The sequence below is a fragment of the Stegostoma tigrinum genome, chromosome 4 (genome assembly GCF_030684315.1).
Source record: "Stegostoma tigrinum isolate sSteTig4 chromosome 4, sSteTig4.hap1, whole genome shotgun sequence".
NCBI lineage: Eukaryota > Metazoa > Chordata > Chondrichthyes > Orectolobiformes > Stegostomatidae > Stegostoma > Stegostoma tigrinum.
This window is the reverse complement of record NC_081357.1, coordinates 76,691,332-76,835,510: the sequence shown is the minus strand read 5'-3', so window position 1 is coordinate 76,835,510 and position 144,179 is coordinate 76,691,332. Positions and strand designations below refer to the sequence as shown.

The 144,179-nt window shown below is 40.2% G+C and overlaps 1 protein-coding gene across 5 annotated transcripts; it reads right to left on the bottom strand.

Moving 5' to 3' along the window:
• Positions 1-41,588: 41,588 nt before the first annotated feature.
• On the bottom strand, positions 41,589-143,764 carry LOC125452703 (low density lipoprotein receptor adapter protein 1-B-like). 5 transcript variants are annotated; one of them, XM_048531412.2, is made up of 11 exons: positions 143,215-143,759; positions 141,390-141,535; positions 104,690-104,832; positions 89,386-89,498; positions 85,217-85,331; positions 81,259-81,331; positions 67,898-67,978; positions 67,640-67,770; positions 61,892-61,926; positions 58,976-59,004; positions 41,589-45,239 (listed from the first exon to the last, which is right to left on the bottom strand). In XM_048531412.2, exons 3-11 carry the CDS (start codon positions 104,783-104,785, stop codon positions 45,193-45,195), a joined length of 720 nt encoding a protein of 239 aa, XP_048387369.1. In that variant the 5' UTR covers positions 104,786-104,832; positions 141,390-141,535; positions 143,215-143,759; the 3' UTR covers positions 41,589-45,192. The 5 variants fall into 5 exon arrangements, with proteins under 5 accessions (XP_048387369.1, XP_048387366.1, XP_048387370.1 ...); XM_048531409.2 differs by lacking the exon at positions 141,390-141,535; XM_048531413.2 differs by lacking the exons at positions 141,390-141,535; positions 143,215-143,759 and adding an exon at positions 141,151-141,259.
• Between the last annotated feature and the right edge of the window lie 415 nt (positions 143,765-144,179).

Sequence of the window (144,179 nt, the reverse complement as noted above, 5' to 3'; positions counted from 1 at the left end):
CAACATAAATGTGATTTTGAAATGTTAAGCGTCTTGTTCTTTATGTCTTTGTGTGTCTTGTTTATCTTGTTTGGCTTTAGTATTGTTTTCCCGTGAGGAAGTATAATAGCACAGCTATAAAATAAAAACTGCATTATTTCAAGCTTGAAACTGAAGAATCAATTCAAACTAACAAACTCAACATCTCTTCTCAGAAACCTGAACCTCCTGAAAGGCAAAAGTCAATTTGTTTCAAAAGTACTGAGCAAGGCATTCACAAGAAGAATCTTACAGTAGTGAAATCACCTTAAAGACTAATGGAATTGCTCATAGTGATAATATATTTCTATGTAGTATCAGAGAACTCTGTCAAACTAAATCCACTATGTCATCTTAGGAGCTGGCAGTAAAACAGCAAGAACTAAATGCATCTAAGTTTTTTTTAAAAACTAATTGGAACAATACTCAATGTTATTCTGACAAAGTTTATTCAGTCTTTAGCAGCAGTAAGCAATTGCTTTGGGCAAGTATTCTTGCATTATTATGATGGAGTGTTAGATCATTATGAACTGATAATTAAATACATTGCTGGTTAATTTAGACATATATCTCAAGAAGGTTGCATTTAACAAGCATTACTTTTTTTAAAAGTATCAGATATTGGGAGTATTTCATGTGACACTGACAGAAGCAACCGTTCTTATGACCATCAGTCAACTGCTATTGTAAAATACGTATATTTAATTATGCCAGCTGACATATATGATGTATTTATGACTTAGCTGACTCATATCAGCAACAGTAAAAATTCACACTCTTTTATAATTGAAGCAATTTTTTTTTGAGGTATAACTGAGAATAAAGATAGTTAGAGCATTATTTTTGTCTGGCACAGGTATGATGGGTTGAAGCATCTTTTCCATGCTGTAGATCTCTTATGACTGTATGACTCTAAAGGGAGCTTATAGATTTCATGTTTGTTGGGTAGACTCCTACTTGGTGTACACACACAGTACTCAGCACTCTTTTCTCACAGTAATCTGTGAAGATTACTATAACTCAGCAATAAGAGATGGCAAAAATCATTGTATTTGATTGAACCATTCATTTTACTTAGGCCTGGATTGTATTTTCATAATCCATGATGATGTGATCATGTCAATAAAAGTAATTTACAGTCCATTTATTGGCAATGAAGTGGAACGTACTGCCATTAAACAAATATGTGTATTTAAACTGAATCCTCCCGCCATGCCTCTGAAACACAGTAAATAAAATACAAGTGAATACTAAATTCTGTCTGAATGAAAAGAACACTCATGCCTCTAGTTGCCTAAACCTAAACTGTATTATTTTCTCCATAAAATTCTGCAGTCCTGTGGACCAATTTTTCTTTCCTCCAGATCTCAGCTGGAACATTCTTTCTCTTAAATTTATCCAAATTGAATCTGGTCTTACAATTTTGTACTAACATTTTCATTTTCTGGTTAGATCTTAATCCTCATTGGGATTATCGCTTCCAAAGTGCGTATTTAGTGCCTTCCACAGTCACCATGTTTAGATTTTTACCAGATCTATTTTGTTACTTATAACCAAATCTAGCAACATCCTTACTGACCTACTAATGGTTTTCTCTTATTATGCATTCATGGGATGTGGGCATCACTGACTGGGCCAACATTTGTTGCCTATCCTTAACTGCCCTGGAGAAGGTAGTGGTGAACTGCCTTCTTGAACCACTTCAGGTCTTGGGAAGCAGGGATACCCACAGTGCTATTAGGAATGGAATTCCAGGACCCTTTCACAATGTTGAAGATGCAGTGACATCGTTCCAGGTCAGGGTGGTTTTTGGCTTGGAGGGAATCTTGCAGATAGTGGTGTTACCAAGTTCTAGTGATGTTTCACGGGTACTAAAAGAAGCCCTCATGGTAGCCTCACTGTACTATAGCATATAACCTAATGGCATAAAAGATGTTAATCTCCATTTTACTGAGTCCCAATGCAGCATGGTGCTCTGAGGGACATGTGATACAATTTACCTCCAATATGTTCAGTTTTGACCCAGACATGAGTGCCCCAGGTTGAAATGTATATGGATAACAGGAGCTGTCATAGCTGTTCATTGAATCTTTCAGTACTATGTTACTCACCGTTCATCATTGTTATAGGAACTTACTGTGGCTTTTAGAAACTCTCAGCAATTTTGAATGTGTCTGTTATCCTCTTTTAGTAGCTATGCTTCTGGCCTCCTAACATCATGTTCCAAACTCACATCACAACAGTATTACTTGTACTGTCTCTATTAAATTGGCTGCAAGGTGACTCCCTGAAATGATTGCCTCTCTGCAGAGGTCACATAACTACAGCAAGTCAGGAAGGGTAGTTGCACACGAAAGCATTTCATTTCAAATAGCACAGTAAATCCTCCGTATCTGCGAGCTCACGACTCACGAATTCGCCTATCCATGCCAAAACGTAAGTAGCAACACAATTCAACATCTGCAGGCAAACTCACAAATAACCTGCATTATTAACAGGCTCTGCATTTGCAAATTCCATCATTTGTGGGAGATCTCAGAAATGGAACCCTGGTGCATTTGAAGAAATAACTGTACTAGACAAGGAGCCCCACTCCTCAATTTTTGTTTCTATTTGTATCTGTATCTATTTCACTTTCTAAAGTTACTTATGAATCTAGTTCACTATTATTTCAGGCAGTTTATATTCCAGATCATTAAAATCACTGCCACACAAGAATTCACCTCATTTTACCCCGAGCTCTTTTGCTGAATATGATAAATTTGCATTCTTTGTATGCTGTCACACCCACATGATAATTTTCATCAATTCCCTCAAATGCCTGCCAAAATTTGTGATTTCTAAAAATCACAAACTTAACATTACCAGATTTTCTGTAGAAATAAGATCCCTTCATTTGGAAGGTATTTTCTGCACATTTTCTCAGGCCTTGACGTTTCCCAAAGCATGGTATGCAGAACTGAATGCAACAACCAGTGTATTATAAATGTATAACACAAATTTCCTATCTTTTTACTCTATGCCTCGATTTGTAAAGTCAAGAATGCCATCAATTGAACTTTACAAGTTTGGTAGCAAGGTGAATGGGTGGGTGGTTCAGTGAGATGATGGCATGCCTTTGACTGCTGCCAGCCAATTTGATTGGCCAACAGCGCAGGCAAGTTCTCAAAAAAGAGCAATGAATTTCAGGGGACCTGGACTAACCTAGGCCATGGACTTTCAGGGCAGGAAGCATTCAGGAATCCTAAAATGCGAGAACAGGGGTTAGCAAAGTAGTGATGGAAAATTCTGGAGATCAGGAAGGGAAGGAAACAGTCGGGTGTCAACAAGACTTAAAGAGGTAAAATTAAAGATTGATGAGGAAGATAGGTGCCAATTTTGGCATCTGACTACTGTGATAACTTCACAGAGGCAGGTATACTACCACCATCAAGTTACTCTTTATTTACATGTGGAAATTCCTTTAAACCAATCCAGCTTCCTCAGTGTGAACAGAAGCTCTGACACTCCTACTTATATCTGTCAGTGAGGACTCCCTGATTGGACCAGATTAACAGCCCTAATCAGGAAACTCGTATTTTATGTGCCCATCTGGCTGACTTAGTTACAATTATTACAACCACATGCTGTTTATGGGATTGGAAGTGGGCAGGAAGGCATCAAGTTTGCACCTCTTAGACATATTGTATTTGTCCCACCCCCACTCAATATACACCAACCACGTTTACTTCCACTTGTCCAGTTCGAAAGCTAGGTTTTCTTTAATGATCTAATGTCAAAGTCTTCCTGTAAAATAATTGCTTGTTTTACTCCTAGTACATTTCCCCACTCCATTGCAATATTTTTTCAGTTATTTTTCTTCTCACTGAAAGAAAGCTATTTCTTTTCCCATGATAGTTTTGTCTAAAATAGCCCAAAATCTTTAGTTCATTTTCTTCCCTGTTTCTACTTTGTCAATTTATGTTGGCCCTCTGTGTCTGTATCACTCTTACTAATGTTTTTTTTTTACTGCATGATTATTATCCTCATCTATTTCTCCCCTCAGTATTCACTGGTTCTAGTTTTTCATTGTCAATTTTACTCCTTTCATTAATAATTTTGCCAATGCATCAACAGCCAGGCTGTTAAGGTGCAGCTTAAACTAAGAACAACTCCTGTCTGCTCAACAAGTGGAAGCTTTCATCCAACCATGTTTTGATATTTGTCCATTCTTTTCTAGTACATTGATGGGAAAGAAATCTTGAGATTAACACATGTTACGTTCTTCTCCTAAACCTATTTCCCTATCTTGTAAAGTGTACAAGATGATGAGAGGCATAGATACAGTGGATAGCCAAAGACTTTTTACCAGGGCGGAAATGAATATTACGAGGGGGCATAATTTTAAGGTGATTGGAGGAAGGTATTGGGGAGATGTCAGAGGTCGTTTCTTTACATGGAGAGTGGTGGGTGCATGGAATGCACTGCTGGCAATGGTAGTGGAGTCAGATACATTAGGGACATTCAAACAACTCTTGGATAGACGCATGGATGATAGTAAAATGAAGGGTATGCAGGGTAGTCTGATCTTAGAATGGGATAATAGATCAGCACATCATGGGCTGTAGGGCCTGTACTGTTCTGTACTATTCTATGTTTCATGTTCTACGTAAATCCTCCTTGCTGAACTACATGGCTTTCTTCATCTATAATACTGGGAGATACATGGACTTCCTTGTTGCCATTCATTTTACTTAGTCTTTCTAGGCTATTCAAAATACCCTTTACTCTCCTTCATGGATGGTAATAGAACATTGCTGTTCTAGACTAAGATCACGTGATGCTTAAAAACCTTTTGCATATTAAGGTCAAACAATTATGGTGGACATAATTTAATTAAATATTGAAGTAGGAATCATGAAAGCTGCAGCTCTTAAATGGTTATTACTCCATTTTAAATTTTGTACTTCTGTTACTGAAGAACAGCTATGAATGCACACGTTGAATATGACAAATTGGAAGTTATATTGGAAGAAGTGTAACCTGGATGACAAAATCTTTATGACTCAGTCCATGACAATCCTCAGGAATGGAGGCACAGCGCAATGCCACCAGAAACATCATTAAGCAGGCAGTTGATATGGTCAAGTAACGCTGGACTATTTGGGAGGATCTTTGCATTATGCCACTGAGTAGGTATCCAAATTCAGTGGTGTTTGTTGCACACTTCAAAATGTCGTTATCATGAGGGACCACACCTCACCATGACTTCAGCAGAAAAAAGTACAGCAAAAGCAGAGTGAATGCACAGAGAAAAAGCACAGGGCTTATAAAGACATGGGGCGGGGGGGGGGGATGCCAGCTGTCAAATCTTTCAGTGATTAGCCCTTCAATGAATGCTTCATATAGCCACTCATACCAGCACACAAAAAGATCCATTAAGCATTACGTTACCAAGAGGAGGAGGATTCACCTCTAAATATATTCCCACTATCCAGCCAGCAGCCCCTTTAACAAAGTGAGTTAGTGTTGTGACCTGTATGCCACATCAGTATTATTTTCAATTGTGCAGCATGATCAGATAAAAAGACAGTTAGAATCATTCACTTCCTTCAGTTACAACACCTCAATCTTAGTCTGGTCAAGTATCATTTTGCATCATATACATATTAATGAAACTCATGGGATATAAATTTGGAAGATTTAAAGTATAAAGGTAACCATAGAACTTGAACCTTTAAGATTTAAGTACTTACTATTCATCACAATTCATTTCTTATTTGCATTCTAAATTACATGTTAGAGCAATAAACATTGTCAGAACAATACCACTCAAGTTCATCTAGAAGGAAAAACAATTTTGAGATTACAGAGAGAAATAATATTAATGTTAATATTCTCCTTTGATTAACTTGTGAAAATCTGAGAGATTTCAAGTTGAAATTCCTTGCAGTTTGGATTACATGCCAACTGAGTTCTCAGCAATGTTTTTCCAGTCCTAACGATATTCCATCATCAGCTGGCTGCACAGCATTGACTAATCTAAGTGTTTCAATGAAAGGTCACTAAGATTGGCATTTCTGCTGAGGTTTCAGTGCTACCATCTTTAAGAGTGCATGACATTTCAAATATGCTTTTTGGCTCCTATTTAATTCTAACTGGATCAAACGGGGCATGTTTCCAAGTAATTTCTGATATTGCCAGTTGCTTGATTTCTCCAATATGAAGTCAACTTTTAGTCTCTCAATCACCTCAATATAGCTTTTCTTATTGTTTTTCTCAAAAGGCTCACTGTGATCTCACAGTCTGTCAAACACAAAAAGAATAATTTATTCTGTCCCTTTGGTTATTAAATAAAAAATTCTAAACACTGGCGTTGTAATCCCATCAACATATGTACACAAATATGCACACCTTTTAAGTGTATTATAGAACATAATCAAAGAATATTTACTGTTCATGCATGATGTCCAACTGGGGAAGAAAACAATCATGAAACATTCTGATACAGGAGGCTCAGCAAAAATAATGACACAATCAGGTTAATGGGCTGCCAGAAAATAACTGACATTTTATATTGACAGACTGGGTAAACACAATGGAGTGACAAAGGGGGACCTCAAACTAATTGTAGTGCCAAATGTGTGCACAAAGAATGTACAGACCAAGTTTGGTTCATTATATTATGAGATCCATCTGTTGGTGTTTGTGAGGACTGTGCAAGGGGCAGAGAAACGCGACTCTGGTGCCCGCTCACTAATTCAGCAGTCTCCTGAAATAGTGGAGTTGAATAGTGCCTGAAATGTGAAAAATATTTGAGGTTGACGCTGATTGTGTTGGATTGTGGTTTCAAATTATTTTATGTTCCATCCAACTGATGGGAGCATAAATTTCTCCTAATGGGAATTGTATAGAGACTCTGGAGTCCTGGGGAAAAAAAAACAATTTAAATTGAATCGTATATCTTATGAAATGGGCTTACATTGGACTTGCCTATTAAGGGTAGGAATGCCATAATGTATTAATGTGCCTACTGGCTTGCTATGGACATGTGACTTCTAACATAAAGAACTCAGTGTAGGCATCCATCTTATAAACAGTTCAAGAAAGACATGATACAATCCAGAATATTGTTCTTTTAGCTTGTAACATGGTGACAGATTGGAGCTAAGGTTGAGTGTGGAGGAGCTGTGTATAAGCACATCTATTAAAAGAACAAGACGGGAATATTCACAGAATCATTATGGTGGCCATCATGGTTCTATTACCAAATGCCAATCTCCTGCCTCTTTCACTATATCCCAGCACACCATTTCTATCCAAAATGTTGGATCAAACCGGAACAATTCTGTTTGTGATTACAGGGCACAAGTCACAGGCACTGATAATTAGCACTTGCCAATTCCTCAGCAACCATTATGGCACCTCTCCATTCCACTCCAGTTCCAGGCTACTTCAGAAACACAACTAAATTGCACAGCACACTGGCAGCTAGCACTGAGAGACTGCAGCTGGGACACTTGGCTTACAGGTACAGACACAGAACTCAGAAGGGATGAGGCAGCACCTCAGAACTTGCTTGCTCCCTGAATGCATTGATCAACTGCCTGCATGCTCACAGCACCTATGTTTTTTCTTTCCTTGCCATGTCTGCTAGTCTGTTGGAGCCAAAGCCCACCAGTAATAAAGAAACATAAACATCCCTACTCATTGGTAGGGATCCGTTTGAAAGTTGAGAGGGAATATTGTGATGTGTAGCGCACCTACAGTATGTACCAGCTACCTGTACAGCCAAGACATTGCACGTTTATTCAACTAAATGACCACGTTGGGGACTGGGTGAGGGCTAGTTCTCTGTCCAGTCAGTTAGGGATGATGTTAGACAGGTCTCTGGTACAATCAGTCACAGGCACAGTCAGGGAGCTTGGTCATGGTCAATTATCACTTTGGGCATTTGCCATAACATGATCCAGTTGATTGTTGGAGAGGGGTGTTAGTCAAGCCAGCACCAGCAGTCGGGGGCATTGTATATTGTCTGTTGGGCAGCTGGAAAGAAAGTAATTGGATTCTGGTCAGTCATGTCTGTGGGGGTTCTCCTCAATGTTAGTCAAAGGTCCAGGGTAATCACAAACCTGGTTGCCTATCTGTAAAGTGTTGAGTATTGTGGAAAGGGGGCTTATATGGCCAGGGCGATCTCTGCCAAAAAGGCACAGGAATGAAAGCTGCAGTGGAGGAATCAAGAGGTAAGCAGAGGAAATTTGAGATTTGGGAACAAAGAGAGTGACAAGATAATATCAACATTTATGGGAGGAATATTTGGAACAATTTTGAAGGGCATAAAAGTCTCCAGGAAGAAGATTATTGGTATTTTCCATCACTGTGGCTTCTGCAGTAGGAGAAGAAAATTGCAGAAGAAAGTTGCAGATTGGGCATCATTAAGGTGTAACGTTGGAGTCCAGCCTCATTACTTGTCTCAGACCCAATCTAGCAGGTCTTCATTGATTCAGACAACTTGGTCAGTGGTAGTACTACCAAAAAAGCCAGTCTTGATGATGGACATTGAAGTCTCCCTTCCAGAGTCTATTTATGCCCTTTCTCTGTGTGATGTTCAAATGTGGAGAAATACTGATTTGTCAGCTAAGGGAAGGGGAGGCAATAGGGAATAATCGTCCGGAAGCTTTCTTGCCCATTTTGTTGTGAGACTTCATGAGGTCTCCCAGGTAGATTCCCTATATAACCATATACCACCAGTGGGCAAGGCCAAAACCCAAGGATGGCGATAGTTATGTCTGGGTCATATTCTCAAAACTGCACCTTACTGACAATGCCAGGCTGTTAGTTGACTGGTCTATGATACAGTTCTCTATATTTTGGCACAGCCCTCAGATATTAGTAAGGATTATTTGGCAGGATCAGTAGGGCTGGGTCTGCTGTTGTCATTTCCTCTATCGATGCTATGTGGTCTTTTGAGTTTCATTCTTTTCTTTAGAATGCTTAGCATCTTGAGTGTGGCTTATTCCCCCATTTCAATTTAAGTGTCAATCACATTGCTATAGGTCTTGAGTCACATGTAGGCCAGGCCAGGTAAGGATGGTAGTTGGATATTTGCAACCAACATTACACGGTCACATTGTAAGCCAGGCTCCAAACTTATGAAGCACAATATTGCTTTGGAGCCAGCATCACACCAGCTCTTAATTCCTGATTTTATCAAATGACATTTCACCAGCTGCACAGTTGGGAGTCAAAGCCATATTCCAGAACATTAGCCTGACCTTGTGAATTACTCATCCAGTGACAGTACCTCAACTGCACCACTTCTCATTTTTTATATCCATTGACTTCAAGACTGCAATTTTTTTTATATATGGCTATGCCTCATTCTATTTGAAGCAAATGGCATGGATTCTGTGTATTACACCCTGCAATGCAGTCTACGTAATCCCTCTTGTGAGCAAAAGGAGTAAGCAAAGTATAGCAACTACCTTTTCCAATGCTTCATTTACTATTTAAGACAGCATAAAATCAAACAGAGCATTTGTTAAGTTACAGATTCTAGAGGATATTATTGTTTATTATTCACAAAAGTACACTTTTTCATCTTCATTTCTCTTCTGGTTTTCGTCTCCACCCTAATGATTTTTTTTTGGTCTTTATTCATTTACAGGATGCGGGCATTGCTGGCTAGGACAGCATTTAGTGTTCAGCAAGTAGTTAAGAGTCAATCATGTTGTTGAGAGTCTGGAGTCACACGTAGGCCAAACAAAATAAGGATAGCAACTTCCTTCTCTAAAGGATATTTAGTGAACCAAATTGTATTTTCCCAACAATCATTAGACTCTTAAATCTACTTGACCATCTCCTCTCTGATTGTTGAATGTCATCTTGTGCATAAGTGATTAAACTTTTAGTGTTTGCCTCAACAGTGAGTGGACTGAGGAACTGAATAACTGATAAGGAATTAAGCCAAGATTAGCTCTATCCTTATTTCACAGGCTATCCAATGAATCCCATTAGATCAGTTGTGGGGATCAGAAGTCTGATACTCCGTCCTATTCCAGAGGTGCTGAGGCCAGTTTAACAGTTCCAATCAGGAACTCTGGCTTTAAAAAGAGTGTTCTGGTATTATATAAGTCATAAATGCACCAACAGGAAATCTTCAGGCAGCTTGCTTTATATTTGGGCAGGTTCCTAAAATGAAACATTGAAATCAGAGAAGTCACAGCACTGATACCCTTTCTGCTTGGCAGTGACTGTATTCTCCCCCTTCTGAATTCTCTTCCAGAGATGTACTACAAAGTGAAAGTGGGAGATGATGTAGCCTCCCCACCAACTTTGACCCACCTTAATTCTTCTCTTCTGCTTTTAGATCCTTAACAAATGTCGCCCTGACAGGAGGAGAAGCAGCAGTAATGTGGATACATTATCACTTGCATTGCTCTCCCATCCACCAGTTCATATACTGTGCTGACATTTAGGGGCTGGTATTGAGTCAGTAATCATTATGTGATGGATCACCAGGTATTAGATGTTTATGTTGACAACTATCACACTGCTTCTAGCCATTGTCTTGGAGCATAGGGATGCTGGCTCCAAAGAAATATAGTGCTTCATAAGTTTGGAGACTGACTTACACGGTATAGAAGTGATATCTAGCCAATGGCAAACACTACTGTGATGTAGCTTCTAAGGTCTCAGTTTCCATTGCAGCACAAATGCAACAGCCTCACATCTCACTGCTGCAGTGTAATCTCAGACAGAAGCCATGCAATCTATGCTTGCTGCTATGCAGTTTCAGACTACCATAATCATGGCTTTGTATTTTAGTGCTACAAAGCATGGGGCTATGTAAGCTTTCTCAGAAGTTCAGTCATCATCTTTTCACAGATTACTAGATCTCAGAGATTTAACCACAGGGGAATAATTGGAATTTGTTCTGTACGGCTCAAACTTATTATTCTTCCTCAAAATGATCCATTTCTCCCACACACCATGGCCACTCTACCAATGTTGTTCCTGTTGTCTCTCAGCCAGTCAGACCATGCTGCTGGTGCCCAAGCATTGTTGGTGCCATTCAAAATCTAATCATGAAGATTCAGACTCCTTGGCGTCTTTTCTGCAAGACCATTCATCATCCATTATACAGCCATATGCCTAACAGCTCAATCAGATGCAAAGGTACCAGAAGACAAGAAGTGAAGAAATTTCACCATACTGAGTGGTTCATTGTTTTTTGTATAGTTTAATGCAATACTGCGTAAATATTATTGGTAAAGTTTTTGTCAATAGTATTTACCTTGAGTGAGTGGCCAAGAAGATATGGTGAGTGAATGTCATAAACGGATGTGATGGCAGTGAATCTTAGATCCACATTGGAATAGGGGAATTGTTTTAGTGGAAGAGGAGCATAACAGTTTCTCCCTGATAGTCTGCTCACTTGGTTCCATTGTGCATTCTCCTGTCCTTCTCTTCCTCCATAGTGAGTCTTCCGTCTCTGCTTCCTTCATTCTATTTTCAAGCTAATGTGTAGACAGGAGACAGTAAAACAACGCTACCTGGTTCAGGAAATCCTCTCCCCTCAATTGCATTCAGAAATTGCAAATAAAAGTACATCACTGAACTGGCACAATAACTACCTCCCAGAAAGCACTTATGGCTGTAGCTTGTAGAGAGTGTCCCTTTAGTCTCAGAACTCAGTTTGTATCAGAATGCTCCATTATTGTTGAGAGATTAGTGAATTTATTACCCACAACAGCAATGCGCAAGTTCGCATAACTTTCCTTGGCATTTTATCAGCTGATTAGGCATTAAGGCTCAGTAACATTAGATTATCTTGTAAAGCTTTGGGGATTGAATGAAGGAGTAGGAGTGACTGGATTATACCATGTCAAATTAGTATCGGCTTAATGTGTTGGATGGCCTCTGGTACTGCAAATGACACTACAATTACCAAATCAGAGTTCTCCAGTACTCTTAGGCAAAGTCCTTTTGCCTCCCAGAATATTTTGTTTGTTGCCAGGAAACAGCCAACCCACAAAGCACTTCCAGAAAGCATCAAATCAGCATCTGCAGTATTATTTCATGCTCCACATTTCAAACTCATGCTTCAGATTTTAGCATCCTGACCTGTAAATTAATTATAATTGTAAGCTGTGTACATGTTCTGGAGGATGCCAGTTTTATAACTGATATAATCTCATGCTGCTAATGAAAATGGAAAACCAAGAACTGAATATTGTCTGCATAATGAACTACAGTTTCATTACTTACTCTCAATTCCATATCTTACTGGGATTTTTATGAACATTATGAAAACTAAAGTTTTTCACACATCTATATTTCATTTACTAGGTGGGCCTAATTATAACCACTCTTAAGTTTAATTTTATTTTCTGAATCTCATTTCCAAGAATTGTGTATTCAAAATAATTCTGGTCAATGTTCGTTGATTCCAATGAAAAAAGCTATCAGTGGAAATATTTAATTTTTTCCCCCCCCCTACTTTATCTTTTAAAACCTATTTATTATATCATATTGTGGCACATTTGCACTCATTTGTCCTGGATTCAGACCCTAGTGTCAGGGTCAGAGGCCTTTCAGTCTTAAAGGACAGCACGCTGTAATAACATAAGTGGTGGAGACCCTGCTTCATGATGGTGATGTCCTCTAGCAAACTTTCCAAAACATCGCATTTAAAGAACATATTTTGCAGCCAAGCCATTGCACCAGGCCTCCCTCAATTACTTGCTTTTTTACCTGTTGTCAGGAGGTCACTTTCAGGCTCCAAACTGGTCATCCACCACCTGCAGGAAACCAGAGGATGATAGATTTGGCTAAGTTAAGTTTAATTAGCCTCTTTAGATCTTAAATGAACCAATTCTACTACCTACTACATGTTGGCAGGTAGCCCCAGTATTCATCTTCCGCCACTACCCACCTCAACAAAAATGGCTTATAAGCAGGATTTTCTAGCTCCAAATGGTCTTTTATCTTGCCCCACATGCTCAGAGCCTTGCTCTGGTTTTCATTCCTGTAGGAATGGTGTTTCTTGAGGGTTTAGCTCTGATTTTATGCCGTGTGTAGTCAAACACTTTGATAATCGTACTTTTTGTGACTCAAGTATTCATATAGGGTGTGATGTTAAAGAATTGCCACTGCACAAATATACAAAAATTGATCTTAAAAAGACATTCCAGTCCATTTGACATGTAAATAGTTACAATACTTTCCATAATGGATATACTCTCTCCACCCAGAATGGAAAATCAGGTGGTGATAAAGGCAGAAAAAGATAAAAACACAATCTAATTTTGAGGGCATGGTGAGTATCTGGAAAATTGTTCCCAAAGTCAAAGCTAATCAAAACCAATTCAGGATATTGCTTTGATCGTGGCTGCCATGTAACACTTACCTTGTCTGAACAATGACCTCCAGCCCAGCCAGAACAAAGTGCGGCCCTCAACTGAAAGTTTTCAGCATTCATCACACCAGACAGCAGATAGTCCCAGACTATTATTTGAAGAAAGAACTGTTTCCTAAATCCTAAACTAATCCAGATCTTAATTGAGTTTAAAATTGTAATTCTAGTCCTCCCTAACATATTTGACCTAAACAGATTGTCTACACAACTGGTTTATTTGCTCAATCATTGTTTTCAAAAGGCAAGAGAATGTTCTCTCTCTACTGCTCCTATTTTATTGCCAACAACTCTTATTTTTAAACAGATGCTATGGCGTGTGTGTGTATGAAAGGGATTTAAAAACTAAAACAGAAAACTGAACACAACACAGAAGAAAACCGGAGGAGATTCCACAATAAGAAACAAAGAAGCTTATTCAGAAGCAGAAGAAATAAAGATAATGTAAAACCCTAGCTGTCAGAGTCATAAATAGTACCTGCTTACTAACCAAGCAGCACATATTAAAACAAGAAATGACATATGCTCAGCCACAGGCCTTAGGTTCCACTCTAATTTTAGCATTCAGTGTTCGGAAACCGCTTCAGCTGCACACTGTTCATTGTCACAATGACAGACTAGAACCCAAGTACAGTCAATGTTGTTAACTTTTAGCTTCATAGTTGCGTTTTTGAAAATAAATGCTGTGGCCTAAATTTGCTGCAGATGCAGATTCAGTTGCAGTCTGGCAAAGCCTTGTGTGAGACCAATAGAATGTTGCATCTTTAAAGCGTTAGGGAAACTTCAGAGAGAACAACATCACAGGCAGCGATCAGGATAGGTGAAACTATCTTCCACTGTCCTCTAACCCCAGCAGAATGTAACTTATTTCAGTTTGGCCTTCCAGGAAAATGCAATAAAGAGTTGAATACCAACTTTTAAATACACTACTTTGTGCATTACTGACCTGACTTTCTACTGCGTATATTATTGTGCTGCGAAGGTTACAGCCCCTAAAACACCCTTGCATTTTAGGTAAAGAAAATAGAAATGGCTGAGATTGTAAAAGGTGTGTTGGCCTTTACTTTCCTCATTTAACACAATGACAAACTTATCCGGATCAGCTTTGGCATTTATCTTTAAAACCTTGAGAAATCCAATGATTTGACCTTTCACCTTCAAATGTAGAACATGTTCAATCCCCTTTTTTTTAAAATCATTGTCACTCGTCACTGTAGTAGTAATATAATACATATGCTTATGTGATCACAACCACTTACAGCACTCCAAAGTAACCTGAGCAAGATCTTTAATGGTAGATATACGACTTGTTCCGATTCACATTTTTATTCCTCTGCTCACCTCATAAGCACCTTGTTTGCCCACCAGCCACCTAATCTGACAACAACTCATACCACTCAAACATTTGGATGATGTCAAACCCCTGATTATCAAACAATACCTTGACTTGACCGCACAATTTTTATCCTAATGTGAACAATCATTTAAGCCCTGACCTGCAGCAATCTCCCAGGGACAGGTTCCAGGCCAAACCGTCATCAATTGCTTTATCAATGACCTTACCTCCATCATAAGATCATAAATCAGAGTGTTCACTGTCGATTGCATGACATTCAATTCCATTTACAATTCCTCAGGCCATGAAGCAGCTGGTACGTAGCACATAACATTAGTGTCTATCAATTTTAAGGCAACATCTTCAACAAATAAGGCTAACAACTCCTCCTCAATGGTCAGTTGCAACACCATCATTAAATTCTCACCTATTAATACCCTCGGGGGTTAATGTAGAAACACAATTGAACCAGTCATATAAATACTGCAGCTACAACAGCAAGTCTGATTCTGGGAATTTTGTGGCAAGGAACTCAACTTCTGAATCCCCAAAGCTAGGAGGCCAATTTTCAAAAGTCAAAACTGGGATACTTTGATACTTCTGGAAAGGTGGGACACTAAGACGTTGGGTGATCTATGACATGATGGAAAATTAAGGATCAGGGTTCTTGTGATGACATCTTCCAGATCTCATTCAGCCACCTAATAAGATTTTAAGTAATTGAAGATAGCAGCTATGAGTCATAAATTTTTGTTTCAATGGTATTTAGCTTTATTTTCTTAACAAAAATAAACTCTTTGTTTTGAGAAGATTTGTAGCTCAGGTTGAGTTTCTGGATGTGAGTTTGCTCGCTGAGCTGGAAGGTTAGTTTTCAGACGTTTCGTCACCATTCTAGGTAACATTATCAGTGAGCCTCCGATGAAGCGCTGGTTCACCAACGCAGGAAATGACATCACCAACCCGAGGAAACCTAAACAGATAAATAGAAAGCGGGACATAACACCAGCGCTTCATTGGAGGCTCACTGATGTTTCCTAGAATGGTGACGAAACGTCTGAAAACTAACCTTCCAGCTCAGCGAGCAAACTCACATCCAGAAACTTTCTTTGTCACACGATCCTAGCCAGAATCCTTTATTTCTCTATAACATAACTGTATAAATGCACAATGGTAAAAACAATATCCATTTAAATGTCTCACATGTTTTGCACAATGGGTCTAGCAACAAAATAGACATTATGAGTCTTTTGAGGAAGCGTGTGATAACGATCTGAGACAGCAGATGCTTAGAAGAGGAGTGAGTGTTGAGTGCTGTATGCATACATGTATAAACTCACTAGGCTGAATCTTGCATAAAATTAAAACAAAGAACTATGGATGCTGGAGATCTGAAATGAAAGCAAAAATTGCCGGTAAAACTCAGCAGGTCTGGAAGCAGCATGGAAAGAAAGCAGAATGGATATTTTGAGTATGGTGGTTCATCATCAGAACTGATAGCAGCTTGGAAAAAGTGACACTTATAATGAAATCAAAGTTGAGGCTGGTGAAGGTAAGAAGGGGATAAGGGAGCAAATAAGTGGAGATGATGTCAGAAGGAGGGGTGGAGAGAGTGGCAAAGAGATACGAAATGTGGAAACAAACAAGGAGATAATGAATAGCAGGCCAGAACTGAAAAGAAGTCAAACAAGTACTGAGAGCAGGAAAAAAAAATGGGTGAGCTGTACTGAATGAGATAATGGGCCTAGGGATACATATGAATAGGTGACTGTTAAAAAAAGAACACATATCATAACAGGACCAAGTGTTGGATAGGTTAAAAAAGAAGTGCAATTATGGAATGAGGCTCCAAAGTTAATGAACTCAATGCTGAGTCTTAGAGGCTGAATCTTTTCTTGACTAACTTCAAGTTGCATCAAGTTTTTTGAAGGCTGTTTTGTAATGAGGCCTAGTGAGTTCCCTCAGCTCAATGTCCTCACCTTTCTCTTCAGATTACTGCTCTCATTCCCCCTCCTCAGTATTGATCACATTGCTCAATCATCTGTTCCAGTTAAATTATGCTAAGATGGTGCGACACAAACTGTCTGGACTATACTGGAGGGCGGTCTCTGCCCTCAGTCCAATACAGGCTACAGACCCGCACCTTCAGCAGCCCTATCATCTGCTCCATCATTGCCCCCAGCATTACATGTGGTGTAATTTGGTGAAAATGCCGTGCCAGTTAAGTGACCAACACATCGCATCAAAAAGGGAATTCCTGCTGCGTTCCCACCCCCACTTCCTATCCTGGACCCACATCAGCCATGAAACTTTGCACTGAATTCAGTAAAGTCCATCTTCATACTTAAATATGCTATAATGAAGTGATGTTACCCTTGTCCCTCAGTACCCTAGAAGTTGCACAAGTTATAAGGCAGATTTGTCCTGCATTTGTTTCCTATTAAGTCATTGCTGCTAACTTCTACACCACTGAAGCGTAGGCTTGGTTGGCTTCAGAACAATAAACTTGATATTTTACACAGTTAAAAAGCTAAGAATACCTGTTATGAATAGTCCTTGTAAACAGCACTTACACAGTTGAACAATTCTGTTCTCTCAAACATGGAGGGGAGGAAGGTTATTTTATCCTTCCTGACCTAGATATATGACTTACCACGATCTTCTCAATGGAAATTAGGAATAGGAAATAAACTCTGATCTTGGCAGAGATGCGTAAGTACCAAAAATGAATTTAAAAAAATAATTTTTCATTGAGTACAGTGGAACTTGTGTAGTGATGTAAGTCCAATATTTAAAAATAATTTCCAGTTGTTGTAAATTACACATAATGAACTGTTTGATTTATACTTCTTGTGATGACTGTCTAGATGAGTATATTGATTAAAATAACTACAGAAATAAAAGGAAAAGTGCAGTCAAAACAACTGCTGTGAAAAGCTTGGATTAGCAGAAAGTAGGCTATTGATGGGCTTTGTAATCAATGGTACAGTAATGTTTGAAAAAGAGAGACTAACTCAGATGAAGGAATTTGCAGTTTTGGCTGAACAAGAATTGAGTATTCAAATTAGTTTTATCTTTGAGGATAAAAGATTGGAATTATTTGATTCAAAATCTTAATTTAAGAGTTGTGGCTGACAATAGGAATTGACATTGCTTACTGTAGTAAATATTAAGACATTTTGTTTATTTGTTTTTATGCTCAGGATTGTGATGCAGTTCAAACTCCTTTAATATTTATTTTTTAAAATAATGGTTTGTTACAGTTTTGTTAATATTGTTACAAATGTTCACACATCTATATAAATTCATAACCAGAGTGAGACTGCAAACTGCACTTTACACATTAAATATTAAATCACACAAGCTCTAAACAAAATAAGTTTATAAACAACAATCTGTTCTCCAGCCAGCCTTGAAGGATGTCATGTATAGACCATGGCAGTGAACCTAGAACTGATAAAAACATTTAGTGAGGGAACAACAAGGCAGAATTCAAGAGGACTGGCCTAGATATAATTGTTATTTTATGATATATTTCTAGTTTGTTTTCTGACTTATTTCTAGTTAAACTTATTGAGATCTCAATGAGTGTCAACAATCTTTTAAGAGACTGTTAATTTTTAAAGATGTATTTGACCATGCAACAATGAACAGGAACAATCACACCACAAGATTTCTTGCTTTCAAATAGAAACAAACTTTTTACTTTGTCCTACTTAAAAAAAACTGCCTTGTTGTTCCCTCACTAAATGTTTTTATCAGTTCTAGGTTCACTGCCATGGTCTATACATGACATCCTTCAAGGCTGGCTGGAGAACAGATTGTTGTTTATAAACTTATTTTGTTTAGAGCTTGTGTGATTTAATATTTAATGTGTAAAGTGCAGTTTGCAGTCTCACTCTGGTTATGAATTTATATAGATGTGTGAAAAAAATCTATTAGAGTAGTTTGTGAACCTTGGAGTATAAATTCAATACCCTTTGTACTTCCTAATTCTACCCAAAATGTCCCTCATAAAATATGAACTCTGAAGGGTTCATTTAGTTCTCATTCTGTATTTGAAATTAAGTATGGCACAGCTCTCTAGATATCACATTAATTTCTCCTCAGAGTTCCAAGCATTCTCCATGTTACAAAAGTTCATGTGGATCTTCCATTAGCTTTAGCTAGCTGACACAACATTCCTTTAAGATTTCACAAAAGTGGACTTTTCCGCTCAAGTTCAGATGTCACTGCTGCTTTGCTTTAAAAAAAATAAGAAAATTCCCTGGGTTTCTAATAAACCATCACTCTGTCGTGGTTTTGGATAGACACAGACCGCTTTGAGCTAGTCCACTCCTAGGGTAACTTTCATTCTCAGGGTTACTGTCAATGACTTCCTATAACTCCAAATAAGGCACATCTTTCAGCTTCTTTCCTTCACAAATTCAGTCTGCAAACTAAGTGTGAGCTCCCACTCATTTCAGCAGGACGAATGAAAAAGTTAGAATTTTGTCTGCTTAAAACCTAGCTAACATTTATCTCTGTGTTCCCCTGACTTTTAGTGATCTGCAAATAATACAAGGCCAATCTGCAGCTATCTCCATCTGTAATATTCCTGACTTCATAGGACAGCCTGTAACATGATCCCAAAAATAGCTTCTCATCACTTTTTTCATGGCAGTCTCCAAGTAAGCTACTTTGTTCTTGCCCATTTTGTTAATTCAGCGCCTGCCTCCAAGTAAAAATGATACTTGACTATCTCTAGCAAAAGAACCTTCCATCCCAGGAGTAAAAAGGAACAGCTTTCAGCATAGCTATTTAAAATCTTGATTCTGATAATCTCTTATCAATTTCTGGAGACAATTCAAGTCTTCTGATTGCAGACATAGCATAGATGTTATAGTCTTCAAAAAGTACGTATCTTTCATTTGTCTTTCAGTAAAACATTAGATTTTGTCTTTGACTCCTGTTAATAATTTCTCTGTTTTGTAGTCAGGTAGACTGTAGACACAGGGTCAAAATCCTGGAACTCCCTTCCTTACAGCACTGTGGGTGTTTTACTCTGCACTGAGTGCATCAAGAAGACAGTTAACCTGCACCTTCGCCAGGAAAATTAGTGATGAGCAATAAATTCTGGCTTAAACTCCAATGAATTTTAATGAGTCAATAACAAAAAGAAGATGTTAGCACACACGCTTCCTCTCTTTACCCTAAATTTAAAGATATATTCTCAATATAATCGTCTTCCAAATCAAAAGCTACATTCTTGCTAGATCTCATATTTTTCCAAAGAGAATCGGAGTCCAGCAGTAAATTCGGGTATAACCTTAGTTTGGTACAACTTTGTTACAGTTTCAGATTTTCTTTTCTGTAAGGAACACAAAAACTTCAGATTGTATGCAGTTAAAAACTTAGAGGGCTCATGTCCCTCCCTTTGATACTATTGGTCAGCAGCAGCGAGATGTTCCTCTGTATTTGGCTCTCTCGTAAAACATCTCACACAGTTCCAATTAAGGTCATTGACCAACAAAGAGATGGACAAGTTGGCGGTTCCTCCATAGTCATGATGTTTCCACAGACTTTTATGTAATGATAAAGGGAGGTACTTCTGTTGCCTGAAACTAGCTTGAATTTTTCCTTTTGGTGACTTTTTTGTGCACATGTGGATCCGTAACTACTTCAAAATTGATATCCATGATTATCTGAAGGGCCTGAACTAAAACCTACTCTTAATATTAAATAATTCAAGACAAACAACTTATTAGTGTAAAATGTTCTTATCAATGTAAACAATTGCACCTGTACCTAGCCAGTAACCCTTATTAAACAGTCCTGCTATTGTTCGACTTGCTGATGCTACATTAAGCAACTATTTTCCCACACGCTCTAACTACTGTCAGCCATATTCTGCTGCATTCCATCAGCCATTTTCTGTTCAGTTACGGGCAGCTGTCAGCCATTTTGTGCTAATTAATTATGGGCATCCTGAACAATCTTTCCTTATTCCTAAAACAATTTATCAGATAGACTTTGCCATTGTAACAGAGTAAATTGGCAGGACTTAAAGTGCTTTGTACCATCCTGAGTTAACGTAAGATATATAAATGCAAGCCATAAATTCTTAGGGACGGATTTTTATATTGGAGGTAGAAATAATGGGCGGGATGGGAAAAATTCCACAGTCACAATCCATCCTTCCTTACCAGGTTGCTGGCAAATGGGATTTTCCTGGAGAAGGCCACAGATTGCTCTGCCTATATTTTCTACTCTTCAGTCAACTCTGTCAAACTCTTTTCAATTTTGGCACAGGCGCTGAATTAACAAAATGGGCAAACACAAAGTAGAAAACCACAGGTCCACAACATGGACGTTTGTAAAGTTCTTGCCGTTACTCCTCCAACTGACCTGATTGTCAGTTTACTCTCCCTAAGCTAAACTTATCACACAACTTCTAACACAATTTGTTTTATGTAAACAAAGAATAACTTTTAATTGCTAATGAAAAGTGCTTTACAAAATTCTAGGAATGACAACGATACAAATTCTAAAATGGACTAACTAACTGCACAGACAATTGGCCAAAATCCCCCTTTCCCACCTAGATATTACGTTAAAAATAGAAAGAGAAATGTGGTACGTCTTGTGATTGGACTGAACATATTTGAATCTCAGGCTAGCAGCACTGACCTCCAAATATATTAAATCCCTCTGAGCAGCTCTAAGACAATGAAAGAGTTTAAGCCTTTGAAGGAGTTATTGAGTTCAATTGATTCCTTTTACTGGGCACTCTCCTCATGGTATCAGTGATAATGGGAACTGCAGATGCTGGAGAATCCAAGATAACAAAGTGTGGAGCTGGATGAACACAGCAGGCCAAGTAGCATCTCAGGAGCACAAAAGCTGACATTTTGGGCCTAGACCCTTCATCAGAGAGGGGGATGGGGAGAGGGTTCTGGAATAAATAGGGAGAGAGGGAAAGGCGGGCCGAAGTTGGAGAGAAAGGAAGATAGGTGGAGAGAGTATAGGTGGGGATAGGTCAGTCTAGGGAAGACGGACAGGTCAAGGAGGCGGGATGAGGTAGTAGGTAGAAAATGGAGGTGCGGCTTGAGGTGGGAGGAAGGGATGGGCGAGAAGAAGAACATGTTAGGGAAGCAGAGACAGGCTGGGCTGGTTTTGCCAGCTGAAATGGAGACCAGACTCCCACCCACACTGCTTGACTGCTATGTTCTGATGCCTTATGTCCATTTTGACTGATTTTGGGCCTTGAGGGCTTGCATGAGATAACAAATGATGGATAAATTTTAATGTGACTTGAAAGAATATCAGCAAGAACATATTTAAAAACAAAACAACTTGCCTCCAACTGGTTCTATAATTATTTAAAGAGATTAAAAAAGAAAATTAAAAGTTAACTCAATGTAATAGATGTAAGAACCAATGCTAAGAAAATCATGCTGTGATTATTGACAAGGGTTAAAATAATGCAAAGCAGTAAGATAACATTCAATGTGGATTAAAAGTGGCGTAAGATAGAGATTCAAAACACCTTGAATTATTTCATTTCACATTTCTCTGTAAATAAACCAAGCTTGGACCAATTGGAGCAAGACCTAAAATGATTAAAATTGTACATCATCGTACCCGAAGGATTACCATTTCGGTAGTGACTACGCAAAACACTTATTTTGGTTGTTCATTCTAAACTGCATCAAGGGAAAAGTAGTTAGGGTAATTTCAATCCCTTGCTTCCTAATGCATGCTCAAAACTATTCAGTAAGTGAAATGAGAGCACGATATTCTGGAAAATGGCATAATGTCTTAAGAGACTGAAGATGGCTTTGGGGGTTCTAGTGTTTTTGTCCACTATTAAGATTTAAGATTCTTTAGTTTGTGAGGATGTGTAGCACACTGGTCATGCATTTGGGGTGCCGCATTGAAAGGATGATGATATATGGCATTCTAATTTTGTAATCTTTCCACAATTGCCAATTTTAAGAAGGTGCGAAAGACTTTAAAAGCTACAGGTGGTATATATTATTACACATTACTATAAACCTTTTATAGAGTGATAAGTTTTGAAAATATATTTAAATTTCAGTGACTGCATGAAAGAATCACATGACAAGATTGCACGTTTTGAGGTTTTTGATGAAACAAACAGAAAGTAGCAATATTAGCTAAATACTTTTTAGAACACAATTGAAAATCCAGGTTAACCTTCTGGATTTAATATTGAGTTCAACACCTTCAATTTATAAACCAACTTCCATTCTTTCTTTTTTTTAAGTTTACTTGTTACAGTCTCTGTCACCATGTCCTGTCTCCCTTCCTCCCAACCGTAGCGGGACTGTCTGTTCTTTCCCGTCTGGCAGGAGGACACACCATTATTCTGACATTCTCACATCCCAATCGCTTAATCTGAACTATCAAAGTCCCTTTCTCCCCCCATCACTACACCCCACACTCCCCCCATCACCGTCCAAACTAAAGCATACACACTGTCTCCTCTACACCTCACTTCAGGTCTGATGAAGGGTCATCCAGACTCAAAAAACATTAGCTTGCTGATCTTGTCCATGAGTCCTGTCTGACCCGTTGAGAGCATTTGTGATTTCAGTGCAGATTCCAGCGCAGATTCCAGCATCTGCAGTAATTTACTCCTCCTTACAGAAAAGTTTCCCTGAATTAACTTTTAAATGACCAGAAATTCCCCTCCACAGATATAAATGTCCCTTAAATCGACGAGTTATTCTCCCAGAACCAGTCCAAAGCTACAGAGCCTACAGTCTTTAACCTTGCCAATTAGGTAGTCTGTAAACCCAGGAGTGACTTTCTTAATGATGAAGATTCGTCTTTCTTGTCAAAATTAAGCTAATATTCCAGAGATAATGGGAACTGGAGATACTGGAGAATCCGAGATAACAAAGTGTGGAGCTGGATGAACACAGCAGGCCAAGCAACATTTAAAAGGAGCACAAAAGCTGATGTTTCAGGCCTAGACCCCTGAGAAATTCAACAAAAAAAAAACTAGAATTAAGAATCTACTGATCACCATGAAATCATTGCCAATTGTTGTAAAAGCCCATTTGGTTCATTAATGTCCTTCAGTGAAGGAACTCTGCCACCCTCACCTGGTCTGGCCTACGTATGACTCCAGACACATAGCAATATGGTTAACTCTCAAATGCCCTCTGAAATGGTCCAGCAAACCACTCAGTTGTACAAATCGCTACAAAGCCTCAAAGAAATGAAACCATACGGTTCACCTGGCATCGACCTAGGCATCGGAAAAGGCAGTGGCAGAAGCAGCTCTGTCGACCCTGCAAAGTCCTCCTTGCTAACATCTGGGTGTTAGTGCCAAAATTGGGAGAGCTGTCTCACCGACTAGTCCAAGCAACAGCCCAACATAGTCATACTCACAGAACTAGACCTAACAAACAATGTCCCAGGCACCATCACGATCCCTGGATATGTCCTATCCCACTGGCAGGACAGACCCTGCAGAGGTGGCGTTACAGTGGTATACAGTGGGAGGGTGTTACTCTAGGAGCCCTCAGCATTGACTCCAGAACCAATGAAGTCTCATGGCTTCAGGTTAAACATGGGCAAGGAAATCTCCTGTATATTACCACATACTATCGTCATTCAGCTGATGAATCAGTACTTCTCAAATGTTGAACAACAATTAGAGGAAGCACTGAGGATGGCAAGAGCACAAAATGTGCTCTGGGTGGGGAATTTCAACGCTTACCATCACGAGTGGCTCGCTAGCAGTACTACAGCTTGAGCTGGTCGGGTCGTAAAGGACGTAGCTGCTAGACTAGGTTTGCAGCAGGTGGTTATGGAAACGACAAGAGGGAAAAACACGCTTGACCTCATCCTTACTAATCTGCCAGCTGCAGTTGCATCTGTCCATGACAGTATCAGTAAGAGTGACCATTGCATGGTCCTTAAGGAGATGAAATCCAGCCTTTACATTTGGAATAACTTTCATTATGTTGTGTGGCACTATCACCGTGCTGAATGGGACAGACTTCACACAGATCTAGCAACTCAAGCCATCAACAGCACCAGAACTGTACTCCAGCACAATCTGTAAACTCAGGGCCCAGCATATCCCCCCCTCAACCATTACCATCAAGCCAGGAGATCCACCCTGATTCAATAGAGTGTGCATGAGGGCATGCCAGGAGCATCACCAGGCATACCCTGATGAAGCCACCAAACAGGACTACCTGAACACCAAACAGCAAAAGCAGCAAGAGATAGACAGAGCTAAGCATTCCCCCAAACAACAGATCAGATCTAAACTCTGCAGTTCTGCCACATCCAGTCGGAAATGGTGGTGGACAATTAAACAACTCAGTGGAGGAGGAGGCTCAACAAATGTCCCCATCCTTAATGATTGAAAAGATGAGCACATCAGTGCAAAAGACAAGGCTGAAGCATTTGCAGCAATCTTCAGCCAGAAGTAACAAGTGGATGATCCATCTCGGCCTCCACCAGTGGTCCCTAGCCTTACTGATATCAGTCTTTAGCCAATTTGATTCACTCCACATGATATCAAGAAACAGTTAGAGACACTGGATACTGAAAGGTCATAGGCCTTGACAACATCTTGGCTATAGTATTGAAGAATTGTGCTCCAGAATTTGCCACTCCCCAAGCCAAGCTGTTCTAGTATGGTTACATTGATATCTACCCAGCAATGTGGAAAATTGCCCAAGTATATCCTGTGCACAAAAAGTAGGACAAATCCAACTCAGCCAATTACCGCCCCATCAGTCTACTCTCAATCATCAGCAAAGTGATGGAAGGTGTCATCAACAGTGCTATCAATTAACACCTGCTCAGCAATAACCTGCTCAGTGATTCCCAGTTTGGGTTCCATTAGGGCCACTCAGCTCCTGACCTCAATAGAGCCTTGGTTCAAACATGGACATAAGAGCTGAATCCTAGAGGCAAGGGGAGAGCAATGACCCTCGATGTCAAGGCTGCATTCAACTGAGGGAGGTATCAAGGAGCCCTAGCAAAACTGTAATCAATGGGTATTGGGAGCAAACTCACAGCTGGTTGGAGTCATATCTGACACATACGAAGATGGCCATGGTTGGTAGAAGTCAATCATCTCTGCTCCAGGATATCTCTGCAGGAGTTCCTCTGGGCAGTGTCCTAGGCTCAACCATCTTCAGCTGTTTCATCAAAGACCTTCCCTCCATCATAAGGTCAGAAGTGGGGATGCTTGCTGATGGTTGCACAATGTTCAGCACTATCCATGTCTCCTCAGATACTGAAGCAGTCCATATTCACATGCAACAAGATCTGAACAATATGCAGGCTTGGGCCGACAAGTGGCAAGTGACATTCATGCCACACAAATGCCAGGCTATTGCCATCACCAATAAAAGACTATCTAACCACCACCTCTTGACATTCAATGGGCTTGAAGTCATGGAATCCCCACCATCAACAGCCTAGGTATTATCATTGACCAGAAACTTCACTGGGCTCACCACATAAACATATTGGCTACAAGAGCAAGCCAGAAGCTAAATATACTGTGGTGATTAACTCACCTCCTGACTCCTCAAAACCTCCCATCAACAAGACACAAGTTAGGAGAGTGATGGAATACTCCCCACCTGCCTGGATGAGTCCAGCCCCAACAACACTCAAGAAGCATGACACCACTTAGGATAAAACAGCCCACTTAATTGGCACTACATTCACAATTATCCACTCCCTCCACGACTGATGCTCAGTAGCAGCAGTATCTACTATCTATAAGGTGCACTACAGAAATTTGCCAAAAATCTTCAGACATCACCTTCCAAACTCACAACCACCTCCATCAAGAAGGGGAAGGGCAGCAGACATAGTTCCAAGACAAAGTTCCCCTCCAAGCCACGCACCATCCTGACTTGAAAATATATCACTGTTCCTTCACTGTCACTGGACGAAAATCCTGGAATTCCCTCCCTAATAGTAGGTCAACCCACAGTAAGAGGACTGCAGCAGCTCACCATCATCTTCTCAAGGGCAACTAGGGATGGGCAAGAAATGCTGGCCAGCCAGCGATGCCCACATTACACAAATGAATAGGAGAAAAAAAGCCTGGCCTTGGACTGTCATCTTCCTCCCACATAGTACTAATGATAGCATTTTCTACATTTCAGTTGCCTCAATCACTCTGTTCTTTCTATCTCTGTATTCAAAACGTTACACATTCCCTTTCTCTGAATTTAAGGATATCTGAACAAACCCTATAACTTGGTACTACAAAGATTGTCATGGACTCTTCTACTCTCAAAGACTAAGCTGCAGCAAACAGAATCACATGGAACTTGTATCTAGGTAGTAAATTTATTAGCTCAATTAAATGGATAATTTAAAGTGCAATCATCCGTAAAAGCTGACATTCCAAAACCACCCTGTGAAACTTCAGACCAATGGTCTACCCACAATCAGAAAAAAAGCTGTTGTCATAGGCTGGAGGTGTGAACATCGTACACCAAGCTTATCAGGCAGAATTCAGAACATATTATATGGCCTCCTTAATTTTTCCATTTTACTCTAAATTGCAATGCCAAAACATAAACTTCTTATAATTTGTAACAATTGAAATGAGATTCAAAGATGAAAACTCAGTAAATCATATATCTTGAAAGTCCGCTGAATGTCAGCCCGTACTGAAGGAATTGCCTTTATAGGGCTCTATTCTATCTGAACTGCTTGATCTACTTTTGCATGTGACACAGAGCATGCCCTCTAGCCAATCAAAAGTATTATATGTTTTATTCAAGGCTTAAAATGCCAGCAATTTAATGCACAAATAGAGCCAAAAAGTGAAAACAGAATCTATGGCCTTTGCCATTTTTACTGCTGTTGAAATAGATCTAAACAGATTGCAGGTATCACTCACTTGCATGGCATAATAAATGAATGTTGCCAGTTGACATAGAAGGAATTGTAAAGTAATAAAGCATAAGCAAGAAACAATTTGCAAAAAGGACAGGTCAGGTTTCCTTGGAGATTCTCTCAGTCATTTGTATAACTTTAGTGGAAGAGCCATACACGGCAAGGCTAAACATATTGTTGATAATTTGCCTCATAGAATAATATGTAAGTTTCTCAGTTTATAAAACATGCATCTAATTTAGGTTGTGGTGAATCGATAGAGCTGGAATCTTAGGCATGTCATGAAACAATTCCAACATTCTTAAGGGATCTTGATTAAGAAGAAATTTTATTTAACTAGGAAATTTCAAATGCATATTGTGAGCACATTGGAATGGGTCATACTCATGAATAAAAAACTGTTATTCATAGTAGTGCTTGCCAGATAACAATTGAGAGAATGATCAGGTTCAGTTGTGATGCTAGTTCTACTTAAATAGTCTGCTAGCACACTCATTCAGAATCACACATTAAAATAAAGCACATTGGTAAAGTATCGCAACACTGCTGAAATAATGGAGCAGACTTTTACAAGTGTATGGTCTGATAGATAATGGAAGTGCAAAACTGCTGGTTTATCAAATTTGCATTAAGTTGCGAATAATTTTCACGATCTGTCATGGTGTGATTCTAACCCATGCCCCCTATCACATTAGCTTTGAATTCTGGATTACTAGACTAGTAACAATACCATTACACCACTGCCTACGCTTGGTTATGTAAATACAAGCAGTTTCTTTCACTGTGCGGCAAGCCATTCCAAATGCTATCCAGGTTTGACTCTTGGGTTAAATTATCAGTGAATTATGCAGCTCTGAGATGTGTTGACCACTTCTTATAATTTAACACAGAGTATCTACAGAGACAGCTGAGAACTGAAATGGCTTGTCTTTTTACAGCTGATACAATGTAATATTTCCTGATAGCAACACATGACCTGTTGCACACACCACTGAGCAGAAAGTATTGCCCGTAGGCATCTCTTTTAATTTAAATTATTTGGGATGGAATTCAATTTGATATGTTATCTGTTTGCTACAATTATGAAAATGAATCTTAATTTTATTTAGATTAAAAACACATTTTTAAACTAAGACAGTATTGGCCTAGAAATGCCTATTCTTATGCTGGTGCCAAATAGACACCAACAGCACTCTTTGGGCTGCTATTTTACATGAAATTGCAATTCAAGACAATAAATGTCTTTGTCAAAATAAGTGGTAAACAAATTTTACAAAAGCATTAATATGTTAATAATAATAACAGTAATATCTGGCCAATGGTTCAAGCTTTGGCACATGCATTATGACAGAGATATAAGAAAACTATTTTAAAAAGATATTATAAGGTGAATTTTTCAGGTATTTCCAATAAGAGACCACCCACAGAGGGCAATACATGGAAAATCTGCAGTGCAGTCATTTTTTGTTAAATAAATCTTTACAACATCAATATTTGAAGCTCACTGCAGGAGCCTATGTTAGAATGTTGCTGACTATAACAATTGACTTACATCCCATACTGATGTGATTGATTTTGCCAAATTAGTGGTGTTTTCCAGCATTTTTGTCATTATTCTAAACATTTTCTCCTGTGATGTTAACTGTGAACAGGATCTCAAATTACCATCTAAAATTGACACATCTCTTTAGCTGGGAGAGGCAGAATTTGAACATTGTGCTATTACATCTATACCCAAATACTTCAGCACATCGAGATGGAACTGTGCCTTGTGACATAATTCTCATCATTTATGCTTTCATAATATTTGAGTTGATTTGATCGGATTTATTGTTGTCACGTGCTTAAGTACTGTGAAAAGCTTTGTTTTTTTGAGCAGCACAGGCAAATCGTAGCAAACAGAGATGTACAGATCATACTGTACTTGGACAAAGCGAGACATACAAGGAAGTGCACAAAGCAAGATCAACATGAGTAAGATCAGCATTATTTAAAGTTAGAGAGGTCTATTCAGCAGTTTAATAACAGCAGAGAAGAAACTGTTTTTGAAACTGTTGGTGCGAGCGTTTAAGCTGCTGTATTTTCTGCCTGATGAAAGAGATTGGAGGCATGTATTACCGAGGTGGGAAGGGTCTTTGATGATATCAGTACCTGGCAGCAAGAATTACCTGTTTGTATCTGACCTTTAAAGGTGTACAATGAGGTTTGTTCCAATTAAGGCTTTTACTCCAGTAAGTCTGACCTGTTGTTGCGTTACGAGAAGTGTATTTTTATTGACAACTGTGGTTGATATTGAGGGGATGTTGGATCCAGATTGACGACATCCTTAGTGAAATTTTTAATATAATCTCTGATGGGATTCAATCTGCTAGGGATATCAAAGGAAGTAATACTGCTCTCTAGAATGTAAAAAACAAAGCTTAAAAAGTAGTAATGTAATACAACATTCAAAATATGTTGATTGTTAAATATTGTGGACAAGTATTATCCTTTTCATTTAATCAATGAGTTTCGTGCATTGAATATCATTTTTCTGTACATTCTACTTCCTCATTCAATTCACGTAGTGAAACAAGCAGCAACAACTGAAGTATTGTGATTTATAGAAGTGAGAATATTCTGTCTAACATCTTCAGATATATATAGCTGAAAGCCATTAACTTAACCGTGATTTTCAGAAACAGGAGTAAATATTAACTTGATATATATTGTAAAAAATTTAATTAAATTATTTGCATTTTTGTAATGCCTTTCACAAAATTGGGACATTCTAAAGGATGCTGTTAAACTTGAGGGTGCAGAGGAGATTCACTAGGTTGATTCCGGAATTGAGGGGGTTGGCTTATGAGCAGAGACTGAGGAGATTGGGATTATATTTATTGAAATTCAGAAGATTGAAGGGGGATCTTATAGAAACATATAAAATTATGAAGGGAATAGATAAGATAAAAGTAGAGAGGATGTTTCCAATGGCAGGTGACGCTAGGACAAGAAGGCATCTGGATGAGTATTTGAATAAGAAGAGCTTTGAGGGATATGGGCCAAATGCTGGCTATTGGAACTAGATAACTTTAGGATTTGTGATTGACATAGATGAGTTGGACTAAAGGGACTGCTCCTGTGGTGTATAACTCTATTATTCCATGTCTGTCTGACACATCACAGCCAATGAAGTACTTTTGAAGTCTTGCCATTGTTGGAACTTAGCAAAATTATGAGAGTGTAAAAAGACTGCATATCTTGGGAGTGCCTAAAATAGTCAAAAACTGTGATTTCAAAGGGAATAAACTTCATAATGTTGTTTATTGCATTTAATTACTTTGAGGAATTGAGACCATGTCATGTAATATACTTTAGTCATTGAGTATTGGGTCATATAGCACAGAAACAGATCCCTCAGTCCAACGCATCCATGCCGACCAAGTTTCCCAAACTAAATTAGTTTCCCTTGCCTGTGTTTGGCCATATCACTCTAAACTTTTCCTTTCATGTACCTTTTAAATATTGTGTCTTTTAAATATTGTCACTGTACCTGCATCTACCACTTCCTATGGCAATTCATTCCACACATGAACTACCACTTGTGTGAAAATGTTGCCCCTCGGAACCCTTTTAAATCTTTCTCCTCTCACCTTAAAAATATTCCCCCTAGTTTTTAACACCCCCGCCCTAGGGAAAAGATCCTTGCTATTCATTATGATTTTATGAACCTCTATATTGTCACTCCTTAACCTCTTACACTCCTATGAATTAAGTCCCAGCCTATCAAATCAATCTTTTGTCTCAAATCCTCCAGTTCTAGCAACTGGTAAATCTTTTCTGAACGCTCTAAAATTTAATAATATCCTTCCTGTACAAGGGCAACCAGAACAGTATACTGTACTCCAAAAGTGGCCTCACCAACATTCTGTACAACATTAACATGACACTCCAACTTCTACACTCCTTGACCTGAGCAATGAAGGCAAGCATGCTAAATGCCTTCTTAACCACCCTGCCTGTCTGTGATGGAGCTTTCAAAGAAATATGTACCTGAATCCCTAGGTCTCTCTGTTCAACAACTCTACCCAGGCCCTACCATGAATTGTATAAGTCCTGCCCTTCTTTGTTTTACCAAAATGCAATACCTTGCATTTATCTAAATTAACCTCCATCTGTCACTCCTTAGCCTTTTGTCCCAGTTGATCAAGATCCCTTTGTATTCTTACATAACCTTTCTCATTGTCAGCTATACCATCAATTTTGGTGTCATTTGCAAACTTAATAACCATACCTCCTAAATTTTCACCCAAATTGTTTGTATAAATGACAAACAAAAGTAGACCCAGCACCAATTCATGTGGAGCATCGCTGGTCATAGATCTCCAGTTCAAAAAAACAATTCTTCACCACCATCCTCTGCCTCCTATCAACAAGCCAATTTTGTATCCAATTGGCAAGCTTTCCCTGAATCCTATGTGATCTAGCTTTACTAATTAGTCTACCATGCAGAACCTTGTTAAAGGTTTTACTAGGGTCAATATAGACAATGCCTACCACTCTGTCCCCATCAATCCTTTTGGTTACATCCTCAAAATACCAAGCTGACTATTCCTAATCTGTCCTCTCCAAATGCATGTAAATCCTATCTCTCAGAAACCCCTCCAACAACCTATTCAGCACTGAGGTTAGACCCACAGGAGAAGCCTGGGAACTATTCACCATACTGCCTTTCTTAAATAAAGGCACAACATTAGCCATCCTTCAGTCCTCTGGCATCTCAGCTATGGCTGTAGATAATACAAATATCTCTGCTAGGGGCCCCACAATTTCTTCCCTAACTTCCCACAACATTTGATTAGGTCTCAGAGACTTATCCTCTTAATGTTTTATAAGACCTCCTGCAGTTCATCTTTTGTGATTTGGGCTGTTTTCAATACATCAATATTTACTTCCCCTGAGTTCCCTAGCCTCCATTTCTTTCTCCACAATAAAAACTGACTCAAAATATTAATTTAATATCTTTCACATTTCCTGTGGCTCTCTCCTCACTGATCTTATTCTATCCCCAGTGCTCTTCATCTACTTGATTTAGATTTTGATTGTATTGTCATGTGTACTCAAGTACAGCAATACAACTGTAAAGTGAAAAGTGTCTAATGCTGTCACACATGGCACCATCTTAGGTACAAAAGCCTCAGGCACAAAGTAGCAAAAGTAACAAAGTTAAAAATTTAAGTATTACAGACCTTCATAGGATGAGTAGAAAATCAAGAAATAAGGTAATAGGTAACAATAAAGCCCTTCTTAATATAAACTGGTAAAATAGAGGAATAACGTTAAAAGTTCAACTGTCTTTGATGAGTGCTTGCTGGGGTCCCAATCTCCTCTACTTAGCTCGCTCTGCGAGAGACTTCAGCTGCTTGTTCTTGCCATTGCTGCAGACACTGGGGAATGTCCTTCACAGCTCACTCTTGCTGTATCAGGCTGCAATGACATCGCCCCTGCTGCTGCTGCCTTCAATCTCCTCCTGCTGCTTCAAGAATATTCCCAGGCAGGATCGATCACAGGACCTATTCACAGTCTCCAGTCACCGGGTATGTGCTGGGCCCCGCTCTGACTGCCAACCACCTTGGACACCAGGCTTGGAGACCACAACAGACTGCCGAGACATCATCATGGGCTGCCAAAAGACTCCCATGCTGTTATGGAAAGACACCTCACCGGCTCTGCGCTGACAAGGAAACAAAAACAGAGAGAAAACGGAAGGAGAAAGAAACAGACAGACCAGGCAAGCTCCAGGAGAAGCATTCTATTCCTCTGCCATCTTCCAGTCCTCTTGTATAATCTCTTTGGGTTATCCTTATCTGCGAAGGCTATCTCATATCCCCATTTTGCTCTCCTGATTTCTTCCTCAAGAATGCCCCTACACCTCTTATGTTTTTCAAGAGATTCACTTGATGTCAGTTGTCTATGCCTAAAACATGACTTGTTCCTATTCTTGGCTAGAGACTTAATATCTTTATTTATCCACTGTTCCTTATTCTTCACTCGATTCGGAACATAATGCTTCTGAACTCTTGTTATCTCACTTTTGAAAGCCTTACATTTGCCAGTCCTTCCTCTACCTGCAAACAATCTACTCTAACCATCTCTTGAAAGTTTACGTCTCATACTATCAAAATTTGCCTTTTATACAAGACCTATTTTTTTTTAAACTAATAGAATTATGATCACTGGTCTTAAAGTGCTCCCTCACTAACACTTCAGTCACTTGCCCTGCCTTATTTCCCAAGGCCAAGCTTCTCTTATCAAACATTTATTTTAAATTCAAATGCATTACACACACTGGTTTTCCCCTTATTTACCCTACTACTTACAACTCAAAAACTCTTAATGGATTTGTCAAAGATGATTTCTGTTTCATAAATCCATGTTGAATCTGTCCTCAGTCTTCGACAATGAAATCTTGAGGGTTTTATTTGTTTCAAACTTTACACATTTTGTTCACTTCAGGTTTTGTCTACTTTTCTCCAACAACTGAATGCCCTGTTTCATATCTTCCATGTTTGGCGTGTTCTCATTTTGTTTGGAATGAAGTGTGCTCCTTGTTGAACAGGAAAGCTAAATACTGGGCTAAATACTCCCAACCTCTGAATGTTGTGGCCAATGGCAACTTGATTGGAAAAACATGCTGAAATCAGAAAAGTAAAATTCTTAACTCCAAGAAAAAGTGTCTGATTTTCCAACCAAGGTTTGAATGGCAAAATGAGAACCATACTAGTGAATGGTGAGGAGCCTCTCTGCATACACTTATATCTCATCTATACCTAATCATGCCTCACTTGTATGCAATGTCCAAGTCTCCCATGTGCTGGACAGAAACTAAACAATGATAATGCCAAGGTTAACATTTGAGCTCCAGCTTCCTGTTGCTCTTCTAGGCTTTGAGGGTCATGGTGAAGATTATGGGGCTAAGTCTACAGGCCAAGCACAATCTGTGTTGTTTTACATCTTTATCTGAATCTCACATGCACAATGGAAATAGAAAATGGCTGCAGCCACGCTCAGATTAGGCATATTAAATGTTTTCCTTACTTACCAAGGGGTTATGGTGAAGCTGTACAAAACTCTGGTGCGGCCGCACTTGGAGTATCATGTACAGTTCTGGTCACTGCATTATAAGAAGGATGTGGAAGGTTTGGAAAGGGTGCAGAGGAGATTTACTAGGATGTTGCCTGGTATGGAGGGAAGGTCTTCCGAGGAAAGGCTGAGGGACTTGAGGCTGCTTTCATTAGAGAGAAGGTTGAGAGATGACTTAAATGAAACATATAAAATAATCAGAGTGTTAGACAGGGTGAATAGGGAGAGCCTATTTCCTAGGATGGTGACAGCGAGCACGAGGGGGCATAGCTTTAAATTGAGGGGTGAAAGATAGAGGACAGATGTCAGAGGTAGTTTCTTTACTCAGAGAGTAGTAAGGGAATGGAACACTTTGCCTGCAACGGTAGTAGATTCGCCAACTTTAGGTACATTTAAGTCGTCATTGGATAAGCATATGGACGTACATGGAATAGTGTCGGTTAGATGGGCTTGAAATCGGTATGACAGGTCGGCACAACACCGAGGGCCGAAGGTCCTGTATGGTGCTGTTATGTTCTATGTTCTATGTTCTATGTATGAGCATTTTGGTTCTAATGGTCAGCAATGTGAGACCCTTCTAGGAGCAATTGCTTTATTCAGTCACTTACATAGTGCAGGTTAAAGATATCTGTAATCGTAGCACTCTATATGTGAAATGTATGCACTGACCACCCCAGTGGGATGCAAGTCCTGATCACAAATAATCCTGACCATTTCATTACAGATTGATCACATTAATCTCTGATAATCAGAAGTAATTATATGCAACCTTAAAAGTATTATCTGTGGACAACAATTCACAAAGACAATCCAAGGTCTCATATGCTGCACAAGGATACACAGATGATTTCCTCCATCCTTGACCTGTAAGCATTTGCCAACCTGCTCTTACCAGAAATGTTACTTTTCTTGGGCAATGTAGGTGGTGGGCTATCAGGGGTAAGACTTCAGTAATCCCACTGCGCATTGCATGGCTTGTGCTGCATTTATCAGAATAAGAAGCAAAAACAGAAGTAGCTGGAAAAGGTCAGCAGGTCCGGGAGTATCTGTGAAGAAAAAATCAGAGTTAATGTCTCAGATCTGCTGACCCTCCCTCAGATGCTGCCTGATGTCCTGAGCTTTTCCAGCTACTTCTGTTTTTGTTCATAATTTACAGCATCCGCAGTTCTTTTGGTTTTTATATGTCAGAATAAGGCTAAGTTCATCAAATGCACGTGGAGGCAATCCATGGTTCTCTTTTTTGAGTACTTCATGTCCAATTTAATGTAAACTAACATTTAACTGTGTGATGCAACTGCTGACTGCCCACATTACTAAGGAACCGTATTGTTTTGATGTTGTACAAGGTCTTTGGAACCATGGCCAATAGATCCAGCCACAGCAGGTGTCACCATTGATGTAGCCGTGTGCTACCAACGCACAGAGAAATCGAGGGTACAGCTATGTCAGCAAGCCCAGGACCTGCAGCAATGCCCAACTGCAGATGAACGCTCTCCACATGAAGAAGTGGCAGCTGAGCGTGCCCACAGGGCTGATGATAGACTTCCTGAAGATGAGGTTCCAAGACTTGAACGAGTCTTAGGGGGATGCCTTCACAGTACCCGCCAGACAGAGTGTACTGCATAATCTGAACATACTGTGTTTTGCATAACCACAGCAGGCAAAATCGGAACGTGCAGTGCAGAGCTGAGTGCAATAAGCCAGTCGACATCAGATTCCAGTAGATGTGAACTGGGTGTAGAGACCACTTTTCGACTGTAAATTTGGCACTCCTGAAAAGGCAGGTAGTCTCTGTCTGTTCTGAGGCACAACATAATTTTCTTAGGTACTTATTTTTATTTGCTCTTGTTGTTTTTCAAGAAAAGCTAATGCTTCAAAGGTTTGAAGGCTTTCCAAATGTAAAAGTAATAATAACAAGATGTAATCTTACACTGGATATTAGGGGAAAATTAACAATCCATTAGGCAAGTTTCTATCGATAGGGCAGCCTGTGTCGAGTCATAGAGTTAGTACAGTTTGGAAACAGACCCTTTTGTCCAAACTGCCTACACAATCAGCTATCCTAAATTAACCTAGTCCCATTTGCCAGTATTTGGCCCGTATCCCTCTAAACTCTTCCTATTCATGTAATTAAAATATTAAATTTAAATATTGTAATTGCACCTGTCTCCACAACTTCATCTGGCAGCGCATTCCAGACATGCACCAACTTCTGTGAGAAAAAGTTGCCCCTCCATCCCTTTTAAATCCTTTCCCTCTCACTTTAAACCTTAAACCATTAATTTTGCACACCCCATCCTAAGAAAAAGACCTTGGCTACTCACTCTATACATGCCCCTCATGATTTTATAAACCTCAATAAGTATACCCCTCAGCCTCTGAGGTTCCAGCGAAAAAAGCTCCAGCCTATTCTGCCTCTACCTGTCAATCAAATCCTTCAATCTCAGCAGCATACTTGTAAATCTTCTCTGAAGCTTGATTCTTGTAGCTGCAGTTTCAATGACAGTTGATCAGACAAGTGATGAAATAAGATTTATAAATGTGAGGTTCTATTTGCAATGAGTTGTCAGCCATGTACCCTCAGGATTTTTTGTCTTTGTTTCCCTCCCACTATGTGTGCTTATGAGGGCTTTTTCTGCTTGGCAGTGGGGAGTTAAGTATGACATCTGTGGTGGAAATCCCAGGAGGTCCTGTCAGTGGCAAGTACTTCTGCTTCTAGGGTAGTACATTAGTACTAACATGTGCCATATAGACACAATGCATATATAAGAGGTGAGCTACAGAGATTGGTATCAGGAACAAAAACAAAGCCGCTGGAAAATCTCAGCAATGAAGTCAATGACGTTGATGGTTTTGTGTCATCTTATTTGACAATAGGTCATTTGCTTCAGGCTTTGATGGCGATGGCTATATATTGTGCGTAACAATTGCTCCACCTAGTGGTTTAATTTAGTGATGGCATAAATACGTCAAAATTTCAAATGCCAAAATACCTTGCTTTTACGTAGCAATTCAGTTAGTTAGGTGTTCAAAAGCTATCAAAATTGCTATCACTGTGGCAAATTGGCCTCCCCATTTCCATAAATTATGCCGAGCAACATTTTAAAAATAATAGTCTGATAATTTTTTTTCCCCCATTCATTCATGGACATGGACCAAAATTTATTGCTAATTACGATTTGAACTGACGGGCTTGCTAATACCCTTCCATAGGACTGTAAAGAAACAACCACATTGCTGAGATTCTGGAGTCACACATGGACTAGATGAAGGATCTAGGCCCAAAACGTCAGCTTTCCTGCTCTTAAGATGCTGCTTGGTCTGCTGTGTTCATCCAGCTCTACAACTTATTACATTGGATTCTCCAGCAGCTGCAGTTCCTATTGTCTAGAAAATGATGGCAGATGTTCTTCCCAATAGGGAATCAGTGAACCTGATGGCTTTGTGAGATAATTCACAATAGTTACATAGTTACCATGAGGTGAGCTTTTAAGTCCAGATTTTCTTCCAAATTTTAACTATCTGTCCTGGCAGGATTCAAAACTCAAACCCCTAGAACATTAAGATAATAAAATGTGAGGCTGGATGAACACAGCAGGCCAAGCAGCATCTCAGGAGCACAAAAGCTGACGTTTCGGGCCTAGACCCTTCATCAGAGAGGGGGATGGGGAGAGGGAGCTGGAATAAATAGGGAGAGAGGGGGAGGCGGACCGAAGATGGAGAGTAAAGAAGATAGGTGGAGAGAGTATAGGTGGGGAGGTAGGGAGGGGATAGGTCAGTCCAGGGAAGACGGACAGGTCAAGGAGGTGGGATGAGGTTAGTAGGTAGATAGGGGTGCGGCTTGGTGTGGGAGGAAGGGATGGGTGAGAGGAAGAACAGGTTAGGGAGGCAGAGACAGGTTGGACTGGTTTTGGGATGCAGTGGGTGGGTGGAGGGGAAGAGCTGGGCTGGTTGTGTGGTGCAGTGGGGGGAGGGGACGAACTGGGCTGGTCTAGGGATGCAGTAGGAGAATTTGAAACTGGTGAAGTCCACATTGATACCATTAGGCTGCAGGGTTCCCAGGCGGAATAGGAGTTGCTGTTCCTGCAACCTTCGGGTGGCATCATTGTGGCAGTGCAGGAGGCCCATGATGGACATGTCATCTAGAGAATGGGAGGTGCAGTTGTTTGTTGCGAACTGAGCGGAGGTGTTCTGCAAAGCGGTCTCCAAGCCTCCGCTTGGTTTCCCCAATGTAGAGGAAGCCACACCGGGTACAATGGATGCAATATACCACATTGGCAGATGTGCAGGTGAACCTCTGCTTAATGTGGAATGTCATCTTGGGGCCTGCGATAGGGGTGAGGGAGGAGGTGTGGGGACAAGTGTAGCATTTCCTGCGGTTGCAGGGAAAGGTCATCTTGGGGCCTGCGATAGGGGTGAGGGAGGAGGTGTGGGGACAAGTGTAGCAAGTGTGCTGTGTTCATCCAGCCTCACATTTTATTATCTTGGAATTCTCCAGCATCTGCAGTTCCCATTACCCCTAGAACATTAGTCTGGGTCTCTGAATTACAAGGCCAGCAACAATGTCATTGTGCCATGGCCTTCCTGGTGATCACGTACCAAACAAACTAGGAGCAAAAGTACGCCCTTCAACCCCTTTGAGCCTGCTCCACCATTCATTATGATCATGCTGATCATCAAGATCAATACTCTAATCTTGCCCTTCTCCCATATCCCTTGATCCCTTGAGTCACAAGAGCTATCTACCGCCTTCTTGACAAGTGTTTTTTGGCCTGAACCATTTTCTGTGGTTGTGAATTTCACAACAGCCCTGGCGTAAAGAAATTTCTTTTCCCGTCAGTCCCAAAAGGTTTACCCCTTATCCTTAAACCATAACTCCTTACTTCTGGACTTGCCCACAAACAAAAGCATCCTTCCTGCATCTAATCTGTCTAGTCCTCTTAGAAATTCTATGAGACCATCCACACACCCCCAACTTTATTCTTCTCGATTCCGGTGACAACAATCCTAGCCAACTCAATCTCTCATCGTACATCAATCCTGGAATCGATTTGGTAAACCTTCACTGCACTCCCTTTATACCAGAAACATACTCAGATAAGGAGATAAAAGCTGCACGTAATATTCCATGCGTGGCTTTACCAATACCCTGTATAATAGCAACAAGACGTCCTTGCTACTAATCTTGAATCTTTTCACTACGAAGGCCAACATAGTTTTCCTTTACTGCCTTTTGCCCCCGACTCATAACTTGGCTAGAGCTTTAAGTTTTAAAAAAAAATCCTGTCTCTCTCTCTCTCTCTCACACACACACACACACGATATTAGGCACAAGCATGTGTGTGGTGAAGAAAGAAACAAAGCCAGAGCTGCACCAATTTGAATGTTGATGAGCTGTTCTCTTTCAGTTCCTTTTGATTCTGAGTGTGTGATGTATAGTGGATACACTGATTTTCAGTCTTTCATTCAATGTTGAAAATTTCCCCCTTTGTGTCACTGCAAGTGTTTTTGGCCCTCTTTCTTTCAGCAAGAATAGTTTACAGAGAAATTGACAGTGAGGACATCTCTTGAAAGATTTTCTGTTACTCCTCCGCACAAGAGGGAGATAGCACGTTCTGGATGCTTCTGCTACGTCATCCACACCTAAGCCTGTGCCACCTGCCCAGAACTAATCAAGTGGCTGTAACCGTACTGCACGCTCCTGAACCTGCAACAACCGGTCAATTGAAATCGAAGAAATGTCTCTGGGTGAAACTGTCCCTAGTTTATACACACAAATGCACTCACAGCCATTAGATCAAGCATCCTTCTCCACAAACATTATCCAAGCACATTGTGTTTAGTACCTACAATGAGTTCAGTAAAACTCCAACAGCTTCTCCCTCAGTTTTCTTGGTTCAAAACAGTACTTTTTCCCAGTTTTAGTCCAGTCAGAAAAGTAAAAGTGGTCTTTACAGTGTACACCCCAAGTTCCATTTCTTTGGAATCACCATTTTAATAAATATTAGCAGCCTTCAGTGAAAGCACCAGTCATTCATTTCTACTTACCTTCTACTTGGAGCAACTCTCTCTCAAAGTAGGCAGTACTTTGAGTACCAATTGATCTCAAGGATAGCATTCTCCATCACGTGGTCCATAACTAAGAATATTTTCTCTGTCATATACAACATTACTAACCTCTTTTGTCATTTTCTTTAGTGTTGAAAACACTAGTCCATCTTAATCACCTCCTTTTGCAGTAGAATTTTATAGTGCATTCCTCACTTGCCTCCTTCCTTCTATCACAATGATAAAATGTCACTCCGACAGTTCTGGCCTGTGGTCTCTTCTATACAAAGGCTCACATCACCAAAGCTCTAAGCTCTTGCTACACTTGCAAAGTTTAGCACATTTGAAAGAATGAACTAAAACTTTTGATACTCCGGATTCCCATAATGTAATCTCCAATGTCTGCAATCACTCTTGTAATATATGTACAACTTTCTGTAGCCTCAGATTCTCTACTTCTGGTCTGTCTTTCACTGCCTGTCCTCCCTGCTTCATTGTTGTTGACTTGCTCTTTCCACTATTTCCTGTTTCCGCTCAAACTCTCACTCAACGTTATCACCTTCTTCTTCACTTTCAATCACTGCTAAAGATCCTCCTCAGATTCTCGTTCGTTGTTTCCTTTTACTTTGTGAATTCTCTACCACCTTTGAAAAGTACTGAGAATGTGTGCAGTCAGTGTTAATGAAATGTCATGATAATATTTCATTCTCCTTGCAGCTAACCATTGAGCTAACAAGACAAAACCCTCTGGTATGATAAATGTCAGGACTTTTATTATTACAGGTATATTAATTATAAAAAGCACTGGTGATTTTATTATAGTGCATATTTTATCCAAAATTCAGTAGTGTAGACAGTCATCAGAATTCAACAATGTCAAATTGTGGATTATTAGGTGTTGATAAATTTCTGAAATTTACAGAATGCTGCCAGTATACTACACCTATTGTATTTACATATCATCCCATGAGTCACCAGACTTCACATTGAGCTGAACTACATGAAAATTCTATCCATTAACTAAACACCAGACAGAGCTGGTGGGGAAGTTTTAAAGTATTCAGAATGAGCATAGACTGACAAATGGCAGTATTAAAGCAGCATTTGCAAAGCTGATTTGACATGAGTTTCAGTGTTGTATTACAAAAAAGGGTTACAGTGCAAAGTAGTCCAAATTAGATGGTGTATAACAGAATTCTTCTGCAGGCTGCCTTCAAACAGCAGAAATATCGAATTAAATAATTTGTTGCATAGATACCATTAAAGTATAAACCTCAGTTTGTCACTATTATCAGCACTTACTCTCAACATTTCTGGCTGAATAACTCTCAGTCACATTGTAAAGCTTCATTTTAAAAAAATAATTCCATGTAATATTATACAGATCTAATGTTCATATATTTCAACAAGCACTTTGCAGTTGAAATGGCACAGGTCAAAGAACAAAAAATTTAATTAGTGATGTTACTAATTAATCTAGAAGTTGAATTAAATTCTATTATGGTTTAAGTACAGTAGTTCTAGATGGCAACAAATTATAATACAAAATGCCAAGAAGTTGAACAATGAATAAATGAGTTTTGTCATTTACATGTACTGAGTGTTCTTCACAATTTTTTTTAAATAAACAATTATAAGTCATCATTGCCAACATTTTTGATGTACTAGTATAAAATACCAAACCCACACTGCATCACCAATCTGAGTAGAGTACAACCCCGTTTACTTAAACACAATGAAGCCTGGTCAAAATATATTTTATATTAATATACAGTTCTTTTAAAATTATATTAGAACAAAATATCTTTTAAAAAGCACATCAGTCCTGTGCCATTCTTTAGTTTTTGTTTTAAAGGAGTTCTAGATTTGTCAAGTACAGCAGCATTGGTCAGTAAAGTTGCATCTTTGTAAAACAACAGTTTATCTTACGGCATAGTTGTTGTCAGTTAAAAATCTGCAGCATTTCCATTATAATTTAAAAATGTTTAAAATGTTCAGTTGTAATTCAAAACTATTCACAACTATTGTTATTGTGGATTTCCAGTTAAATTGTGGATCTATTATGTATACTGGCTCCAGTTGATACTCTAGGTATATCAGTGTTTTCCTTCAATTGTAAAAGTAGTCTTCTTCAAAATTTAAAGCTCGACATGAATACAAAAGGAGACAAATCATGTTGATCTACAGTCATTGAAAATCATAATCCCTACAAGTTTGGAAACAGGCCATTCGGTCCAACAAGTCCACTTCGACCTTCTGAAGGCCATTCGCCCTACCCCTTTAACCTACACATCCCTGAACACTATTAGCAATTTCACATGGCCAATTCACCTAACCTTTGGATTGAGGGGAAACCGGAGCACCTGGAGGAAACTCATGCAGACACGGGGAGAATGTGCAAACTCCACACAGACTGTCACCTGAGGTAGGATTTGAACCCAGGTCCCTAGCGCTGTGAGGTAGCAGTGCTAACCACTGAGCCACCGGATTTAATTCTGTAAAAAAAAAAGTCCTTGTCACCCTTAAAATTCGCAACTAAGAAAGCACAGCTATCGGGGTTGTAGCATTGAGTTCTGAATAATGCATGTAAGCATGTTCTTTTATTTCAGTTTCAAATTTATTTGACAATAATATTTTAGTCATATACTAGTGTAGTATTTTAGATGATTGTTAAAATAAACGTCCTAATTGTGTTAGATGCCACTTATATCATAGGGAAGCAGTAAAAAAATTTTAAAATTACGCTTTAAAAACAGCTCTTAGATTTTTATTCTGCTTCAATTTTTTTCAAAATCATAGTTCTTTCCAAAATTGACCTGTTACATACCAGAATGTTTAAATTGTTCACTTTTAGCGAGGACACCTAACTTCAGAGTAATACATCAGTTCCTTAAATTCCAAAAGACAATCGAAACAATTCTCTAAGTTTTCTTTGTCTAACCAACAACTCTGTTCCATGTGACGTGAAGGCATGAATATTGATAGTATACACATTCTCAATACAAGGCTACATTTTTTGACATAGAGAAATCAATTCAAGGGTTATCTTGTTTCTGCAGAGAAATAAAGCTGCATTCATTTTCAATAAATAACTATGTTTCCCAAACTCCCAAGCATTCTGGAGCTTTAAATTTATCAGCAATCTGTACCCACAACTTGTAGATTAGAAACTCAAGTAGTAAGAAAGGCTGGGATCCTTTACAGCAGACCTTGATACATATGCCACTTAGTTACATGTGGGTTCTTTATGTGCTCATATAGGTATTAGTTGTAATGGCTGGTTTCCAGTATGATAGGAGGTAGTGAATTAATCGTCGATGATACGGTAACTATCCTGTTAAAGTTCAAACTATCTCTTACAACGGTGCCATTACATGTATATCGTACAACTCCATTGGAGTTTATTCTTTGCACTGATTTGAGAGTCAGTTTCCCACACTCTAGCCTAAGTTCAGATGCTCAGCTTTGCTCCAATTGACTGGTTCACTCAACTTTTTTTTGAGTTATAGCCATTAATTAGCACGAGCCAGGGCTTCCATCTGTCCCCAAATGGGGGGCAGTAGCTTTGTGCCACATGGGGATTGGTGGCCAGTGCTGTAGAAGGCCTGACACAAAACAGAACAGGCTACATGTTTGCTGCAGACCTAAGCTGCCTTTAAATCTTGTTGCAATGGAATGAAACCCTTAATGCGCCATTCAGTCATTCACCTAGCACCTCAATTGGGCCACAAGCAGACACACTACCAAACATCACCCCCCAACCCCTCCTGCCAAAGAGGGGCTGGCAGGCAAGGCATGGCCCTGATTAACAGGTTTATCTGCTTACCTTCCTGCCATTGGTGAATCAGCAAGAGATGGCCAAATGTGTGACAATTTGTTAATTGTTTGGTAAAATGCCCCTAATTTTAGAAGAACATGGAATTGCTCAGAAACAACAAGACTAAGGCCAACAAATTTCCTGATAGCCCTGTCAAACTATGCTATGATTAGTCTACAGCTCCAATATCAAGCAATTTCCGTCAATTAATACAAAACAGCTCCAGAGATAGAAACAATTGTGCCATGAAAATCATAGATCAAATTTACATACTGTTACAAAAACAAATCTTCCTCATTGTTGTTAATGCAAATCAGAGGAAATGGTGATTTTCAAGCGGGTGTTAGCGAAAGACAAGCAGCACATTTCTCTGCAGTTCTCTCCTTTCAGCATGTTCCAAAACCAAGCCAAAGTTACTGCGATTAGAATGCCCCAACTCAATCATAAAGTGGGTGGTTGCTTTGCCTAAACCAGATGGCAAGTTTGTAGGTCATGGGCCACACTTTATTTGAGTCTGTGATCATAGGAGGGCCTCTTCTACTCAAGAGTCCTGAAGATCTACTGAGACATTCTTGCACCGTATGTTTGTTCGAGATTCCGCAAATCTGAAATAAAAAACAAAGCATTAATTTCATTTCTATTTACTAAGACCATTGTGTTCAGGTCAATTTACAAATTCATACTGCCGTTATGGAACTTTCTCCACTGCAAGTCTGTGTCAGAAATGTAAGATGCCCACAACTTCCTGTGTATTTGAATTAAATTAAGCCTTATTTAATATCCTTTAAGATGCTAGATTGCATCCTGAAGACACGTACATAAAACAATTCATTGAAATAATCAAACACTGAAATTGAACATACTTATATCAATTTTCAAAAAAACAAATTCACATTTACATGGCATCTTCTGCAGGATTTCCCAGTGTACTTCCAAGCCAAAAATGTATTTTGTGTTTAATCTAGGTTGTAATTTGGGAACTTCAATATCCAATTTTCATACAGAAAGGACCCACAAGCATTACCAGATAATCAGGTGTCGAACTGGATGAACACAGCAAGCCAAGCAGCATCAGAGGAGCAGGAAAGCTGACGTTTTGGGCCTAGGCCCTTCTTCACAAATGAATTTCTGAATTCATGCAGAATTTCTGAAGGGGGGTCTAGGCCCGAAACATCAGCTTTCCTGCTGCTTTGATGCTGCTTGGCCTGCTGTGTTCATCCAGCTCTACACGTTGTTAACTCAGATTCTCTAGCATCTGCAGTTCCCACTATCTCTGGCCAGATAAGTATTTCCTTAAAGAATAGATATGATCTAGATTCCACTGTTCTTCAGTGAATAGTGTGGGATCTTTTCATAACCAGCAGAGACAGCAGGTAAGGCCTAGGGTCAGAGAAACAGAGGATACTTAGGGTGCTTGTTTATAGATCCTTGAAGGCAGCAGGGCAGGTTGATAGGGTAGTTAAGACAACACTTTGTCTTTACGAGTTGAGACATACATATTATGAGAGCATGGAGGTTATGTTGGAGCTCCAAAGGACTTAGGTTAGACCACGGTTAGAATACTGTGTACAGTTCTCGTCACCACACTGTAGGAAAGATGTGACTGCACTGGTGAGCAAGCAAAGGTATTTCACCATAGTGTTGCTTGGGATGGAGCATATCAGAGAGGCTGGGTAATCTTGGGCTGTTTTCTTTGAAGGGGGACCTGATAGAGGTGTAATAGATTATCAGTGTCATGGACAGGTTGGACAGAAAGGGGCTGTTTTCCTTAGCTGAAGGCTCAATAACAAGGGGGCACACTTTTAGGGTGAAAGGTAGGAGTTTTAGAGGAGACTTAAGGAAATGCTTTTCTCCCAGGCACTGTAGGTTTCTGTAATACACTGCCTGGGATGATAGTTGGGGCAGGAAACCTCATAACTTTTTTTTAAAAACGTACTTGAATGAGCTCTTGAAGTGTCATAATCTGGAGGGTTCTGGGCCTAACGTTAGAAAGTGGGACAAGTGTAGATTCAGTGTACTTTTGGTGGTACAGACTTGATGCACCAGTGAACCTTTTCTGTACTGTATGATTCTAAATTCAAAATCTTGCCTGCAAGATAGCATGTTTGTAATGTCACAACTGTTGCTCTAAGATTATCATCAAACAGCTCATAAGTAGAACTTGTTATGAGGGTCTAATGCAGTGAGCAGTGGAGTGTCAACCTAGACTTTATGCTCAAATCTCTAGTGTGACTACAATCCATATCCTAGTGGTTCAGAAGGAAGAGTATTACCTCCAAGCATATAGCTACCTGAACCAAATTTAAAATTTAACAATTCGTGTTTCAATTTTACTTCAGCACAACTGCACTTCATCAGTGGCTACACTGATGATGTTACCCAGCAGAGTAATGAAACATCTGCAGAATAACGAGCCAGCTCGCTTAGCCCACCAACCACAACTTCCACAACCTGGGCTACAAATCTACTCAAGAACCTTAGAAATCACTTCCTATGTTCACACACTAAAATTTATCACTCATATGATGTTCCACAGTTTCAGGCATTTGTGGACAATAGTATAGAGGATGAGTCAGAACTGGGAAGAAATGAAATTACATTACATATTGAAAAATCACCATTGTAATGAATAGAAAATACATCTGCTGGAGTAAGTTATGCAAACTGAGAACACAGCATAGCGTATAAGTAGTTTATAAATTTTCCTGATTTTTCTCAAAATTTTGAGTAAAACTACATTTTTATGGTTGACAGCATAATGTTTCGATATCGTTTCCGCACAGGCTCAACAAAGGGCAAAGTTTTTTTTTCCCATTTACATCAAACTTCATGTACAAGAACAGAAATTGACATTAAAAAGCCAAGGATCAGACACCATCATTACAATGCAGGCAAAAAAAAAATAGCAGTTTGCGACATCAGACTAAAATGCAAGTCCAATACAGCAATGTAATCCACTACGGGACAGCAGACATCAGTGCACCACAAGCACTGATGTTTTGTTTTTCATGTAGTATATTCGTAACTACAATTTTACAATTCATACAATTTCCTGAAACACAGTGCTAGTGGCAATAAAACAAATTCCAGACCAGCAACAACGAACTGACATCTGTCACAGCAGGACTTGTGCTCAGAAGGACTTGGTAGCAATCCGAAATTAGAGGCATCAAGGTCACAGCTAGTTTAAATTTTCATACCTCTATCTCATTTTAAGGAGCAACTAGGTAGAAGCAACCTCCCAACCCTTGATCTATAAATTCATTTGGGTTGAAATCGATTCCACTTTGTCCAGAACACAGCTGTACACATCCATCTCCAGTGATGTGCTGGAACAAGGAGCTGCGCAGTGGAATTCTTCACCATTGCTGGCTTCTGCAACTGCAGGGTGCTTGTGATTATACAGAGATTGCTTTAGGAGTCCTCTATCACCATCCTGCAGAGTTCATCTACAGAAAAGACTTCCACTCCATCAGTACTCAAATTTTATACAACTATCGATACCACATCCTGAAGGTATGTGCCTAGTATTCTGAGACCTGCCATGACTCTTTATACAATAGGGAAGTCTCAGTTTCCTGCCTCCTTCCCAGGTTTGAACGTCACTACCTCTCCAAAAATGTTCCATGACACCTTCATTAAGTTCCCAGGCTGGCACAGCACAAAAATAGAATGGCCTTTGCACTTCCGTTGGGGTCTTCATGAAATAGACCTCCTTAAGATGAGTTTTTAATGTCCAGATCTGGACCAGCCTTGCAATGTAGCCCAGAAAGGATCTGCACATCAGTATAGCATGCTGTGCTCCTCACAACCAGAGCTGATAGGAGATGTAGGGAGAATGTCTCGAATGCAGGCAAAATGCAGAATGAACAGCAAAATTCTGAGAAGGAAGATCAGACTGAGGATTATGACATGGGCCAAGAAGGCCACCCAAGACAGCACCATCGAGCATTAGAAGTCAGGATGCTTCCAGGATGAATGAATTGGATTTGGAATTTATTTAACAAGGTGTAGAGCTGGATGAGCACACCAGGCCAAGCAGCATCAAACAAACAGGAGCGCTGATGTTTTGGGCCTAGACCCTTCTTCAGAAATGGGGGAGGGGAAACGAATTCTGAAATAAATAGGAAAAGATGGATAAAAGGAGAAGATGGATAAAAGGAGAAGATGGATAAAAGGAGAAGATGGATAAAAGGAGAAGATGGATAAAAGGAGAAGATGGATAAAAGGAGAAGATGGATAAAAGGAGAAGATGGATAAAAGGAGAAGATGGATAAAAGGAGAAGATGGATAAAAGGAGAAGATGGATAAAAGGAGAAGATGGGTGGAGAAGAGACAGACAGGTCAAAGAGGCAGGTTTGGAACCAGCAAAGATGAGTGCAGGTGGGGAGTTAGGGAGGAGATAGGTCAGTCCAGGGAGGATGGACAGGTCAAGGGGGCGGGAGGAGGCTAGTAGGTAGGAGATGGGGCAGTGAGGCTTCAGGTGAGAAGAGGGATAGATGGGAGCAAAGACAGGTTAGGGAGGCTGGGACAAGCTGGGCTGGTTTGGGCATGTGGTTGGGGGAGGGCAGGAGATCTTGAAACTTGTGAAGTCCACATGGATACCATTGGGCTGTAGGGTTCCCAAGCAAAATAGGAGATGCTATTCCTGCAACCTTTGGGTGGCATCATTGTGGCACTGCAGGAGGCCCAGGATGGACATGTCGTCTAAGGAATGGGAAGGGGAGTTAAAACGGTCCACGACTGGGAGGCTGTGTTCATCCAGCTCTACGCCTTGTTATCTCAGATTCTCCAGCATCTGCAGTTCCTACCATCTTTGGAATCTATTTAACTGTTTAAGATTATGCAAGTATACAACCCTTAGAACAAAGGACATAAAGGGTCTGAATAAACGTATTATTATCCATCCAACTAGATACAATATCTTCCGTGTAGTCCCATTTTCAAATATCTACATTGTGCTGCTTTTTCCTGATGGTTGGTCAAGGACATTGTGAGTGAGACAATACACTAACATTGAAAGTCTCCATTGTGAGCTCTCGAGGCTTAAGTCAATTTCGTAATGCTGTGTAGTAAAGCCTCTCATGATGAATAGCAGGTTGGCAGGAGTCCTAGTTCTGGGTTTCTGACTTCTGATGCTATGTGAAGTCAGTTGCTTGTAAGAGATTAGTGTTCAACCAGTATGATGCCATCTGTACCTTGGACATCTGAAGAAGCTGATCATCTCTCACAGGAATGTGACTTAGCCACATCCAACAGGGAAAAATATACTACAGCGCACATTTTAACAGTGCACATGAAGGTACGTTTAGAAAAGTAATAAACAGGAAGACACAAAAACATGGAAACGGAAACACAGGTGCAGCAGCAGGCAACTAGCCTTTCATGCCTGCACTGCCATTTGATTTGATCATGGTAGATTATTCAACTCAGTACCCTGTTCTTGCCTTTACCCCTTTGATGTCTTTTGCCCCAAGAATTATATTGACATCCTCTGTGAAAACATTCAAATTTTTCGCATTAACTGCTCTATGGCAGAGAATTTCACAGGTTCATTACTCTCTGCGTAAAGAAATTCTCCTCATTTCAGTCTTAAATGGCCTACTTTGCTTCTTAAGACATGATCCCTAGTTCTGGAATCCCTGTTTAGTAGGAACATCCTTTCTGAATTTAGCTTGTCTGGTAGAATTTTGTACACTTATATATGAGATACTCCCTCATTCTTCCAAATTCTGCGAATATAACCAATTCAAAGTACCTTCGTTTTTCAGCCCTGCCAACCCAGGAACCATCATCATCTTTGCGCACTCTCTATTGCAGCAGCATCCTTTCTCAGCTAACGGGATCAAGATTGCACACAAAACTCCGAGTGCTGTCTCATCGAAGCCCAATACAATTGCAGCAAAACATCCTTGTTCATGTACGCGAATCCTTATTTGAAGGCCAACTTACTCAAGTGTATAAATCATGTTGAAACATTTCTGCATTGCCCTCACAATTCACCCCCCACCCAGCTGTGTGTGATCTGGAGATATTACATTTAGTTTGCCCATCTAAATGATCAACATGTACGATGAATAATTACGGGCCAAGCACTGATCTTTGCAATACCCACTGGTGACTGGATGACACTTAGTAAAAGACCCACATATTCCTACTGTTTTCTGTCTGCTGGCCTGTTCTCTACCCAGGAGAGCACACAACCCCAATCCTATGCGTTTAACCTCACATGCTTCCCTCTCATCTGGGACCTTACTAAAGGTCTTTCTGAAAGTCCAAGCAAGCTACATTCACTAGCTTCCACTTATCAGCTCTACTCATTACATCTTTGAAAAATTCCAGTGGATTTGTCATCAAGAACAAATGCCCTTTTGTAAATCCATGTTGACTCGGTCTAGGTCAGATGAAAAGTCACTGGACTCAAAATGTTAATCTCCAGATGTTGCCAGAGCCTGCTCTAGTGTTGGCCTTCTTGGTGTGGAACACTGGTCAGCTATCTTCGAGTGCATTTAGGCCTAGAAGGCTCAGGACTGCTGAGAACCCGCTATATGGCTACAGACAAACCTTTCTTATTTTGAACTTTTGGATTAAGACAGGGCAAGGGAAGTTGGAAGGGTCAAGCTCTTCTACGGTACCCCAAGGAGAAATTTCTGTGGATCAAGTGTCGATCCTCCTCCATATGGATGCCTCCTGCTGGCACTTTCTCCCTTAGAGGAAAGGGTGTCTCGCATGAGGTTGGGTCACTCACTGGCCTCTTGGTTTAACAGTAATGCTGAACAACTATGACTATAGTGATGGAATGCAGTTCCATCTGCAGATCCGGCAGACTCTGAGCATGCTGCAACACTAAGGCAACATCGTGGTGACGAAAACAGGTTGATATAGTACAGACAAACACTGGGGACACCTAACGTAGTACCATTGTTCAAGAAATGTTATACCAGGGAACTACTGACAAGTCTAATTATGGAAAAAATTCTCATCTTCAGAAATAGTTTTCATTTGGAGAGGCAAGGACTAATTAAACATAGTCAGCAAGATTTTGTCAGAAGGGGTTGGGATCATGTCTGACGGGTTTGACTGAATTTTTTGAGGAGGTGACTGAATGTATGGATGAGGGTGGTACATTTGATGCAGTCCAGAGGATATTTATCAGGATGTTGCCAGGCTGGAGCAATTCAGCCACGAAGAAAGACTTGATAAATGCGATTTTTTAAATTTAAGAGCAGCAAAGGCAGAGACGGACCTGATTGAGGTATATAGAATTATGAAGGGCACAAGCAAGGTAGATAGGAAGAAATTTTCTCCCTTAGTTCAGGGATCAATAACCAGGAAATCACACATTTAAGACAGCAGATGTAGAGCAGAATTTTCATCCAGAAAGTGGTGGGTGTCTGAAAGGCTGGTAGAAGGGAAACATAGCAAGATTTCATAAGTATTTAGATAATCAGGTAAAACTCCATAGCATACAAGGCTAACTGTCAGATAGTGGAACTAGATTAGATTGTTGTTTGTTAACTGCCAAGGTCATGACGGGCCAAAAGGGCTCTTTCCATGCAGCATAACTATGACTCGAATGTCCCAATGCACAAGTAGGAAATGCAGAAGATAGGAAGTATTGATTAGTAGTTTGGGAGGATTAGGTGGGCGAGAGCCATTGAGTGGTGATGGCACATGCAATAGTCCAGGAGACTTGATGTTCGCACTGACTGAGTGAGAGGGAGCCTGGAATGAGTGGGCGATGTTCAGAAGGGAGAGGGGGAGAGCGAAAGAAAATACCAGATGGAAGATTATTGCACTCAGCCATGCTTAGTGCAGAAGGTCATTTATCAACCTCACCAAGATGGCTGCAGTCAATGTTGTAGGCACAGCTTTTTGCAGCAGTCAGCTGGCAGAAAAGAAAACTGCTTTCGTCTCTACTATCACGTATGCCAACACCTCCAGGTTCTTATCTGCAAAGCAAGCTTTCATTTCTGTGCTAGGGGCAAGGGGCTGTTCCTGACTTGCAGCATCTGAATATGTAGCTGAGCTTCAAAAATGGTACCAATGGCATGAACGCCAAAGGTTGCTGGCATTGGTAAGCATGTTAGTGTCTCCTGGCATGTAACTGCAAGGAAAAGCTACCAAACAGCCTGGCCGTATAATGAATGAGGTGAAGAGCAGAAGATTACCTAAGAAAAGACACACTGATCCATATGAATGAGTGATAATGGGAACTGCAGATGCTGGAGAATCCAAGATAATAAAATGTGAGGCTGGATCATCCAGCCTCACATTTTATTATCCTGCTCCATATTAAACTGGGTTTTATGAATCTCACTTGAAAAAACACGCTAACTGAAAATAGAAACATTCTGTCCATTATGTTTGGGTAGCTGTTTAAGGGTCCTCTCAGATTCAAATAAATGTAGAGACATAAAACTTTACTGTCTAATTACAACATCAAAATCTTTTAAGTGTTTTATAGTTGTCATTAATGCAGCATGCCAGTCCAGAAGTCAATTATACACCCAAGACACTGCCTACTGCCGAAATAAATTCAATAGCCAGTTCCTGTTTCTATACATGTTTGCCATCCTATTACTGCAAAGCTGAGGCAACATTTCCAGCTCACTGATTTTCTTCTGTTGTCATCCCAGCATGAATTCTGGTAACTATGTTAAGAAAAGTTTTCAGTCAATATCCCATTATAAGTCAGCTGGAACAGATGGTCTTACTCCCAGGTCAATGGGATTAGTCCTAAGTAATTGGTATTCTGGGATTGGTTTAGTAGTTTGAGAGGATGAAGTCAGCGAGAGCCATCAAGTGGCGACGACGCATAAAATTGTCCAGGAGACAACTGCATGTGTCATATACAAGTAATTGGGCATCCTGCCAAACAGGGAAACACTTAAATTGGAATAGGCCAGGCAGTCTGCCATGTCATAATTCAACAATTGAAGAGAGAGAGAGAGAGAATTTGAGACATTTTTGTATCCTCTGTGTGAGGCAGATGAATAGTGAGCCGATTGTATGCTTTTCTTCAGTGATTTTGACTAGGTGCTTTAGTCCCTAGAAATTTTATTTGCATTTATCTGCATACATACAATCAACATATGATCTGTCCATGTATCTTTTCATTGCTAAAAAGGAACAAAAGCTACCGAACCAGGACCATCATCACTAGGTCAGATTCTTGGTTCAGATCTTCGGGTTAGTCTCAGTTCCCATATAATGACAAAGCCACAGAACTTCCATCTACCTCAACACTGCATAACTGATCAGGGCCAGTTTGTTGGGGTGCAGCCATTTAAATGGTCTTGAAAGACTACCTGAGCTGTGCCTGGGAGTTGCCAGCCTGGCTATAGCTTGCACCATCCTGGAAGACTTGCTACAACATACACTTCTATCATGTGATTTGAAGATACCCTGAGAGTCTGAGTTCAAGACAGATTGGTGAAGGAGAAGCCGAAGACAAGAACCATCTTCAGGTTTATATCTCAAAGTAATACTATTTATCTTACACTAATATTACTGTACATTGTAATCATTGAAAAACCAGGTTCTGACTTGCAGTTGCATTATTATGAGCAAATCTATCTTCCCAGTGCATTCATTTTCATGTGCTGTCAAGACACACTTATTGTGGCATGTTTCAGCAATGCCCACATTGCTATTCGTTCTCAGTCATGTCCAGTTTGGGGCATCTTTGCGAGGTTGTTCCAAGGTCCTGAAGTACTGTTCCACAGTATTTCTCCCTGAACTATTTTCCCCCTTGTCATTTACTTGGAAGAACACTGCTCTATATTCTCAAATGAGTTATAAATTATACCTTCTTACATTTCATTCATGTTGTTATTATCTCACCCAGCCACCATTTGTCAATTTCCATGGCTCACTGAATCAACACATTCAGCTGTTAATCAGAAGGTTGGTGGCTCTGAGACTGCCCAGGGACATCCTCGTATTTAGGGACATAGGTTTAAGGTAAAACGGGGAAAGTTTAAAGTAGCTAAGTGGAGTACGTAGAAGATAGTAAGTGCCTGGAATATACTGCCAGAGGAAATGGTGCAGGCAGATACAATAACAACAACATTTAAAAGAAATCTTGACCTATATATGAATAGGCAAGAAATGGAGGGGTTTGGACTGCATAGAGGAAAACGTTTTTTAGTTTAGAAAGGCATCACATGTCAATGCAGGCTTGGTGGACCAGAGGACCTGTTCCTGCTCTGCACTGCTCTTTATTCTTTGTGCATTCCTCCCATTGTTTCTCACCTGCTTCATAAGTATCAATAGCTGGGTAATGAAAGTCTACAGTCAGGTACTGAAACACTTGTGATCTTGCTTATTCGCTTCAGGCTTCCGTTAGGTCAGGTTGATGCTATCACATTTCTATAATAATTTCTAAGAAACTGTCCCGAAAAGATTTAATGAATTCCTCATCTAGACTTTCTCCCATTTTTTTTTCCCCAATCTATACGCAGGTTAAAGTATCCCATGATAATTGCTGTAAGCTTTTGACAAGACCCCATTATTTCTTCTTAAAATTTGGCAAGATGCAAAAACAGCAGGGTTGTTGTTGTGGGTGATTCAAACCTCCCCTACACTGATTCAAACTCACCACATGCTAGGGACTTGGATGGGGCAGAATGTGTAAGGCCCTTCAGGAGGGTTTCTTGACGCAGTATGTAAACAGTCCAACCAGGGAAGGGATTATACTGGACCCGGATTTGGGAAATGAGCCCAGCCAGGTGAGAGAAGTTTCGCTGGGGGAGCATTTCAGGATTAGTGACCATAACACTGAGAGTTTAAGATACACATGATTAATGATAACAGTAGTCCTTGGGTAAAGGTGTTACATTAGGAGAAGGTGAACTGCAACAATATTAGGCAGAAACTGAAGAATGTTGATTGGAAGCAGCTGTTTGAGGGTAAATACACGGTGGACATGTGGGAGTATTTCAAATGGCAAGTGATGAGAGTTCACAATTGGCACATTGCCATATATATCCTCCATTCTCATAGCAAAGTACATAAACCTTGGATGGCCAGGGATGTTATGACTTTGGTAACAACAAAAATGAAACATATGTAAGATCTAGGAGGATCAGAACTGACAAAATTTTTGAAGCATATAAGGAAACTAGGAAAGAACTTAAATAAGGAATTAAAGGCCTGAAAAAGTCATGAAAAATTCATTAGTAAACAGGATTAAGGCAAATCTCAAGGCTTTAATATATATATATTACGGGTATCCAAGGAAAAAAGTTGGCCCACTCAAAGACAAAGGAAGGAATCTGTGTATGGAGCCAGAAGAGATAGGTGAGGTCCTAAATGAATACTTTGTGTTGATATTCACCAAAGAGAATGAATTGGTGGAGGATGACTTCAGGGAAGAGGAAAATCATGTCTCACAAACGTGATTGAAGTTTTTTTTTTGACAAAGCTACCAAAAAAGTCAACGAAGGTAGAGCAATAGATGTTGTTTATTTGGATTTTAGTAAAGCCTTTGACAAAGCTCCACATGGAAGACTAATTAGAAAAGTTGTCACATGGGATTCAGGGTGAGCTTGCCAATTGGATACATAATTGGTTTAACAGCAGGAGACAGAGAGTAATGTGAAAGGACTGGAGGCCTGTGGCAACGGGTGTTCCACAGGGATCGGTTCCAGGTCTTCTTTGGTTTATCATTTATATAAATGATTTTGGTGAGAATATAGGAAGCACAGTTAGTCAGTTTGAGGAAGACACCAAAATTGATGGCATTGTAGACAGTGAAGAAGGTGTTCTAAGATTACAAGGGAGACTTGATCAAATGGATCAATGGGCTGAAAAATGGCAGATGGAGTTCAATCTGGATAAACACAAGGTATTGTACTTTGGTACAACAAACTCGGGAAGGGCTTATACAATTAATGGTAGAGCCTTGGGTAGTGTTGAAGAGGAGGGACCTAGGGATGCAGATACATAATTCTTTGAATTTTACATTGCATAGGGACCGGATGGTTAAAAAGGTGTTTGGTATACCTGTCTTCATTGCTCAGTCCTTTGTGTATAGGCGTTGGAATGTTGGGTTGAGGTTGTACAAGGCATTGGTGAGGCCTCTTCTGGAATATTATATCCAGCTCTAGTTGCCCAGTTATAGGAAGGATCGTATCAGGCTGGAGAGGTTTCAGAAGAGAGTTACCTGGATGTTGCTGGATATGGAGGGTTTGAGTTATGAAAGGAAAGGCTGAATAGGTTGGGAGTTTTTCCACTGGAGCGGAGGAAGTTAAGAGGTGACCTGATAGAAGTTTATTAAATAATGATAGGTATAGATGGAGTTGATACAAAAACAAAGTTGCTGGAAAAGCTCAGCAGGTCTGGCAGCATCTGTGAAGGAAAAAAAAAAGAGTTAACATTTCAGGTCCGGTGACCCTTCCTCAGAATGACATACACGTTTTTTTAACTAGCTTATCTATCTACCATTTTTCCTTCACAGATGCTGCCAGACCTGCTTGGCTTTTCCAGCAAATATCATTCTTAATTTAAAAAGTGACTCCTCCATCATTTTCTAGCATCTTGTCCTTCCTAAATATTACATACCCTTTAAGATTCACATCCCAATACAAGTCATTCCACATCCATACATCAGTATTAGCCTCTAGATTATACTTGTGTACCTCAATTTGTACTGCTAGTTCTTCTGTGTTGTTTTGAATGCTACGTACATTCAAAGGCAGTACCATAAGTTTTGCACTTTTAATCTGTAAGCATGCCATTATGTATTTGCCGTATGATAGCTTACTACCAATGAGAAAATAAGGTGAAACAGCATAAATTTCAATTATTGGTTTGACCAGCTCACTATAGACAGAATATGGGGCTTTGAAACTGAGCAATCATCACACACGGATGCCCCATCATTTATTGACACAGAACAGCTAATGGAAGAAAATAGGAAGCTGTGGAAAAGGAGTGGTAGATCATACAGCTGGTATCCTGAACGTTAACTTACTAATTCTAAAACTGCTTCTCTTTTCATCTACTCTAAGAAGGATTCAATTGGATCAGCATCACAAATATCTGCAAAAGGGCATGTGCACACTTCTTGCGACAACTCTCAAATGTGGAGCTCATAATTGATGGAATTACTAATGTCTTCTGCCAGCATCATGAACACACTCTCTCAATGCAAGAAAGTGAAAAGTTACATGCTCAATTCATGGCATACAGTATTAAATAAGAAATCCAGAAATCAAGTCACATATGCAGGTCAATCTAAATGGCAAGCAAATAAACTGCTGGCTGTCAATTTAACAGGATTAGGTTGAGATACAGTCTTGCCTATTTAATTCACTTTAATCACTGGATTTGCTGACACTGGGGATTGTTTGTGGTATTTTGTGAATGAACATTTAACAGCAATGTTATCTACAGTTAGATTTTCCAGCCACACTATTTACAGATCTCATCTCAGATATTTTCCCTACAATAATAAATGTTGAATAAATAAAACAACAATCTGTAAATAGGTAAAACAACCTCTTTGTCATCCTTTAAACATCATGGCTTAAGTTGTGTTAAAAGATGATTCACTAGTTTGATCCTGGGTATGGAAGGACAGTTTCAGTAGATTGCACCTGTAGTCTTTGGAGTTCAGAAGTATGATAGGAAATCTTATTGAAACACATCAGCTTCTTTGGGAAGTTGGCAAGGTAGTTGCAGAGAGGTTGCTTCCCCTTGTGCAAGAGTCCAAGACTAGAGGGTATAATCGCAGAATAAGCGGTCATATATTTAAGACATAGACAAGGAGGATTTTCTTCTTTCTGTAGAATCCATTACCACAGAGGCTGTCAAGGCTAAGTAACGAAGTAGATTCAAGGCTAAGACAGATTTGTAATCAAGAAGGGGGATCAAGGGCTATACAAAAAGGCAGAAAAGTAGAGATGAGGGTGATCAGATCAGCCACATTCTCAATGAATGGTAGGGCAGATGCAAAAGGCTGAATACCCTTATGCTGACCCTGTGCAACACTTCAAGTGACAATTTGAAACCATGTTCTTTATTGTCTGGAAAATGGATCAATGGTATTTTGAATTTAATGATTCAACGCTGAAATCTACCAAATCATCAATGGCTAGTTAACTTACAAATTTATTTATATGTTTGCAAGTCAGAATGCTACAATGCCAGAATTCCATTAATCTATGAAAATCATAAATGAATTTGCTGATATTTGATATTCTGATTTTTTTTTTAAAAACAAGTCTTTGCTAGTTTAGTTTCTAAGGATATATTCATGATTCAAGTAAACACCACTGAATGAAAATGAGTTTAAAATGATACACAAACATAAACATATTTTTTAAAAGAATACCTGTGATTGGCTCAATTCCATCCACAATGCTGCTTGTAAAATTGGAAAATAAAAGTCATGCTTTACACAACTTAATAATTCTAGCAGCTCCTACTGTTTGATTTGGCTTCTTGTTGCTAAATAAATTTTTAATTACAACTGAAAGCTGACTGGGTATTTAACTTCAGATTCTACTGTCAATACAAATCTCTTGCATTCATGGCATTTTCTGAAACATTTTCCAAATTCCAAATCACACGCCTTGGACAGAAGTCTTCTCTAGGCATTGATTTCAGTGAAAATTAAACTACTCCCTTGGGACAGATACCTAAAAGAATTTCTTACCTGAAGAGGTAGAAATGAGGAAAAACAAAAGTCAACTTAAAAAGTGAACATTCCTAAAGTCACTGCTCTATGTTTAAAGTTTATAGAAACATTTCAGATATCCCAATAACAAACTTGAAAATCTTGTTCACATCAACGACTTCATAACAATATCATGGTGTTTTAATAGAAGTGGCAGAGAATTGAAAGTGAGTTTGCTTTTCAGGCAAGTAAACAGTCATTTCCATATAACTTCATTGTTTCATAAAGAGGACATCAATGCTAATCTAGCCATTAATAAGATAATGCCCCAGAGAGTAGATTATTGATTAAAAACAACAAATCCTTGCTCATTTTTAAAACTTTTTAAAAAAAAATAGTGTACCTCCAGGAGTGATTTTATGTTGATCTGCACAAGAGTGATTAAAAAGAGAATTTTAATCAACCTTGAAACCAGCAGGAAATTATTAAAATTTTCTGATGTATAAAATTGTTTAAGCTGCCAGCAACCTACCTCTACTTGATTGTTCCATTTGACACCTAGTTAACTCTACGCTGAAACAGCTATTCCATGCCAGGGCTGGATTTTGCCGGGTGGAATATAGGGATACAACACAGATTTTAAAAGCTCCAGATGATCTATGATAAAGCTATTTTGTGCTATTGCAATAAACCATAAACCCAGTTACTTCTAAGGACGGATTACCTATCTGTTCTGAAACAGCTCCTGTGTGCTGAAGTAATTAAAATAAAATTGAGGCAAAGAAGATGGAATTCTTGTTCCTGATCATTATCCAATGTGCTCTGCTGTAAACTGTGCATACAGACTCTGATAAAAGATTGTTGTGGACTCCCTTCAATCATGAGTTGAATACTAATGTGCAATGCTTTCATTCAGGCAAAGGAGCAGACTACATTTAACCCCCTTATGGCTATTACATCACGTAATGTGATTACAGCTAAATCTGTGACCTAATCGTGTGTAACCACCTTAGTCTTATACGCCTTAAATTCTTTGACTAGCAACATCTATCAATCTATTGTTTTTAAATTAACAATTAATCTGGCATCAATTACTATTGAAAAAATGAGACGCAACATTCCAGCACCTTTTCTATGTGCAGGGACATTTCCAAGTTTCAGTCTTGAGAGATACCTCTAATGTTTAGGCTACTGCCCCTAAACCTAGACTTAATATCTCGAACTTTGATCAAATCACTTCTCATCTTTCTAAATTCAAATGAAAACAATCCTACTTTGTTTAATCACCTTAGTTCTTGGAATCCAGGTATCATTTCAGTAACTCTATGTTACGCTCCCTCAAAAGTCAATATCTGCTTCCTGAGGTTTAAACGCCAGAATTAAAGACAGTACTCATGCTATGGTCAGTTAATAGAAGTATTATGGCTAACCATGTACACGGAAATGTTTCCTAACCAAATTCAACACTTACTGTAGTGTAAAATAAAATTGACAAAAAAACAAAATCAAACATAATGAAGCATCAGAAAGGAAAACAGTTCAGGACTAGCAATCACTATTTCACAAAGTTTTAATGACATTTTAATAACAAGTTCTCAATCTAAAAACCCCAATGAAATTTTCATTTTAGAATGAAATTTTCCTACAGTTGAGGTAGCTAGCTTACTATTTTGCTGAAATAATTTATACAGCAAACTTAACAAATATGTTGTAACACTTTCTCCTTAAACAGGATCATTGTGCCTAGTGCCCCAACAGTGAACAAAAGTTAATTGTCAAGTCATTTAATAATTTTCATTTAGTACATTCCAGCAAAAAATTCACAACACAAAGAAACTTCTCAGTAAGTATCCACTTAGAACAGGAGGACTTAAAACACAGGTTCTAGCATTGAAGGAAATCATTTAAAAGAATATAAAATTATATTTCTCAAACACTTGCATAGACAGAATGATAGACAGTTCACTTCGGAACCTGCTGGATTTGATCTGTTTATAGAACAGATCTTAAAACTGAAATGCAAGTAAAATGGGCTCAGTTGCAAAAATTCTCCAATATCATTGAAACCATAATACCTTCTCTTAGAAAATAAAGATTGATCTGCCATTCAAGAGTGAAAACTACGCTAATTATTTAAATAGAGTGTATTGGTCAGCAGTGTGGTTGCTAGGAAATGGTGACTATTTTGTTCCAGATTTTCTCCATTGCCAAGACAGTTGTTGAAGCTTAAAAGTTGAACTCTCTGTTACCTGAGACTGAAACAGTTATAGTTTATAAAAATTATACATCTTGAGCTAAATTATGCAACCTGTTCTCCTAAATCAATTTCAAAATGTTTCTGGCAAATGCTCAAGACATTAAATCTAGATAAAGATATGAAATGAAGCTTGTATAAAACAGAGACAGATGCATCAGGTTCAGTAAAATGCCTGTCTGGACAAGGAGATGCATAACTATAAAGAGAAGACAAAGTACTTCACAACACAGGAACATGCAAGATCATATCACTACATACTCGACCATGAGTAAAGATAAACTCCAAGCAATAAAAAATATTTTATAAAGGAATTTATTTTGGATAGGATTTTTTTTTTGTCCATGGGAATATTAACAGGCTCTAGGATGCCTTACCTTGAGAAAGCATCATCAAGACCATCGTCCTCTTCCTGCAAAAGAACAGTCGAAAATCTTGTTAAACTGTGCTACCATTAACTAATGGAACTGGCTTATTTATTACACTGACATCACACCACAGATCTATTTTTCTGGACGTCAAGCTGAGATTTAGCAACCTTTTCTTCCATTGTTTGCCATATTGCAACATTAAACACATTCTAAAGAACACCTAAGACCAAAAACGGATCTGCATGTTTAATTTACCTCATGGTGTAACTGAAGGCAAATTAGTAACAGCTAAATTACATTTAGAAATATTTTTAAAGGTGGCAACCCTTGGCTTTATTTTACTTAACAGCTTTATTGAGTTAAACTACATCCAATTCAAGCCATGCCCGTTAAATAAGTTCTTCAAACCAGCACTGTAACCCAGTTACTTGCAGATAATTCAACTTGTATATCTTACATCCACCTCACAACTTCAATTAAATGTGCCCTCAACTCATACTAATTACACAGCAACACGAGAGTCAGTGAGTAAGAAACTAGACAGTGGAATTTTGTTTGAAAATTACACACGTGTTATGCTACAGTACACAAGTCATTTAAGGTAGATGGACAGGTAGAGAAAGCTGTCAAAAAAGCATCCTAGGCTTCATAGATATAACGAGTACAAAAGTCGGGAGATGTTGATGAAACACAGGGTACCGGTAGACTTCAACTGGAGTATTAGGCACAGTTATGGGTGGCACACTAGAGGAAGGATATGAATGCACTGGATAGCATACAGAACAGGTTATGAGCATGATTTCGTAGATAAGACAGTTATAAGGACAGATGGCAAAACTTTGAATGTTTTCCCTGCTGAGCAGCAGCCAAACAGGAGATTTGATAGCTATCTGCAAAATCACGAGGGGTCTGGACACAGTGGATTGGTCAAAATTGTGCCTACTTCAGAACAGATCATGAACCAGAGGGCACAGTTTTAAAGAGTTCTGCGAGTAAAGAATGCTTTTTAAGAGGTAAGAAAAATCTTTTTCACACAGTTAGGATACAGAATGCTGTGTCTGGAACTGTGGTAGAAGCAAGTTCAGTGGAGACATTCAGTGGGGGCAACTGGCTGATAATTTTTAAAAAACTTACACGGTTACAGGGAAAAGCATGACTTTGGCACCAAGTTAAAATGCTCAGACAGGTGTTGCTGACACGATAGGCTGAATGGGCTCCTTTTGCACCATAACACTTGTGATTCTTTAAATTGGAGTGTATTTACCAAAACAAATTTTGGCTTGTAGTCAAACCGAATGTACATTCAACCATTCAGATGTCTTTTTCTGGAATGTGGCTGAATCAAGCATAAGGCAAAAAGGGCCCGGATAGGCGAAGTACCACCGATATTAGGCTCCTTAGCTGTGGGAGGAGAGAATCCTGCCTCAATGAAACATCCACATCCTACCAACCGAGCAAGTACCACTCCTCATTCCACCGCAACTCTCACAGTAACCACGCTGTCTGTGCTATCCATTGAACACCATGTTTAACCACAGGCTGCAAATCTTCTCTTCCTTTTGTCTCTCAGCTGTCCCACCTTCTCTCTCGTAATTTGCTGCTGCCCCCAGCATGTCCAACAGCTCCACAGAGACGCAATTACCTCCTCAAATTGGAGCATGAGGTTACTGAGGAGTCCTCAGAGAAAGCATTAGCAAGGTTACTTGTTGTACCCACCACCAGCGGGCAAGTTAACGTAAGAAACTGCGGGAACACAATCTGGTGAGCTCCTCACTGAGACAGCTCCGCAGCCAACCAAGAACAGACTGCCAAATGCAGACACCAGCTCCACCCCAGGCAGGAAACAACCCTGTGGTTTCAGCAAACAGGAACATTGTCCACGTTGACAGGGACAGTAACAGCAGACTGCTGTGCCATATATAATGCCCTTAAATGTGTAAAAACTGCAATAGTGCAGTCAATCATGCAATTGTCTAAAACAACAGAACAGTTGGCAGCTGCCATGGAGATTCAGATCCAGCCTGCTCAGGGTCTGCTCGAGAGGCGCAAATATCTGCACTCCATCACTCCAGCCAATGGTCCTGAGGACAGATGGTATAGCAATAGGGAGAATGGGGAGCCTGGCATTCATTCTATTTGCATCTGGCAAGACGACCCTTGGCATGGATATGCCACAAACCACCACCCTGGGGTCACCCGACCAAACTTCCAGGTCCAACAGGTTCAACTGCTGCGCAGGTTCCTTCCACTCCAGGTGCAGAACCTGGAATACGCTAAACATAGCATGGGAGAGAGAGAGAGGAAGAAGAAAACCCATTGGATGCACCTTGGTGGTCCAGGTAACAATGCAATATATACTATTTGATTTTTTTCTAAATATTGCACTATATAGGGCTTATGCCTGATTTTGTCTGTGTGTACTCTGAATATAACCGTGCCAGCATTATGCCCAACTCCATGACACATAATGTATAATACATGGACATTTGTGGAGAGCAAAAGGAACAAGGGCCGCTGACATCTTTGGTCCTCACCCTTAGAATATTCCTATTCGTTTCCTGTCACAGTCCAATGAGTAGGTCAGAGATATGTTGGGCAGACAGAGGCACAGCAAAGAGAGGGGCAATGCATAATGATCACCACAGATCAGGGGCCCTGCAGGTCTGTGTCCTGTACGATGTGGGGGTCTATGTTACCGTTCTTTCCCTTTCAAAGTGCTAACGTCAGTGGGTCCTGCAGATCCTTTCCTCAGAGGTAGAGTCATGCCACTCTTACGGAGGACCAAGCCAATTTCTTCCTCACTACGCATTTCTAATTCCAGCACCATGGAAGGTGGCGGAGTGGCCCTTGACCAGTGGTTAGAAGCCTCCACCTCCATGTATCAATATCAAAAACACTTTTGTTATAGCCTTTCCTGTAAGCCTCATTTGCTACATGCCCCCACGGGACGTCAACCATCCTGTCTACATGAATCTGTGCCTGCTCATTTGACCCCACTGCCCCAGCTTATGAGATGATCATGCCAGGAGTGATCATACACTGTTCACCCAGAATGCTCCTGACCATGAACCAATCACTCTCTCAAATGGCCCCTTTCCCATCCTTGCTTTACTTTATAACCGTCTCGTAGATACCAACGCTCCATTCCAAAGAACAGCTCCCCAGATCTCCTACACATGGCAGTAGCAGCTTATGCAGCCCAACACTTTCTCCCTAGTTCCTGTGAACAGACCAAATGGACTAACCAAGGCCCAGGCCCTTGGGTAACTGAACTGGATAGCCCTGGACACGATGCACCTCACACTCTTGGTTTGTGGCTGTACAACTCCCTAACCATGTTAGCTCACCACCAGACTGGCCGCTTTGGAGCCACAGGGCTCACTCACTGTGCTGCAGAGGCATGGACTCCTGGCCTAAGACACTGTGACTAGACACATGACCGTAGCCAATCCTCTGGGCTGATACTGAAAGCTGCACTTGACTTACTGTACCAAGACTCACTGTGGGCTTTTCTGAGACAAAGCACAAATGGTCTGAGCATACAGGCGGGTGCTAAGTTAGCGAGCACTAACTGAGTTAGCCAGCAGCCCTGAGTGAGCCCCAGTTGTGCACACTTTGAGCTGGGTGTCATTCTTGCATGCAAAAATTTTGTGCTGGTGGTAACATGCCCTAGGATGAAAGTCTGTACTTCCAGAACGTGCTGCTAGAGTTTCGGAAACATGTTGTAATGGTCATGACATGCCAGATGGTAATGTCCATAGATGAGAAGTGCACGCAACTGGTACTTAGGGATCATGCCTCGAGATGCTATTTGATCAGAAACAATATGGAGATGATTTGAACAAGCGGTGAGCTGAATTCACCAGGTACACGCTCTGATTTCCAAATAACATTTTCTCAACATCTAGCTTGTTTGGCTCAATTGGTACGTTAGGAAGCTGAATATTAATCAGATGAGTTGGGCCATTAACAAAGCACTTAAAAAAGCTACAATTCCCTCTGAACTGGTAACTTGTTGCATCATTGAGAGAAACAGATGATGCTTCTTAAAAAAAGAGCGAGATGGTCCCCGAGATCAGCCATGCCAGAATTCTAGTATAATTCAGCCAAAAATATGACCTTAGCCTTTACTGTTTAAACCCCCGTTACATTCTGCCCTTTAAGTCGATAAGGAGGGACAAAAAATATTTGTTCAAAGTCTCAGCCACTTCCTTGCTCATTATATTTCTCTTCTCTTTGTTTACTTATACCAATTCCATGTACACTTAGATATTTGTAAAAGCTCAGTATTATTTGGATGGATAGAAAGTCAAATGAGTGAGTTACATTAGGAGCAAAGGTTCAGGAATAAATAAGTTTGCTAAGTACATTCAGAGAGAGAAAGATAGCCAAGAGTCGACATTTGAAGTGAAGAACTGAGTCTTTTCAGGAAATAAGTAAATGGAGAAATCGAGAGTAGAAACATAAAATGAATTAGACAAAGCAGATGGGTGTAGAATATTGAGACTATCAATTCAGGAAAACTTGAAGAAAGTTAGGAAAATAGCAAGACGTTGCCACTAGTCTCTAAGATTATGGTGACAACAAATGGATATTGCTATCAATAATTAATTGCTGACTTTTCAAATCCTCCCAATCATCAAGCTTTCTATTCTTTTCAGTGACATTGTAAATTTCTTCTCTTAATCCAATACTATTTTTAATATTCCCAGCTAGCCATGGTACATCAGCTTCACAGGGATACCTTTATTCTTCAAGGGAATATGCATTTGAGTACAAACTATTTTTTTAAAAATATATACTATTGTTCAACTATCATGTTTTAAAATCCGATTTCCTAATCTGCTTCAGGCAACTCAACCTACTTACCTCAGGGATAATTAGCTTTGTTTAAAAATAAGTCCTTAACTGAAATAGTCACCTTTTTAAAAAAATACAGTGGCATTTTTATTTGATAGAAAAGTCTATGCAAATAATTTGATTACGGTATAACAGTGTATCCCACAATATCTTCACAATTGGTTTTAGTTTGTGGCTGTGTGTCTTACTAATAAGGACACGTTTAAAGACAGTGACCTTCTGCTTAAATTCCCAATGAAAAATTCAAATACAGCTGGATAGACTGCACCTCAAGGCTTCACTACATGGTAGAGTAGCTTCTAGTCTTACTTAATTTGACATCACCACAATGTGATTTTGATCTGATAAAGCCTCATACTGCTTCAACCCTTTCCAATAAAGAACTGCACAGGAATCTGCAGCTTATCCAGATGACCATCTGGCTGTCTGAGTCTGCTGAGCACAAAATTCAGAATGTCTGTTAATCCTTTTTGTAGTCAAGCTGTATCAGTCATTTCTAATACAAGCCGTGCATCTCTAATACAAGCCGTGCATCACTAAACAGATTTTTTTTAAAACTATGTGAAAACGATGATATCGCACAATGTGGTTTCTATTCTGGCATATAATCCGGTAAAGTCAAGAAGAGCAAAATATATATTAATTATGCTATTTAGATAAGCACATTCAGATGACTAAGTTGAACCTACATCAGGTACATGAGCTTTCCATGTAGATCACTTGCTGGTTGAAGTAACCAGCAAGACCGATAAAGGCATCCATTTTTATCTAATATGGAGCATTTTAGTCCAAAACATTTAGGAATGAAAAACATTTCAATGCTCAAGCAATGCAATAAGCTTCAACTAAAATCAGAAATAATTCTAAAGACAAAAGACAATTTTAAAAACATACCCAAGAGAGTGCATGTAAAGGGGACCCACAAGATGGACTGTTTTGCCTTGTGATACCTAGATGGACATCAGTTGGAGAGATAATTGGATTCTGGACTCGGGTTACTTTGTGATCCTTTGCTGTAGTTGCATCTGAACATTATGAAATATAATATAAACATATCTTTTCAATGCTAACATTAAACTCACTGTGTATTACATCAACATAACCTGTTAACGAGAAGAACTGAAACTACTTAAAAGGTGGCTTACACTTTACCTTTCTCAATACATCCTGTTGCTCCATTAAAAGCTGCAGTTTCAGGGCTATTACACTGCTCATGTGTCTTTTTACATTTTTCTGAAAATACAAACATGTGATCTGAATTCCCATGCCAATGTCCACTGAATGCTCATATTACAGATGATTGTATTTTACCATGAATACATTTTATGCACAATTACATCTAATTGCCTCAAAAAGATTTCCCAAAATCAGAAAGACAGTAATTTCATTCAGTCAGACAAATGCTGGTCAGGAAACAATGCATGCTGATGATATTTTCCTTCACATGTCAGACTAACGCTTTAGAGAAAACACAGGTTTTTCTGCATATAATTAATTATCGAGAGATTGCAAGAACTTCAAATATAACATTTCCAAGTTTGTATGAGAAAACTAGGTGGAACCATGAATGGTGAGGAGCACGTAAACAGGCTTCAAGGTGATACAGGCAAGTTGAGTAAGTAGGAAAAAACATGACAAATCCAGAATAATCACTGCATTGTTATGGGGCAAGAGGAGACCATTCTTGCCTTTATCATTTCTATAAATGAGCATTGTTTCCTGCTTTTGCTGCCCCATACCCTTGGGCATTACTTCTATTCAAATAAACATCCAATACATTCTTGAATGCCTCAAGCGGCACAATGGCTCAGTGGTAGGGCGGCACGGTGGGTCAGTGGTTAGCACTGCAGCCTCACAGCACCAGGGACCCACGTTCAATTCCAGCCTCGGGCAACTGTCTGTGTGGAGTCTGCACATTCTCCCCGTGTCTGCGTGGGTTTCCTCCGGGTGCTCCGGTTTCCTCCCACAGTCCAAAGATGTGCAGGCTAGGTGGATTGGCCATGCAAAAATTGCCCATAGTGTTCAGGGGTGTGTGTGAGTTATAAGGGGATGGGTTAGGGTGGGATGTTCCAAAGGGCAGTGTGAACTTGTTGGGCCGAAGGGCCTGTTTCCACGCTGTAGGGAACCTAATCTAGATCAAAAAAAAATTTCTGGGCAGCACATTCTCTAACTTAACTACTCACCACGTGAAAAAACATTTCTTTTTTCCACCTCATCAATTTGCTCCTTTTGCCAATCACTAAATATGCACACTGATTTATTTCCTTTTATTAACCAAAACAATTTTTTCTCATCTATGCTATCCAAACCACACATAATTGTGAAAACCTCTCTCAGATCTCATCAACTTCCTTCTCTCCAATAAGAAATCCTAAACAAAAACGGAAGTTGCTGGAAAAGCTCAGCAGGACTGGCAGCGTCGGTGGAAAGAACTTAGAGTTACCGTTTTGGATCCAGTGACCTTTCTTCTAATGTGATAGTAGCTAGGAAAATGTTGGTTTATGTGCTGAAGATAGGGTGGGGTAAGGAAGAAATGATATTTGAGGATACAACCCAAAAGGGAGAGAAGAACAGTTGAGCTAACAAAGGAGTGAATAATAATCTGGCTAGGAGAGTGAATAGATGTTAATGGAGACCGTTAGTGGCTAACATTTGGTAGTGCATAATGGCAGGCTATGTGATAACAAGGTCTGGTGTATGGCGTTGGGGGCGAGGACATGGGAAGAGTTCAAGCCCTTAAATTATAGCACTTGATATGGAGTCTGGAGGGCTGCAGGGTCTCCAAGCAGAAAATGAGGTGTTGTTCTGGATGTGAGTTTGCTCGCTGAGCTGGAAGGTTAGTTTTCAGAAGTTTCGTCACCATTCTAGGTAACATCATCAGTGAGCTTCCGATGAAGCCCCGATGAAGAGGTGTTGTTCTTCTAGCTTGCGCTGAGCTTTGCTGAAACATTGAAGCAAGCCAGAGACAGAATGTTGGATAGGCAGCAGACTGGTGTGTTAAAGAGGCCATTCAGGGTATTTTTTGCGAGCAGAAGATAGATATTCTGCGAAGTGGTCACCCAGTCTATGTTTCGTTTCCCCACTGTAGAGAAGCCCACATTGTGAGCACGAATGCAATAGACTAGATTGTGTGAAATGCAGGTAAAGTATTGCCTCAATCTGGAAGGTTTGTTTGGGCCCTTGGATACTGGGGAGGGAGGAGGTAAATGGGCAGGGGTTGTACCTTCAGCTGTTGCAGGGAAAGGTACCTTAGGCTTGGGAGGTGTTGGTAGTGAAGGAAGACCGGACCAGCTTGTCTAGAAGGTTACGGTCCCTGTGGAAGGCGGACAAAGGAGGGGAGGGGAAATGTGTCTGGTGGTGGCATCCCACTGACGATGGCGGTAATGGCCACTAATGATCCTCTGGATTTCATTTCAGGCATGAAAAGAAATTTCTTTTCACACAATTTGCAACAACTTAGAGACACACAGCCTTCCTCACTTCCCATTCCCTCTGACTCCATCCCCTCCGCCAAATTCAACTCCTGTCAGGTATTCACGATCCCTCCTAACCTTCTCCTCTCCAATGCCCAATATTCTGTGCTCAGCAACAGTTTCAGTCTTATCCCTCTGCATCCCCACCTTAATGAATTTAGGGCACAACATGACATTGAATTCTTCTTCCATTGCCTTCACTTCCGTGCCCATTCCTTTGGACCCCTTCACGCAGCTTCAGCGCTCTCCCTCCACTGCGACCCCTCCCTCTGGCATCTTAACAGCACTCGATCTGTTTGTTTGAGAACTGATGCCGTGACATTGGTCACCTCAATTTTTCTGCCCCCATCACACAATCCAACCTGACTCCCTCCAAACTGACTGCACTCAGTGTGCTTAGATTCAACCCTGACTTTGTTATTAAGCCTGCTGATAAGGGTGGTGCTGCTGTAGTCTGGTGTACTGACCTCTATGTTGCAGAGGCTGAGCACCAGCTAGAACACAGAACATTACAGTGCAGTACAGGCGCTTCGGCCCTCAATGTTGCGCCGACCTGTGAAACCAAGCTCTCAGATAACTCCTCTTAGCTGCCTCTGGACCACAACCCCACCATGGCACATCAGGCCATTATATCAACTATAATCACTGACTTCATTTCATCTGCTAATCTACCCCCACCTCTGCTTCCGAGCTGATAGTCCCATAGCATCACATAGCTCGTTTCTACTTCCTTCTAAAAATCCACAAACAGGACTGTCCTGGCAGACCTATTGTTTCAGCCTGCTTCTGCCCCACAGAACTCATCTTTTCCTACCTTGTCTCAGTCTCTTCTCTCCTGGTCCAGTCTCTGTCCACTTACATCTGTGATTCCACTGACACTTAATGCCAGTTTCAGAATTTCCAGTTTGGAGGTTCCAGCCACCTCCTCTTTACCATGGGTGTGCAATCCCTTAACATGTCCACCCCCCACCAGGATGGTCTCAAGGCTGTCCGTTTCTTCCTGGAACAAAAGCCTGACCCACTGTCACCCTCATCCACTTGACTGGGCTCATCCTCACCCTCAACAACTTCTCTTTTAATTCTTCTCATTTTCTCAGGTCAGAAGGGCAGTCATGGGGACCTGCATGGGCTCCAGTTATACCCATCTCTTCCTGGAGTACATGGAACATTCCTGTTCCAGTCCTTTTCCAGAACCCCCCCCCCCCACCCCCGCCCCCCGCACAATCTTTTCTGCTATGTATCAATATTATCATTGGTGCTGTTCTTCTCTCTCATCCAGAATTGAGTAAGTTCATCGATTTTGATTCCAAATTCCACTCATACCCTCACTTTCACCCAGTCTATCTGACTCCTCCCTTCCCTTCCTTGACATTTGTGTTTCTATTTCTGGGGATAGACTGGTCACTAACATCCATTACAAACCCACCGACTCCCACAGCTACCTGGGCTATACATGCTCACACCCTAATTCCTGTAAAAACTCTATTCCATTCTCCCAGTTCCTCCATCTCCACTGCACATGTTCCAATGATGGCCAACTTTGGCAAGGGAGCCTCCGAAATGCCCTTCTTTCTCAAATGAGGATTCCCCAGCACTGTTGTTGACAGGGCCCTCAAATGGATCCGACCTAACTCCTGTGCTTTCGCCTCTCAATCCCCCGCCCCCCCCACTTCCCTCCCAAGGGTTCCCTTGTCCTTACCTACTATCCCATGAGCATCTACATCCATAAGATCATCAGCCACCATTTCTGCCACCTCCAGCGAAATGCCACCACCAGACACATTTTCCTCCCGTCCCCTGTCTGCCTTCTGCGAGGACTGCTCTCTGTGGGGCACCCTGGTCCATTCTTCACTCCCAAAACACAGCCCCATGGTTCCTTTCTGTGCAACCACTAAAAGGTTCAACACCTGCCCATTTATCTCCACTTCACATCATCTAGTCTACCTTATTCACTGCTCACAATGTGGTCTCCTCTACATTGGGGAAATGAAGCGTAGACTGGATGATTGCTTCACAGAATATCTACATTCTGCTCGCTGTTTTGCGGGATATGAGCAGAATGCTAGAAAATGGGCTAGGTCAGACTGCAATGTGTCGTCAGCACAGCTGGGATGTGCCAAAGGATCTGTTTCCATGCTGTATGACTCTTTATAAAATTTGCTCAGGGCTGGACAGTCTGGGCGCACGGATGATATTCCACCTGGCTGGGGTATCCAGAACAAGGTGCCACGGTCTCAGGATATGTGGTAGACCAAATAGGACTGAAATGAGGAGACATTTTTTCACTCAGAAGGTGTTGAGCCATTGGAATTCTCTCCCACTGAAAGCTGTGGAAGTGAGTAATTTAAATGTTTATGAAATGAAGGAGATAGATGCATCAAGGGTGTAGGCAGACAATAAGATGAAGCATCAGTGCCAACCATGTTGAGTGATGGGGCAGACATGATGGGCCAAATGACTTAGTTCTGTTTGTATTTTCTATGTTTCTGTGCGGTCCTGCCAATGGCCCTGCTCCTGCAGTGGAAAGTATATTCCCTGTGCGAAGACCCAATTTAAAATTTTGCTACTTTTCAAGTTAGGGTTTTAAATAAGATGCCATTTCATCGAAGCTCAAATTTTACTTTTTTTCTCCATTGGAAGTAATGATTTGTTCACTGCCTCATTTTGTGACTCATCTACACAGTATCCATCTCCTCAGTTGTCCCTTGATTCAAAATTATATCTACTCAGGGTTGCATGTTTTTACTGAGGGTCTTCATGTGGCAGGAGACCCCATGACAGTATGATCCAGAGGGCCTCATCTTTCCGTATTTGACACTGCACTGTCCTATCAAGGTATTTCGACCAAAACATAATGCAACAGACAGACCACTTGTTGCCACTTTAAATCCTCTCTCAAGACTACCAAAGATGAAATAGATGCAGTGTTACCATGAGTCCACTAGTATTCACTCTGCCTGAGGTTATAGTTGTTCAGATGGGTGCAGCACTACCATGTGGTTTCATGTCACTATTAGCAATAGAATAAGAGAACAGACAAAATGGATAATTACTGCAATGTTGCTTACAAAGATTACATGTCTGCAGCACTTCCCTTTCTCCATGATTCAACCAAGAGATCCAACAGAAACAAGTGCTATCACAAACACATCCAGAGTTGCAAACTCCCTGACAAATTAAACACACTTCAGGAATTTAATACAACACTAAATTAGACAGCTAATTATGTCAGTATCAAGTTTTAATCCAGTTATTTTATTGAGTGTTTTCCAATAAAATATAATAACTTATTAAGCAAATAAATATTATTGGTGTAAGTTGTGATGTTGGGTAGAGTATTTGTGGATTGCGAGGCAGGATATTAGACTTTGGTGTTTGTAAAATGTTATAGGGGAAAGCATTGCATGGTCCCTTTAAAACATTGGTTTTTTTTATGCTTGGAGATGTTTGTGAGCAGCTTGAAAGTTTGCAAGTGCACACAGCACCCCAAATTAAAACAGTTGTATCAAAAGGCCATATCATTAGAAGGCCAAGCAGCATTTTTACCAAGACAACAGATTTTTGAATTTAGCCAATCAATCTGAACCAGGCACTTAAGATACCAAAAACCAATCAATTTGAATCTGATGGTTTTGCGAACCTAGGACCAATCTGATAATAAGAAAATTGATTTGTCATCAAGCGTATAAAAGTAGGCAGGTGGACAAAGATAGGAGAACTAACTGACATCTGCCAGAGTTTACAGCTCTCAGCAGATTCTGGCTCTCACAGATTCCTATAAGTTTTAGGGAAAGCACCATCTAAATTTAAAAGGTACCAACAGCACAACTAGTTAATATTCATGACAGGAGAATCAACAGATGAGACGTTCCTGACAGAACATTCAATGGAGAGCACACTGGAAGACATGTAATGTGGCTATAATTTCAAGATATTAAGATTTTAAATTCTACATTTTTAAAAGTTTTTGTCTACATACAAGTGGAAGCCATATTTATTGGAACAGCAAACTATCAGATTCTTGTTTTATTCAAGTATACTTAGTAGTTAGAAGGGGTTTATTCAATTTGTTAATAGTTTAGTTGGTTTTTCACGATTAGATAAATAAATTGTTACTTCATAGAAACACAGAATCCCTACAGCATGGAAACAGGCCCTTCGCCTCAACAAGTCCACACCTCACAGCATCCCACCCAGACCCATTCCCCTATAACCCACCTAATCTACACCTCCCTGAACACTACCAGCAATTTTGCACGGCCAATCCACCTAACCTGCACATCTCTGGATGTGGGAGGAAACCGGTGCACCCGGAGAAAACCCACACAGACACAGGGAGAATGTGCAAATTCCATACACAGTTGCCCAAGGGCTGGAATCGAACCCGCATCCCTGGCCGTGAGGCAGCAATGCTAACCACTGTGCCACCGTACTTATTGACTGTAAAGTGAATGTCAAGGGTTTATTTTATTTAACCACTAAAAGTTGCTGAAAACCAGGTTTCACCACTTTCCACACTCCTTTCACAGATTACAGGGAGAGGTGCTTCTCTCTGGGTGTTTCAGTTTTAAAGTTCACAGATGGGGGTCAAACTCTGCATTATAACAGATTGGGAGCTTGGGGTCTGGGATTTGGACGGATTTGGGCAGATCTGGAGGCATATGAATAGATTTGAACAGACTTAGGGTATAAATGTCCCAAGCAGATTGAAACAGACTAGGGACTAGTATCCTAGATCTTAGGTGAAAAGTGGAAAATCTGTTTAATTTTTGTTGCTTGTTGATGGTTAAGTCAAAAAGTGGAGAAAGGGCTCTTAACATTGCTATAGAGGTTCTAGGGGTGGAAGAGATGCTTCCCAAATTTTCCAAGAAAGTTTAGAAACACAAAAAAGGAGACACGTCTAAAATTGATGTAGAGGTGCCAGTGTGGACAAGGTCAGAAATCACATGACACCAGGTTATAGTCCAACGGGTTTATTTGAAAACCTGTTTTTGAAATAAACTTGTTGGACTTTAACCTGATGTCGTGTAATTTCTGACTTTTAGAATTAGCAAACAGGCTAGAATTGGATTTAACTCGGTAAAAGAAAACTGAAAATGTAACAGAGTTAGCCAAGCATTTACATGTGCCAGAGAAACTGTCAAATGCAGTCGAGTTAAAAAACATTAAATTGCAACTGGAGTTAGAAGGGAAAGAAAGGGAAAGAACAGCCTTGTTAAAAGATAAAGAAAAGGAACTGAAACTGTTTGAATTATGGTTAGAAGCAGAGGAAGGACAAAAGAGGGAGGGAGAAAGAGATAGAGTTTGAGCTTCAGAAGTAGCAAATTAGATGGGATAGCTGACTTAAAATGATGGAAAAGAAGGTAGAAGATAGACTTAGTGAGGAGAAAGGTGATGATGAGTAGACCCATCATAGCGAAAGACCAGGTAGGGATATATACAAATATGTCAAAACATTAGCAAAATTCAATGAAAAAAAGATGTAGAGGCCTATTTCATTTCCTTTGAGAAATTAACTAAACATATGAACTAGCCAGAGTCTCTGGATAATGTTAATTCAGACTAATTTGGTAGGCTGTGCTAATAAGGTGTTTGCAGCACTGCCAGAGGTAGTGTCAGGAGAATATCAAGAAGTAAAACAGGCTATTTTGAGTGCCTGCAAGTTGGTACCAGAAGCACATGCACAACGGCTGAGAAATATAAGAAAAGAACCAGATCAGACTTATTTCAAAGATAACACGGTGTGAAGCTGGATGAACACAGCAGGCCAAGCAGCATCAGAAAGTTTCTGAAGGGTCCCGACCTGAAACGTCAAGCTTTCCTGCTGTGTTCATCCAGCTTCACATCATGTTATATCAGATTCCCCAGCATCGGCAGTTCCTACTATCTCTAACAGGCTTATTTCAAGTTTGAAATAATTAAACAGAGCAACTTCAATAGATGGATGAGAACACTAAAGATAGGAAAGACTCACGAGGATCTTAGAGATCTTATTAAAAACTCTTTCCCAGAAGTGACAAGCACTTACGCTGAGGAACAGAACATTAAAACAGCAAGAAGAACTGCTGAGATGGCAGAAAAATATGCATTAGTGCATAAATCAAAACCTAGCTTCTGATAGCAATTTCATTCGCTGAGGGATAGAAATTGCAGAAGAGGGATACCCTTCAATGAGAAACAAAAAGTAGATCACACAGGGAGCAGTTTACCACGTGAAAAAAAGAAACCCAAGAGGGTCGAAAAGAGGTGAAAGACCTCAGATATTTTCATTGCAATGAAGATGGGACACACAAAGTCACAGTGTTGGTAGGTTAAGAAAGGCACTGGGGAAAACGGTGTGGTAAAAGAGGCTAAACCAGTAGGATTAGTTCAGAAAATGAAGGAAATCCCAAAAGAAGCTGAGGAGCTGCAAGAGAGTGCAATCACAGGCTGGACAGTAAGATACAGCCTGATCTTTTCAAACGTGGGTAAGGTTTACTCAGGTAGAACAGGGGAAGTAGGTAAAGAAGTTAAAATATTGAGAGATGTGGGAGCAGGTCAGTCTTTAATAGTAAGAGATGAAAAATTTGCATTCCTCCAAAATATTTCCCGAGTAAGCGATATTCTGTGGACTAAATGGAGAGACAATTAGTGTTCCCCTGTGTAAGATAAGGCTAGAAAGTCCAATTGAGACTGGGGAAAGAGAGAGTGGGAGTGATTGAAAAATTGGCTATTCTGGGAGTGCAGTTTGTTCTTGGAAAGAATATAGTTGGAACTCAGGTGGGAGTGATGCCCATTATAGTGGAGAAGCCAAAAGAAAACCAGGGAACTGAGGAGTTAAAAGGAAAATACCTTGGAACTTTTGCAGACTGTGTGGTGTCAAGTTCCCACTGTTAAAACAAGAAGGGAAAACAAAAGAGAAAGAAAGATGAAGGAGTTGAGGTTCTGCTAACTACGATTGTTTTGATGGGATGGTAAAAGAAAAACCTAAGCAGGTAGAGGATCAGGCAGAGGTAGTTCTGAAACATTACAGGAGTTACAACAAAAAGAGGCAACGATAAAGGATTTGTATCATAAAGCCTAATTGAGAAAGGAATCAGAATGTATTCCAGAATGTTATTATCTTAAGGATAACATTTTAAGGTGGAAATGGAGATCTTGGCAGGTTAGCGCGGATAAGATATGGGCAGAAGTTGCCCAGATTGTGTTGCTGATAGAATACAGACAAGTAGTATTGCGGGTAGCAAACAAGTTACCAGTAGAAGGTCATCTAGTAATGAGGAAGACTAAGGCTAAGATACAGAAGCATTCATATTCGCCTGGATTACATAAGGATGTGGGCGAATTCTGCCATTACTGTCGTACATGACAGATGGCAGGAAAGCCACAGGCAGTAATAAGACCAACGCCTTTGATGTCAATTCCTGTATTTAAAAAAAACCTTTCATGTGGGTTATGATTGATTGTGTAGCTCTCCTCTCTAAAACCAAAAGTGGAAACTAATATTTGCTAACTACAATGGATGTGTCTACCAGGTTACCGGAGGCAATTCTATTATGGACTGTCAAGGCTAAAAAGAATGTGGAGGAGCTACTTGCTTTCTTTCTTTACCCAATATGGGCTACCAAAGGAGATTCAGTCAGAACAAGGATCTAATTTTACTGCCAAAGTGTTTAAGGAAGTCATGGATAATTTAGGCATCTAACACTTTAACACGTGCCATCCTGAGTCCCAGGGAGCATTGGAAACATGGCATCAGACCCTAAAGACCTTGCTGATGGCTTATGGCCAGGATTACTCAAATGTTTGGGGTAAGAGTATTCCATTTATATTGTTTGCCATGAGAGATGCTCCAAATGAATCAACTCAATTTACTCCATTTGAATTGATATTTGGACATGAAGTAAGAAGGCCTTTAAATTTAAGCAAGGAAAAGTTGATAGGTCCAAAGTCAGAGATCCCACAGTTGGATTATGTATCTGAAGTGATAGCAAGATTAAACAGAGTAGGTGAATTAGCTAGTCAATATTTAAAGGTGACACAATGTCTAATGAAGCAAAAAACAGATAAGAAATATAAAACTTGTATGTTTGTATGTTTGCCCATGGGGTTAAAGTTTTGGTGCTATTACCATTGGTAGGAGATCCCTTTGAAGCAAGGTTTAGTGGTCCACATCAGATTGAGAAGAAGTCAGGTGAATTATCTGGTAAAGATGCCAGTTAAGAAAAAACAAAATTCAGGTATGGCATATGAACATGCTGAAACCTTACAATGACAGAGAAAGGGAACAAGAGAAACAGGTATTAGTTACAGCCTCTCAGTGTGAGGAATCATATTCAGATGCTTTGGTTTTTAATATGCCTCAGAATGAATTGAATAATGGGGAAGTCCTTAAGGAATGGGATATGGTAGTGTGCTCTCTGTCCCAGGAACAGAGAACTGAATTGAATGACTTGTTTCAGTGCAATGAGGACAGATGTAGAAATAGAATGGGGAAGACTAACACGCTAGCGCATGACATTGGCAGAGGGAATGCTGTTCCAATAAAACTACACAACTACAGGCTTAATCCTGTGAAAGCAACACAGTTTCAGAACAAACTGTAAGCAATGCTCCAAGAGGACAAAGAACTAAGTCAAATTGAGTGGAGTTCGCCAGTCATGTTGGTTCCCAAACCCGATGGTACTGAATGATTTTGCATAGATTATCAGAAAGTCAGTAGTGACTAAATTTAATTCATACCCAATTCAAGGCTGGAGGACTATGTAGAAAAAGTCAGACAAGCCACTTACATTACAAAGCTGGATTTTCTTCATGGTTACTGGCAAGAACATTAGTTGGAGAAAGCGAAATAGCTTTCTATAAAACTGCTTTTGTAACCCCAAATGGGCTATATCAATTTAAAGTAATGCCCTTTGGAATGAAAAAACGGCTACTTTTTAAAAACTTATGAACAGAGTTGTTGCAGGATTGACTAACTGTGCATCTCCAAAGACAGCTTAGTGATTGTTAGCCATTTGTGGAAAAATCATACAGCATTAGGCAGAGCTCTTTGAGAGACTACAGAAGGCAAAGTTGGTCATGAACTTGGCAAAAACAGAATTTATGCAGGTGGAAGTGACATTTTTAGAGCATAGCATCGGATAAAGATGGATGACACCGGGGAATAAGTCTGCAGAGGACACTGGAAAGTTCCCAACACCATCCTTGAAGAAGGAAGTGCTGCGATTTTTAGGATTGAGTGGATTCTACAGAAAATTTGTGCAAAACTTCAGTAACATTGTGGCATCATTGATGGATTTGTTAAAAAGGAACGTGAAATTTTGGTGGACAGATCAATGCCAGGAAGCATTTGAGAATATATAAGCAATGTTAATGATTGCACCAGTTTTAGCCATGCCAATTTTTTTGAAACACTTTGAAGTTGCCATTGATGCAAGTAGTGAAGGTGTTGGAGCTATGTTGTTACAGGAGGATGATTGTGGAATTGAAAGGCCAATGCAATGTTTTTTGACAAAACTCAATATCTGCCAGAGAAAATATTCAACCGTTGAAAAAGACTTATTGAGTTTGGTACTGGCCTCACGCCATTTTAATGCAAACAATGCATCATAGATGATTGCGTATACTGAGCATAATCTTTTGAAATTTCTGGGAAGATTTAAGGATAAGAACACCTGACTATTTTATTGGAGTATTATATTTTATAAGCATTTAATTTACAGATTGCACATGTTGCCGTTAATGAAGATATTATTGCAGATGCTTTATCACAGGTTTAAAAGAAAAATGTCTGTACAAGATAGGCATTTTATATAAATGAAGTTAGTATAAAATATGCACCTCTAGATTAATGAGCTATGAATCTAGCAATATAATCAGGTTAAGGTTTTAGAGAAAAATGAAACCATCTTTTCATAATGATGGTTCAACTTTTTTTTAAAGTGGGGGAGGTGTTGCAAAGTTGGGTAGGTGTGGATTGGGAGGCAGGACATTAGAATTTGGTGTTTGTAAAATGCTGGGGTCTTGGGGTGGGGAAGGAGAGAAGCATTATGTGGTCTCTTTAAAAGATTGTGCTTTTACAATGTTTGGAGATGTTTGTGAGCAGCTTGAAAGTTTGCAAGTGCACACAGCACCTGAATTGAAACATTTGTCTCATTAGAAGGCCAAGCAGCATTTTTACCAAACAACAGGTTTTTGATTTTAGCCAGTCTGAATCGAATGATTTTGTTATTCGAGGACCAATGTGATTGTAAAAAACTGATATGTCATCAGGGATATAAAAGAAGTGGACGGTTGGACCAAGACAGAAGAACTAATTGCCATCTCCCAGAGTTAACAGTTCCTCAGAGAGAATTGCTGGCCGTTCCTACAAGTCTTAGAGAAAGCACATTCTAAATATCAAAACGTACCAATGGTAATCCTAACAGATGAAACGAAGGTGGTGTTGTTCCTGACAGTGCTAGGATGATGAGCTAGTCTCTCTCTCTCTCTCTCTCTCTCTCTCTCTATCACTCAAGAAGTTGCATATTATTTAATATACAATTAATACAAGCTGCTACTCATGGACGTTTTTAAAAATGTACTTTGAAAAGCTTATACATCATGTCATGTGTTTCTTGTTCAATTGCCAATATTGATATCAGTGAATTTACCTATTTCTGACAAGTCATGTTTGTTCACTGTGTGGACAAGTTTTCCGGAAACTTAGTTAGTGGATTTATTCCTTGGTTGTATGATCTGAAGTTCAAACTAAAATTATACCATAATCTACATTACAATTGAGATGAAGAATACAGCTGCACTTTTGTCTTTCATTATATCATCCACTGCCAGAGCAAGAATTAGAACACAAAAAGATAGGTCATGCACCCTTACACTGTACATGTACAAGATACAACACTGCTCAGTGTTACTGGTAGAATTTTCAATCTCAGATATTGTCAAAATTAATTTGTACCAAGTTACTACACAAGCATCTGCATAATGTATCAAATTAAAACTGTCATAAGTAGTAATTCAAAGTGTTCAAACGTTTGGTTCAATTATTTTTGCTCTTACCCTCTTGTGCGACTTCCCACAGATCAAATGCAATTCTGAAGGCCTGTGCAACAGTTAAGGTCACTGCTTGTGCCTGTATTAGAGAAAAACTAATGCTTGTTAATACACAACAGCAGCAGTTCAAAATTACCTGTGTCTTAATAATTCTGATTTATATCAAAGTAGAGGAGAAAAAAGTTCTGAAACTTAAAAAAAAATTACTGTCAATAATTATTTGATGTGAGTAGTGTGCCATACAATGTTCTTATGGCACATGTGAAGAGGTCATCTCAGAGTGCAAGACAGCCTTGGCGACAAGGCCAACAGGCCAAAGAGTGGCAGCTGGAGTTTAATTTAGATAAACGTGAGGTGCTGCATCTTAGTAGGGCAAATCAAGGAAGAGCTTGTACAGTTAATATGGGGCCCTGGGGAATGTTGCTGAACAAAGAGACCTATGGGTGCAGGTGCATAATTTCTTGAAAGCAGACTTGCAGGTAGACAGGGTGAAGGAGGAGTTTGACACACTTGCCTTCATTGGTCAGTGCACTGAGGATAGGAACTGGGATGTCATGTTGTGGCTACCTTTTAGAATTCGGCATTCAATTCTGTCACCTGCTGTAGGAAAGATGTCATTGAACTAGAAAGGATTTAGAAAAGATTTATAGGGATATTGTCAAGATTGGAGGGTTGGAGTTATAGGGAGAGACCGAATAGGCTGGGGCTATTTGCCCAGGCGTGGAGGCTGAAGGGTGACTTCATACAGGTTTATACTACCATGAGGGTCACTGACAGGATGAATAGGCAAAGTGTTCTTCCCAGCGTAGTGGAGTCAAACTAGATGGCATAGGTTTAAGGTGAGAGGAGACAGATTTAAAGGGGAACCTAGGGGCAACTTTTTCATGCACAGGTGGAGTATGTATAGGATGAGTTTCCAGAGGAAGTGGCGGAGGTGGGTAAAATTGCAACATTTAAAAGGAATATGGATGTGTTAATGAAAAGGGATTTGGGCCAAATGCTGGCAAATGGGACTAGATAAGTTTAGGGTATCTGGTTGGCATGGATGAATTGGACCAAATAATCTGTTTCCGTGCCATGTTAACTATGACTCAAGGAGCTGATCTGATTTAGAATACAAGATACAAGGCTGGTGGGTAATGGTTTGCACTGTGGTTGTCAAATCTGTGTTAAGCATCACTTGAAGTGGCTGTCACACTGTACTCTGGATTGGCAGTCTCTGTCATGTTTGCTACAAAGGCAAAGGCAGCGGTTGAGAAACTGCATTATTTACTAGCTGCTTTTCTCTCAGGGACCTCTCAGCCAGCTGAAGTTTTTCAGTTTGCCTCTTCTAATGACTTTTGAAACAGTTAGCCTCCAGAGATCAAAGCTGGAAATGACTGTCTCCTAGATGTCAGTGTCAATGGCTGCCACCTTCAGGTCTTCCTTGCGAATGTCGTGTAGCAGAGAAATGACACCCCAGAGGCAATACTTTATTGGCTAATTCACAATACAGAAGATCTTTATGGGTATACAGCCATCAATTATCTGATGATGGTGGCTGGGCAATGCAGGCATTGCGGTTCAGCAATGAGTGTTTGCTGATCCATCACCATGGCAATATGATGGGCAAGGTCAACTATGACGGGACACCATCAGAATCCTTCGAGATCTGTAATAATGTCAAACAGGTTGCTTTCTGCACCAATTCTTTGGTATATTTAACAATCTTTGGCATTCTTTGCTCCTGTTAGATGCCTTCAGATCATCTACACTGGTTATCTTTTTCCATATCTGAACTGATGAAAAGCTGTTCAGCTTTAATTGCTTGGGATACAAAACAAACGTGCATCAACTTCATATCACAGTTGTTCTACATTGTTATTGACACATTGGCATTCTGTACTGTGGAACACTTTCAGTGGCAAACGGACAGATTGTCTCATGTTTCTGAAGAGTTTGGCTTGGCTATCAGGAAGACAAAAGGATGTAGTCCAAGATGTTGTCATCTTTCAGCATGGATAATGTGATACTAGAGGCTACTTCACATGCTAGGTTGTACAATCCTAGCAATCTGTTACTTGAGCTGAAATCTGTAGCTGTTGTGTCTATTCTACAGAACAGTATGTGGAACACAACATAATGGGGAGATGGGGACCTTGTGGTATTAGAACATAGAACATAGAACAGTACAGCACAGAACAGGCCCTTCAGCCCACAATGTTGTGCCGACCATTGATCCTCATGTATGCACCCTCAAATTTCTGTGACCATATACATGTCCAGCAGTCTCTTAAATGACCCCAATGACCTTGCTTCCACAACTGCTGCTGGCAACGCATTCCATGCTCTCACAACTCTCTGCGTAAAGAGCCTGCCTCTGACATCCCCTCTATACTTTCCACCAACCAGCTTAAAACTATGACCCCTCGTGCTAGCCATTTCTGCCCTGGGAAATAGTCTCTGGCTATCAACTCTATCTATGCCTCTCATTATCTTGTATACCTCAATTAGGTCCCCTCTCCTCCTCCTTTTCTCCAATGAAAAGAGACTGAGCTCAGTCAACCTCTCTTCATAAGATAAGCCCTCCAGTCCAGGCAGCATCCTGGTAAACCTCCTCGGAACCCTCTCCAAAGCATCCACATCTTTCCTATAATTGGGCGCCCAGAACTGGACGCAGTATTCCAAGTGCGGTCTAACCAAAGCTTTATAGAGCTGCAACAAGATCTCACGACTCTTAAACTCAATCCCCTGTGACAGTGTAGAGGGCTGTTGTAGGCTGCAGCGGGACATTGACAGGATGCAGAGATGGGCTGAGAGGTGGCAGATGGAGTTCAACCTGGATAAATGCGAGGTGATGCATTTTGGAAGGTCGAATTTGAAAGCTGAGTACAGGATTACGGATAGGATTCTTGGCAGCGTGGAGGAACAGAGGGATCTTGGTGTGCAGATACATAGATCCTTTAAAAAGGCCACCCAAGTGGACAGGGTTGTTAAGAAAGCATATGGTGTTTTGGTATTGTTGCTAGACAGCTAATTCAGAGACCCAGAGTGTGTTCTGGGGACACGGATTCAAATCCCAGCCTGGCAGATGGAGGAAATAACAATAAAAATCTGGAATTAAGGATCTAATGATGACCACAAAATAATTGTCAATTGTCAGAAAAACCTAATTGGTTGACAAATGTCCTTTAGGGAAGGAAATTGCTATCCTTTCCTGGTCTGGCCTACATGTGTTTCCAGACTGTCAGCAATGTGGTTAACTACCCTCTGGGTGATTAGGGATGGGCAATTAATGCGGGCCTAGCCAGACACACTCTCATCCTGTGAATGAAAAAGAAAATCAACATGGTGACTGAGTAAACGAGATAACAAAGAGAGGAGCTGGATGAACACAGCAGGCCAAGCAGCATCTTAGGAGCACAAAAGCTGACATTTCGGGCCTAGACCCTTCATCAGAAAAGGGTCCAGGCCCGAAACGTCAGTTTTTGTTAAATAATTAAATAGTTAAATGGTCTGCCTTTAATATGCAAATTGATTTTTCAGATTCTCTCTCAATATCAACATCTTCGATCTTATAATCCCATTAGTTAGTTTTGGCAGAGTTACATTTCACCTTTTGACAGTTCATTACTCAGTAGATGGAGAGCAGGTTTAGTAATGAGGAAAAAGACAAAAGATTTAACAGAAAGTAGAATAAATATTTTAAGCCTTGAACAAATGAACTGTGCAAAAATGATAACACAAATGTGTCTTGCTAGTAATAACTTTAATATAGTGAAACAAATCATGTAATTCCTTACTGAATTCCTCCTCTTATTGACAACTTTGCACTGCACCAGATTCCATCACTGTTACTTCATGTCATTAGACAACGATCACTTTCCATTATTAACCTCAAACATCACTAATTGTGGAAAAAAAGCAATGAGCTTGTTAATGCTTACTGTAAAGTAATATCTCACCATATTATTTTGGAACTTACGATTTTTTTCTTTGGACAAAGAAATGCATGGCATTCCAATGTCTCATTTAGTTGACTCTGTGCAATGTATGCAAAGACCTTGTCCTGAGTCTTGTCTGCAGTGCAGTACGATATTCTGTTGGGAGAAAATTACTTGTAAGCACATAAGATCAAATATCTCTGAAGTGTGGCCACTGTTGAAATGCAGGAAACCTCGCAGCCAAATTTACAAATAGCAAGTCCACAGAGGACACGGAATAAAAACCAAAAGAACTGCAGATACTGTAAACCAGGAACAAAAACTGAAGTTGCAGGAAAAGTTCAGCACGTCTAGCAGCATCTGTGATGAAAAAGAAATCAGGGTTAAAGTTTCAGATCCAGTGACCCTACCTCAGAAGGAAGATCTGAGGATCCTTTTAAGGAAGGTTCGCAGATCTGAAACATTAACACTGATTTTGACTGCCATCCTCTATGTTCACATGCACAAGCTTGAGGATCAGTGACAACAGCAACTTGGCAGTAGATGTCAATGCCGATTTTGAAGGGATACAAGAACAGACGGAGCTGAGGTTGCAGTCCCTGAATGGTTAGAATGGCCTGCAGCCACAGCAAGGGACAAGCAGGCACCTTAGTTCTGCTGCAGACAGCTCAAATTAGCACTTTGAAGGGAGACTGCACAGACAGCAACTTATCAGTAGGCACAATAAAATGCCCTGTAACATGGCATACTAGTTTTCTTCCAAGCTTGTCAATGTCAAGCAGCTTGAAAGTGTTTAGCTCACCCACCTGATGCATTGTTTTGAATACAACTTGCAGTTTTTCCCCTTTCATTATGGAAGTGGTGGCCAACCCCACTGACACACTTGACGAGCTAGCCATCATGAATCTGATGACTGCTATCTCAGCTCCTACTGCAACACAAGTAGTAGTCATTCTGGGTGCTGCAGCAGAATCTCAGGCGTCTGCAGTGCAAGTCATACTTGCTGCCAAGTTGGAGAGATGGGAAACAGGCTGGAGGTACAGTATGGAATGATGCATACACCTGTATAAAGGAAGCACTAAATCAGTCTAGAAGACAATGGGAATATAGTCAGATTAAAGTACAAGAGAGCATGGCAAGGCTGGACATCATTTATTTTAACGCAAGGAACCACAGGTAAGGCAGATCAGTTGAGGGTATTGAATAACGTATGGAGATGTGGTATAATTGCAATCACAGAACCACGTTGAGGAAGGGACAGAACTGGCAGCTCAGTGTTAGAATGTAGAATCTTTAAGTACGTAAAAGAGGACAATATTAATCAAGGAGTCTATTACTTCAAAAGCACTATATCTTAGAAGATTTCGCAATGAGACCCTAATGGTAGAACTTAAAAACAACCAGGATCCAATCACCTTGGTGGGGGTGTAAGATAGACAAATAGTCAAAGAAATAGACGAATGAATTTGGAGGAAAATCTCAAATGTAAACATAACAGGGTAATAACAAAAGGGGATTTCAACTTCCCCAGTTTTAACTGACATTGTGGGAAGCTAGGAAAGAAATTGTGAGACCCCTAGCAGAGATATTTGTATCATTAACGGAAATAGGTTGGGTGTCAGAAGACTTGAGGGCAGCTAATGGTGTATCATTATTTAAGAAAAGCTGTAAGGAAAAGTTAGGGAACTACAAACTGGTGAGCCTAACATCAGTACTGGGTTAGCTTTTGGAGGGAATTCTGAGAGACAAGATCTACATGCATTTTGAAAGGCAAGGATGACTAGGGATAGTCAACATGGCTTTGTGCACGGAAAAATTATGTCTCACAAATTTTATTGTGTTTTTTTTTGAAGAAGTGACCAAGAAGATAGATGAAGATAGAGATGTAGCCGTGATTTACATGAGCTTTAGCAAGGCCTTCGACAAGGTGCCGCATGGTACATTAACTAGCATGGGATCCAGGGAAAGCCAACCAATTGGATACAAAATTAGCTTGACAGTAGAAGCCAGATGGTGGTGGCAGAAGGTTGCTATTCAGGCTGGAGATCTGTAACCGATGGTGTGCGGCAAGGACTGATGCCGGGTCCAGTACTGTTTGTCAATTATACATGAATTATCTGGATGAGAATATTGGAGGCATTGTTGACAAATTTGCAGATGACACCAAAATTGGTGGTATAGTGGACAGAGAAGAAGGTTAAGAGTACAATGGAATCTTAAGTGAACTGGACCAGTCAACCCAGGAGTGGCAGATGGAGTTTAATTCAGAAAAATGCAAGATGTCACAGTTTGTTAAGGCAAACTAGGGCAGCACTTACACAATTAGTGGTAGAGCCCTGAGGAGTGTTGTCAAACAGACACACCTGGCGGCACAGTTACATAAATCCTTGAAAGCTGTCTCACAGGTAAAGGACTAGTGATGTTGAACTGACAGAAGTGACAACAGTACAAAACAAAATGAGGTATGATGAAAGAGAAATGAAGGACATAAAAAAGACTCAGAGGTGCAGGAATACTTCCAGCAGGTTACTAGAGTCAGAGAGAAGTGCAGACATGACAGCCGGACAAAACGAAGCAGGCCCTATCGGCTCACAAGATTGGTTAAAAGGATATGCTAAATTAAAACTTGGGACAGTAGTTTTACAGAATTGAGAAGAACATGGACTTGGAACGTGTTGAGCAAGCTGCAGTTGTGGATGCTCCATACTTCTGGCAGTGATGGGGGTCAGAATGCAACTCACATTGACAATAACATAGCAGAGCCATTTGAAATATAAGGAGTGGATATAAATGCTCTTTAATAGATGGATAAGGTCTTTTAGACATAATGATCTTCAGTTTTATCCAAATTCCCTGCTATTTAAATATGAAAAACAAAGCAGCTATCAGTGAGATTAAAAAAATACCACCCTCAAAACTGCTTTAACGTGTCAACTACTGTAGTTTGGAAACATGCCTAAGGACTATTATTACGTCATTATAAATGTTTGGCTGAGTTTTAAAAAGTTACAATTATCTCAGCAGGGGAGATAGAGTTTATTATTTGTTTGACGAAGTAAAGAGTCTGTAATGAATCAAATGTCTTTGACACAGATCTGAAGAGAAGTTTGTTTTGACAAGAAATCAACCATTTGAGAAGGTTTAAAAGGCTCTGAATACATTTCACACAAAGTAGTAGACGACCATTAGGCTCTTCAATTCTATTCTGATTGCCCATCTATATGCCATATTCCACATATTTCACCCAGTCCGCAATCCTCTTGGGGCCTATAATATCTAAGAATGTGTGTCTTTCTTGAACATACTCAGTGACCCACAGACCTCTGTGTAGAGAATTCCGCTTTGAGCGAAGAAATGTTTCTTCACCTCAATCCTACATGGCTTATCCCACATCCTGAGACTATGAACTCTGGTTCTAGAATCTCCAACTAGGAGAAATATCCACCCTGTATCTGTTAAAATGTTATATATATCAAAAATCAATCTCCTCTATTTTTTCTAAACTAAATTCTAATGAATTTCATGGTTACAGGTTTTTTTTAATTACCAAGTGTGAACGGTTGAAAACAATTCAATTGTTAGAACTTTCGTTTTCATCTGCACACAGTTCCTGAGGGCTGTTCATAGGAATAATGGGTACTGAATTCTGGCAGTTACGTGCAAGATACAAGTGAATATAGGGTATGGGTAGAGCCACAAGGGTAGGTGTAAAAAGGGTGGCTGAGGAGGATACAAGGGTAAGTTCCAGACAACAGGGGCAGGCCTACTAACCAGCTTGCCTCAGTACTCATCCATCCCCACACATTACACAGAATAGCATTTTTTTTTGCCGACTCTGCCCCATCCATCCACCTCAGAGTCAAAGCAAACCTAAAGAGGGCCATTCAAAACAAGTCAGATCTACCAAGGCAGCAAATTTCCTAGCTCAAACTACCCACCTTAGAGGGTAGAGCAAGTCCAGCCCTATAGGTGCGCACAAGGTGCAGACAAGTCAATAGGGAAAGCTCATCACAAGCATCAACCTGTTCCTTTCCCCTGTTTATGTGCTATGCCAGGTTCAGTAAAAGAAGAGAACAATCAGTTCATTAAAATTGCTTAGTAATACAAAACAACCGATAAAGGTTTAAAATATAAATGCAAGGTAGAAGGTGGGGAAAATTGTAAAAAACACTAAATGATGCAGCATCACTTGTTAAATTAAATACAGTACCTGTAGATAGAGACATTTTCTATGAGTTCATTGGTTATTGTGTCTTGTAACATTATCCCCTGAGGTGAAACAGTTAGGGTAACTTTGAGGAATTTCTTTCCACTTGCTTTTGCCTGGAAACAATCAAGTTAAAAATGAAAATTACTACAAAATTACAGTATCAGGCTACTCAAAAAGACAAGTAAGTGGGTAATCCAGTTAATATTCTTTACAATATACATATCGCCTTTTAAAAATTGACAATTTAGAAATTATATTTTCTCGCACAAGCGCCCAATGAATGTGAAAAAGTGTTGCTTTATATTTAGCAATGATCTACTGGAATAGAATGTAGTGCTATGAGATGGCTAAACGCTTGGTCAAGAAAGCAAAGATAATGGGAACTGCAGATGCTGGAGAATCCAAGATAATAAAGTTTGAAGTTGGATAAACACAGCAGGCCAAGCAGCATCTCAGGAGCACAAAAGCTGACGTTTCAGGCCTAGACCCTTCATCAGAGAGGGGGATGGGGAGTGGGTTCTGGAATAAATAGGGAGAAGGGGGAGGCATACGAAGATGGAGAGAAAAGATAGGTGGAGAGGAGAGTATAGGTGGGGAGGTAGGGAAGGGACAGGTCAAGGAGGTGGGATGAGGTTAGTAGGTAGGAAATAGAGGTGCGGCTAGAGGTGGGAGGAGGGGATGGGTGAGAGGAAGAACAGGTTAGGGAAGCAGAGACAGGCGGGGCTGGTTTTGGGATGCGGTGGGGGAAGGGGAGATTTTGAAGCTGGTGAAGTCCACATTGATACCATTGGACTGCAGGGTTCCCAAGCGGAATACAAGTTGCTGTTCCTGCAACCTTCGGGTGGCATCGTTGTGGCACTGCAGGAAGCCCATGATGGGCATGTCATCTAAAGAATGGGAGGGGGAGTTAAAATGATTCGCGACTGGGAGGTGCAGTTGTTTATTGTGAATCGAGTGGAGGTGTTCTGCAAAGCGGTCCCCAAGCCTCCGCTCGGTTTCCCCAATGTAGAGGAAGCCACACCGGGTACAATGGATACAGTACACCACATTGGCAGATGTGCAGGTGAACCTCTGCTTAATATGGAAAGTCATCTTGGGGCCTGGGATGGGGGTGAGGGAGGAGGTGCGGGGGCAAGTGTAGCACTTCCTGCGGTTGCAGGGGAAGGTGCCGGGTGTGGTGGGGTTGGAGGGGAGTGTGGAGCGAACAAGGGAGTCACGGAGAGAGTGGTTGTATCCGGAGGTTGGTGGGGTGGTGTGTGAGAACGAGGGGAATTTTTAAGGAGCAACTTAAAGCACTGATAAAGAGGTAGAAGAGTGGAGAGGTTCAGAAAAGGAATTCCAGCACTTAGGACTTGGCCAACTGAAAAAGCAGCCACAAATGGGAAAACAAAGCTTGGCATCTGTAAGAAACTGGGGGTCAGAGGTGAGCAGATGATTGTTGGATTGGAGAATGTTGTGATGATAGGACGGGTAAGGCCATAGAGAGGGAATCCACAACAAAACTTCCAAATACTTTTAAAGGGGCAACGAGTGTAGCAAAATGGTGTTCTGTAAATTCAGTCTTTCATTAATGAATATAGATTAGCTGACAAGTAGGCATTTCACATTCAATAACAGTTATCTACAACAGGAAGCACCACACATTTCAAAATGAAACAGAACATTATATTTGAATAACTGTTGGTTTATTCAGAAACACACATGTATCCTTTCAAATCTATGGTACTAATTGGTTGATAAATAGTACATTAACTGCCTTAAAATGTGTTTAAGGAGCGATTATTTGCTAAGGATGAATCCATTAACAAAGATGCAGTTGCTCTGTGGTATCTTGTCAAAGTACCTGTTTTTCACATCTAGTGTAAGTGAAGTGTTAGCTGTACAGCACTTAAACACATAAGGCATCACATGATACCAGGCTTGTCACCCGCTCTGTCACAGTTCCTTGTGACAAACCTCGTAAGTGAAATAGCAGGTTTTGAACCACCATGCTGACAGCAATCCATGCTAAACAGGTTCATGTTAAGCTGGAGCTCTGTACAGCCAACCTCCACTGAGGCTTCAATACAAACCCCAAATGCACGTTTGAAGAGAATCAAAGAATGCTGCATGTGACCAAACAGTGTCCTCTCTACAGACTAATTGTTTTTAATTCAGCAAGTGAGGTGGTCATTACCTGGCTTTGACGATTTGCATTCACTAAATAAGTAAATAAAATCCACGTGTACACACGCACACACGCATCACCTATGCAGCACGCAGTACTGGGTAACGTGTTGGTTCTCATTGCACACTCCAAGTGTTACTGATACACTACAGCTGTGTCCCACAATTAAGCAACATCTGACATTGCCAATGCTGTCAGGTGATTATATTTTGGATATTTTTCAGGTCAGAGAAAGGTTTGTAATGGAGTTTCCCAGGCAACATTCGAACCTTGTTTTTTCCTTAAATATATTAATGATCTGGATCTTGGTGTTAATGGAGCAACTTTAATGTTTGCAGATGATATGAAACTTTGAAGCATTGTAATCCTGAAGGTGGGCAATGTAGAACTCAAAAGGTCATGGACAAACTAGTGGAGAAGGCAGATAGATTTCATGAGATATGTGAGATGATGGATTTTGGTAGGAACTGAGACAAAATGTAAAATAGAGTGTACAGAAGGTGAAGGAGCTAAAGGACCCAGGTGTATACATGCGCAGATCACTGAATGCAGAGACAGCAGGCAATAAAGCATACTGAATCCTGTTCTTTTATTAATTGGGTTTTGGGTACAAGAGTAAGGACAATGTGTTGGATTTATACAAGATATATTTTGAACCTCAGCTAGAGTACCACGTAAACTTCTGTGTGCCAAACTATAGACTATAGCATCAGACAGACCACAGAAGAGATTTACTACACATGATTCCAAGGAATGACAAACTTCAGTTACATGGATATATTGGAGAGGTTAGGATTGTTGTCCTTGGAGAGAAGGCAGGTTACAGGAGTTCTGTCAGAAGCTTTGAAAAATTATTACAGGTCTGAATAGATTAAATAGGGAGAAACTGGTCCTATTCACAAAAGATTTGAGAACAAGAGGTCACACATTTAAATTAATGTGCAAAAGAAAGCGAACGTAGTGCTTGAAAAAGAAAATATTTTCACTTGAATGGTTCAGGTCTGGAATGCACTACCTATTGGAGGCAGAGACAATGGAGGTATTCAAAAGGCCATTGGATGATTATGTAAACAAAAATAATTTGCAAGGGTATCGGAAAATGCAGACGAATGGCACGAAGTCACAATGTTCATTGGAGAGACTTTACAGACAGTGAACCAAATGGCCTCCACTTCTGTGACGTAACAATTCACATGCTTATCCAGATTATCTGGCTCCCAGTCCACCAACATCCCAAACTTCAAACCTTTCCTGTGTGTTATATATAGGCATTCCACCTCTAGAATACAAATTCAAATCAACCCAACAGATGTGATTAAATGATCTCTTCCCATTTCTTTGCAATTTGCATGTGGAATTTAAGCATCACTGGCTGGTCCAGCACTTAATGTCCATCCCTATTCCAGAAAATCCACCCCAGAGACTTGAAATTGCCTATACAGTTTAATAAATTAAATTTTGGTTTTGGAAGCATGAAGTACAACTAGGAATATTGAAAAATGCAAACAACAAAGAGACAAGTTATTAGATGCAGGTAATGAGGCTATACACTATGCACATTAATAAAATCACTGTGGAAGCTGCCATCAGTTTGATTATCATATAATAACTTATGGCTTTTTATTTCAAATGTCAAATTCTTGCTTTTGCTATTTTGATGAAGTCATGAATCCACTTAGTTGATTCTGCTGGCAACTCACAACACCCTCAATTAAGAAACTGAGTTCCAAATCAATATTTGTCTTATTTATTCTCACAGGTAGTGAGACAAGAAATCAACTGATGCAAGCTGTGAAAATGTACTTACATATAGAGGGATAGGAATAGTCTGTTTGGTTTCATTAGCCTGCTCCACCATTCAATAAGATTGTGGCTGAACAGATTGTATCCCGAAAACTATATTCCTGTCTACTGCATAAAAATAGCTACAACTCCTTTGTTAAAAAATTTGCATTAAAACAATATTCAATGATTCTGCCTCCATTGTCCTGTGGAAAACAGAGTTGGACATGCATGACCCAGAGGGGGGAGAAAGTTTCCTCTATGTCTCAAATGGGAAGCCCCTTATTTTGAAGGGTGTCTCCCTGGTCTTAGTCTTTTCTCTCGGAGGAAACATCCCCCCTCAGGATCTTGTATGTTTCAATAAAGATCACCTCATTCTTCAAAACACCAAGAGACTTAAGCCTTCCCAATCTTTCCTCATTAGATATCCTCCTGGCTGTTAGTCAACATGAAATGTGCATAAAAATATGAAGATAATGAAGAAAATTTTTTTAAAAAGGTGGAGGTAGAGCATTATTGGCTAAAGAATCAATCACAGCAAAGAGAGATTATATACTAAATGAAGCATCAAACATGGCCATGTGGACTACGCTTAGAATGAAAGAAGCAGCCATACTGTTAGACGTGTACAAGTATGTAACCAAATTTCTGAGTGCAGAAAAATATAGCAATAATTGTTAAGGATTTCAATGACCTAAATATTGACTGGAATACAACAAAGGGCACACAATTCTTGAACTGTATTCCAGAGAACTTTTTTAGCCAGCATGTAACAAATCTAATGTGAAATAATGCAATCTTCTGAGATAACAAGGAGTAGAGCTGGATGAACACCACAGGCCAAGCAGCATCGGAGGAGCAGGAAGGCTGACATTTCGGGTCTAGACCCTTCTTCAGAAAAAGAAGAAGAAAATAATTTTCTGGAGAAGGGTCTAGGCCCGAAACGTCAGCCTTCCTGCTCCTCTGATGCTGCTTGGCCTGCAGTGTTCATCCAGCTCCACACCTTGTTATCTCAGATTTTCCAGCATCTGCAGTTCCTGCTATCTCTGGTGCAATCTTTTATTTAGTCTGAGGAAATTGAACTAGTGACGGGTGGCCTTCCAACTGTGCTCATAATACTGTAGGGTTAGCATCATTATCAAAAGGGCAAAAATCAGTCAGGAATAGAAGTTTTAACTGGAAGGAAGGCTACTTTACAAATCTGTGGTGAACTGGCAGAAATGGACAGGGTGCAGCTGCTTGAGAGGAAGTCAATGACAAATTAGTGGAAGGCATTTAACTGTAAGGATCGGCAGACACTAAAATTAAGGATGATACTGCGAAATCTGGAGTCCCACAATTCTTCAGAAGAACACAGTGCAAGACACAGAAGGAATATTTAAACTTATGACAGTTTTAAAAATATAGTAATACTTGAGGAAGCTTAGAGTAGTATAGAAAGCAGAGTGATGAAGTGAAAAAGGAAATTAGGAAAGCAAAAACAGAGCAAAATGAAGTACTGGCCAGCAAATTATGGAAAACCCAAAGGTGTTTTTATCAGTACATTAAAAGCAGGAGGATAACAAGAGAAGGGTTAGGCCGGAGGGCTGTATATGGTAACTTGTGCATAGATACAGAAAATGAGGGAAAGGTTCTTAATGAGAATTTTTCCTCTGGCTTCATAAGAAAGACAATGCAGACATACTAGCTCAAGAAGAGGACTATGGAATATTAGATAAGCTTGAGGGAGATATACTGGAGAGATTGAATTCTGTGAAGGTGGAAAAATCAATTCTTGGCTGATAAAGGAAGTAAAGGAGGAAGTAACAAGTGCTCTGTGGATTGATTTCCAAATCCTAGATACAAATGAGGTATCAGAGGGCTGAGGATCTGCAGATAGTGTACCATTACTCAGAAACACTACAAACAATAGGGCAAATAGTTACAGGGGAGTCAAGCTATCAACAATGATGGGCAAATTAACAAAATCAATATTGAAATAAAGGATAAATGGTCACTCAAAGGCATATATTAATATGGATAGCATGCTTTTGTTAAGGGAATAGTGTGCCGTACTAACTTAATTGCCAAAGTAACAAGGCGATTGATGGGACTAGTGTGGTGGATAATGTCTACATTGATCTTAGTAGGGCATTTAGGATTTCAATCCAAAATTAGCTCAGTGACATGAAATAAAGGGTAATGCTCATCAGATAATTTAGTGAATAGAAAGCAGTTTTCAGTGATATTTGACGGGGCTTAATATTAGGCCCCTTGCTGTTTATAGCATATACTAATGATTTATGCTTTAATGTGGGAAGCATGATTTGGAAATTTGCAGACAATAAAGTAGTTGGCTGGGCAGTTGATATTAAACAGGATGGTTGTTTGAGTGGCCAGAAGTTTGGCAAATGGATTTCAATTCAGAGAATTAAACGGTCATGTATTTGAGGAGAGCAAAAAATAAAATCAGAAAAAGACAAAAGAAATGGAGATAGGAAGTAAGTAACCTTGAAGTGAATGTTCATAGATCTCTGAAGGCGGCAGGATGAACAGTAAGTTAAAAGGACAGACACGTAAAGGAACCAAACAGGATGTTTTCCTTCATAAGGCAATGTATTAAACATTAAAGGAAGATGCAATACTGGAATTGTACAAGACACTGCTTAGGTCACGGGCAGGGGTTTTAGTTTACAGACCTAATCATTACATTATAAGAATTATACTTCAGCGAGAGTACAAAGGAGATTCTTAATAATGTTTCTGGAGCTTGAAAACTTTAGCTACAATATTGAAAGATTAGATAGGCTAAGATCATTTTTGTGAGAAAAGTGGTGACTGAAGGATGATGTAATTGAAGTGACAAAATAATAAGGGGCTTGATTAAGAGGGGAGAGGGAAGACCTGTTTTTCCTAGTGCAGAGGTCATTTACACAGGACACAGATTTAGGGTGATTCGTAGAAGGGCTGAAGAGAAATGAAGAAAGTATTTTTCACCAAGGTGATTACATAATGTTCAGCACCATTCGTGACTCCTCAGATACTGATGCAGCCTGTATCCAAAATGGACAAAGGCTTGGACAATATCCAGGATTAGGTTGATATGTGGCAAGTAACATTTGCTACACAAATGCCATGCAAAGTCACCTGCAACAAGCGAGAATCTAATCATCACTTTGACATTCAATGGCATTTTCATCACAATCTCCCACTCAACGTCCTGGGGTTAGCATTGATCAGAAACTGAATTGGAATAGCTCTATAAATATTGTGGCTACAAGAGCAAGTTACAGGCTAGAAATCCTGGAATGACTCCCCAGAAACTGCCCCTTCAGCTACAAGGCACAAGTCAGGAGTGTGATGGAATACTCCCCAACTGCCTGGATGGGTGCAACTTCAACAATGCTCAAGAAGCCTGCTTGATTGGCACCACATCCACAAACATTGACTCCCTCTACCATTGATGCCCAAAGTGGCAATGTGCAATATCTAAAAGATGCACTGCATAAATTCACTAGAGATGCTTCGAGAGGACCTCCCAAGTCTATGACCGCTTCCAAGTGGAAGGACAAGGGCAGCAGATATATGGGAACACCACCACTTCCAAGTTCCCCTCCAAGCCAATCACTATCTTGATTGGAAACATATAGTCATTCATTCAGTGTCAATGGGTCAAAATCTTTGAACTGCCTAAGGGCACTGTGGGTCAACCTACAATATATAGGCTGCAATGGTTCAGGAATATAGCTCACCACCACTTTTGCAAGGGCAAAAAGGGATAAGCAATAAATGGTAACCCAGCCAACAATACCCACATTCCATGAATGAACAAACAAAAAGTTTGGATCTGGAATTTACTGCCCAGGATGGTGATGTGGAAAAAACCCTTAAACTCATTTAAATGAAGTCTGCACCTGAAGCTCTGTATCCTTCTGCAACTTCTTTTTAATCAATTTAGCAAGATAAAAACATGGAGCACCAGAAAATATGCCCTCAGAATTGAGAGTTGATAACACATTCAAGGACTTGAGAGAAGAGGGAGATTGATACAGAATACTTGACACTGCAAGGATAATAGAGTCAAGCATTGTTTGTTTTGAAGAGAGGGTGATGATCGCACTGTTGAAAGAGAGCATTTGTAAAGGGATAATCATCAATGGAGTCAGCTGGAAAAAGAATGGAACTCATGGACAAGTGGAGTTTGGTGAAAGCATAAGAAATATTGGAGATAAACTACAAAGGGGACACGGACCAGTTTTGGATTTTCTAATTTTGATTAGTTTAGCAAGTACTCCCTCCTTTCTGTCCATAAGGTTTTCTTTTTTAAATCAATTCTAGTCTTACAACCATCACAGTACTGTCCTTTGATATGTCACACATTTACTTTAGCACATTTGCATCATTTCACTGTAAGTTGCAGAATGAACAGCAAATTCCCTTCTTTCAAAAACAGCTCATGCCAGTATTTTAAGCAACATTTAGAATAGAAGTGCCAACATAACCAAAGTCCAAAAGGTCTTGTGTGTGACCTCACTACATTTCAGATTTGTTACAACTCAAACTTTTCCAATTCCCTTGTAATCTACATCTGAGGGAGGTGATATCATTGGGCTAGTAATATTGGGTTAATATTGTTGAAACAGGGATTCAAATCACACCATCAGATATGGTGAAATTTGAATTCAGTACAATCTGGATGCAAAAATCTGGGGTGACAGTAATCATGATAACCACTGTCACAAAGACACATCCAGTTCAGTAATTTCCTTTAGAAAGGAAAATCTGCCTATTCTTATCTGGTCTGGCCTACACGTGACACCAGAGCCACAGCAATTTCAATTTCATTCAGTCTTAACTGCTATGGATTCTGATCAAAACAAAATCGAACAGACTATCCAGCATCAACCTAAGCAGAGAAAATGATAACACAGCCCTGTGCCCTACAAAAATTTTAAATATCGCGAACAGGAGGTAAGAAGTTGAACCTTTTCATCTTGCACTCATCAGGACGAGAACGTACGAAACAGCCTATGTTTGTTTTCCCCCAATACACTTTCTATTGCTTGGAAAGGGAATGCTGAATGGTTAGGCTATCATTTTCGGGGAGATGCAATTAGAGCAGTTAAGTGTCAATCTTAATTTTCAGTCCAGGTAGAGAGATTCTGATTGGTCAGAGTGCGGTTTGGGGATACAGCAGAGACTGGCTGCCTTCATTACACTAATTGTTAAAAAAAAACATGAAATTTGTTGGCCTGTTAGTTCATTGGACAAAGTTTGGCATTGATTTTTACAATGAATGAGAGCCATTAGCACTGTCGATCAGATGAGTGTTAGGGATTGCTTTGTGGGATCATCATTTATTGGCTTCAGTATCCAGTGTGATCCATTGAAAGCTGTTCTCACAATGGCCAGAGTGAAGTAAAAGTCAGTTAAAAATAAAAGACAAAATTTTCACCATGTAACAGAAAGATCAGGTTGTTACAACAACAGTGCAGTGATCATTTAGGTGACATAATAAAACCTACAGATTTATAAAAGGTTCTACAGAGAGAGCACAAGCGAGACAGAGAGACTACCCCTCAGGCAAGCATGAGTTCAATATGAAGAATCCTTTGCAGTAACCTCAGGAGGTGTAGGATTTGAACCCACACTACTGTCATCAATAGAAACCAGCCATCTAGCCAACTGAGCCACAGTTTTACTCAAGCAAGAATCAACAGTATGTATTTATTTTCCAACTTCACTGTACTACAATGTCCCAGGGTACTTCAATGGTGCATCATCAAACTAAACCTGACAGTAAATCTCATGAGGCATTAGGATGGATGATTGAAAGCTTTGACAGAAAAATCAGTACAAAGGGGCATCTTAAATAAGGAGAGATAGTGAGGTTGTTTGAGAAGGGTGGAGAAAATCTCTAGAGTTTAAGACCTACTCAGCTTAAAGCAGCAGAACCAATTCTGAGGCAAATAAAGAATTGGAAGACACACATATTTCAGAAAACTGCAGGATTGGAAGGGCTTACAGAGCTAGGCAGGAGAGCAATGCAGTGAACAGAATTCAAAGTTTAGAATTTAATAACAAATTTTTGTCATAAGCAGAATAAATTGTAGGAACAAACCAGAAGGGAAATGTAACTTGGTGGGGGTTAGGTTATGGGTAGCAGAGTTTTCTATAAAGTTCAATTTTGTGAAGGGTAGAAGCATGGTGAGTATTAGAATTGTCTAGCACAGAGGTAAAGATAAGGTGAAGAAGAGGGATTCACTAGGGAGTATGAATGGAATGGAAACTTGCAATGTTACCCAGGTAAAAGCAGGTGGTCTTAGTGTTGAATTAAATTCAGATTTTAAAGCTTATCTAAGGTTCAAAAAGATTACAAACAGCCAGCTTCAGCCTCAAAGAGTGGTTAGGAAATTGTCTAGGCAGTGGATTTTGTGACAGCCTCCATCTTCCCAATATTCAGCTGCAGGCCAGTTTCTATGTTTAGTTCTGCAGCTCATACTCATAGCATAATAAATCAGCAATAATGGAGGAATCAATAGAGGTAGAAATGCTGGATATCACTGTTTACGTGGAACCTAATATGTATTCAGATGATGTTGCTGAGACGAGCTTGCAGACAAGAAACAGGAGAATAGAAGATTGGTTTGCCAGCAAACTCAACCATACAAGTAAGCCTGGGTTCATTTGCATCGTAAACCATCACAAACAACAGCTCTGGATCTTGACAGTGTGCAACATGTACAATATCAGAGTTTATTTCAAACCTACTTAGGCTAAAGGCAAAAATCTTCACATCTGTGCTTGAATAACTTACTGACAAACAAATAAACTTAACAAATGCAGAAAGCATCCAGGAAAAAGAAAAAGTTACATGCTGTCATTAAAAAAAAGCGTACTTGTGCCAGTGTTTCCCTGTGTTCTGCATAGTTCGCACGGTGTTGACTTGGGTCATTTCTCAAGAAATATCCCATTGTGCTCAAGAGCTATTTATCCCAGGCATTTGGTAGAGGTCTGGCCGTTCTTCTCTTTGTTTGCAAGCAACAATAGATTAAGCACAATCATGCAGTAAGGGCTTTTGTATGGGCAAAAGGAAAAAAACAGGAAGGCAAAAAATCTTTGAAGAAGAAAGCTGAGGTCAGACAAGGAAAGCATCTAGGTATTAAAGCATCTTGACAAGAGCTGTCAAAGTTTACATTTCCATTGTTTTTAGATAAATTAAAATAAAATTTAACACACTGCATCATTTAGAACTCTACAGTTCTGCACCGCTCTTGTTTGAAGTGGCTGCATATTTTGTAGCTCGTCTCCATTATGGCACTTCGGAGAGATGCTTCTTTCAAAATCACTACTCACAAAGAAATGAATGATGAACTGGTCAAAAGAACAGAAAGTTGTACTTTGCTGTCAAATATGCCTTTTACTAAACGATGGGCAAAAGGCCAACAGCAACAGAAAAACAAGTTTCCCTAATGCATTTCCATTCAAACATGACTGCAAGGCAGCATTATCTAGTAAATTTAAAGCTGAATTTGGACTCTCTACCAGTTTAAACTGCACACTGTTTTTATTTTTTGTCAGCGAACAGAAATCCCTATACGATATTACTCTAAACTCAAATCAGAGATACAGCTTTTCACACGTATTTCAGCAGGAACGGAGAGCCAATCTTGAGAGAATGAACAGCATGATCAACTATTTTCTCATTATAAACAATTAAAAGTGGTGCTTGTTCCATCTTATGTTTAACTTTAATAACAAAAATAATTTTGTGCTCATTGCAGCATGATTTACACTAGAGGACAGATTGCTCCAAAGGCCTAGATTGAGGGAAAATAGCATCAAATACTGAGACTGACTGATACTGAAGACCTTGATGTCACCACGAGTTCTGGCAATCAAACTTATCCCAAAAACTGAAAGCTGACATGTGCCTCAACAGGCTCTGGACAATGGTGGGCAGTTGGTCATTCTAGAAAGTGGTGGTGAGGGGCCTGTAATTCAATAACTTAGGCTAATAACCGAGAACCTAAGCTTATTTTCATTTAGGGTTAATACAAACAGGCCCAGAACACAAGTGTAATTGTCATGTTGGATCTCCGTTTTGTACATCAAATTAGTTAAAAATTTTCACTGCAATTTGCAAAAGTAAAGATACCAGTTAAAATTATAGAATCCCTAGAATGTGGTAAGAGACCATTCAGCCCACTGACTCACTGAAGAGCTTTCCAACTGGGCCCACCCCATAACCCCATATTTCCATGGTAAATCCACCTAGCCTGGAACACTATGGGACAATTGAGCATGGCCAATCCCCTCAACCTGTGCATCCTTGAGCAATATGAGGAAAACCAGGGCACCTTGTGGAAACCCACCCAGACACGGGGAGAACATGTAAACTCCACACACAGTAACCCAAGGCTGGAACCAAATCCAAGTTCCTGGCACAATGAAGCAGCAGGGCTAACCAGTGTGCCATCACGAAACCTGAAAATCTTCAAAGTCTACGATTAAGTGAGACTAGAAAAGAAACAATCATAAAAACAAACATTAATTTCCAAAGCAATGAAAGAAATTGACATCTAGGTAGCTTAAAATGTTTATGTTAAAGCATTTAATCAAGCACACCAGCATTGAACAGCACATGACAACACCGGAGCCTCCATAAAAATTAGCTACAGAAACATTTCTGTCCTGTTTGACAATGATTTACACTCACCTCATTACAGCAGAGGGTGTATTCACTGCATCATTTTGTCAAATTTCACTTCTTTCTTAAATCCATAATTTTGGGCAAAGTTTCAAAGAACTAAAGAATTATGAAATCAAATTGTGTTCTTGGTTGAAAACTTACGTATTTAACAATTCCAAGATAATGAAATGTGAGGCTGGATGAACACAGCAGGCCAAGCAGCATCTCAGGAGCACAAAAGCTGACGTTTCGGGCCTAGACCCTTCATCAGAGAGTTCTGATGAAGGGTCTAGGCCCAAAACGTCAGCTTTTGTGCTCCTGAGATGCTGCTTGGCCTGCTGTGTCCATCCAGCCTCACATTTCATTATCTTGGAATTCTCCAGCATCTGCAGTTCCCATTATCTCTGTATTTAACAATTCTGTTGTTCTGTGAAATACAATGCACCACCATTGACACCACTCAGCCCTCTTTTCCATATCTGCAACCGGAAAGCACATAATGTCTTGGTGCCACTGGCCACCATTAATTCTTTGATCCTCCCACTATCGCCAATCTGCCTCCACTATCACTGGATCCTGTAAAGGCTATGAGCCCTGACAACATTCCAAAGAGGTGTGCTCCAGAACTTGTTGCACTCATAACCAAGCTAGACCTTTTCTGATGAAGGGTCTAGGCCCAAAATGTCAGCCTTCTTGCTCCTCTGATGCTGCTTGGCCTGCTGTGTTCATCCAGCTCTACACCTTCAGCATCTGCAGTTCTTACTATCTCTGTACCAGTACAGCTACAACACTGGTATCTACCTGACAATGTGGAAAATTCCCCAGGTATGTCCTCCACACAAATCCAGCCCAGCCAAATATTGCCACAACATTCTACTCTAGATCATCAGTACTGTGATACTTCATGGGGTTCAGAGGCTCCCAGGGTCACAAACTCTTGAATGTATCACTCTGTGCTGCCACTTCTGCAGGAATGCAACGGCGGTGCCTGCGACAAAGTCATTGTATGTACGTAATGATTCCACGACAATGTCAAGGCTTTTGCTCAACTAGTCTAAGAATTAGTTCTCCCAATTTTGGTACTAGATCTTGTTCCTTCTGGGGGCTTTTTAGCATTTATACAACTGAGAGGCTTCCTAGGCCATTTCAGCATGCATTTAAGAGTCAACTATATTGCCCACTGTGGAGAGAACTCCAAAAACTAATTCTGATGAAAGAAAAATCTTCCTCATCTCCATCTTAAATGGGAGGCGTTTTATCTTTAAACTGTGCCCCTAGTGCCAGACTCCCCCATGAAAGGAAACAGTCAGAAATGGGCAGACAAAACACTCAGATGCCAAGGCAGTAGCTCAGCAACACCTTTCCTGCACTATGTTAATTGTGATTGACTATTTAGTGATTTTATAATTGTGTTGCACTACTTCCTTAGTAATAAATTTCAGCTTTATCCCAATGAACAATGTTAGGCTAAATGTCCTACAGTTGTCTGATTTTTGTCTCCCACTGTTCTGGAATAGAGGTCCTGCCCTTGTGGTTTTCTAAACTGTGGGACTTTTCCAGAATCTAAGGAGCTTTCAGAGATTAGAAATAATTCATCTGCTTCTTTTTTAAGACACCAAGATGCAGGCTATCATGTCCAGCAGGCTTGTCAATTTTTAGTCTCATTAATTTTCAAGCACTTTTTTTTTACTAGATATTGCACAAATTCTTCCTTTCTTTTTAACTTTGATTTTCTATTACTACTACCATTTGTTTGTCTCTCCTACCATGAAGACAGGTGTAAAATATCTCTTCAAAATCTATGCCATTTCCACGTTTCCCAATATTAATTCTCCAAAGCTATCGTCTAATAGACTGATGATTACTTGTGCTACTTTCTTCTTGAGAATATCCTTTTAGAAGCCCTTACTAATTTTATACTTCCTGCTTTCTAATTTGTCTTTCTTTATGAAGAAAAAAATGATTAAACTCAGTTTTTGCGATATTCTTTCTCTACATGTGTTTAGTATGCGAGGCAGTATTGGGAGAAGTGTTTTTCAAATCAATGGAAAATGTCAGTGCAGCTCCAGCCTAGGAGATATGGGGAGAGAAATCAGAATGAGGCAAGGTCTGAATTTATTTCACAGAAACACTGTTTGATCTTCTCTTTATTAGCTGGTGAAATATTTAAAACTAAGATCTGACATGGATTTGCAGCCTATGTGAAAATCAAGCCAATTTGGCCAAGTTGTTCACCAGGGACAGTTAACAGGCACAGTAAGTTTTTTTTTAAATGCTTAAAGATTTTTTTAAAAGTGCTTAAGGTATGTACAAATAATTCAAATTATATTAAAATATATCTGCCACTGAGCTAAAGACTGCTCTGAAGAGGCATTTCTACAACTTATGCTTTCAGTGAGGATGTAGCCTCACCATCATCCTGCTGCTCAGCCTCTGATTCAGCTTTTTATGGTCAATCCTGGTGCAAGTAGGAAGTGTCTTGCTGTAGTTGAAGAACCAGGTAAGTTTGTATTTCTTTGGGCAGTCAATGGCAAATCCCATCCCACATTTGTGATAATGCTGAAGTTGTTTCAATGATGCAGGAATTAATATGACAGCAATGCTCCAAAATCTAAATCTATACACAAAATGCTGTGACCAAACTGTCAGCAAACAGCATTGACCAAACTTTATAAAACAGTTACCACAGTAATTATCCGACGAATGGCTGCAGCTGCCATCCCTTCTCCTTTCGGCTGATCCACTACAGTCACACCAAGATACTTAAGGTGAAAGACCATTCCTTCCTGTAAGGACTCTTTTGTATCAGTCCAGTTTTCTGGCAGTTCTGAAAATTAACAGAAGGGAAGACGACATTATTTTATGGAAGACAAGGCAAGCTTATGTTAAGGTTTAATCTTACAACACTTCTCAAAAGTCTTGATTAATCTACAGTCATTCCTACATTTGTGCGAGGTTTCTGTCCCTGAGAATCTCTTCAAATAACGAAATTCACATGTGCAGAGCTCATTTTAAAAAAATAGGTTAAAATAGTTAAAAATATCACTGATACATGATTTTTGCTAATAGATGTTCATCTTTGTTGTAACTTATATTAGCATTTATATGCAAATTAGCAAGTCATGTGATTTCACAGCTAGAGGATTTACTGTACATCATTCATTACAGATTATTTCGAACGAAACAGGCATGAATAAGAGCTAACTTACATATAGTAAGATCTTCATGACAGTAATTGAATAAATAATGCATATTTTTTAATAAATCCTGGGTTTATTAAAACATTGGCACAGCCTACTTTATTGTTCATTTTTAGTTATCTTACAATACAATGTTCCCTCCAATTAAGGTGCAAAATGTTACTTTGTTTACAAACAAGGGCAGAAACTAACTCAGAACTAATGAGCTCATTTCGACCTAAATGGACTGCAGCAGTTCAAGACAACATTAATTATTATGTTTTCAGTGATTGGCAATATATTCCAGCCAGCGAGCAACATCCACATCCCATAAGTAAATAAACAAACAAAAAACTTGCCAAGTATAATGATTGTAATGAGATGAGCCAGGTGGACCTTATAATCAAAGAGTTCCTTGATTAGAGCTACCAACCTGGTCTGATCAGGGAGCCCTGACTGACAGATATGAAAGAGTGTTGACGTTCTAGTCATTCAGAGCTAACTAACCAACCAGACCTGGAAGCCACACCAGTGTTAAGTACCAAGCGTGTTAACATTTATCACCCCATTCTTAATTGCCCAGAGGAGAGTTAAGACTCAACTACATTTCTGAGAGTGTGGAGTTAAATGTAGGCCAGCAGGTTCTTTCCCTAAAGGACATCAGTAAACCAGATGAGATTTTCAAACAACTGGCAATGCATTCACCGTCAGACTTTTAATTTCAGATTTTTATTAAATTCAAACTTCACTATCTGTTATGGTGGAATTTGAACCTGGGTCTGCAGAACATTATCATAGTCTCTGGATTAGTGGTCTAGCGATAATATGACTAGGCTAATGCCTCCCTGGGCATGGCACACTTGGCAACAATGGAAACACACAAGGCCCAAAGATAGATATTTTAATCATCCTGTTTGGACATGCTATGGCACACCTCAGAGCCAGATGGCACTTGAAACCAGACCTCCTGGCCCAGCTGTAGGGTCACTACATCACAAGAGCCCTTCTGCTCACCTACATACACTTGGTCAAGTGCTCACCCAATTACCCATTAACTAACATATAATTATCACCTGTTTCCTAATTCCATTAGTTGTCAGGGATCAGACACCCCTAGATGATAATACCTTAGGGAAATGGCTCAGGCAGAAGGGAAGCAGTTATACGCTATCACTTTGCTGAGATTCTCAGCAAACCAGCCTATTATAAGGCTACTTTTTACAACTGCCACATCTGTTTAATTAATATTCCCAGAGTGGAGTACTAAACAGAAGATACTGGTAACATGCAATAACAGGCAATTGTAAACAGAGTCAGAATAGATTTGGAATGAAATGAAAACAAAGATACAAAAGAATAGACAAAATAAGGGGGAAAAAACCCTATCAATTATGAAAAAGTGTGAGAAATTTAAACCAGTGCAGCATTTGAAGGCAGAGAAAGCCTGCCACAATGTATCTAAATTTTGAAAACATAATTCTAAAATCTGAAAATCTCAATTCTTCAGCTATTTACATAGCTCATAAGCACAAACAGTTGATTCAAATGGTTTAGGCCAGTGATTGGATAGGAACTGCCTTTGTGTCATTTAAAAGCTGCAGGGATTATTTTTTCATAGGTTCTAGTGTGTCTGTATGCACAAAGCCATAAAGCAACATTAAGCGTTATACCAATGAACTCATTCACACCACATGATACCAAAGATAACTTCCAATAAAAAAAAAGATTATATAGGGGATAAATAGTTATAAATGGGAACACATTACAATACAGCTTTACTGTGGATTATCCACGACTGCAAGTAGAAATAAAGATTAAACCTTTAAAATTAGCAGAGGCATGTACTCTGGTTTTAGAGTGTACTTGGTCCTTTCATATGAGTTTGTCAATAAAATATCAGTTACAAATCAGTCTAAACCTTACACTGGGGAATCCAGGATCATTACTCAACGGTGCTTGTTATGAACAGAATAATAGATGGGTACGACGTATAATTGGCCAATAGAACGCAAGCATACAGTGGGACGAGCCAAATATGTTCACCTCTCCATTTTCCTCCCACGATAATGAAATGCTTCAATCACATCCACTTCAAGCTTATAAACAACTAGTGAGCAAGCAGATGCTTACTTATTATCACTTGTTATTTTTCAACATTCCAGTCTTCCAAATGTTTCCATGATCTTTAAATTTGCTTTTAAAAATTGAAGATTAATTCTAACAATTTCCATGAAGCACGGATGAACATGGAATGAGTAAAAGCTATTTAGCAAATGTGGCTGTCTTCTGAGAGACCATGCATAATTTACCCTGTAAAAATCTGTACACTACATATTTAATATTTCAAGACAGAATTCTGTACAAGTTCTCCCCAGAAAAGTCCTTCAACATGACGACATTCTGGAGTATCTATCTATTTCTATATTAACAAATGAGATTCAGCCCACATTACTTTCAATCCCCATAAAACAGACCGCTTCTGTATTCCAGAACAGGGAGTGCTTTGGCAATCTCTGTATTGCTAGGGCAAAAGAAAATTCAACTTCATCCATACAAACCTGGCTGTATCAGATTGAATATACCATATCACCAAAAGTGGCTTGCTAGCACCATTACAGATCCAGCTGGCCATGTCCCAACAGGCAGAGCTGCTAGATGGTGCCTGCATAGGAGGGAATTATTAAGAGGGTAAAACCTACTTGACCTCACCCTCAATATGGTACCCATGTCACAGTTGCATCTATCCATGACAGCACAGATTGGAGTGACTAGCACAAAGTCCACATGGAGACCAAGGTTCATCTTATAATCGGCATAACCTCCATTATGTTGTGCAGCGCTATCACCATGCTAAATATAGAATAAATTTCAAATAGAGTTAGTGTCTCAGAACTGAGCATCAATATTGTGTGCCATTAGCAGCAAAAATATTTAATCACAATCTGTAACCTAATAGCCTAGTATATCTCCCACTTTACAGTTACCATCAAGTCACAAGATCAACCCTGATTCAATGAAGAGCGCAGGAGGACATCGCAGAGCAGTAGGTAAATATAAAAATGGTGTTTCAACTTGGTGAATCTACAAAATAGGACTACTTGAATGACATTCAGCAGGAGGTATGTGACAGACAGAGCTAAGCAATCACAGAACCAACAGGATCAGATCTAAGCTCCATATTCTTGCCACTTTTCACTGAGTGGTGAAGGACAATTAAACAATTAAAACAGGATGAGGCAACTCTAAAACTAGCCCATCATCAGTGATAGGGGAGCCCAGAACATAAATGCAAAAGATAAGGCTGAAACATTTGTAATGATCTTTAACCAGAAGTGCCGAGTAGATGAGCCATCTCAGCCTCTCCCAGAGATCGTCTATATCACAGGTGCCATTCTTCAGTCAATTTGATTTACTCTACTGTGCATAATAAATAAACATTCCTTATGTTGGATCATTAAAATTACCCCACCCTGTTCCCTGGCCAACATCTATCTTCGACTTGCTGCTGTAATCCAGCAAAGCTCAGCATGAACTGGAAGAACGGCAAGCACCTCATTTTCCACTCGGGGAACCTGCAGCTTTCTGGAGTTCAATAGCTTTACAGCTTGTGCTCTCCCTGTGTCCTTACTCAAATCCCCACGTACCAGTGATAATGGGAACTGCAGATGCTGGAGAATCCAAGATAATAAAACGTGAGGCTGGATGAACACAGCAGGCCCAGCAGCAGGAGCACAAAAGCTGACGTTTCGGGCCTAGACCCTTCATCAGAGAGGGGGATGGGGTGAGGGTTCTGGAATAAATAGGGAGAGAGGGGGAGGCGGACCGAAGATGGAGAGAAAAGAAGATAGGTGGAGAGGAGAGTATAGGTGGGGATGGGATAGGTCAGTCCAGGGAAGACGGGCAGGTCAAGGAGGTGGGATGAGGTTAGTAGGTAGGAGATGGAGGTGCGGCTTGGGGTGGGAGGAAGGGATGGGTGGGAGGAAGGGATGGGTGGGAGGAAGGGATGGGTGGGAGGAAGGGATGGGTGGGAGGAAGAACAGGTATTGGAGGCAGAGACAGGTTGGACTGGTTTTGGGATGCAGTGGGTGGAGAGGAAGAGCTGGGCTAGTTGTGTGGTGCAGTGGGGGGAGGGGACGAACTGGGCTGGTTTTGGGATGCGGTGGGGGAAGGGGAGATTTTGAAGCTGGTGAAGTCCACATTGATACCATTGGGCTGCAGGGTTCCCAAGCGGAATATGAGTTGCTGTTCCTGCAACCTTCGGGTGGCATCATTGTGGCACTGCAGGAGGCCCACGATGGACATGTCATCTAAAGAATGGGAGGGGGAGTGGAAATGGTTTGCGACTGGGAGGTGCAGTTGTTTATTGCGAACTGAGCGGAGGTGTTCTGCAAAGCGGTCTCCAAGCCTCCACTTGGTTTCCCCAATGTAGAGGGAGCCACACCGGGTACAGTGGATGCAGTATATCACATTGGCAGATGTGCAGGTGAACCTCTGCTTTATGTGGAAAGTCATCTTGGGGCCTGGGATAGGGGTGAGGGAGGTGGTGTAGGGGCAAGTGTAGCATTTCCTGCGGTTGCAGGGGAAGGTGCCGGGTGTGGTGGGGTTGAAGGGCAGTGTGGAGCCTCTCCACCTATCTTCTTTTCTCTCCATCTTCGGTCCGCCTCCCCCTCTGTCCCTATTTATTCCAGAACCCTCACCCCATCCCCCTCTCTGATGAAGGGTCTAGGCCCGAAACATCAGCTTTTGTGCTCCTGAGATGCTGCTGGGCGTGCTGTGTTCATCCAGCCTCACATTTTATTATCCCCACATACCAGGCCTTGTTATCATATAGTCTTCCATTACACATACCCATTGTTAGCCACTAGCAGTTATTCAGATTCCTAGCCAGATTGTTATCCATTCCTTTTTCTGTCCCACTGGTCTTTCTCTCTGGGCTATATTCCCAACTATCATTTACTCCTTATGCCTACCATTCCCCACCCCACCACACATTCCCACCCCCCTATCTTCTGCATATAAACCAACAGGTTCCTAGCTAGCATCTGTTCTGAGGGTCACTCAACCTAAAATATTAAGTCTGACTTCTCTGCACAGATGCTGCCAGGCTTGCTGAGCTTTTCCAGCAATTTCTGTTTCTGTTTCATTATCTGATCAGACCTGAGCTATAGTTTGCCAAATTTACATGTAGGAAAATAGGGAAGGGAGCATGTTGTTTTTAACAGGATATAGATATTGATGGCTGGGCCAATATTAATCTCCATCCCAGTTGCATTTGAGAAGGTGGTGAGAGCTATCTTCTTGAACTGTTGCAGTCAAGATGATGTAGGTACTCTCATAGTGCTATGAGGAAGGAAAATCCATCCCCGTGGATCCAGTGCAACCAGCCCGGGAAGTCCCTGGGGACAGAGTCAAGAAGTTATAAATGGGTCAATCAGGAGTGCTGTCATTCATACTCAGGACTGTTCATCTAAATCACTGAAGGGAACACTGGCAACACAGGCAACACTGGAAGTGTCTGCCAAAATTCAAGGAGGATTATTTACAGCAAGTGCTACAAGAAGGAAGCCAGGGAATTTAAGTGTGGGGATTAGAAGCAACATGCTGAGAGGATGACGATCGTGAAGCAGGACAACTCAATACACAGACGAAACTAGGAGTGATGAGAGAACAGCAATATCCTGGCTTCGACAGCAGGGTGGGTGGGAGTCAGTACACTATTATATCTGGCATGTTTACCTGATAGATCTGGATTTAGAGGAGTAAAGTGGAGAGATTAAGATTCAGATAGTTTGAGTGGGGGGAATGTGGACACATCTTAGATCTTCGAACATTGGGCAGTACTCAGGGTGGTTAACTTCAATTCTGTGGTTGAGGTTTGACAGACAATTATGCCTGGGGCCAACGTATATTTATATATGTGACAAACTATTTAACATTGTGTTACCTGTGCCACCCATGTCCTTCTTCGTCCCTCTCATCACATCTCTGTGCATCCCCAACTTCCACAGCTGCTGTACAGGGACCTTGTCCCACACTGGAGTCATTTGACCGCGGATGTTTGGTCCGCCAACTCTGGTTAATCGCGTGTCCAGAGGACTTACACACAGAGTTGTACATCAGGAGGAAAACACCATTCAGTCCAAACACTCGTCCTGATCTGACCTTGCCCTATTTGCCAGCATTTGCTCCAAATCCCTCTAAACCCTTCCAATTCAAATATCCACCCAGTTGCCTTTTAAATGTTGTAATTGTACCAGCTTCTACCACATGCTCTGGTAGATCGTTCCATACGTGCATTAACTTCTGCGTGAAAATGTTACCCATCAGGTTCTTCTTAATTCTTTTCTCCCCACCGCCCCCACCCCTCACTTGAAATCTATGACCTCTAGTTTTGAACTCTCCCACTCTGGGAAAAAGACCATGGCTATTCACCCTATCCATGCTCCTCACAATTATATAAACAGCTTTAAGGTCACCCCTCAGCCTCTGGCGCTATAGGGAAAAATGTCAGTCTATTTTGCCTTTCCTTCCAGCCCCAGCAACATCCTGGTAAATCTTTTCTGCATCCTCTCAAGTTTAACAACATCCTTCCTAAAGAAGGGTAACTAGAATTATACGCAGTATTCCAAAAGTAACCTCACCAATATTCTGCACAGTGCAACATCATGTTCCAACTCCTATACTCAATGTTCTGACCCATGAAGGCAACAACTGCTCAATGTGTCCCACCCAGAGGTATATGGACCCTCCCTCGGCTAGACTTCCCACAGGGCAACTTCTAAAGTGCCTCAGGATGCAGTTTCTGGTCAGAACGGGCATGTGCATCTACGTGCACTCTCCACAGCAGCCACCGCCAACTTGTCCATGGAGGTCGCTGGATGCTCGCATGTCACAGGCAGCAAGGTTCCAACAGCGTTGCTGCAGTCCTGCAACTTAAACAGAACTACCTGCTGCTCTGCCTGCTTGCGCACATAACCGAAATCACGAATTGCTGACACCACAGGGTAATCTCCTCCCTGGGACTAAGCAGTGCCTAGCCTCAGGCAGTCCTGTGACAGCCAGCGACCTCAAGCCTTACTCCCTCAGCCAGCTGCAGAGACGTGCCAGTGAGCTGCTCCTGACACTGCAGGTACTCCTGACTCTAATCTAACTAACACAGTCACCAAGGGGCATTGGCCTCTGAGCTGGTGAGGGTGCAGAAGCCTTGCAAGTGCTTCCTGGGGCATCCATTCTTTCGTCTCAGAAGGATCTGGGCAAGTTTTACAGCACTGCCTTCTTCATTGCAGGGACTGTGCTAATAGTGCTCCTTTCATTTTTATTTGCTCAGTCACTGGCTGGCCAGCATTCATTGCCTATCCCTAATGCTCAAACAGCAGCTCAGAATGAACCATATTGTTGAGAGCTTGGAACTCAGGTGTGAGTTGTAATTGTACCAGCTTCTACCACATCCTCTGGTATGCAGGTCAGACCTGCCTATAGGAGACAAAACAGAGATTGGATCATGAACAAAGGATAGACATTGTGATGTGAAGATACATACAGAGTGGTGATATTGAGAAAGCATCACAACAATGAATAATGCATTCAACATGATGGCCAGGACATGAATGTTTTGGCATTTCCACGGGAACAGTCCCAAACTTTACCTGCAAGTTCTAACATCTTTTCTTCACTGGAAGTGAGGAGTCAACTGTTCAACACCCCACCATTTTCTCCTGGAATGATACAAAGGGAGAGGTTGAGTATGAAGAAACACAGGAGGCATTGCTGGCACAGGTTGTAGGGTGTCCCAAATGAGTGAGTGGGCAGTACAGAGGCCACGTTGTATTAGTGATGTGTGGCATTTGGGTGAGTGACAGAAGGAAGATATGGCACACGATATAGTGAGAGTAGTAGAACATAAGGCTTTGTGGGAGGTGGGTGCAGTACTAGAAATAGTGAGGTAGCACAGCAAAGACTGGTCATTGACCTTGTTCTTCACAGCCGAACATTCCTCCATACAGTTGAGACCACAATGACTTGGTTTGCAATCTTGGGCCAGGTTGATGAGGCCATGACAGCATAGCATCTTTGCTGATCCTGGAAGACTTAGACTCCTCAGCACTGCCCCATCCACCGATACCTCCAGGTCCCTATTCGCAGAACACAGCACCAATTTTCTCTGATCTGCCACGTCCAGGACAAATGCCATGAACTTTGAAGCACAGCGCTGGCTGTCAGTGTGGGACTGGGTCATGTTTTTAAAGATGGTGTAGGCACTAGGATCCCCAGGAGGTCAGAGCAGCGGCGAGTACTTCAGCTTCCAGCAAGAGAGAGATTTGGACAGAATGGGGTACCATAAAGATGCAGTGTTTCCTTAATGAAATGGACTTGAGACAATTGAAAAAGAAAACACACTGGGCCTTGTGAAGAGAAATCATTCATGAAACTCAATGAAAATGTTAACCAATTTGCTTGCCACAAATTGTTTCTTTTTTAAATTAAAACCTCATTCATTTTTGAAATAAAATCCTGAGTCTTCATTTTATAACTGCTGTGGTTAATTAAATTCTCTTTTTATTGCATAGTGTTTTACAATTCTTAGATTCAGCACGGCAAACGGAAAAGTGTCACAAATGTTGACACTGAATTTTGCCATTATAAACATTGACTTCTGAAAACTCAATAATCTCAACATAGGAAGCACATTATACACTAACACATATAAATACTGAGCAGGCGACCTGTTGAGAGCAACTGAGTAGTTACTGGTCAGAATAAACTGGGCAAGCGAATACACACTAGGTGATAGGATACTGGATGGCACTGAGGAATAAGGGAACATTGAAGACATGTCCACAATTCCTTCGGGGTAAAAGGACAGGTAGATAAGGTAATTAATAAAAGGAATACAGCTCAGATACACCCTTAAACAAGGGGAAAAATGGGCAGAGAGATTATGCAAGATGAAATGCAAGTTAGGATACTGCTAGAGTATTGCATATTACTGCAGTCACTGTATTACAGAAAGGATGTGGTCTTACTAGCAGAGAATGGGGGGAATTTATGTGGATTTTCCCAAGAATAGAGAACTTTAACTATGAAGGGGTATTGGGCCTGTTTCCTTTGTAACAAAGGAAGCCAAGTGGAAATTTAATTGCAGCATGTAACGTTTATGAACGGCAGAGATAGAAAGGATAGCAAAGACCTCTTTCCCAGAACAGGGAAGCAACTAACTAATAAGGATTTAGATTATAGCACTTGGAAGAATGAGGAGAGGTGAGTGAAGGGCTAAAATTTGCCCCAGGTAGACCAGAGAGTCTGGAACTCACTGCCTTAATGTAATTTTAATTTTTAAAAAAAATTCAGAGACAATATCAACAGGTTATACACCAAAAGCTGACAAGTGAGATGAAGTTGGATTTTTTTTAAGCCAAGTGCCACCAACTGCGTGTAACTCCACATTAGGAGAACAGAAGAGTGGCTCTGGTGGGGAAATTTACCACCTGTAATGGAGCAACAAGAAACATGAGACTAGATTCAATTGTAAAACCTTATCCTAGAACATTCCTTTCGCATTATTACTAAGCTATCTACAATTTTCAATTTATGTTTAAACAAATGCCAGGAAATCATGTAATAAATTGTGGCTGCATTTGTTGTTGCTGCAACTGCAAGGGAGGGAGGAGGGTAAAATATTCAGCCCCTGCAATCACATTACTGAGATGTTATTGTTGATAGCCTCACAGGACTCGTGTAATTATTTCATATAAGTTTATGTTTCTTTTGTATGGTGGACCAGGGTCACGGCAATGAATTGCAAAACTGCTGACTCAGGGTGTTCTCAGAATGGGACCTTCCTGACTCACTTAACCCACTCTGTGAGCAAAGGGGTGGAATAAGGGTGGTGACGGAAAGGCCACAATGCGTGCACAACCAACAACATTTGTGGCACCGACATTTGGTTCCAAAGCAATGTGGACAGACAATGATGACGTACCAAATTCCTGAAAGGAGATACAGTACTAATTTACTTCCCCAAATCAGTTTCTTTACAAATCCATCATATGCACAGAATTATAGTAGACATTAAGTGCCCAGCCTTCCAAGTTCTGCTTGTTTCATTGTATTTTGTTGCCAATTACTCCCACTATGCTGACAACATATCAGTTCCAATATGCTTTGGAAAGCTGGACAATCTGGAACAGTAACAGTTTAAAAAAAAAGACAATGGCAAAGTAACAAAGTTGTAATCTGGTGGCGACAACAGGTGGTTCATTAGCAGCACTCTCTCTCAGGTCCGCAAGCCCAATACTCAGGTACTAGCCACTCAAAGCAGCTCTTCTGGGCAGGACACACTACTCATGAGTCTGTGAAGATGGTTTAGTGATGCTCTCAAAGCATCTCTGCAATAATTAAACACTCTTGCTAACTCACAGGAGTATCTGGCCTATGGCTAACCTGAATGGCGAAGGCTCATTCAGGAGGCTTTGCACACAGGTAGAGACTATTTTAGGAACCCTAGAAGTAGACGCATCACAGAGAGTGCACAAGCCTTCAAAGTGCCAACCTAGTTCTCATGAGCTATGTTGGAAATATCAGCTTTATATAAGTTACTCTACGCGATAAAGTTAATCCAAGGGAAAACTCTGCCCAATGTGATACATGATACAGACACTGAGTGGAGCATTTGGTAGTTCAAGGAAGTTGGAGTCTGGCAGAGTCTTCTGATGAAGATGTTTGTCCTAACTACTTCATTAGACGTTTTAATATGGCCAAAAGCCATTGAAACCTGTGTAGAATTACCAAGATATAATAAACTGTATCCTGCTTTGAAGACGAGCATATTCTGCTCCAGCTTAGTCATAGTCCATCCTCCACCACAGACTAATAAACAGTCCTTAACCAAACTGGAGGAGAAGTACTCTACCCAAACACAAGGCACCAGCACTTGATACCCAGGTATCACATCATATTATAACAAGATGACAGTGTTGGCCTCCTCAACAGTGTGAGTTTAACCATAACATGAAGAGAAACCAGGAAGGGGAAAAAGGAAATGTTTTGCAGATAAGATAGTTAAACACACTGCTGTTTCAAGAAAGGCTAAGCTAGTCAGCAGCTGAAAGCGTTTAAACAGATGTCAGTCAGAACAGGTCTGTGAAAGCGTTAACAGCTCATAGCTGTACACCTAGGTGAAAGGTAACCAGACCTGCAGAAAAAGTGCATGGGAAACCAGGGTGGGCTATAGTTTGTCACACTTGGGCAGTAAGGGAACTGTTCTCAGTCAGGAATTGGCCAAGGTTTGATCAGATATCAAAGCTTCAGCAATAAATTAGGTGAGATTTACATGAGGAAAAAAGGCCGCAGCCATACAAGGCAACTGGGTAGCAAGGGCAACAAAGTGTGAAGCTGGATGAACACAGCAGGCCAAGCTGCATCTCAGGAGCACAAAAGCTGACGTTTTGGGCCTAGACCCTTCATCAGAGAGGTAGCAAGGGTAATGACAGCATTACTCCGACAACAGATAAACGTAATAGGCAAGGTGAAGAAGGCAGTGTTTGGCATACTCGCCTTCCTTGGTCAGAGCACCAAGAATAGGAGTTGGAGCATCATGTTGCAGCTGTACAAGACTTTGGTGAGGCCACTTTAGAATACTGCATTCAGTTCTGATCACCCTGTTATAGGAAGGATGTTATTAAACGAGAAAGGGTAAAGAAAAAGTTTACAAGTATGTTGCTGGGACTGCAGGGTTTCAGCTATGGGGAGAGGCTGAATGGGCTGGGACTATTTTCCCCAGGAGCAGAGGCAGGTGGGTGACGATATAAATGTTTGTAAAATCATGACAGTCTATTATGAAAGGGGAAAGAGTTAGAAGGGACTTGGAGGGTAACTTCTTCACTCAGAGGATAGTACTTGTAAGGAATGAGCTGCCAGAGGAACAGGTAGAGGGGAGTTCAAATAAACATTTAAAAGACATTTGGACAGGTAGGTGAAAAGGAATGGGATACGAGCCATATGCTGGCAAATGGGACTAGGTCAATTTAGGATACCTGGTCAACAAAGATGAGATGGATCAAAGGTTCTGTTTCCGTGCTATATAATTCTATGACTCTCGAAGTTGATCTGCAAGCAAAAGGGGTAGAAAATCTACCTGAATCACACAAAATCCAGGCTGGGAAGATAAAATGGGACCACCTACTGGTAAGGCAAGCATTTGCTGCAGTCTCAGATGGGTGCCATAGAATAAAAGCAGCAAAACCTGAAGTATGGCAATAATTTTATGACAATATCAGAAACAAATTTAAATACCATAAATCCATACACTAAGGCCAGCAAACAATTTCAGGGGCAAGAGAAACTAAAAAACGACAGAATATTTTATTTGCAGAAGGAATACAAATGTACTCTTTTGTTAGATAAAAGGACATGAATCTACCAAACAAGAAAGGCATAACCTTTTATTTTGCTCAAAAGTCAGGAAACATCCTAAGAAGCAAAAAAGAACAAGAAATTTCTATATTCATTCCTAAAGCCAGGAAGATTATTTTAACAATTTAGAAGCTAAAATAAGCTATTTGACAAATTTATAAACTTTGAAATGTTTAAAGGAATTTAAAAAGTTTCATTAGAAGAATATTGCTAAAGCGTAGAATTTATATTTTTTAAATTGTTTGAAAATTCAAAGTCCTTTACAACACAAGTTTCAGATCCGAAAGCAACAAATCACTAGAGTGATAAGCAATACAAATTAAAGCTTTATCAGCAGAATCAGATACAGTTCAGACATCCAGATTTAAACAGACTGCCACACAAAAAGAGCTGCAACAAAATGAGCAAGCTTTATAGCAAGTCAAAATTAAATAATCATTTTGAATGCAAAAAGATAAACTTATAAAACATCATGCTTAAAATAAAACTGAAATTACATGCTTTAAAAATACATTCGCAGAAATAACCAGTGATGAACACACTAAGGAGGTATAGAAAAATACATTAGACCTTCGAACAGATTTCAGAGGTCATGCTAACAGGACACAACATTGAAATTCATGGAGAAAACAGTTCCCAACATATGGAACTGCTTCAAAATTGAATACCAAATCAGAAGCAATTCAAATTAATTCAAATATACTCAACAGATTCTATAACTAAGGATGTGATAAGTTGCCCGGTTTTACCGTTGAGGACATTAAGCAGCTTTTTGACAATTTATTTAACTTAAATGATAAAGAACTCTTGAACAGGCAATTTAACAATTTCAATTTCCATGAATCTGTAAAAATTTCATTAATAATATCTACAGATTAGCTAAAACATGTGAAAAATTGCAATCAGCATTCATAAGAGACAAAGAACTATTGACAGAACTTTTAATCGTTCTTTATCAGATATTTACATTCCTGAGGATGATTTAACTTTGGAAAAAGCTATCCAAATCCTCAAGGAAGCAGAAACCAGGAAAATTCACAAACACAATCTGAAGAAAGAACAATCTAACCACACAAAAGAACATAACAAAGTACACATAATAAGCCAACACAAGAAGTAGCCAAAACATCAGATACTAAGAGTCATTATCAGTGCTGTGGAATAAAACGTCTCAAGCACAGGGTACATCCAGTTATGGCAAATTCTTTAAAAAGGTCACTTCCAAAGTGTAGAATTCAGGAACAATCCCAGAACTACTGGGTCACATATAGGCATCTATATTAACCACCTCCACTGGATGAGCTTCTCACATTTGAAGATATACTTCCAGTGGAGGAGACATTCCTAAGGAAATAAAGGGTCTATTGCAACCAGCTATGACTAAACCTAATTATGTTACTCGACATTTGACTCAATTTCAGCCTGGTACAGGGGCAGGTGCTTTTGCCTTTTCTGACCAAATAATTTGGCAAAAACACGAAGTTACAGCCGCAGGCAATACTGGAAAAACACAGGAGGTCTGGCAGCATATGAGGAAAGAGAAGCAGATGTGATATCTAGGGTCTGATATGACTTCTTCAGAGTTAGACAGGAGTTACAGCCTACAGACATGTTTGCAAGTAGAGTAACTAATAACATTAAGAAACACTGAGTGTCGCTGCAACAAAAAAAAGTGATATTCAAGCATGTTTATGTCATCTAGAGCCATTTAAGCTTACTTTTGAGTAAAGAAACTAGTTTTGCCCTCAGCATTCCACAATTTATTACTGTAGTTCAACTATTTGATTAAAAAAAAAACTATCAACCACCTAAGGAAAACACAACTACTGGAAGACTTTACAGGGCTCCCAAGATTACTGGTGGAACTTGTGCAGAAGTTTCAATTAGTGGAATCACTTACATTGGAGTCTGAGATTTATTAGATGTTATCAGCAGGGAACAAAGTTCTCTGGATTACAGGAAACTGTTTCCATCCCTGATACCACAGAAGAATCCTCAGAAGATAACTATCAGCAAGATCTAAGACAACAACCAAATACTGTATGGATTAATTTCAACTGCAATCTACCGAAGATCGTTAGCAAATTTACAAGTGAACCAGTTCTGGCAGCACAGTATTCTGCTGCACACAGGAGTTAATATCATTGATGACACTGGTGCAAAAGAAATCTAACCAACCAAATAAAGAAATACACAGAATGATGGAAGCCATTCACAACATCCAAACTTTTCCAAGAGATGTTCAGTAGATGGTAATTAAGATGAAACTGCTTCCTTTATAAGCATGAAGTCTTCCATGAGGACATTCATGAAATCAAAGGCCCCGCAGATGAGATAACGAACAATCACTAATGCCAGTCAACCAAGTCCTCAGCAAAACCTATTGACAAGATAAAGGATACTCCAGAAGTGAGATAAACAAATGATTAACATATAGACAACGATCCTCAAGCCAACAATCTTCTGATCTTCCACATTCAAAACACACGCATTCTGGAAGAATTGTTAGACCACCAGTTTGCTTGAATTTGTGAAGTTTACTCCGTCTCCCCCAAGTAGTTGTGGTGAACAAAATAGTTATTTATAACTGCATAATTTTTAACATTTATTCATTATGGGATATGGGCATTGCTGGCTGGCCAATTTTTTTTATTGCCTGTCCATAGGGTTAACGAGTTACCTAAAGTGAGAGTAAAACTTGGGGATGATGTTGGATTATTCAATGGACATGAAATAATTAATGTAGAAGCCAAGTTGAAGCTTCACTCAATCTGACATACATACCACTGGGTGCAGCCTGAGGCATTCTGATAACAGATGCTGACACATTTTACCTATATCTTGTTAGTAATATTAATATGCCTAATAGTTATGCAACTTCTATAGAATTACTGAGATGTAATAAGCTGCATTCTGTTATTGAAGATAAGAATCTGTTTTACTGGGAATTGTTCATGGACCATCTTCCCTCAGAGATTACAAAGCAGTTACTTAGACTAGCATAGGAAGGAGCAATGGCGACAGCACTCTATGTTGACCACAGGACATTAGCGGTAGTACCCAAACATTGCACCATTTTATAAAGGTGGCAAACAATGGCCTTCTAATCTTTGTTTTGCCATCAGCCATCTCAGGAAGTACTGATTTAGTGTGGAAGCAAGCCATCTCTATTTCAAGGCACTAAGTAGCAGCACTATTATTTGTAGAAATCAAATTATCCATGCTTCAAAATATTGCCAATATTTTTCTCAATCATTCTAATCTACAGAAACATGATTTAAAACAGGGTTAAATTGTTAGTTTTAATATTAATGTTCTGATGATGCAAAAGGGCTGTTTTATGTTCATGAAAGCAGACAGCATTAAACCACAGCACTAGAACAAACAGAAGAACTCTACATGTATGCATTTTAAAGGCATACACAAAGCGAGTTTTGAGAAAATTTGTAGCTCAGGTTAAGGTTCTGGATGGGAGTTTGCTCGCTGAAAATGAACCTTCCAGCTCAGCGAGCAAACTCACATCCCATGTACACAAAGCTTTACCAACCTGGTAGTGAATGTTTATCATTTTTAGGAATGATCATTTTCATATCAAATATTCAATAACATTAAAAATGCAAATGTGGTCAAAATTTCTTATGATACCAAAATTCTAAAAAGCTAGTCATTAACAGTTACACAACAATCTTCAGATGCGCCACAAGCTTTACAATTCCACAAATATGAAATCAATTTTCCACTATAAAAAAATCTGCATGACAGCTTTGTAGAGCTGTTACATTCAGTTCCATACAGTGTTACCAGCTATGCCAAGAAAAAAGCGATAAACAGAAAACTTAAATCAGAATCACTGGTATGTCAAAGTTACACAATGGACACATGCCAAGAATGAATTGTAGTTTCTAAGACAACAGTCATATTGTTCTCCACGTTACCCATTTGCATTGACATGTAAACAAAAAAAATCAAATTGCAGCTTCTGGAAGAAGTTGTTGGGTTGAATTTTTGGTAATACCAACTCTAGGTTCAAAGCAACTAGCCTGCTAGTTTGGAAGTAAAAAGAGCCATACAGACATGTTGCATCCTCAATGTGCTGTTGCAAAGTGTATGTGGATTGTTTAGCAGGTAACATGTTTGGCACTCCAGCAATAACCTTCGACATTCACTTCTCTCACCAATTACATACAGCAGCAGTAGTGTGTATTATTTGCAAGATATACTGCAGTAACCCACATGCTCGTCTGATAGCATCTTCCCATCCATCAACCTTTACCAACTAGAAGGACAAAAGGACAACAGACACACGGGAACCCCACCACCAGAATGTTACACTCCAGGTCTCTCTCAGTCCTGACTTGAGAGTATACTGGTTCTTTCCTGACTTTGGACCTAAAATCCTGGAACACCGCCCTAACAGCACTGTGGCTGTATCTAACACCCACTCCCATCCCCACAAAGGCTCAAGCATTAGGAATGGTCTCCCAGAGGATTAGCTGACATTAATTGACTGAAAGGGCTCTATAAAGGAGCCAGTGTAACATTGTGGTGCTTAGTTCAGAGAGCCATAGAGCACAGAAACAGACCCTTCAGTCCAACCAGCCCATACCAAACATAATCCCAAACTAAATGTATCAGTGATAATGGGAACTGCAGATGCTAGAGAATCCAAGATAACAAAGTGTGAAGCTGGATGAACACAGCAGGTGAAGCAGCATCTCAGGATCACAAAAGCTGACGTTTCGCCTAGACCCTTCATCAGAGACAGCTCTCTGATGAAGGGTCTAGGCCCAAAATGTCAGCTTTTATGCTCCTGAGATGCTGCTTTGCCTGCTGTGTTCATCCAGCTTCACACTTTGTTATCATAATCCCAAACTAAACTAGTCCCATCTGCCTGCTCCTGGCCCATATCCCTCCAAACCTTTCAAATTCATGTATGTATCCAAATGTCTTATAAACATTGTAACTGTACCCATATCCACCAGTTCCTCAGGAAGTTCATTCCACATGCAAACCATCTGCTGTAAAAAAAAACTTGTCCCTCATGTCTTTTTAAAATCTCTCTCCTCTCATTTTAAAAATGCCTCCGATGGTCTTGAAATCCCCCATCCTGGGGAGATGACAACTATCATTAACTCTACCTAATCCGCTTATTATTTTATAAGCTTCTAAAAGGTTGCCTCTCAACCTCCTATGCTCCAGTGAAAAAAAAATCCCAAGCCTATTGTAACTCACTTTCCATACTCAGCATAAGCCAGTTCCATCCCCTAACGGTAACTAGTTGACTGGGAGTAAGTAATTGCTGGCAATTTCAAGTGCTACTTAAAAGGGGCATCATATTTCACCATTCATTAACTGTTGTAGGTTTAAAAATGACAGAGATGCCACGATGTTTTGTGTGACATTTTGCCAAGGTTTCACTAATGTTGTCAATGTTTATTCTGGAAATAATTCTGAGAATACCGCCTAATAATAAGTGCGGTGCTACTCTACACTATGAAATCACCAGGCAAAGAAAGCACGTAGTCGAGGCCATATTGCTCTGGTTAATCTGCAACGTGTCAGTCAATGTAATCCCTACTTTCAGTGCAAGTGGATCATGAAGCCCACATATTGGGCAGCTCTGTAGCAATTACATTTAATCGACATCTCCACACTAAACCTGTAGGTGTCTGTTTTAGCATTTCTTGGCATGTTCAAGTTATGGTAATGAGAAATTAGGACCAAAATATCATGCCACATCACTTGCCAACATGCACTTCTCATAAACACATGCAACATGCATTTAGTGCCTGGTTATACCCTTTACCCAAAATAACCCTCTCTAAATTTACAAAAAGCCAATTCAACTTTTGTAGGCACTCAAATGTTATCACACAGTTTACTAGAATTGTACATGAATTTCCGAAAAACAAGCTTTGCATTAAAGTTAGAGAACTATCGTCAGGAATTTTAGCATTCTTATCACGTACAAAGCAGCCACCTACTCAGAGTCAAAAGTTGAGAATCAATGGCAATGTGTTCATCAGAAATACTTGAGTTTAAAAGGTTGTAATCAACATAAAACTTCTTCAAAGGCAATGCTGTATCATTTACAGTTCAAACAAAAGCTACTGCACAGACAAGTGCACAATTAATGATATTAAGTAGTGCAGGTACTAATTACAGCAACTTGAGAACAGAAGTAGGCTGTTCAGCCCATAATTCAGGTATAACCCATAATTCAATTTAATTACAGCTAATCTGTAGCAAGTCCATTTAATCGGTCTTTGCTCCATTTACCTTGATGCCCTTACTTAATAAAAATATGTCAGCTGTAAAATGTCAACTGAGCCAGCATTCCGAAAAATAATTTTCCTCTATTTGCTTGAAACCACACTTCCTAATTTCAGTCCCAATCAGATTTCAGTTCAGTGGAACTGTATCTACTGGCTCTGGATTCCCAGAGTAAAATATTCACTCCACATGAATCCTTTCCAGAGTTTCAAAACTATGAAATAGATCACAAACAAGACTGTAAAAACTTAACAATATTGGTTTATACAACATGTCTTCATAATTTTAACCCTTTAAAACAATTATATAATTCTGATCAATTACAGGCTGTAACCCCTCTAAGGTGTATATATATCCCGTTCTGAAATGCAATACTGAAAACTGCAACATGAGTCTTGATCAAAGCTCCGCAAATTGTAGATTTTAAACTGAATTATTACTGGATGTTCATAACATCACCATAACATTGGTCTATTGGTACTAGTACGACTACAGCAACATAACTGTAAATAAATCAAAAGAAAGAGTAAACACGATAAATCAAGAGCCTGAGTTCTGGGAAACTGTCGATTATATAGTGTAGGATATAGAAAATAATTTAGAGAAGTAGTGGTGTTGGTGAGTCAAGGATTTCCCCAGCTGGGAAATATTGGAAAGATTGATAGAAAAGGCTACACTACAGCATTAAAAAAGCAAAGCATAAATACAGATTTTTGGAATGCAGAGATGTGTATTGCCAGCTACAACACTAAGTTACAATAAAATCATCTTGAATTGGAAGAATATGTTGGTTCATCAAAGCTGAGCTTTTGCAATTCAATTCTAACTTGTGCTCCTTCTCACAACTGTCACAGACAAGCAACATTTTACAACTTTCATTTAATAACTATCCTAAGGCACTGCAGTGAAGTGAAGTGAGGACAACATATGCATTCAGCATAGCAGTATTCAGAGGTCAAAACTAGGCAGAATGGTGTCGAGACCAGCAGGAAGTTTTCAGCAGTGTTCAACATGCAGAGACAATGCACACAGAAATAGATGGCTAGTTTACCGAAACAAATTGCAACAAAAATCAAATGAGGTGTATGAATTCCAGTGCCATTGCAAAAGCAAGAGCATAAACATTACATCACAACAACTGCCTTGCTGAACCAAAACGCCATATTCTTTCAGTTGTTCAAAATGGGAAAAATAGAGGATGCACTCAACCACTCCATGCTTGCAAAGCCCAGAACAAAAACATGTCAGCGGTGATCTGATTAGGTAGCAATTGCTGAACAATTCTGTGTGATGAAAGCTAAACCAACACCCAATTTAAAGTAGTCAACTGAGCTTATAATATTGTTGATTTATGCTTGCTAGAAGTCACAGATGCATACGCCAGTTCTTGGTAAACAAAAAAGGAATATACTTAAGCCTTCTATCTTTTTTTGAACTAACCATGAGCTTGGAGAGATGATACTTTACTGCTGCTTTCTACGGCATCACCTAACTCATTGATTGGTAAGTCAACAATCAGCATCCTTCTCACCTCCAGTATAAATTTGTGTGATATTTTCAAATTTGACATTGCATTGTACAGAGAAGGAAAAAATGCAAGCAGCTTTGGCAGCTTTGACTCTCTTTTCCAAAATCTAACAGAAAAATCATGTTTATGAATTAAATTTGACTTGAGACAGAAGTAAAAGTCAAAACAATGAATAACAATACAGGCCCATCATGGGACTGGCCTCTGTTATCTGCTTAATGTTCATAGAACAAGGACAATGCAACGAAGGGAACTCGGGTTGTTTAACGATAGCGCATTATGTGGAAGAAATAAGGAGGGTAGACAATAAGTCACTGGAACAGGGAGCAGTGATAAAGCCAAATTCAGTATGGACATCAAAACAGGAGTAGGTAAAACAAGTCCAAAATATCTAAGGCCTGTCACAAGATGGAGGTAGGAAGGATGTACAGATCATGGACCCCCAAAAAAATAGAAAGATTTATCAACACAACCAAATGAGATAGCAAGAATTGTAGATGTTAGGGTCAAAGATAACAATGTGTGGAGCTAGAGGAACACAGCAGGCCAGGCAGCCATAGAGGAACTGGAAACTTGCCTGGTCCTCTGATGCCGCTTGGCCTGCTGCGTTCCTCCGGCTCTACACTTTGTTAACACAACCAAAGGTCAGGTAAAACAAAGCCAGAAATGGAACATGGTCAAGTTATTGAAATGCACAATGTCAGAATGAAAGTAAAGCCCAGTACAAATTTAATTTTAAAGTCTTTGCATGACGGATCTAAAATAAAAACGACATCCTGGAGAAACTTGGCAGGTCTGGCAGTATCTGAGAGGATGGAAAAGCAACATTTGAAGTCTGATACAACTCAACTTTAGAACTGAAAGGAGCCGAAACATTGTGGTTATAATGCTGTTGACATGGGAAAGGAGGAGCATTTGAACAGGCAGTGACAGCGCTCCGAGCAAAGGACAAAGACAATGATAATGTAGTTAAGGAGAAATAGATAGGTGCAATAGCAGTAAATGTTCAATGTGAAAAGGAGAAAATGTGTCCAATCTGCTGAGCGCAAAGTAACAAGATCCAAATAGACACAGCCGAGGGAAAGTGGGGGATATAAGAAAAATGGAGGATGGGATCCTGAAGGTTGCAAGTTGCCTAACCCAAAAAGGGAACGCAGTTCTTTCACATGCAGTGAGCTTTGCTGGAATAATGTAGCAAGGCTTAAAAAGGAATGTTAGCATGGGAATAAGGAGGACTATCAGAATGGCAAGCAACTGGAAGGTCAGGGTCATTTCTATGCAATTGCATGGGAATGTGGGGAACTGAGGGAGTGTTAGGAACGATGGAAAAGTGAACCAGGTTGTCCCAAAAGAAACGTTCCCCTTGGAATACTGACTGAAAAGGGGAAGATGTGTTTTCTGGTGGCATCACACTGGAAGTGGCAGAAATGGCAGAGGATAACTGTTTTAATGTAGAGGGTGGTAGAGGTGGAAAGTGAGGACAAAGGTAATCTTATTGCTGTTCTACGAGAGAGAGAAAAGGGGTGGGGATGGAAGTGCAAGAGATGGGCCAAACATGATTGAGCAACTTGTCAACCACAAAGGGAGAGGTATCCTCAAGTGACGCAAAAAAAAATGTCAGGGGCACACTGGGTGGATAGTGGTATTATTGGAACAGATGTGACAGATGGAGAACTGACAAAATGGAATGGAATTCTCACGGAAGCAGGGTTTGGAGAAGTGTAAGCAAGGCAAGGTGCTCAAGTCAGTGAGGTTGTAATGAACATTGGTACATAATTTTTCCAGGGAAATGGCAAAACGGAAGTCCAGGAAGGTATAAGTCAGAGATGGACAATATAAGGGAGGGATTGAGTTTGGAAGTAAAACTGATTAACCTTTTCCAATTCTTGATGGCATCTAGAAACAACACCAAATTACAGCATCTACGTTGTGGCGAAAGAGTTGTGGTGAGGGCCTGAGTAGGACTGGAACAAGAAATGTTCCACATAACACACAAAGGAGACAGATATATACGACACCCATACAAGTACCAACAGCCACAGCTTTGATTTGGAAAAAGTTAAATGAGTTAAAGCAGAAGCTATTTTGGCAGCAAGGTGGCATTGCAGTTAGCACTGCTGCCTCACTCTGCCAGGGATGCAAATTCCTGTTGGTTTCCTTCTATAGTCCAAAGATGTGCAGGCTATGCGAATTAACCATGGTAAATGCTGGGTTACAGGAATAGGTTGGGGGCCTGTGTCTGGGTGGGATATTCTTCAGAGGGTCACTGCAGACCTGATGGGCTGAATGGCCTCCTTCCACACTCTGGGGATTCTATGTTCAAAGTACAAATCAGCTCAGTCAGGTGAAGAAAGGCTGAGGTGGATGGAAACTGTTCAAGTCTCTACTCAAGGAAATAAAGTGGATAGCTCTCAGACCTTCCTGAATAGGGGGTGAACTTGTCGTGGGATTGCGCAATCATGGTGAAGAGTAGGCAACAAAAGTTTTGGAATTATGATACATTCAGATTTTTTAGTACTTTTCTTCAATTCATCCTCGTTCTTTCGGATTAAACCTTTGCTATTTTCCCCCCAATGAGGCCCTTTATAGATGTCTTGTTTGAAGAATGTGGATTATACAAGGCCTGCCCCACTCACATGGATACAAACTGTTAAACAACACTATAATGTGATTTTTACAATTCACATGGCTGAGAGCAACATGAGCTATATGGTTATAGCCCCATGAAATCCAGACTTATATTATCTGCATGAAGTAACATACAGAAAGGAGCACAGGAGTTTAAAATAATCTACGTCTAGCAGCAGTGGCCAGGCCTGCTGTCAGCAACTGTAACCATGGCAACTCAGTCAATGAACATAGCCACCTCTAAGCAGTCTGAAAATTACGCATTACAAAACTGAATCAAAACTCAAATTGTGAGACTATGTTGTAAGGCTATGTTGAAACAAAAGCAAATGAGATATGGATCATACACACACTTTTGATCAAAAATCTTACTACTGATATTTCACAAAAATTGAGAGCTCTGCATCCACATAAAATAATAGCTACTAAATAATTTAACGTACTCTGCTTGAGAAGGAGACCTTCTGTCTCTTACTTTGTTCCTCATTAATGTGATCTACTCAGAAAGAACATGCTTGACATTTCCTCAATTTCTTATACTCTACTGTGAAAAGACTTCCCTAAACATGATGAAAACCCTGTTGGAAACATGATAGACACATGGACACAGTGTTGTGCCACTTGTAGCACATCTTTGATTGGAATGTGGGAAGAGTTCAGAGAAAATTAGATTTGAAAAAAAGGTCTCCCTCTCCAGCTCATACAAAATAGAAAATCATTAATATTTAGTAGTCCATTGCCGCTGAATGTTCTTGGTTCTTTACATTTAGACAAAGGCATTTTAGAATGCTGCTCTTCTTTCAAATTTATATTAGCACAATATCTGTCAAATTACACACACCCAGGAGGCAAATACACAGATGTGAACAAAGTAAAACTATCACAAAATAAACAACTGGGAACACATTACACAGACTTTGCTCTCCGACTTAGAGTGAAATTGGTCTACATTAATAGTATAAAATGGGTGGCATTTAGATCAGCAACCCATTGGAAAATAAAAACCCATTTACTTGGAAAAAATTGACAATATTTAAAATCTTAAATCTTTTTTAAAATCTTAAAGTGAAAACCAAGTTAGAAGTGTGAGCTAAATAGAAAAAGATCAAGTGCAGTGAATATTCAGCCGCCAGAATTTGTTACAAGCCCATTCATGCTGATTATATTTTGGAAATAAAAACACTTTATTCATTAAAAACCCCATAACACACACACACACACACACACACACACACACACACACACACACACAGTTCAGCATATCAAGTAAACAAATAAACATTGGACTTCGACTCTATCCAAAAAAGCCAAAGACCTCCCTTATACAAAAGATACGAGTATTTACATACTTGTGGGGCACTAGGAGGGCTCAATAACCAAATGGACATCCATTTATCTTCAGCAGGAAGACCTCTCACAGTGGTCTTATACCACTGCACCTCGGCAGCAGCTGTCCCAAGCTTTAGTGCGTCGCTCAGCATGTAGCCCTGGACTTTGAAACATGCCAGTCTGCAACACTCGGTCAAAGTCAACTCCTTGTTCTGGGGGACCAACGAGCTTCAGATAGACCAAAAAGTGTCTTTCACTGAGTTGACGGGTCCTCCAGGCACAGTTGATGCTTGTCTGTGTGCATCCTGGCGAACAGACTGTAGAGCACACAGTCCCACATCACGGAGCTGTTCAGGACAAACCTTGACAAAAACCACTGCATTTTTCTCCAGACTTTCTCTGCAAAGGCACTTCCAGCAGGAGATCTGTAACAGTCTCAACCTCTACCGCAGTTAATTTGAAGCCAGCACGCAGGGGTGCAGACCAATTGGACGGACATAAAGGATCTCACGTGGCATGGACCTATTTTACCCTCACGGAATCAAAGCTCTTTGGATAACGCAAACTCAGTGGGGAAATGGGAGCACTGAAGGATAACCAGTCAACAAGGGTAGCTCTTTCAGAATTCATCCTCAAACCAACAGTTTACGCCAGTAAACAGCTTTATAATGGTTCCTGAGGGGCTAAGTAAAACATTTGGTGATAACCTGTTGTTCTTTATTCATTGGTCATCCACCACAAAAATGTCCACACCTCAATGAATGGATTAAAAATTTGCAAACACAGATGATTAGCATTAGAATCAAAACAGGGGTGTGGGTTCAAATTCACTCAAGGTTGGGAAAGCATTCCAATGTTCATTGATCACAGAATCTCTAGTGTGGAAACAGGCCATTTGGCCAACAAGTCCATACTGCCTCTCCAAAGAGCATCCCGCCCAGACCCATTATAACACATATAATCATCCCAATCCCACGTGCCCGAATCTTCTTTCTCTTCAAGCATCTACCCCTGCTAATAACCTGATATGTTAAATATGAAACACTTTGCTATTTCTGCAAGGCATTACATATAAATGCTAATCATTTTCTTTAATTGTAGAAAAATTCACCCACCTCAGAGGTTCACAGGTTTAATTTCTGGTCAGGATTAAGTTCATTGAAGCAATTATAATATATTAATTAGCCTTCGCACCACTAAGCTGGGTGCAAACAAATTAGTCAAGGTTTCTGCTTCCAATACACTTAATGAATGTGGCTGCTAGAAAGCGTACATCAACTGTAGCAAAATAAAAGTGGTGAAAAAAGAATAGGGCTAGAATTTGGGTAACCTAACCCTCACAGTGGGTAGGTACCATGTTTTCCACCAAGGATGGCAGTGAAAAGGTACTTAAGGTTGAGTCGGTGGTGCGTGCATATTGGGGCTGGGACCGACATGAGTGAAGGGACAGGAAATGGAAATCAGGAATGTGACTTAAATGGGGTACAACTTGCCCACCAAATTACACTCCTCCTCCTGACTTTGTAAATACTGTACGATTGAATAATAGTGGTGAAATTGGCCTGTTACCTGTATGAGTATGAATATATGCAAGTACCTCTTTCAGTTGCCATCTCTCAATGAATAATATGTCTCATTCATCAAGATGCATTAATTTTCCAAATACAAACCTAACAGGTGCCAATGAGTGAACTCACAGGTCAACAACTTGACTGGCCATGGGGCATCATGGGAAATTCTCTTCACGTATTTGTTAGTTCCAAACTAGACTGTTCGAACACACTCCCAGATGTTCTCTCACATTCTACTGTCCATAAATTTGAGGTCATCCAAAACTCTACCTGTGCATTATTTCACAGCAAGTCTAATTAATTTATCACTTTTCTTTTCCTCGGACACACCCCATCAAGCAATGTCTTGATTTTTAAATTTTCAATATTGTTTTCAATCTCTCTATTGCCTTGTCCCTTTCCATTCTCGGTGATCTTCACCAACTCCACAATCTTTCAAGATCTCTGTGGGTCCCCCAATTCTGGCTTCTTGTGTACATTCCCAATTTTAATCACTTCACTATTACTGGCTGTACTTTCAGTTGCCTAGATCCTACATCCTATCCTCCTTACACCTTCCAGCCTTTCAACTTTCAGAGTTTGCTGCCCTTCTTTCAGAAACTGTCAAAAACCTAACTATTTGACCAAGCTTTTGCTCAATTACCCCAATTTCTCATTGTCTTATGGTATTCTTGTGAAGTACTTCAGTATGGTTCATTATGTTAAAGGCAACATATAAGCGCAAGTTGTTATTGAAGTTTGGAACACTGAATGATCCAACTTCAGTTCACACTGTCACATTTCTAAATAATAATATCAATTTCAAGCCAAGGCTTTTAGGAGGATTAGAAGTTTCCAAGCAAAAACTTTTAATTAAAGCATTGAAATAAAGCAATAGTTCAATGGTAAAATCATGTTGGTATGCCAAGTTCCTTGAAGATGCATATTAGGAGGTAAGTACTTCAATCAAAGGAAAAGGCACCAATGTAGGACAGATACAATATACAGGATGGGAGCAACATGATTGAAGGGAGGAATAAAAGGTTGTGAGAGAAAGTGTTTTTCAAGCACTATAAATGGATAATCAGAGCTAAGCCTCACCTGGTAAACATTTGTCAGATTTATTCTTTTTAAGGGCAGAGCAACCCAATTTAGTTTAGCCTAGATCCTGAATATAGAAGGAAAAGAGAACTTCAGGGGAATTACTAAAAATGTTCTCAATTTTCAGAACACTGCTGAGCAAAATTGAAAAAAAAATGAAAACATTTAACATCTCAATTCCAGTTTTGGCTTCAAACATTGTTGTTGTTCTTATATGCGTTTATGCACACTCAAAGACCTGAATCCACAGCATGTAGACTACAACAGTTAAAGGCGGCAGCTCAGCACCATCCTCTCAAGGGCAACTAAGGAAAGAACACAGGAAAGTGATAAGGTGCTTGGTGGCATGGTGTAAAGATAACAATCTCTCCCTCAACATCAGCAAAACAAAAAAGAGCTGATCATTGACTTCAGTTAGCAAGGTGAAGGTCACACCCCTGTCTACATCAATGGTTCGAAGGTGGAGGTGGTCAATAGCGTCAAATTCCTAGGAGTTACGATCACCAACAATCTATTCTAGTCCACCCATGTTGATCTGGTGGTCAAGAAAGAATAACGCATCTATTTTCTCGAAGCTAAGGAAGTTTGGCATGTCAATAAGGACTCTTACCAATTTTTATAGATGCACCATAGAAAGCATTCTATCCAGATGCATGACAGCTTCAGAAGATCCTGGGCAGTGCAGTTGCCATAAGAAACTACAGAGTTGTGAACACAGCTCAGTCCATCACACATAGCAACCTTTCATCCATTGACTCCATTTATACTTTTCACTGCCTCAGAAAGGCTGCCAACACAATCAAAGATCCCTCACACCCCAGTTACAATCTCTTCTAAACTCTTTCGTCAGGCAGAAGACAAAAGCTTAAACAGACATACCACAGATTCCACAATGATTTATTCCCTTGTGTTATTAGGCTTTTGAGTGGAGCTCTCAAATTTTAACTTTAAAGTTAATGTTGACCTCGCTCTTTGTGTACTTCCTCTGCAACCATAACATTGTATTCTTCCCTCTGTTCTATTACTCTAATGCACTTTGGATAAAATGATCTGCCTGTACTGCATGCAAGAAAATTACTTTTCACTGTAGTTCGGTATATATGACAATAATAAATCTACTCAAATCAACAGACAATAACAAAATACTGATCGGCAGCGGTGCCCCTGTCTCATAAGTGACTATAAAAAAACCTATTACCTATTTACAACAGGCCTGGTATCATAAATTATGGAAAATTTGATAAGCTGGCATGTTAAGTAACATAGGAATTAAATATACACTGTTTTTATATTCCAAGACTGACAATGGTTAATCATTCCTTTGGAGGTAGGTAGGTTGAGAGATGCACAAGAGTCCTAATTTTGTGACATTACGTTTCATAACATTTACATTAGTGCCCACATGAGGCAATGGCCTAGTGGTATTTTCGCTGGGCTGTTAATCCAGAGACCTAGATAACATTCTGGGGACCCAGGTTCAAATCCCACCATGGCAGATAGTGGAACGTGAATTCAATAAATATCTGGAATTAAGAATCTAATGATGACCGTGAATCCATTGTCAATTTTCGGAAAAACCCATCTGGTTCACTAATGCCCTTTGGGGAAGGAAACTGCCACGCTTACCTGGTCTGGCCTACATATGATTCCACAGCAATGTGACTGACTCTGAACTGCCCTGTGGGGAATTAGGAGTGGGCAATAAATGCTGCCTAGCCAGCGAAGCCCCTCAGCCCGTGAATGAATAAAGAAAAAGAAACTTAAACAATGTCTTGGTGTTCTAAGTTTCATTTGTTTTCAAAATCCTTCACTGTCTCACCCTTCGTCATCCCTTAGATCCTCTAACCTCAAAAGTCATCTGTCTACGAATCTCGTCATCTTTCTATTGGAAGGATGCTGTTAAACTTGAGCAGGTGCAGAAAAGATTTACAAGGATGTTGAAAAGTTTGGAGAGTTTGACCGATAGGGAGAGGCTGAACAGGGTACGGCATTTTTCCTGGATCAGAGGCTGAGGGGTGACCTTATATAGGTTTATGAAATCATGACGGACATTGATAAGGTGAATAGCCAAGGTCTTTTTTTACTTCGGTGAGGAGAGTCCAGAACTAGATGATATAGGTTTAAGATCAGAAGGGACAACACATCCATCCTAGGACAAGCCAAAACAGTGACTTGCACGAGAATTCCTAGAAGCATGGCATCATTAGATTTTGGAAGAGATTGACAGTGGTATCAAAAGGAACTTGCTCACCAACACTCGGTTTAGGTAACATCAGGCCACTCAGTTCCAGACATCATTTCCAGCTTTGGCCCAAACATAAACTAAAAAGCTACATTCCAGAAGTGTGGTGTGATGGCTGCCCTTAACATTAAGGCAGCATGGCATCAAAAGGTTCTGACAAAATTGAAGTCAATAGAAATCAGAGTGAAAACTCTGTATTATATACAATTCTAACCTACTAAGAAAGACAGTTGTGATTGTTGGAGGTCAATCATCCAGTCCCAGGACATCACTGCAGGAATTCCTGTGGCATACTGCATCCAAAATCTTCAGCTACTTCATCAATAAGATTGATTCCATCAGGAGTGGGGATATTTACAGATGATTGTACAAGTGTTCAGCACCCTTCATGATTCCTCACATTGAAGCAGCTTGTTTTCATATGCAACACCTAGACAACATTCAAGCTTAAGCAAATAAGTGGCAGCTAACATTTATGCCACACAAGTACCAAGCAATGGCCATCTATAGAGAAAATCAAACAATCGCTCCAGGATGTTCAATGGCATTGCCATTATGAATCCCCAGTTGACAACATTCTTGTGATACCTTTCATTGGAAGTGAAACTGAATCAACAAGAGCTGGCCAAAGGCAAGGAATACTATTGTGAGTTACTTAATTCCTGATTTTCCAATGCCTGACTACCATCTATAAAGGCACAAGTCAAGAATGTGAGGGAATACTCTCCACATCTTGGAATGGTGTACTCCAACAACATTAAATAGTTTTAAAACTATCCACAACAGAGTAGCCTACTTGAATGGCATCCTATTGGCCACATTCATGCCCTTCATAGTGGCCGCACTGCATACCATTTACAACATGCACTGCAGTAATTCACTAAAGCTGCTCAGACAGCATCTTTCAAACATGATTTCTGCCACCTAGAAGAACAATAGCTGCAGGTTCATTAGACCTCTGCCATCCCTGTTGCTCTCCAAGCCGCATCTTCCTGATTTGAAATGAAATTGTCATCCCTTCACTTTAAAAAGTCAGATGGTGAACATCCTGGAAGTCCTTTCTTAACAGCACTATATGTGTACGTGCATTCCAAGGACTGCAATGGTTCTAGAAGGTATCTTACTACCAACTTCTCCAGGTCAATTATGGATGGGCAGCCAATGGTGGACTAGCCAGAAACAATCCACATCTCAAAACAGAATTTAAGAATTGATTATTTTCAGTGTCACGCAGAAACAGCCAAAGAAAGCCAAGTCTGAATGCTTTTCAGGGCTGAAAATTGGCAATTTATGGAGCACTACTGTCATCCATGCCACGTAGACACCATCTTGAATGAAGAATCCAATTATAAATATGTGGAAATTTTTGCATATCTAGGTTGTATTCTTCAATAATAGGAGTAAGAATTGCAGTTTTCAAATCCAAAAAGCACAATTATTGAATCCAAAGAGTTTTGGAAGATTATAATTAATATGTCTGAAATTTCCAAACTGACGACTCCTTTGAATAAGTTGGAATTGTGGGCAAAGAGAGAAAGCATTAATTTTTCATTTCACTACAACCATCAGAATCGCATTACCAACAAAATCAGAAACCATGTTCAGAAGACGGGTCATTGGACCCAAAGCAGTAACTGCTGTCTCTTCACAGATGCTGACAGACTTGAGATTTTCCAGCAATTTCTGATTTCCAGCATCCACAGTTCTTTGTTTCTCTTTCAGTTTCACTGCCATCTGGCTCGGACTGCATTCCATTTTCCTTCTTTTTCTCTTACATACATTTCTTTTTTCATCTTATTACTGTCTTCATATCCCTTTGCAGCCCAGGAATACAATACCTCAAGGAAAAGGTTCAACAACACCTCCTCAAGGTAACCAGCAATGAGCAATAAACCTTGTCAGCATCACACGTATTCTAAAACAAAAAAAAATTCAGATGTATAAATTAACAGGCATAGCCTCGGATACTGCGGAGAATTCAATATCTGTCAACACTCATGACACAGATGAACAATGACTAGAATGAGGCACTGTATCTAAAAGTACTCACATGTGCAACAAAACACAGTAAAGATATGGACGAACACAGCAGGCCAAGCAGCATCTTGTGCTCCCGAGATGCTGCTTGGCCTGCTGTGTTCGTCCAGCCTCACATTTTATTATCTTGGAATCTCCAGCATCTGCAGTTCCCATTATCTCTCACAGTAAAGATATGGATATCTTCAGAAGGAGAGAGGAGGAGTGAAAAAATGGCAAGAGGAGTGGGAGACACATAAATAATCTAATTCTTTATTGATAATTATTGCTGCAATAATGCACATGCCAACTCAAAATTAAGAGCCAGACCACCCACACTGTACTCAAGCCACTATGCCAGAGTTGCCAAATTTAAACAAAAATAGCCAACATGTAAAGTTATTGTCTAGTAATGGCAGTACTTTACTGTTCCAGAAGAATCAAAGGATTAAGTCAAATCAAAGTTATTTTACTTAATTGGAAGTTTACCATGAGCTGGTGAAAAAGGTTCAGAACAGAATCCGGGCATTTAAGTCTTCCAACTGTGACCCTTCTCTTCCCCGCACTTCCCAAACATTACAGTGAGCATCCAACAAGTAGTCGTATTTCCTACTATTCAAATTATACTTCACACTTTGTTGAGATTGAAAGGCTCAATTATAGATGTCATGTGACAACCAGTCACCTTCAAACTTTGATTTTTAAAAAAAAACCTGTTATGACATGCCTTCATGTAAGGAAACGTTTAAACCTGGACTTTCTAGCCCAAATGTAGGGATACTAACACTGCACCACAAGAACATGCCTACCAATTATCTTTTATCTTGGCAAAAGAGCAGTATTCAGCCAGTTTGGTTCACTACATAAATTATATCCACAATATTTTACAGACAACCTAAAACCAAGATTTTTGGATGTGGACCTATTTCACCTTACTCAAGCCTTTAACAATATCTGTATTGTTATCAAGAAATGTCCTTTCTTGGAAGCAGTATATGCACTTTTTGAATCCGTGTTCCAGGCTACCTCAATAAACACATATTAGAAAACACCTCAGCCAAAGCCAGCTAAATCTGAAGAAACATGCCAATAATAAATCTTCTGCAACAAAGTAACTTATTCTGAAAGAGCAGTGCAGAGAACAAAGTTTCTGTGACTAGTGGAAATCTGATATAGAATTTCAAGAATTCCAAGAAATTCATAAAACAGCTAAAATCAGAAGCGAATAAGAGTTGAAATGTTGGGCGAGTCACTACCAGTAACTTAAAGACACCCATAGAATCTATAATAAAAAAAACAGTTTTTGTAATGTGTTTACATGATGGTATCAAGATAAAAAGGTAACATTAGCAATCTAACACTCCTGCATATTACATGCCATGGTCTGTTTTTGTCATTGACAAGTAAAGAGGCAAAAATAATCGAAGTATTTAGCTCACAAATAAACATTAACAGCACACCTCCCGTACTTGTGAACAAAACAGCAAACAGTGAGGGAAACAACGTATATTCAAACCAATTACAATTTGATTACCCAAGCATGACTTCAAAGCCAACAAAGTTTTGGCTGAAATGATTTCTTGGTTCAAGGGATCTCCAAGCATCAAAATTAAATCGATTTAGTACTGAAGCGCTTAAATGCCTATTCCAGAAGCTTATTGAATTATTTCGGTCAATGTGGACCACTGAACTGTCTGGCAAAAATACAAAGATGCCTCCATTTCCATCTTTATAAGTCAGAACAAAACTTGCAATATTTTAGCAATCATAAAAGAAATCTGGCAAAATCTTCACCAGAATCCTTCTGAGAAACTTAGCACAATATTGAACTCAGGACAGTGACCACTAAAGATGAAGGAAGCACTCAGTGGTTAGCACTACTGCCACACAGCACCAGGGGCCAAGATTTGATTCCACTCTCGGGGTGAGTGAAGTTTGCATATTCTCCTTGTGTCTGCATGGATTTCCTCCATTTGCATGCACAGCCTGAAAATGTGCAGGTTAGATGGATTGGCCATGCTAAATTGCCCATAGCATCCAGGGATGTGCAGGTTTGGTGGATTATCCATAGGAAATACAAGGTTACAGGGACAGGGTAGAACGATGGGTCTGGTTGGGATGCTCTTTGGCGGGTCAGTGTGGTCTCGAAGGACCGATAGAACCCCTACAGTGTGGCAGCAGACCTGTGTCTGCAGTCAGACAGGTCTAGGAGAAAGGTCAAGGACAGAACATGGACCTCTAAACCACATTAAATGATCCTGACACGGTGCTTGACACACAGTCATGATGGCCTTTGAAGCCTGCTTACAACGTCCTCAAAGAATTTCTCAGGCATGTTTGCCCCTTTAGAAATCCATGGTGACTCTGCTTCATCAAATTATGCATTGCTAAATGCTCTGCTATTCCATCTTTTGTAATAAATTCTAAGGTTTCCCCAACAACAAACAAGAGCCAAGTTTCCAGACGACACAGAAATACTTGTGAAAGAAAGCAGTGAGGATGACATATGAGTCGAAAGAAGGATGTCAACATGTTAAGCAAAATCTTGGCAGATAGAATATAACATGGGAAGAAGGCAGGCAGAATAGGGGAACTGAATATTATTTAAATGAAGAAATACTACAGAAGGCAGTACTGCTCACAAAACACAAAAATGCTAGCATCCAAGTTCAGTGGGTATTAGGGAAAGAAAACAGAATGTTGGCCATTATTTCAAAAGGAATGGAGTATTAAAATTGGGAAATCCTTCTAAAATTATACAGGGTGCTCACCAGACCACAATGGAAAATCTGTCAACAGTTTTGGGCCCCTTATCTAAGGTATGGCATACTGACATTCAACATAGACAAGAGAAGGTACACGAGGTTTGGAGGCACTGTCTAATGAGGACAAGTTAGATACCTTGGGCATATACTAATTGGAGTATAGAAGACAGGTTACTTTATTGAAACAAACAAGATTCTTAGGGGACTCAACAGGGTGGATGCAAATGCATTGTTCCTAAAATCGCTCTCAACAGTGACAAAGGGCAGAGTTTGAGATAACGGGGTCACTCTTTAAAAGGTGAGAAGGAATCTTTGAAGCTAGTGAACATAGAACATTACAACACAGTACAGGCCCTTCGGCCCTCGATGTTGTGCCGACCTGTCATGCCGATCTGAAGCCCATCTAACCTACACTATTCCATGTACATCCATATGCTTGTCCAATGACAACTTAAATGTACCTAAAGTTGGCGAATCTACTACCGTTGCAGGCAAAGCGTTCCATTCCCTTACTACTCTGAGTAAAGAAACTACCTCTGACATCTGTCCTATAGTTTTCACCCCTCAATTTAAAGCTATGCCCCCTCATGCTCGCCGTCACCATCCTAGGAAAAAGGTTCTCCCTATCCACCCTATCTAACCCTCTGATTATTTTATATGTTTCAATTAAGTCACCTCTCAACCTTCTTCTCTCTAATGAAAACAGCCTCAAGCCCCTCAGCCTTTCCTCGTAAGACCCTCCCTCCAGACCAGGCAACATCCTAGTAAATCTCCTCTGCACCCTTTTCAAACCTTCCACATCCTTCTTATAATGCGGTGACCAGAACTGTACACAATACTGGCCGCACCAGAGTTTTGTACAGCTTCACCATAACCTCTTGGTTCCGGAACTCGATCCCTCTATTAATAAAAGCTAAAACACTGTATGCCTTCTTAACAGCCCTGTCAACCTGGGTGGCAACTTTCAAGGATCTGTGTACATGGACACCGAGATCTCTCTGCTCATCTACACTGCTAAGAATCTTACCATTAGCACTGTACTTTGCCTTCCGGTTACTCCTACCAAAGTGCATCACCTCACACTTGTCTGCATTAAACTCCATTTGCCACCTCTCAGCCCAGCTCTGCAGCTTATCTACGTCTCTCTGTAACCTACAGCATCCTTCGTCACTATCCACAACTCCACCAACCTTAGTGTCGTCTCCAAATTTACTAACCCATCCTTCTATGCCCTCATCCAGGTCATTTATAAAAATGACAAACAGCAGTGGACCCAACACCGACCCTTGCGGTACACCACTAGTAACTGGTCTCCAGGATGAACATTTCCCATCAACTACCACCCTCTGTCTTCTTGCAGCAAGCCAATTTCCGATCCAAACTGCTATATCTCCCACAATTCCATTCCTCCGCATTTTGTACAATAGCCTATTGTGGGGAACCTTATCGAACGCCTTGCCGAAATCCATATACACCACATCAACCGGTTTACTCTCATCTACCCGTTTGGTCACCTTCTCAAAGAACTCAATAAGGTTTGTGAGGCACGACCTACCCTTTACAAAACCGTGCTGACTATCCCTAATCAATTTATTCTTTTCTAGATGATTATAAATCCTATACCTTATAACCTTTTCCAACACTTTACCAACAACAGAGGTAAGGCTCACTGGTCGATAATTACCAGGGTTGTCTCTACTCCCCTTCTTGAACAGGGGAACCACATTTGCTATCTTCCAGTCATCTGGCTCTATTCCTGTAGACAATGACGAGTTAAAGATCAATGCCAAAGGCTTGGCAATCTCCTCCCTGGCTTCCCAGAGGATCCAAGGATAAATCCCATCAGGCCCAGGGGACTTATCTATCTTCACCTTCTGAAGGATTTCTAATACCTCTTCCTTGTGAACGTCAATCCCACCTAGTCTAGTAGCCTGCATCTCAGTATTCTCTTTGACAACAACTGTCGTTTTCTAGAGTGAATACTGTTGAAAAATATTCATTTAGCGCTTCCCCATCTCATCTGACTCCACACACAACTTACCACTACTATCCTTGATTGGGCCTAATCTTACTTTCGTCATTCTTTTATTCCTTAAATACCTATAGAAAGCCTTAGGGTTTACCTTGATCCTATCTACCAACAACTTCTCATGTCTCCTCCTGGCTCTTTGAGTGAAATGGTGGAACCTTTTTTCATACAGGGCTGTTGAGATTGAGTCATTAATTCAATTCAAGGCTGAGAAAGACAGATGTTTTAAATCAGCAAGGTAATCAAGGGTTACAGGGATAACGTGGGGTTGAAGATTAGTAAAACGACCACAGTCTCACTGAATGGCAGAGCAGACTCATTGAGCCAAATGACCTGTTTCTATTCCTATTCCTTATGTTTTTATTGTTCCTTGAGGCATGCACTTGTGTATCCTGGATGGTGAAGAGTCAGATGTCCTCCTAGTCACTAAAACATGACAAAAAGTCGTCGCTGGAAAAGTTCAGCAAGTCTGGCAGCATCTGTGAAGGAAAAAATATCAGAGTTAACGTTTCAGGTCCGGTGACCCTTCACTAAACTCTCACGAACCTCAACTAAAACATGACGGTCAGTTAAGCAAGGCCACTTGCTCATGCTAACTTCCTTAAGTTAAATGTTTTGTTCTGAAATGCTGTCTGATGCCTTCCTGACATCAAGATTAGATATTGCAGACAGGAAGCTGCTCAGTTCCAGGCAAAGTCCAAGTTATCAGCTCTTCATGAATTACTATTTGCATGTACACTAGTTGATTCAGGACTGGATATGAAATATTCTTCAATGTAATGGGACATCAGCATCAGCACTAAAAACAGCAAGCCAGTTCCAGGAATGACTCATCTCAAGCCCAAAGTCTCTGTCCATAACCAGTGCAAAAGTTCACTTATCTCAACAGCACGCTCTCTCAAGGTTTCAATCTTGAGAATAAGACCTGCAAGAATTGCCACAGGAAGTGCATTCTTTAGTAGATTTTGATCACAGTCTGCATTGAAGTGGAGCAAGTCCACCTAACAAACAAAGTTTCCAGAGTATTGCTCCTGCCTAGTCTACATACACAAAACTTGTACTGGGTACCAATGTCATGGCAAGAAGTTCAACCACTTTCATCCAAACTGCCTCTGTAGATAACTGAAGATTAGGTGGCAGGACAAATCATGAGACAGTGTTCTCCCAAATTGTCAAGCAGTGCCGAAGGGCCACCTTAATTTGAAAAAAATATATCACAGGCAGAGAAAAAAAATTCAGAGCCAACAACCAACACATCCAAATTTCAACTGAATGCTGAAATTGGACTGTATCCTGTCCTATTTATAATAGGAACTGCATCAATATTAAGTTGGCACATTTGCACGGGAACTCTCTCGAACACCATACACGAATATTATTTTTGTCTATTACGAAAGAGCAGGCTTCTTTTACCGCTCACATGCACAACCCATCTTTTCTTGTATATTTGTATTTCAATAGGAAATGGTATTTGTTTGAAACCGACTAAATCATGGACGAAAAGAAAAAAACCTTGTGCTCAGTTTGCAATTAGCTTCAAACTAAACACTAAGAAATGCAAGCAACCCAACAAAGAGTTGGGCGGGGGGGGGGGGGGGGAAATGCAATTTCTACAAACGCAACTCACTGAAAAAAAGAACACCAGCTCACTCCAATCCAGTATCACCAACTCCACCATTCCATGCAAATCAGTCTATTAGATATCACTTGTTACAGTTTAAATATATTACAAACACATTAAGTCGTATACGAGCACAGACGGTTTTTTGTTTGAAAAAACTAAAAGGCACAATATAGATGACGTAGCCATGGAATTATTCACATATGAATGTTTCCACCCAAACGCAATCTTTCGAAAAGATAAAAAGTCTTCCAAAAGGACGGGCGTGAGGACCCAGAGAAACATGTACCGTTTTAATTGTATGGAAGGCCCAAGTAGTACAAAACAGAAATTTCCATTTTACATTTTAAAAACGACAGGCAAGCACTGCAACCTCGATCATGCAATCCTCCAAATGCAGCTTCTTTTTGTTTAATTTTGTTTAAAAGGTAGACTCGGAATCTCGCCAATGGCTGTGAGCAGATGCTCGCTGCCAGCCGCCTCCCTCTTCAGCCTGTCATTTGTAACGCGCCCAGCATTTCAGCAAAAAAAACTTACTCTGGTGTCTGGCCATGCCCCAGCTCTGCCTGCTAATACTGGGGCTCCGAATCAGCGCCCGGCCGGCTGACTTCAGAGCGTCCATAGTTAGCGGGTGTGAAGCTGCTCGGTCCCCAGTTCCGGAGTGAATGATGGCCAGGCAGAGAGCAACAACCGGGAACACCGAGGGGTGCGGCTCCGCTCAGTTCCGTCTGTTGCTGATCAGAACGCAGGCGGTGACTCCCTTTGGGCTTGAACGTGGTCTGCTATTACATTAGAGGGAGGTCTCTCTCTGCTGACACACAGCAGTTCCAGTTGAATGTCTTTCAATCGCGGCAGAACGATCAAGCAGCGTAACTCTGGGTGCGAAAATCACTGCATTTCATTACTTCTGGGCTGAGTTGTTGTTGCTGCTACCTTGGCATCTGTCAGTCAGTTTGCAGAGTTGGCGGTCACTGGGTTTGGCTGATGCACAAAGCTTCACACTTCTCTTTAAAATTGCCTTTAAATCTGCTCGCTGGTCTAATCATCCGATCGATCGTGTTGAGTGGTCAGCTTATACTGTTGCTTCAAGCTCAGCCAAATCTTTTTGGAACTCGAGAGATTTTGCCAAAACAGAAAAATTGAATTTTAAACCTGCATAGGTGCGTACAATAATTTGGCGTACTGGCACTTATCCTCTTGGTCCTGTAATTAGACCCATCCAGGCGTGACGCTTGTCTGTTAAAAACAAGTGTTGGTTGTGAGTGAAGTTACGATCAATTTCAATCCCATTCGCTGTGTAAATGTACAACATTATTTAATCATAATTGGTGCCGTTATCGTCAGCCCCTGAAGGAATTTCGCTAGTTGAAATTCAGATATGTGTGTTATTCAATGAAATTGAAATTCGGACAGGCGTTATTCTCTCCGCCAGTTTGCCAGTCAAAAATAACAATTTGCATTTGTGTAGCGTCTTTAACGTGAGACGACATCCCGCATCCAAG

Excerpts from the sequence above, each read along its gene's own strand:
- LOC125452703 (XM_048531409.2), bottom strand. The coding sequence starts at position 143,299 with ATGGACGCTCTGAAGTCAGCCGGCCGGGCGCTGATTCGGAGCCCCAGT. Across the intron at positions 104,833-143,214 it reads GGGCATGGCCAGACACCAGA|AACTGCCAGAAAACTGGACT; the intron begins GTAAGTTTTTTT and ends GTTAATTTTCAG. Across the intron at positions 81,332-85,216 it reads TTTGTCCAAAGAAAAAAATC|GCACAAGCAGTGACCTTAAC; the intron begins GTAAGTTCCAAA and ends TCTCTAATACAG.